General features: G+C 34.0%; 2 protein-coding genes across 3 annotated transcripts; one reads left to right on the top strand and one right to left on the bottom strand.

The window, feature by feature from the left end:
- Nucleotides 1–4,795: 4,795 nt before the first annotated feature.
- Nucleotides 4,796–7,456, top strand: LOC147063635 (uncharacterized). Its single transcript, XM_085959802.1, has 2 exons — nt 4,796–5,149; nt 5,313–7,456. The coding sequence occupies exons 1-2, from the start codon at nt 4,985–4,987 to the stop codon at nt 7,179–7,181; spliced, it is 2,034 nt and encodes a 677-aa protein (XP_085815928.1). The 5' UTR covers nt 4,796–4,984; the 3' UTR covers nt 7,182–7,456.
- Nucleotides 7,457–24,947: 17,491 nt separating this feature from the next.
- cue (Low-density lipoprotein receptor repeat domain-containing protein cueball) lies at nt 24,948–121,036 on the bottom strand. 2 transcript variants are annotated; one of them, XM_085959800.1, is made up of 8 exons: nt 120,852–121,036; nt 41,995–42,234; nt 41,687–41,861; nt 38,981–39,688; nt 36,065–36,229; nt 35,500–35,928; nt 32,100–32,214; nt 24,948–27,452 (listed from the first exon to the last, which is right to left on the bottom strand). In XM_085959800.1, exons 1-8 carry the CDS (start codon nt 120,916–120,918, stop codon nt 27,297–27,299), a joined length of 2,055 nt encoding a protein of 684 aa, XP_085815926.1. In that variant the 5' UTR covers nt 120,919–121,036; the 3' UTR covers nt 24,948–27,296. The 2 variants fall into 2 exon arrangements, 1 of the variants encoding a protein (XP_085815926.1); XR_015072123.1 differs by lacking the exons at nt 24,948–27,452; nt 32,100–32,214 and adding exons at nt 33,256–33,676; nt 34,057–34,134 and having other exon boundaries at nt 34,526–35,928.
- Nucleotides 121,037–123,052: the final 2,016 nt, after the last annotated feature.

Raw genomic sequence — 123,052 nt, 5'->3', positions numbered from 1 at the left:
GGACTGTTTTATCGAAAGTGTTTTGAAAATTACCTATTATTGAGCCTATTATGCATCATCATAAATTTTGTCTGATCAATACTATCTACCGAGGGTACTTGATGGAGTTTGAAGTTCAATTCTAATTGATTTAAGTTTTGTACTATTATTATTTATTAATATAATAAAAAAAGATTATAAGTTAATACACGAAGAAATGGTAAAAACCTTATTACCTAGATACCTACTAAGTAAAGGTAAATTAAAAAGTTATAAAAAGTAAATTGTACCTATTAATAAGCTAGAATTTGATGTCAATGTGTATTTGCCATTGGCGAGTGCGCAAGATGCTGAAAGGCAAAAGCCTGGTCGCAAAAAAATACCCAAATGGAATAGGACAAAACTTAAATTAATTAGAATTAAAAATTCAAGCTCCATCAAGTACCTCGGTTGACAGGGGCGGCTCTACCTTACGGGACCGAGGGAACGGTCCCCCCCCCCATGATTCTATAATCAATATTCATATTACACGTGCCTACCACAATACATTGATTTTGTTAAGTATGAATTAATTATATATTTTATTTGTACCGTTTGTTTGCCCATCCTTGATTTTTGTTTCTTGGCGCAACCCTGTTAATGCTATCACACTCAGTCTACCTACATAGCAGGTACGTTCCACGATGCTGGCGGGGCACAGAGCTTCTAAGAACAGATTTATGAGTTCCTTGAGGCAGGGTCTTGGGAGATGGACCCGTTCGAATGAAAGCAATGTTTATTTTATTATGAGATGCTATATGCGATTGTCGGTTATGATTTTCAAAATTATGAATCACGTAACTGTGTGGAACATTAACCGCGTCATATGCACGTTTAGCCGTACATGTATTAGTGCTAGCTCGGGGATGCGATTCAAAATACCCTGTCCTGCATAAATGTGAGTACCTAAGTAAGAGTTGACGTATTATTATTATTTGTCGGTCGGAGCATATCCTGTCACACGCCGTTTTAATTTGCCAGTCAGAGGTCGTGATCAACGGTCATCTATCTAAAATAAGTTTTAACATAATCTAAGGTTTTAACTTATATTTGTTAATACATAGGTACTCTTTATTAATATTGTAAAGTACTATTTGTAGATAATTTTCATCTCACGTTAGTAAAATAATTTTGATAAAAAATATTAAGTAGGTACCTACTATGATGAATGGGTGGATTATTTATTGAAATATAAGTTCAGTACAATTTATATTTGAAGACAAACTACAAGTGAAACGATTAGGACCTCACCGGTAGGTTCAGTTCGGTTATGAGGAATACAGCGGCAAACACATTTTGAAAATAGCCGATATACTGGGTTATTTGTTAAGTTAACCTAACCAAACCTAACCTAACCTAAACTAACCCAAACTAACAAATAATCCAGTATATCGGGTATTTTCAAATGTGTTTTCCGCTGTATTCCTCATAACCGAACTGTACCCTTTGTGGTTCGTGCGAAATTGAAGATCTTGGCATAAAAACAGCAAATGTCACAAAACACTTTTTTTTCAGGAGAGGGTAAAAACATAATATCTTGGTTGTCAAGAAAAATTTTATTAATTTGACAATTAAGAATTATAGAGAAACCTTATATGCACTATATGAATGTAAAAAATATATTAAATTTATTTCGGTTAAATAGATATTTAAAAAAGAATGAGTGTGACATTTGCTGTTTTTACACAATTTTTGGACATTTGTTGTTTTTATTGCAAAATTGAAAAGATCGAAATGTAAATAGTATGACTAAAACTATAATTTTAATAAATAAAATAAAGAATATATATTTCTGTTATTTTTTAATCATAATACAACTTTTAATAAGGTTTGGACATATTATTTACCTATTAACAAACGACTTCAATGTATGTAAAAAATCAAGAATTAAATATTTAAAAAAATGTTTTAATTATGTGCGGGTTAATAATGATGAGCTTCATATTATTATTATTGATTTAATTTGATAAAACACATTTTTTATTATCTACTTATTCCATTTTAAATAAATAAATCTGGACCGGTTTCGTCCGCCTCTGTTTTTCTGCCAACTGTTTTCAACAGTTGAAAATGTCCCTATAAGGCGGCCGAAACCTGTCCAGATTTATTTATTAAAAGTCGAATAAGTACTAAAAAAATGTGTATTATTAAATTAAATCATTAACACAATGGATTTCCACCATGAATTGATAGTTAACAAGAAAAAAGAAAACCGATTAGCTTCGTCTGACACCTTCACTATCAGCAAATTAAACGATGCATTTATTGGGTTTTGTAAATATTTAGCTAATTTTAAAATATATTTTTTTAGCTCCTTTCAATGGAATTAATCCACCATTATGTTGTTTTAAATGCAATCGTGACTTGCATTTGATTTTTCTTCACTACATTAAATCTATCCCACAGCCCAGAGAGAAACTGAAATGTTCGCAAAGCACTTCTCCCTTACTAGCCTGGTCTATTTTGTACATTATTACTAGCCTACAATTTTTTACCGAAAAATGCCTAAGTTTTAACCTATATTTCATATTAAAAAAATCATTTCGGTCTCTTTAGATTTTATAATGAAGGGCCCAGAATTTTCCTTATTGCATCCAACTGAACAATAATGAAAGTCACCGTTATTTGGTAAAAACGTTGCATGGTTTTGTTAATTTTTCTCTTTCGAGACGTTTCAGATGTCTATGCTGGTAATATCCATGATAAAATATAAAAACAATCATAAGAAAACGTTATAAAAAGCAATAATTAAACGACTCAAGGATAATTTGACAGCTCAGACACTAAATTGTATGGAATGTATACTAACATTACTAACGCCGCCTGGTGATAAAAGTGTAGAACTACTGGACCTTTGCTGTTTTCACACAAAAATGCCTGGACTATTGCGGTTTTTAGAAAAGTGGCATATTTTTGAGAGCAGATTTGAGGGACTTACGATTTTTTTTAAAAACATATCTTTGCACAGTTGTATGTAATCATACACAGGGAATATAGAAATGCAATAAAATGAAAATGGAAAAAAGTGGACATTTGATGTTTTTATGCCAAGATCTTCAATTGGAATCCGTGGCCGTGATGAGACTTCCGAATTGCTCAGTGTTCCAGTTACTATGTAGATTATAGTAGATGATGTACGTACTATTACTAAAATTCGCCGTCATTTAAAGGGACTTCAATAAAAATTCAAAATGAGCTTTTCGATTGCATGTACGATTTACGATATATAGAGAATTCCTCAAAGAGGAGATATTATCTACCACGAATTTTGTTTCAATCCAAGCGGATGAAACAACAGCCGATGTTTCTTGTAAAGCACAGTTGGTTAAAATATTAAGGTATATTATTAAACTTAGTACTGTTATTAACCGATTTGTGAAGTGTTCTAAACTATTGGATAAATCGGCTAGTGCCCTGACACCAGACATAAAATTAGTGCAGAATGAATGAAAACAGAAGAGTAGAATTATTTAAGTAGTTACCTATAAAACTCTTTCGGACACAGGGGGCATATGAAAATGAAGTAATAGCTACAAAAGATATGTTTTCTTTGAATTATGTATAGAATCCCTAAAGCCACTATACAAAATAAATGACTTACATACAAGCAATGTTATAATTCAAAATTTAATAAAATTATAATAGGTATACGTTTTGATTGGTATTGATTAGGTATATATTTATTAGATATTTCACGCCACCTGACCCCACTTACTAAAATATGCTAGAGCCGCCACTGTCGGTTGATATTATTAATCAGACAAAGTATATGATGATACATAAAACGCTCAATAATAGGTAATTTTCAAAACGCTTTCGATATAAAACAGTCCAGTTCCAAAAGAAGCAATAGTGGGAAAATAAATGTAGGTACCAGTGGCGAAGGGTGGAAGTAGGCTGTTAAGACCGCCATAAATAGTGCACAATAACCCTTTTCAGTCAAATGTATACTTATGTTTTTATTGAAATAATACAATTTACAGATGGTATTGGTTGGATTTTAAAAATCAATTAAACCCTGTCTAACCAAACCATAATAGTATTGGTATATTTTAGGCGAAATGACAAAATTATGCAAATGTTTTCATTCTTACTTATTTGTTTTCGTTAGATTAAGAATAAGTACGTATTACACATATTGTTGGTTCATTTTTCTAATTCATCAAGCTATGCCTAAACCAAACTATAATAGATAAAAATTATTATTCTATCTATAAAATATCCAATTTTATGTATGATTTAATTGCATAATTTTAGATATTTTATAGATATACTAGTATTTTTTGTGCAATATTTATGGCGGATCTTAACAGCCTACCTCCACCCTTCGCCACTGGTAGGTACAATACAATATTTATGTAGGTAGGTACTGATATTTTTATATTTATTTATTTACCCTTGTACGCTACTGTACTGAGAGATAAATACGGTCGCAGCGGGAGTGCACTACTAAAAAAAAGTGTTTATCTCCTTGAAAACTGAGTTTTCATTGTCCAGATGTTTGACCAGCATCGTCGACAAATCGACGCAAACGGACCCAAACGACCCGCAAACGAAACGCATTTGACCCGCAAACGATGTTTGGCGGATGAATCCGAACTTCGCTTTCCCGTCTGCGCGCAGCCTTATCGTCTGACTTGCGTGCCAATGGAGCACCGGCTTAAGTTCGTCCAGTAGGTTTTGATGAAAAAATATTTCTTTCATCTTTGCAATAGTTTTTCGTAATTTTTAATAAATGTGTTTTTGTCTATGGTCAGATATATGTTTTTGTAGTGGTACTTTGTGCTTGTTAAATGAAATGAAAATGTCAAAAGAAAATAATGTGCCGAGAGCGCTTATTCAAATATAATATTTACTTATAACACAGTAAACAAGTGGATACACGAAGGAAACAAATTTGCAAAGATTAAATTTTGGCGCCTCAAGAGAAACCTTATGTACAACAATTGATAATAATATTAATATTATGGATGACAAATTTGCTCAGCAACAATATAGTGTCTGTCAATATGATAAACTTTGCCGAATATGTCTTACCGATACTGACAGTCTTCAATACATTTTTTCACCAATTACGGATGAAGATTCCTGTACTTACGCGGATTTGATTTCACATGCTTCCACTGTAAAGGTACCTAAACTACCTAATAATATTTTGGAAAGGACATTTTCTCTCTTGAATTTAAAAGACTTGCTTCTGATTACCAATTTTTTAGTTGTCATAAAACATTTTTGTTCAAGTCTATATCATACATGTCACACTCCTAGTAATTAAGGTAATTTTAACATTTCAGATTGTTGAGTCAGATGGCCTGCCTGTCGGAATTTGCACAGATTGCTTGGAGAAAACTTTATCAGCATACGAGTATCGACAACAAGTTGAGCAATCGGAAGCCATTCTTAAGGACTACATAAACCTTTGCGGATCTTCAGATTCAATGATCATCCTTGTTTCAGAAGATTTTAACAAAAATATTGAAGATACCGTTGAGACGTTATTCCATAACGGTAAGCAAGATATTTTGAAAAATGAAGTTACAGAAGAGGTTAATGATGGTGTTTTAAAAAATGTCTTATTAGAAAATGATTGTTTAGTTGAGGAAAAGAATGTTTATTACCAACTTAAAGAAAAAAAAGATTCCAAATTCGAAAACACCCAAGATGATTCCTTAAAAATATCTTATGAAGTTGTTGAATGCAACAATTTATTAAATATTCATGAAAAGGTCGCTGAAATAGAAAAATTTGATTTAATTGAAGACTTCAAAACTGATGTTGTAAAACGTTCTGACTATGATTGCACAATGTGCTCCGATTCTTTTAAAAATGTTCAACAACTCAAAGCACATACTCAAACTCACCCGAAAGGCTCCAGACACTATTGCCGCGTTTGCCTGAGGTCCTACGCAAGAGCCAGTATAATGAAGAGGCATTTCTTCACTCACAACGGTGTGAAAGATCACCGATGTAAAATCTGCGGCAAGGCATTCTTTTATCTACACGCGTTACGAGCGCATATAATGTTTCACAAGAAGAAATTTCAATGTAAATTTTGCCAAAAGCGGTTCGCGTTCAAACAAAATTTATTAGAGCACTTGAAAACGTTTCATTTTGATACCGTTTCCGGAAATGATAAAGATGTTTTAAGTCTCGGTGTACAAGAAGACCCAGAAAGCGATTTAGAACAAGTTAAAAATCTTCAATACGACTGTACGATGTGTTTTAAAACGTTTAGTAAGATGAAGGATTTGATTGAACACAAAAAATTACATCCGGCAGGTATGAAACATACCTGCCGCGTTTGTTCGAAAACGTACACGCAAGCAGCATCTCTTCAACGTCATTTAATCACGCACTCGTCTGTTAAACCGTATCTATGCCCTTTGTGTGGTAAATCGTATTCATTACGGAACAGTCTCAAGAGCCACATGCTTTATCACAATGAGAAAATGCTAAACTGCGAACAGTGTCAAAAAAAATTCTACACTAAGTATGATATGAGAGAGCATATACGCGTAACTCATTCGGATGAGAGATATAACTTCATGTGTGAATTGTGTGGGAAGCTTTGTACTTCCGGTAGTAGATTAGCCGTACACCGAGAGAGCCATAGCAGTTACTGTTGTCCCTACTGCACGAAAACTTACCGTAATCTGTACATTTTAAAAATGCATATTAAAAAACATGACGATGATCCGAAAACGAAGATTGATTACGTATGCGATTACTGCGGCGTAAAACGAAGTTTGAAAATATTCATGGAACGGCACATTTTAATAAAGCATCTCCGACAAAAATCATACAAATGTTCGATTTGTAATAAAGCCTTTTATGACAAGAGCGGACTGGAACAGCATAGGAATGTCCATTTGAAACGGTCTCATCAGTGCCATGTTTGTGGAAGGTCGTTAACCAGTAAGCGGTCTCTGATGCTGCATCAAAATATTCACACTGGTCAGCGGCCGTTTGCTTGCGATATCTGCGGCAAGGGATTCGCATCTTCGACTGCCAAATATGTTCATCAGAAGCGTTGGCATATAGACGGAAAGTACCAGTGCGGAATGTGCCCTGAGAAATTCAGATACTCCAGTGATCTCTATAAACATATGCCCATTCATACTAGCCGTATTAAAATACAGTCAATACTGACGAAAATAGTGTAAAACTTGCCGTTCAAAGCAAGGTTAATCTGAGATCAGAACCCAAACACTATCACTGATCACGCATAACACAACCGGTGCAGCGGGACAAATGCTTACAGTCGCCTCCCGAGGCATTCCGACTGCTGCCCGTTTTCTGAGCGCCTCTCACACGACCGGCAAAACATTCGTGTAGACAGGCTTATTATAAACCGATTGTTCTGTTTGATGATGCGGTTGATAGCAGGTGAACTGCGACGACTTATGTGCTTATGTAGAATGGCTCTAAATCTGGAATATAATGTAATAAATTATTAAATATGAAAATGTTTTTTATTCAATTAATAAATAATACAAAAGACATAAGAATGCATAAGAACATTTCTAATTTTACATACATAATTTTCGAACAACCTCAGAAACATATTTATTGAAAAAATCAATAAAAAAATATACCAAATAGGGCTTCAACCCTCATTCATCGAATGATGAACATTAAATATAGAAATAATGAATATCTTGAATATTTAAATTTCTGTTCATTGTTTTAGTATAAAACACTAGAAAAAATCCTAGGTGGTAGTAACACCTGTCAACATTCTTGCGCTCAATAATATAAGCAAAGCAATATAGGGTAACAATATTCATGGTTAAAGAATGTGTCAGTTTGAATACCAATATAGGTCAGTACATATCTATTGTCACCAGATGGGAAAAAAAACCCCTGGTCCGTAGTTTCAAATCACATATCCACAACCTAATCATACACCCTTGTGTTAGGATTTGCCTCCCCTGATTTACGAAATAACATCATCGCAACGCACTTCGACAGGCGAAAGCGGGGCCGAGTACCTGATCATTTTTCTAAGAAATTTCAGGCGACCTTGAATACTGACCGCCGCCCAGGCAGAGTTAAACATTTCTCGAATAACCCGCGCCCCTCTGCCCCTCTCCTGAGTAGGATGGACCCGCCAAAAAATTAAAGATGCTTTTGAAAAATAAAGTCAGTTGAGATTTACCCTACAATGAAGTGACAACACAAAACCAGTGTTACGTCGGCGCGTAGCGTCACCCGCGGGAACCGCATAATCAACCGTGTTTCTAACCAATTACTAAATCTATGTTTAATTATCGGCCAAGATTGCGACGAATATCAAAGTGCTCGCGAAACTAAATCAAACAATGTGCAAACGCGTCCATGTGAAAAAGAATGCAAAGTGAAGTGTTGTCTATTCGAACGCCGCGTGCTCGCTGGCTACCGACATACTCCGCGTGGTACCTGTTATTTAAATGTTACTTTATCTCAGTCATGCTAAACCCTTGTATTCATAACCTGTATAATTTAGTGTAAATAAACCGAGCCTACGCAGGGCTATTGGATCAAAAAGTTTCTGTGTTATAATTCACCCCGTCAGTAATGACGTCACACACATCCCTCTAACCGATATGATACTGGAGGAGGTTCTACCACCGACATACATGTGAGCCCCATTCTTCTCTGTATCACTATTTTGACAAAGCCGGTGTATTTTACGTTAATTTCATGAGTGAATGGGTTAAGAAGCATGTGAGTGAAATGCATATACATGACTTTGCGATTAAATGCAGCGTGCAACATGGGTGTTCTATTTATGTGATCTTCTACTTCTACCACGGCGCTACATCCCGGGGTGGGATTTGGCCTCCTCCACAACCGCTCTCCACTCACTCCGGTCTCTCGCCACACTTCTCCAGTTACCGGGTCTTCCTATATGAAGCCAGTCCACTTCTACGGCGTCAGCCCATCTCCTTCTTGGACGGCCTCTGGGTCTCTTCCGTTGGGGTAGCCACTTCGTCATGATCCTTGGCGCTCTAACTTCAGGCATTCTCTCCACATGTCCCGCCCATCTTAGTCTTTGGGACTTACAGTATCTTATGATTGTTTGCTGTTCAATCAGCTCTTCCAACTCGTGGTTCATTTTTATTCTGTAGTTCCCATTTTCCAACGTGGGTCCAAAGATTTTGCGGAGTATTTTGCGCTCGAAGACAGCTAATTTGTTTTCCTCGTTATGAGTTAAGCACCAAGTCTCACAGCCATAAGTGACCACTGGCCTTATAATTGTTTTATAAATTAGAAGTTTACTTCTTTGGCCTAGAATTTTCGACCCCACCAGTCGCTTGCAGGCATGCCAGCATTTATTCCCGGAGATAAGGCGGATTTTTATCTCCTCTGCTGTCTTATTTTGGGTATTTAGGCTGGATCCGAGATACGTGAACTTGTCCACCCCTTCATATGCATGCTGTCCTATGTCTATATTCTGCAGCGGTACCTGATCGCGTGTGCTGACCATATATTTAGTTTTTGACTGGTTTATTTGCAGCCCAGCGTTTTCTGCTTTTATTTTCATAGTGCCACCATGGTCGATCATCCTCTGTTTGGATCTGCTTGAAATTACTATGTCGTCAGCATAAGCGCACATCTGCGTTGTACTGTTATCTACCCATTCTCTTATGTTGGTTTCACGAGCTATGGATTCCACCACAAGGTTAAATACCATAGTGGATAGCGCATCCCCTTGTCTTACACCTGATTCGATTTTGAAGCTTTCAGTTTGCTCATTTTGCACAGTGACAACTGCTTGAGTATCTGTCAGTATGGTCTTTATTAGCCTTACTAGTTTTAGGGGAATTCCCAGTATTTTTAGGCTTTGCAGCATCTTATCCCTATTCACGCTGTCGAAAGCTTGTTTAAAATCAATAAACAGGTGGTGGAATGTAAGGTTGTATTCGTGCGCTTTCTCCATAGTTTGCCTCATGAGATGGATGTGATCTATGGTGGATCTATTTGGTATTCTCCCAGGATTTCCTCACCATAGATCATTAACCTGCTATACAGTACAGATGAGAAAACTTTATAAGCTGTGTTTAGAATTGTGATCCCTCTGTAGTTATCGCACATTGTTTTGTCTCCCTTTTTCAGAATAGGCACGATTATACTCATCTTCCATTCCTCAGGTAGAATTTCTTTTTCCCAAATATTGAGAATTATCTTGTGGATATTTGCTTCCAGTGTTGGGCCACCACTCTTTATCAGCTCGGCTGTTATCTTGTCGGTTCCAGGTGCTTTATTGTTTTTCAGCATTCTTAATGCTCTTCTTACTTCAGGCAGAGTAGGCTCATCAATAAATTCCTCAGCAGTGTGGTACAATACTTCTTCCGTTTATGCGAACAGTTTGTGAAATTTATCTGCGACACAAAGAGACAGTGACTGATAAATCTTTTCAACCATGTCCGATCCTAATAGGCTCATATGGGCCTCCACAGAGTAGAGGTTTGTATTGACAGATTTTGTTTTTTTTACGAGAAATGGATGTCAGCCACTTGCTCAACCTATTAGGTCCATACCCTGACACACACAAATTGAAAAACTATGTGTACTTGCCAGACCCAGGATTCGAACCTGGGACCCACGGCGTTATAGTCCAACGCTTAAGCACCATGGGCGTGTAAATCAAAACAAATATATAATGTAATTATTTTATCTCATTTCGAAATATCCAACTGCTTAATTAATATGTAACAAAAATAATAAAAGAAATAAAGTAAAATTTATTTTTTCAACCTACACACATGACTGACAAAGTTTAGTGTGCAATATTTATGGCGGATCTTAACAGCCTACCTCCACCCTTCGCCATTGCTCCACTCCTTTGTAGCTTAGCGAACGAGGTAATTTACTTTGAACATATATAATTTGAAAACATTTCATATACACCTACTATAAAATATATCCATTGAACAAAAGAAATAGTTTATTAATTTACTTTCTACATGTTTTTATTAGGTCATATTCTTATTTGCCCGGTACAAATCTTGCAATCGATTTTTAACTAACTTCCCGACTAGCTAGACATTTGAAACTTTTAGAATATATCAGAACACGATGCCAATGCATTTTTTTAAACTTTTACTTTTTACTTTTAGCCATTTTTAAGTAGAATTGAATTCATTTTCTGTTAATTCTGTTTTGTATGAAAAGTTATTTCGGAAGAAATCCGTAATCCAATCCACTATTATTGGTTGCTAGGTCCTAACAACTAAATATTAATATATACGTGTTACTATGGAAATCAATATGAGTGTCAAAATGACATTTCAGTATTATTTCTATCAAATACAATTTTTTTTGATCGTTTAAGCTAGTCAAGTCAAGTTTATATGATTCAACAGAAAATTTAAAAACGTATATAAAAAGTTATTTTTATCTTGTAATTATTACTTATACTACTTTTATTTACTTTACCTAGTCGTTCTCCGGTTTCGCAGCATAGAGCAAAGATAAGATCCTGCCATTGCCCAATGCCATGCTCTGCACTGCACTTCCTTTGACCAAAGATAATGTACTGCATAATTGCTTAAAATGTAGGATTAGATTATTTCAATGACTGATAAACGTGATAAGCAAAGTAAATCGTGGCTATATTCTGTGATTGTGTTACTAGCCAAAACCTTTGATAGATTTCTTTCTAATAGTAATAATTGGTTTTATGCTTCACATAATTTATGCAGCTGCAAATCAAGAGTTGGTGGCTTCACTCAACATCGTAACGGAATTTATAAACACAACTATCAAAATAAATTTCATACACAGAAATCGATTCAGTATTGAATGTTGTTTATACATTTTTGACAATGCAAAATTGTATTGAGTATCGAATATCTACGGCCTACGCAAACGCGAAAGACCATCAGTATTGATAATGTAGCTTACTATCTTATTAAAACTAAACGGCCCCACGATGGCAGAGCGGCTTATAATGTTGCAGGTACCATGTTCGAATCTTGAATTTGGCAAATACACATATTGTTTTTCAATTTGTGTTTGGAGTCAGAGTAAGGACCCAATAGGTTGAGCAAGTGGTTAACATCCATCTCTTGTAAAAGCAAAAAATCTGTTAATACAAACCTACACTCTGTGGAGGCAAATATTATGATCCCATTAGGATCGGACACCGTCAAAAACAAAAAAATACAAGTTTGACATATTTTTGTATGCATGTAAAGAGTAATCCAGATAATCAACGTTCTACTGTAACTATTAAGTAAGTACTGTAAATTTATAATATAACTAGCTGACCTGGCAAACGTTGTTCTGCCATATAAATTATTTCTAGTGAATATTTTGGTTGTTAAATAAAAAATAACGAATGTATCGTAAGTGTGTGGGGATGGGATCTATGACAGAAAGAGGAATAGAGCGCTGTAGACGATGACCGCCGATAAAAACAAAAAAACATCAACCATCCGTTTTTTCAATTCAAAATGAGTAATGATGTTCATAATGAATGAATTACCTGTGACAGGATCTCGTTGTTTAATGTTAATGCAATATCTGTCTTGTCCCTTCCAAAAAATTAGCGGATATTTGAGAGTTTCCTATGAACGGTGTGTGTCAGCGATGAACTCCAGATTATTGTTTCTTCTTCGAATCACGATTTCTCGCGTCGATGTGCGGTCGCCAACCATGATTCCAGCAATGTCGTCAACAACAGTCGCATTGAATCGACGTACGTGCTCTCCAGCTGGTGTTTTATCAGGATTGATGACAATAGCGTGACTGTCACTTTGCAATTTGTGCATGTGTGCTTTGAAGAATTTCAATAATTCATTGTGCTCATTCAACAGGGCGTCCAGTTTGCCGACGATGCGCCTGGCATTAGGCAAATTGAGGCTATTGTAGCCGCAACGTGCATCCACATGATTGATGTCCATGAAGTAAATTTGTAAAAATGTATGTGGTTCATTTGGCATTGGCAGCAATGAGCCTACTTTGTAGTATACTTGGCCTTTGATTTTGAACGTAGAATGGAATTGTTGACCATTTGCCGCAGTATTGTGAACTATTTCTGTTGCTCCGGACGAAGTCATTTGGAAGCATGAATTGAATGTGCGAATGGACTTCAGGAACAGGTTTGAATCTGGAACCGTGCCGATGAGCAAGCCGTTCAATGGTTCTGGTGGTATCTCAATTTCTGGTAGTTGCACTTTTCCTGATGCGCAACACATCCCGGCTGACTCATGTTTGAATTTGAGCGCATGACAATGGGAACATTCTTTGTCCATAGCGCACCAATCAGCACTTTCGGATGAGCGGAATATTCAATATCTGGCTCGTACTCGAATGCGAGACGAAAGAACGAAGCGGATGTAAATGTTCGATGTACTTGTTGGCATTGTCGGTCATTTGCTTTGCGTGTGTTAACTATGAACCGGCGCGCTTGGCTCCGTTCCAATTGTCGTTGTTGCTTTCGTTCAGCTCGTGCCTCTTGTGATTGAGATGCACGCAATTGCGACATGCTTACACGCACGTTTTTGTTATCTTGTTGGATTTGTTCGTCTGTTTTTTCTGCTCTACTATTTTGCATGTTTGTTGCTTTATTCGTTCGACGGCCCAAATGGCCCCCCTTGCGTCTTGCTGGCATTGTGCACTGTAATACACGCACATAAAAATAGATAAATTAAAATAAATCTTACAAAATTTTGCACGCACTGCGATGTGATATGCCGAATGAAATGTCAAAATGACGCGACGCTTCTCTTGAATTCTTCTCGGACGTAGCGCCATCTGTCATTCAACAACATAAATAATTTCGTTCTGTTTGAAATACGAACGACGGTTAAATTTGTTCATACAAAAATAATAAAATCACGATTAAAAAATGGGAGGGTGGGGGTAGGAGGGTAAAAATTTGGGGTTATAAGTATTTTTTTATGCCAAATAATAAAAAAAATACAAAAAAAAAAATTGTCAAAAAATAAAAAGAAAATTTTTCTGGATAGAGATACCCTAATCACCTAGCGGTATGAAATATACTTGTTGACCTATTCTCATACCTAACAAATATACATAAAAAAAATCATAAAAATCGGTCGAGCCATTTCGGAGGAGTTCGACCACAAACATCGTGACACGAGATTTTTATATATATAGAGATGGCTTCTTATATTTTTACCATTGTACGTCATCTAAAAATATTTTATCGAGATAAGCATTACTTTGGATCCCCATAAGCAACCTTGCCATTTTATGTAAAATTTAGCTAATAACATAACTATCAACCATGCAACGAATTCATGTTTAGTTCTTCTTCTTCGATCATGTCCGCGCTTTAGTTGTTGCATATGAACACCACACGGCGCCTCCAAAGAATCTGTCGCTAGCCAGTTTTCATGCATTAGTTAGTTTAACGTTGACTTCTTTGCACCTGGGCAAATTATTTTTAGTCAAAGATAAGCGTATAGACAATCCAGTAGAAGAAGGCCATAAGTTTGCTGAATAATAGAAGATTGCAATGACTGCCGTCTGCTTGGGCTACACAGTTGGAGATCGACCATTTAGGTTAAACGGAGAACTTGTTGGAGAAAGTCAGAACCCAACCCACATTGCCAAAGTCAATGTTAGAGTATAATTGTCTTAATTAAAGTAATAATCATAGACTGGAAGGACTATGTTATATATATATATATACAGTCGAGCTCGGTTATTACGATCACGGATATAGCGAGATCTCGGATGTAACGATGAAACATTCTTTGACATTTTAGTTTATGATTTTCTTCATACATTTCATACATTCACTTTTATAAATAGCTACTTCTCGGGTATACCGAGCAAAACTGTTAATGTGTCGATGGTTTAAAAACAACATTTTCGACCCTAAGCAATAAAATCTGACCAGACCGGTGCCACCGGGATCAGATTACGTTTATGACACTGGTTAAGTGTCTAAGTACCTAATTGGTGTTTTCGCCGACAACATTGAAAAAGTATCCACGCATATGGTTAAAATTGCATGCAAAAAATCTAAGCTTTGTGAAGTCAGTAGGTACCTACCAGCGCCGGCGGCTGATTACAATAAACAACTTCTTTTGTAGTTTATGAATGTCATGCTTGTTTCGGGGATTTTTACAATGGTTTTCAGATTTTTTATGTTCTATGCTTAAATAGAACGTAGCGCGAAAAATGTTATATAACGAGTCATGCTTATAATGAGCAAATTCCTCGTAATAACCAAGTTCGACTGTATATTGTATTTCTGGTGGGAATAGGTTGACACAGGAATTGTAAATAAAATAAAAAAGATTTATTGTAAAAATCAACAGCACCATTTATTTAAATTTCAAATTTTATAAAAAAAGAGGTATTTACATAAAATACCAATGAATAGCAAATATCACATTTCTGATGTGGATATAATTCCACTCATTAGTCTTTTCATTTATTACTAATTAAACAATAAAACATAGGTAACCAAACAAGACGGATGGTGCGGTGCGACAATAGTCATTATCCCAAATAACATCAAATTAATAATTATTACAAGAAAAAGCAAATAAGCAAAAAACATTTGCCCTTTGGAAGGATTTTCACGATCAAAAATTCTGCACTCGTTTGGTCGATTTGAGGCATAATTATTATTAATCTAAATCACTAAAATCTACAACTAATAAAAAAAACTTAAATTAATAATAAGGTACACCACACATTAGCAATTTTTAATTGTTTAGTTTGCGGCGACATTGATTGCCTTTATTTTTTAGCACTGAATACACTGCTACAATATATTAAGAGCCACAATTAATAAACAATCATACACTTTAACCTCATAATAATTCTACAATGAATTAAATTTTTTCGATATTCGTTTAAATTACTTTTATGAACTCCAAAATAAAGTAAAATTGATTGTGTATCCCCGATATAACAAGTAAAAAATATCTAATTTGACACTGGACATTTCGATTACTGTAAAGCATACTTTATTTTATAATAATATGTACATACTGCTAATATTCAGCAGTTTCAAAGTAATATTATCAATTTAGGATCATTATTACTTTACAATAATTATATTATTGAAAGTTCCAGTAGCCATGTAATTATTACAAAGCAATTCTTTACATTTATAAAACGCCATATTATTTTATTATTGCCAGTAGCAACAACAAAAAATTTCAATTAAATAATGAAAATGGCGGGACTGGTCAATATATCTGGTCCTGTGACATAAGAAGCAACATCTACTAATTGACAGGATCATTGATAACTGTACTATTTGAATGTTTATTATCACTGATTAACTGCCGAAAACGCGTTAACGTAATTACACCAATTATTCTTACATTAATTACACCAATTAACTAATTGCGGCATAGAAAGGATTAAATAGCTTTATAATATGCACGAAAAAATACAATTAAAAACTGTGAGTAATTAATTTAGTAGAATATTTAAAATAATAAAATGTGACTTCTTAATTTAATTGTTACATCAAAAGTATGACGTTTACACATTGTCTATGCTTGTTTGTAATATTCGGATGTATAATAAGCTCCAAGAGAAAAAATCCAGATATGTTGACCAGTCCCAAAATGGTTTTACAAATTATTAATACACAAGTGATTACATTTTAATACGTGCATGTATTTTAAATACATTATTCAGAAGTTTTCTCATTTCAGGCACATATTCTTATCAAGTATACACGATAATTAATTAATTAATATAAATATTCTGGATACATAAATGGAATTATATTCCATACAGTTAAATAAAATAAATATGAAAGTTTAAATAAATCTGAAGTAGTTTGCGTACACGAATAAATGCACATAATATATTCGAAATGAACCATATTCGGCAAATAAAAAATGGCAGTGAAATGATATGTTGTTATTCTATTTAAAACTAACAGGAACCAAAAATTAAGCTAATGATTCAAATTATTAAACTATATCTCATCGACAATGAATGTGAATACACTTGACCGCAATCAAATCTAAATATAGTAATAAATAATGTTACGTATACAACAATTTTTCGATAGTACCTATACATTTTAATTTGAAAGCTATTTTAAATATATTCCCTAAGAGCAGCAACATTATAGCGTCCGTACACGTGCATGGATTTACTGCCAGCAATAGTGCGTATATCGCGGCCATAACAAGAAAATGTACTGTAAACATGTATTATCCTGCAGTTGGCAAGATTGCATGTATGAATCAAAAATTATTCACTGTTAGCAGTAAATCCATGCACGTATGAAAGGGGTATTATTCAAAGTCAAAAACATCTCACCATAAATAATATCTGTTCCAAAAACCGAAAATGATCATAAATTGCGTTATCCCGAAAGTGTTATTTTTGGATATGCACAATATTATAAAAACACTGATTCTAAGATACGGATTATTTATTAAAATGAATAAAAAGTTTTGAGCAAATTTACTTTCTCCCAAAAATACGTTTTCGTCTTGTGAATTTTAAAATATAACAAATCAATATGCTAGTCAGGCCTATTCTAACATATCACTTAACATCAAAAAAGAACTTAATTGTGATAAATACATCACATTTATCACTTTATGTATTCTGGCGGTTAATTATGTAAAAAAGTTAACCGTATGAACTGTAAAAAGGTGATATCTTTTAACAGCCCCTCTCTTGGCCGTGCTAACTTTGAGAATGAGACAGAGTACGTCAATTTTACATATTGAGAATTGATATGCAAGATCTTATTACTGTACTGCAATCGCAATGAGACGACTAATAAAATTGTAGGTTATGTAGATATGTCTGACGTGTCAATACAAAATTCTTGTGTTCGGCTCATTTCCGACTAGATAGCGCTGATTCGGCAGTATGAACATATCAAAATTTGACCGACATGTCTACCAACCTAAATTTTCGCCGTATTACGAATTAGAGATAGCCGCCGATAACCGTATAGTGTATAGAATTCCTTCTCTGTTAATTTGTAACAATGAAAATAACAGAAACGTGCTTAAGTAATAAACGTTAAGAATAGACCTGCGAAAGGATGAAACATTGCTAATAGATAATATAAAAATTTGAATTGTTTTGGACAGATACGCAGAATTACTGTAAACCATTTTTCAAAAGATTTGTTTTTCAGAAAAAAGATATCATTTATACTAAGGGAAAAGCGACAAAAGATTATAAATATAAATTTTTTGAGACATAGTATTATGTTATTTTAGAGTGTAGGAACTAATCTAAATAAAACTTATAAATAAGGCTTTTATACACCATAACCTACTAGGGAACATCATTATTGTTTATTATAAAACCTCACGAGGACTTTAAAAATCGTCTATATACATATGACATAATTCCTGGAATGGCCGCGTAGTGTTGCCTGTGATATAATTGTATCGAAATCATGTGTGTATTCATGTTTGAACATGCTTGAACTAATAAGTGTGTAAATTTAAACCTGGTAGAGCCACATGTTAGTTAGATATTGGGTTAGATAAATTTAAGAGTGTTTAAACATTAAATTTTGCGTGAAAATTGAAAAGGGTGCTACTCTGAAATATTAGAAATGTAGCATGGTGAATATACTATTAAAAGATGAGTGTATTTGAGTGGCATAAGAGGTGAAATAATGTGACCACAAAAACAACAATTATGTGCGAGATTCGATGTAGTTTGACAAATGATTATATATGAAATTTATAGCTAAAGAATTGCAGATTAATCGAGATACAGTCAGGCTAACTTTAAGTAAAGATTTCTGAAAAGTTGCAAATAATACGCCAAGTCAGTGTGGTCATTATGAGAGACAGCGATTACCCAATTATCCCATCCTGTTTATTCGCACGATTTAGCTCACTTTAATTTCAGACTACTTCTAAAATGAAGAACATCACTAAAGGGAAACACTTTCTAATATATATATAACTGATAACCAACAGAATGTCCGAGTAATCATCAGTATTCTGGAAAATGATTTTTAGGGCCAGTTCCAGAGCAATGCTATAGATGTGTTAACTAGAGTTGAGGCGAAGCAATACTCACACAGACGTATTGTTTACAAAAAGGATGTTTCAAATTTTTAAATCGACAGCATGTTGTCCTCTTTTTGCAATAAGCGCAATAAGCAAGACAAACGGCTGTTTCGCGTGCAATGTCCGTTGGCTCAGAAATGCACCAATACACACAATCTTTCGTATCTGTGTTCGCACCAACTCTCGCTGAGAGACTTATAACACCCGTCAAAGTCAGGGCACAGTTCTACATGTATATTTTTTAATGGTTCATCATTCCAGGAATTAAAATGTCACACTACGTATACATATCGTAATCATAGATACCAATTTCCTGAGACATTTACTTTATATATTATTTACCTAATACAGAAGAGAACACAATGATGATTTTCAATTTAAACATTAATTTAAAAAAATATATTTATAATTCATGTACATATCGCACCGTGAGTGTAAAACCAAGGCATCTGCAAAAGACATATTTTGGATATATTAAAGGTTTGAAGTCTTCGTTTTGTTAGGAGAAATAGAGTTTCTACATAACATTTGATTTATATCTACATTATATTGCATGTTCTTTCAGTTACTTCACTTTTACATTATCAAGTTCACGACTTTTGCAGTTGTTTTACATTTAATCTCGAAATTGAAAAATTTGCAGATGCCTTGGTTTTACACTCACGGTGCGAATTATCTACAACAAAGCTTTATTGTGTATTCTTTTTTAAATATAGTGCCACTTCACCTGAGCTTAAATGATAATTATTGTAAGCTAAGGAAATTTTTCAATAGTTTTAGATAGGATTTCCCGTATTTTATAAACAAATTAAGACACTGGAGATCAACTCCTTCATGCACGCAGACATCCATTAAGGCCATCCTCTCACGCAGAATCTAAAATCCGTCAAACTGTTTGCTGATGGAACTCATAAACTGGCCAGTGACTGATGCTTCGCACACGGGGCTAATGAAACCTAATAATCTCATAACCTCAAACTTTCAAACCCATTGTCTTTCCTACTTCATTCTAAGCTTTTTCCGTAATTTCTTCACGGGAATATTTTGGCAGCCTGTAATTATACAGGCAGGAGTTTTTCTCAACATCTGCCACATATTTTAAATTAAAAATCGGTTCGCTTGGCTTGTTATTTCTTGTTCAATGCTACCAATTTTGGTAAGAAAATATGATTTTTCATCAAATCTACTGATATTGGTACCACTGTTTAATGGGTGACTGGAGACTGGGAGACTACCATGTCGCTTCTCCTCAGTTTCAGTTGCGGAGATTTTGAAACTGAGAGAATCCAGTATTGCCGTCAGCGAGCTGCCATTGAAATACATTAGCTAGATACTGGAGTTTCAGTCTCGTCTTTTTTGCGTATTCACGTGAGGATGGCCTTACACGAAAAGTTTCCAATTGTGAAAAGGTAACATAACATCTGAGAGGTGATTGTCTCTGAATGCTATATGGAAAGTATCCGATAGGCCAGAGGTAATTCTAATAGTATTTTAATAATATTATATATCTCCAATTTTATTTTGAAAAGGTGTTTTATGTGGTAAACCTACATGACATATAATGATTTTGAAACAAAGTTTTATTTCTGCTGTCGATAGCTGTTTCGAGCTAGAAATACTCATCTTCAGAAAGATGTCCATCTATAATTGAAATCAATCGATTTATAACAAAAACGTTGTTTCGAAAAATTTTAGTGAAAGGCTATTATTTATACAATTACAAATTCCATTTGTTATAGGTAATTCTAATATTGCAGATTAAACCACCGACACTGCAATATGATGACTAAAAAATCCATACATACAATCAATGATTAACGAAGACACAATAATTCTAAAGCGCTGTGACTATGGTGAGATTTATGACATTTAAGCGGGTGCGGTGCATGTCGCGGACTATCACGTGCACTCATGGCGATAAAAATGTCTATAGTTTCGTCATTTTGCAGAATATTTTGAATCTCGTAAATTCACTGTACGTTAAAATACATGCGGCATGACATTTATAGAAAATAGAACACAACCTGCAGACCATAGATAATAGATAACGTTCTCATAGAAAATAAATAGTGCCAACTGCTAAAAACAAAAAAGAATGTCAGTTTGACGTGACAGACGAAAAGAATTGGCGTGTGGAATATGATAAAAACATTCAATTGTCGTTCATTGAATCATGCAGGTACCGATACAGTGCAGTTCAACGTGAAGTGCGCTCATTCTTGTTTTAATGATTACGGCAGATTTTGCCAACTGACAATGTTCGTTTAAAAGTTCAAAATGTGCTACAGGATGGGAGCATCAATCTGATAACGTTTTTAACACCAAGAACAACGACATTACACACCTTTTTTCCCATAGCGGCAGCCCGTGACTGCAGGCGACAAGCACCTCAATGTGGGTGGCCCTTAAGTTGACCGACGAAAACATATCGTATATTATTAGAGACTGTGATAGTTTACAAAAACTTTTAGTTAAGTTTCTAAATTTAAATTTTATGTTTTGACATTAAATTGTTTGTCTTTTGTTTTACCATTCGTATTAGGTTTTAGTGTGGAATTAAAAACAAAAGACATGTGATGATACACACACTCTTTGAGATAATATGTGTACATATACTATTTATGGGCATTGGCATGAAATGTGTGAATGTTTGAAGACAAATTATATCTCACGCAAGCCAAAACACAGCGTTTTACGAAGTATTGATGCGACTTTCAGTATCTGCATGGTGAAGACATCGTTTTCCGTTAGTCGAAGCAGTAGAATATTTTATTTGCAGTCCGCCAAAAATATATATGAATCGAGCAAATGACTCGGCACACTCAAATTCAGACATACAAGAGGCGACCCTGAAATAAGCTGTGGCCGAGAATTGTCCGGCCCAGTACTCCTGAGCTGCTGTAGCCCCACTTGACAGCTGCAGTAGTACCACACCAATAATTGGAAAAACGGCACTATATTATATTTACAGGTCTTTGCTATAATTTCGTAACAGTTAAAAAGCGCACATTTTTTGATTGGGTACAGAAATATAACATATTCATTTTTGTCGTTTTCTGCGAGGATAAAGTACATTACTATTATTAAATTAAAATTAATATATAATAGGAATAACTAAGTAATAATTTGACCGTGTTATGCATGTACATAATATAGCGACATTTTTACAAACTAAATCCTGTTAATTCATTTCAAAATTTTGTCTTTTCTGGTAGTCTGAAACCAGCACGATGATACCAAAGATTGAGTGTAATAGGTATTAGATACGGAATTATAAAACATATGATCAAATACAATTTAATTAAAAATTACCTTTGATGAAAAATGATATGAATTGTTTTATAAAACAAAAATTAGAATCTACTTTTTGTCAGAGTTAGTGCCACCATTTTATTGTATTATTTTAATATTCCAGACATTCTTAATGAGAATAAATTATTGTCATATAAATGTAGAAGCCTCAAGAGTAATAATATATAGAGAGTGGCCATTGTTTCTTGCGTATAACGCACAGTAGAACCTCAATTTTATTATTATTAACGTAACTATGAAATGTTATACCACCATGTTAACAGAACATAGTTAACCATATTTTCTAGCAAATCAACTAAAAATAATTACCACTAACTTTATATTTAACACAAAAACAATAAATTTCAGCAACAAGTGCTCGGAGTTTTTAAATGAATGTTGTCATTCAAATCAATATTTACCGGCGAAGTTAACACAAAATATTTAATTCAGCCGTAGAAATTCTATCTTACTCTAACGCATATTGCGGAGATATAAGGGTGCCGAATGATTTCTCACTTGCACTCATGGTTCGTTTTTGTTCAGGCCTTGTTAAAAGCTCTATTTGGTGCAATTTAGAGTTAAATGAAATTTTATTTTCCTACATAAATTGATATTTTGTTTAAATTACAAACAAAATGCACTACATTAATGAGTCATAAAGTTTCATCTAAACTTAAAAAAAAACTAAATAAGCAATAAAAATTTTATAAAAAAAAAATTATTGAAAAGTAGATGGATTTCAAAATTTTTGTCTTACTGTTTTTTTAAATATATAATATCGTCTCTGTTCTGGCAGAACACACTAACTGGAGAATACTAGTTTTGAGTAATTTGACTTTGAAGTTGTTAAAATGTTTGAAATGGTCTATCATGTGAGTTTATTAAGTAATCGTGAAAAGGATGACTTTAAAATAAAGATTGTTTATTTATTAAGAAGGTTTCCAGACGGTAAAGTTTGAAATAAGGAACATTTTGGTATAACTAACTCAATATGTCATTTTTTCGAATTAGTGTCTTCTGCCAGAACAGTGACGATATATTAATCTAAAACAATTTTAAAGGTGATTTTTCAGTATATCGTATATAATTGAATATATTTTATAAATTCGTTATTAGATGTCCCTAGTAATTACACCGCCCCCTCTAAATTCAAACATTTCTTAAACAAGCATCAATCAATTTGTCTGCCGAAACTCTTGGCATTAAAGTCGAATGTCTTATTAGCAAAACGAATTCACAATTCATAGTAGTCGCTAAATCTGTCAATGCACAACGCAGCCCCATTATTACATTAATCAGCTAGTAGTTATGTGGGGTTACTACCAAAAGTTGCTAAGTCTCAAAATCATGTTCTGAAGTAATTGCTATTTGAAGTTTAACATGCCCTCTGAAATCAGGCATTATGGTAATTTCTTTGTGCTTTATATGTGATATGGTATACATATTTATATATTGTCTATGTTCTGGCAGAACACACTAACTGGAGAATACTAGTTTTGAGTAATGTGACTTTGAAGTTGTTAAAATGTTTGAAATGGTCTTAGTTTATTAAGTAATCGTAAAAATGACGTAAGGATGACTTTAAAATAAAGACTGTTTATTTATTAAGAAGGTTTCCAGACGGTAAAGTTTGAAATAAGGAACATTTTGTTATAATTAATTATAGAATTAGTGTCTTCTGCCAGAACAGTGACGATATATACACATAATCTATTATTAACTCTAAATACCTAAATTATCGACTTACAACTTTTGGCAGCAACACATGATATATTGACAATCAATGACATATATAGGCACGATGTAGATGTGAATATTTAATTGCTACATTTAAAAACTCCAATAAAAATACTTATGTACATAAAAATATTTTGGTTGCATTAGGCAGGTAGGTAGGTATGTATGTATATAATTACGTTCACATTACAAAATATTTCAACTATTAAAATTAATATAAATAAGTATTACATACTTTAAATTGGTTATTTCTGTTCGGGAGACCTGCTCAACTAATTAGGTACATATAAATAGCAGCTGCAAAAGATATTCATACATTAACGAACAAATATAAGGAAAAAAACGTTGGGTCGAGTTCAAATCCCACTTAGTCTAAATATTTTTCTGTTTCAAAAATGTTCAAATTTACATAAAATCGTCGGTGTTTTGTAAAAAGGGCGAATTAAACAAAATGCGATTTTACAGGAGGATTTTTAACTTTTAACATTTATTTATTAATTACCTGTGAATGATTATAAATGTCTAACAAGTTTATAATAAAGCTTAGAAAGAATACTGTCTTTATAATATAGTAGGCTTTATAATATAATATTTTAAAAGGCCTAATATGTCACATTCGCTTTTAATCCATAACACTAAGTGGATATTCGCCTTTACGATTATCGTTTTTAATAAGAACAAAGCTAGTGAGGTACATATTGTATTTTCATTAAAATCTCAATTTCGCCAAAATGGTTGATTCGCCCTTTTTACAAAACACCGATGATATATTCAACAATAAGAACCTTAAATTATTAATTCAATATTGAATAAAAAAAATAATACTTTATTTCACTTTATTGTAAAAAATTTAAGGATTTTTATGTGTTTAAGTACATTTTTTTATTAAATTATTATTTTTTTATTCAATACCCGAATACACGCAAGATATAAGAACCCCCTTTACACGTGCATGGATTTACTACTAACAGTAAGTATTATCGCGGCCATAACAAGAAAATGTACGTGTAAACATGTATTATCCTGCAGTTGCAAGATTGCATTGGAAAAGTTCGGAAACTTCTGAATTTTCATGCGACAGTTGGAATTTTTTCAATCTGCGCCTGTGCAACCTGTCAAATAATACCATAAAATGACAACATTGCGTCTCACTTATTCTTGAAGAATGAGATTAGAAAGATAGTCAACATTTTTACGTGTAAACAGTTATTGTCACAATAGTTTAAAATACGCACTATTGCTGCCAGTAAATCCATGCATGTGTACAGGCACTATTAGATTCTTATAATTGAAGACATAATTTTGAAAAATCTCAGAAAACATACATATAAGAGCACTCACCCGGACATTAAAAGATGTGAAGTATGGGTCATACTGTTTTCTTTCTAGGATATTTTTCTAATATGTATGTTTTCTGAATTTTTCTGAATCGTGTATTTATATAAGCCAAAATTTTATTAGAATAAATTTTAAATTGCCGCATTTCTAAGTACTTTTTATAGTCCATAGAGAATATTTTAAACTCTATCAGTTGCACATTAATATTATTATAATTGTTTTTTTTTTTACAGTCCTTATAATTGTCAAATTTATATTATCGTAATTGTAATGAGATTTCACTGCGTATTATTTATATAAACCAAATTGAAAACATATCCTAAACCATATTTTTTTGATACCTATATACAATTGTTAAAATTTAAATACAATCAAAAACCATGTTATCTTACGACAGTGTTTCTCGCGTTGAGATCCAAGGCCGTCGGGTAAATTGCATTATTTTTTAAATAGCCTAACTAAGTCTATTATAATATTAAAAATCAACTCACGACTATAAAATTAGTCGTAAGAATAAATTAGTTAAATAATTATAAGTGAATTAATCGTGTCTTTACAACAATAGACGATTGACTTATAACCAGTATAAATCGTTAGGTAGAAATGACAGTATCCATCAACCATACAATTATATTAGAAAAAACAAAACCCAGCATTTATTTAAAACTGATGTAAAAACAAAATAGAACTACATCTCTATTTGAAATGTGAAAATAGTGCAGCATGGACTTAAGTATTATAATTCAGTGGTTTTCAAGCTTCAGTGGTGCCTTTAGTGTATTATTAGATTCTTTAACGGTCCTAAAATGTTCTGAGCAAACAACGATTGTAAATTTTCCCTTTCAGAATCTAATTCGAGATCTATTTTTTAGTTTCCCAAACTGTCATCAGACATACATAATAGGTTTTTGCATTGTATTTTATTAGTACAGATTTTCGAATAAAAGAATAAAAGTACGAGTTTTTAAAAGAAGTATCCAAAGGACCGTGTCCGGAAACTTGTACATATGCAGTTCGTCGTATCACACCGTGAAATGTATTATCGGAAATATATGGCCGTATATTAAAGACAGTCCATCCTCTTTGGGTCGTATATTACTGACATAAAATCCATGTCTATATAAAACACGGTTCTTGTCGGTTGACACTTTACAGGTAGCCAGCAGCAAACAAATTTTTAAAATAGCCGATATACTGGATTATTTGTTAGGTTAGGTTAGGTTTTCATTCTTCTCATGACTTTTGCCAAAACCAGCTACGAAAATTGAATTAATGTTCATATTGAATCTAATAAAATTGAAGACCGTATAGTATACGGTCATCTCTTTCCGATAAGAAAGCTCACGGCAAACTGTGCCAAGGTGAAATGTTTCACGTACAATTTACATGTAACCCTAAAGGACATTGCACTAAAATAAACGACGAACGGTCGTTAAGTAATATAGGAAGAGCAGCAAACAAAACAGCCAGCGAAGCATATTATGAATTATCATTGTGATTGTGCATATTGAATATAATTCAGATTGTCCGGAATTATTATTTTTTTCGAAGAGCCTGCAGAACGCTCACTTTGAATACCACTGTATTATATGCTTACACTGAAAATAAAAATTGTCACATGTCACAAATATTTAACTTAAATAAGCGGAAAATATTATTATTTAACGTTATCAAGACGTTTAGTAATATATTAATGTCGTTTTATGAGTAAAACTGCTCGGGTACAATCTTTTCCTAATTCTGATAGACTTTCACCTGATATAGCACCATAATTTCATAGTTTATTGGACGTGTTCAGCGTCCGAAGCATACAAAATTAAACCACGCCAGTAATGGTATTTCGACTGTGTCGCCTACGCTAATAAATAAGTGTTGGCCGTGAATCGCAAGACGGAAACACTGCGTATTGGCAATTGACTATTTGTGAAAGTCGGAAACTGGATACATGCGCCGGTTGCAGTCCACCATATGATCATCATTGTTCAGCTCTATATTGATGAGGAGACTCTTCTGCTCTTCTTTGGCTGATTGATCCTTCACATCAGACTGTATGCTTCCAGACTGGTAGCACGGCTAAAAGAAGATCATAAATTTATTACAACGAGAAACATACAAAATTTAAAAAAAAACATTAAAAAATCTAAATAATATTTCCAGGCAAAACAAATAAATATTTTTGATTTCAAAATCTGCTAAAATGATTTCTTCGTGACATTTAAAGCATTGACATTAAAATATATGATTTTCATACAGATATAGTGAGGCAATATCAATTGGTATGAGATGGTGTGCAGTCAATGAGATTTTATATCACCATTGAGAGGCTAACTTGGTGGTAGTCAAAACAGTTTATAGTGGGCTTTGGACGATTTCAGCACATATGGTCATCTCGATAAGTGGCAGACGTTTAATAATATTATATCGAAAGATAAATCATTACATACTACATACATTACATCACATATTTTTTATGATGTCTGTATATTGAAAGTATTTTTGTGATGCTTATCTAAATTTGGGTTTATTTTTACTGAAATCATCTCACCACTATCGTATTTTAAATATTTACAGGATAAAAAGAACTTTTTATGTACAACGTTTTTAAATTTTCTGTTGAATTATTATGCTCAATATGCTCAAACTTGTACTTGATATGAGAAGTAAATAAAAAACAAACAAATACAGAATACTGAAATTTCATTTTGATTTCCATAGTAACGCACGTATATATTAATAATTTAGATGCTAGGATTACCCCCTTAGCAACCAATAATAGTCTTTTACTTTTTATGGATTTTTCTGAAATAACTTTCCATACAAAACAGAATTAACTGAAAATGAATTCAATTCTGCTTAAAGATGGCTAAAAGTATTAAAAGAATGCATTGGCATCGTGTTCTGATATATTCTAAAAGTTTCAAATGTCCAGCTAATCGGGAAGTTGGTTAAAAATCGATTGCAAGATTTGTACTGGACAAACAACCACCGGACAAACAAGAATACGAGCTAATAAAAACGTTGTAAAATAGGCTCGATTCCAAAATGGTTTAAAAATCAAAATACAAATTTTGACAATCTTTATTCATATTCAATATGACTGCAGAAACTGCATACAGCTGTGAATTGTAACAATTATTTAATTTGAATTAAACACAGTCAGGTCAGTGACTTGTGAAAGGGATGTGAAGATTGACTCCCACTTACTTTATCAAATAATATGTATGTTTTCTGAAGTATTTCATAGAGATGTTAAATAAAAAGAGGGGCAAGAAATCGGCTGTCTCATGAATGAAGCAGGCCAACAGTAGCCGACAACTTACGAGAAATAGCGACGCGATAAAAAAAAATTCAGGGCATCACGGAGGATTTACTTTGGTCATTATAACGTACCCATATGATATAATGTTAACGTGGAAATTTTGCCACTAATTGATTACCAGCCCGCCTCACCATACTTTTTCACCATACTTTCATATAACCTGCCGCCCCTAGGGAATATCAGTTTGTTTTTTATCTTCTTTTTAATGTCTAAAATCATTTTAGCATAGTGTGAAATTTCAAATACTACAGCATTCACTAATTGGGATGCAAAAATATAGTTCTACAACTAAACGAACTAAGGAATGGCTGTACATACTGGTTTTTATCATTCAATGTTACAAATACAGGAAAAAATAAAGAAAAGAAGATGGGCATTTTAACTCAATCATGGTTTTGAAACTAAGTTACTTTTGTTAATTTTTACTTTGATTTAGTTATTTACGTCAGACTATAAACCCATCTCAAACTTAAGTTACAGTCGACCATTCCGAAGATGGGTTATTAATAACTTTGTTTCAAAACCATTATAATAGAGTTCTATCACGTAAATGCCAATTCAAAAGATACATTAATAAATAATCAAGTTTATGTAAAATAAATAAATAATAAAATTAACAATTTTTACATAATATTTACACAATTAAACAGGTAGCAAAGAGATGTAGCTATAATACAAAAGCAAATTAATAATATGTTCTGTACATTTTTTTTGTTTTATTTACATTTATTATGTTAAGTATTTGTTTGTAATCGAAGCATTAGCTTAAGGGGTAAGGTGTTGTGTGAAGGTTGAACATAAAGAATTTTAAGTATCTTTGCGAGCTTAGCCTAGATAATCTGTAGACTTTGTAGAAAAGACATATATCGCACCGTGAGCATAAAACAAGGCATCTGCAAAAGACATATTTTGGATATATTAGGGTTTGAAGTCTTCATTTTGTTAGGAGAAATAGAGTTTCTAAAAAAAAACCATAATATTTGGTTTATATCTACATTATATTGTATGTTCTTTCAGTTACTTCACTTTTACATTATCAAGTTCACGACTTTTGCAGTTGTTTTGCATTTAATCTCGAAATTGAAAAATTTGCAGATGCCTTGGTTTTACACTCACGGTGCGATATGTCATTATGATACATTGTCTTTCTCATCTTATAAATTGACATCTAAAGACTATATAAAATATTTGAAAACCATAAAAGAGTATTATTGATTGAATTGATTATAAATTTAACATTATATAATAAAATATATCCAATAAATTTTTCAATAGAGTTTACAATTATTGATTCAAAATTTAGGAGAAATAGCTTATTTTCTACTAAAAATTTCAACTGAAGATTTAACTTTAATCTATGGTTTTTTTTGAATAGGAACGAATGGACATTCAGATAATAACGTATAAGATTGTTATTATTGAAATTACGAATCAATGACAAACTCTTCCAAATTGAAGATATAGTTTTTTATATATTTAATATATATAATATATATTTAGACAAAATAATAATTTTAAAAAGTGCTATAACCACAGACATCTATCTGATGCACCTAATATGGCTTTATTCTCAATTGTAGCATAATGACATTCACAACAATTATGATATTAATATAATTTATGTGGTCATAGAATGTCAATCTCTAAGATGAGAAAATAATATACGGTATGACATATATGTCTTTCCTATGAAGTCTACTGATTATCAAAGCTAAGCACGCAAAGATACCCTAAATTCTTAATTTCGTACCTTTACACAGCATCTGTCCCCTTAAAGAAAATATTAATTTGAGCTAAAACATTACGTCTCTGTTCTGGCAGAACACACTAACTGGAGAATACTAGTTTTGAGTAATTTGACTTTGAAGTTGTTAAAATGTTGAAAATGGTCTATCATGTGAGTTTATTAAATAATCGTAAAAAGGATGACTTTAAAATAAAGACTGTCTATTAATTAAAAAGGTTTCCAGACGGTAAAGTTTGAAATAAGGAACATTTTGGTATAACTAACTCAATATGTCATTTTTTCGAATTAGTGTCTTCTGCCAGAACAGTGACGATTAGTAATTTTAGAAAATTTATCTGCAGCAAGGACTTGTATCACTGAATTTGTTTTTTTAATTCTCTTTTGTTTTGTACACAAGTGGATTAAAAAATTTAAGCTTTTAAATGAGTGTTTTGATACATGAATTTAATATTGTTATTAAAATACAAGAAGGATGTTTGTCTATTTCAATGATTCAGAAGTTCTCCTGTCAAACATCAGTAATTTATCATATTTAGCTCAAACAGCACCTGTATATTAATTACACTATGTAATACGAATGGTGCATCGAAGAGATCGTCTCAATAAAGACGTTGTATGTATGTAGTAATCTGAAATTAAAATTAGAAAAAGAATACACATTTAGGACCTGATGCATAGAATATTGACGCTATGTAAAATTAACTAATAACAATCTTTATGCATAGAAGACATTTTACCAAATCAATAAATAACATATCAATGCCACTTTCTGTGATCAAAAATTGTTGCCACTTTATAAAAACGTTTTTGGTATGGTAAGAGTATGAAAACTGCACCATTGTAAATTAATAGTTAATATAATATTTGTTTTATCAATGGTTAATTGAACAAACGCACACAACGTGGATACAAGTATCCATAGTATATGGACAGTATTTATTAAATTGTAAGTATCAGTACAATAAATGTCAAACTGGTTTCAATTGTTTGAATAATAAAGTAAGCACACGTTTATAGATGTGTTAACAAGAGTTGAGGCGAAGCAATACTCACACAGACGCATTGTTTACAAAAAGGATGTTTCAAATTTTTAAATCGACATCAACGCATGTTGTCCTCTTTTCGCTATAAGCGCAATAAATAGGCGTAAGCAAGACAAATGGCTGTTTCTCGTAGACGTTGTGCAATGCCCGTTGCCTCAGAAATGCACCAATACACACAATCTTTCGTATCTGTGTTCGCACCAACTCTGGCTGAGACCTATAATACTCTTAGTTTCGTGTTCACATAGATAATCGGTACAACAAATATTATTTCAATACTTGATTTCTGTTTACTAGTTATATTAATTATGTGACATCTGTCACTTTGGCAAGCGCCGACTATGCATCCAAAAATAGACTGACTAATAAATGAGTTCTTTTTTTAAAAATAAGTATTACTATGCATTAGGTCCTAAGTTGCTCAAAAATGAGCAGAAAGACAGTGTTGTGAGTGAGACAGAAGCAGGTAAGTTGTGCTAAAAGAAGAAAACAAAGCATTTTTAAAAACTGTGCAAATTAATAAGCTAAAGAGTGAAGAGAATAAGAGGAAAGAATTTCCATGCCACCAACACCAAAGCAAAAATTAAAACAATTAATTGTTGGGCCCGTACTGTTTCACATAGCTCCATATTACAGCAGGTCTCTATTGATATTTCACGGTTTGAAGGCTTGGGTTTTTCAGAAACTTTCATGAATGTTTTAGGAACTATATGCCTCTTTTTAATCCTGAAAGACAAAATATATTTAACACATTAATGCGGGACGTTTTTAATTTAAGTAGTATAAAAAGTGTAATGGTAACATTAGAGACTGCAGATCGGATAGATTTCCTCTGAAATGTGACAAACAACGCTATCCTGATACGCCAATTTTTAGTTTCCTGTCTGAATGATAAGACACTTCCTTTATACTTCCTTTTCTTGTAAAAGGAATAGAATGTTTCCAGTGGCGAAGGGTGGAAGTAGGCTATTAAGATTAGCCATAAACAATGCACACTAAACTTTGTCAGTCATACATATTTGTTTCCATTGAAATAAGACTACAATTTACAGACGGTGTTGGTTAGTTTTTAAAATTCAATTTAAGCCCTGCTAAACCAAGCCATAATAAACAATAGTCAAAAAATACTTGTCTATCTATAAAATATCTAAAATCATACACATCTTTGGATATTTTATAGACATAATAAAATGTTTTATCTATTATAGTTTGGTTTATGCAGGGCAAAATAAACCAACAATACCTATGTCTAATATGTATTCTTAATCCAACGAAAACAAATAAGTATGAATGAAGAAGTATGCACAATTTTTTCGTATCGACCAAAGTATACCAAAACTATTATGGTTTGGTAAGGCAGGGTTTATTTTTTTTTAAAAACTAACCAACACCATCTGTAAATTGTAGTCTAAGTTCAATAAAAAGAAATACGTATGACTAAAAAAGTTTAATATGCACTATTTATGGCGGATCGTAACAGCCTACCTCCACCCTTTGCCACTGAATGATTCAGAAATCCATTTTTAGTATTAACGTATTATATACTAATTGAAAAGAAAACAGGAATTGACGACAGGAATCTTGATGGAATACGGCCCACAGGTCAAGTTCATAATGACATCAGTTGTTCGGCATTCCTCTCGTTTTTAGGAAGTCATGGTGGACGTCCATATCCGATATACAATAAAAAACAATCATTGGCTTAGCGGAAAAATGCAGAAATTATAATATCAAAGGCTTAACTGAAATTTTTTGTGATTTTTATTTGCATCAAAAAATAAATGATGATTTTAAGTCAGAAACCCGGCTTGGAAAATGTAATTTGTGAAAATTGCATCGTATGTGTAATGTTAAATCAATTCCAATCAATCAAACTTCATTCGAAAAAAATAACCAACACAAAAAGTAAATCAGTCAGGTTTTCCGTAAAACTTATTAGAATTGTTAAAATTATCCAATGTCGCCAAAACGGAGCCTGCCATTTTACGTGGAGGTATTGTAATATTTATAAGGTTTGGTTATTAGCCGTTCTATCAATCCCGTTTAGGGGGCAAAGACAGATGAAAGCAGGACAATAACACAAACATAAAAAACAGTGTAATCATGATTTTATTTTGACCCTTCTGGGATTCAAACCTGACCCCACTTACATGCTTCTTTGATATTTAAGTCGGCTCTCACATCAAAACTCATCTCGTGTGCCGCACAGTCATAAAACAAACATTCCGAGAACTGAGATCCAGTGTTGCATGTCAAGACCGGGCACATCTACCTAGCGACAGTCGCACGTAGCCTTCGAAACGTATAGATATTTGAATGCGGTGATCGGCGTGCCGGTATAGGAATGACCAATTCGTAGGTGTTTCTCTTTGACTCGGAGCCCGAGAAGGATGCAACTTGTCGAAACAACAGCATATGCTTTTGTCAAACGAAACAGTCACATTCGACCAATCTGCGGAGCTCCATTTGGCAACGTGTGTTTTGGGAATAACGATGACGCCACATCGACGTATTCGACACGTTTTAGGCGAGACGAGTTTTGATGTGAGAGCCGGCTTATAATCAAACTGTTAAAAGAATGCCGTAAAAATACATCAACTTTATAATAAAAAATATAATTTCGTTAAATATTTTGTCAACTCAATACTACAAATCGAGGGTATACTGACAGAACGCATTATTTAAGTTTTTGCTGTTTTTCTGTTTTAAATGCCAAAATGTATACAATTTTACGCTCTACGTCCTGGTAAAACGCACAAAGGCATAGGATATAATGGTGAGAAAATATAAACATTATTAAATCATATTGTTATTTTTTTACTCTGATAGAAAGCATGATAATGACCTAATGCGTTCTGCGTATACAAAATACAGGACTTTTAACATGTCATATATTGTGTTTGTAGAAAATGTAGAAAAAATGTTTTTAAATCATAAAAAAATCTATGTGGGAGAACGCTTTGAAAAAAAAATTAAAGTCCCTTTTGCGATTATCTCAGAACTTGTTTTAATGAGATAATGTTTTCTGTCAGTATACCCTCGAAATACTAATCGCTTAATCATTAAATCCGCTCTGGATGTTTTTTTGAGTTTCGAGTAAATCACGAAAAACTAATACAGCCAAACTTGGTTATTACGAGGAAGATGGAACCGACTGAATTTGCTCATTATAAGCATTCCTCGTTATATCAGAGAGAGAATAGGTATCTTTAAATGAATAACACAAAAAATCACAATTCAAACAAAAATACACAATTAGAATTTTTCCCCAAAACAAGCATGGCATTCATAAACTACAAAAGAAGTTGTTTATTGTAATGCACGCTGGTAGGTACCTACTGTCTTCAGCTTGGATTTTTTACATGAAATTTCAACCATATGCGTGGATACTTTTTCAATGTTGTCAGTGAAAACACAAATTAGGTACTTAGACACTTAACTAGTGTCATAAACGTAATCCGATCCCGACGGCATCGATCTACGGTCGGATTTTATTGCTTAGGGTCGAAAATGTTTCTAAACAATCGACACATTAACAGACGATATTTTTGCTTGGTATATCCGATGGCCGCATGGCTTAAATGCCGGCCTATAGAGTCGAGGGTCCCAGGTTCGAATCCTGGGTCTGGCAAGTACACGTATTGTTTTTCAATTTGTGTACGAGTCAGAGTATGGACCTAATAGGTTGAGCAAGTGGCTGACATCCATTTCTCGTAAAAATAAAATCTGTTAATACAAACCTCCACCCTGTGGAGGCCCATATGATCCTATTAGGATCGAACATGGTCGAAAGAAAAAGAAAGAATATACGATAAGTTTTTAAATGTATGGAGAAAATCATAATCTAAAATTTCAACGAATGTTTCTTCATTACATCCGAGATCTTGCTATGTCCGTGATTGTAATAACCGAGTTCGACTGTACGTATGTTTTTGAAATTTTCCAAAATGATGTATTTTCGATAAAAAGATTGTTTTTATTCAAAATACTATTTAATTGAGATTGTATTACCTTGGACGCCTGATGAGAATTATCGCTAACAAGAACGTGCTGAGCAACAGGAATATACTACAAGTATATACAGCGATCAACGGTGGACTAGACCAGGCTAAGCAATCACAATCCATTATGCTCTTGCTCTGGCTTAGGATGTTACTGGAAACTCTGTCGATGGACACGTTCACAACATTCGTGTCGTTGAGTTGATTCAGTATACTTGCATCGACTGGACGAAGATAATTATTTTGCACCCGATTACTATTGGTATTGGGATCGTGTTGATTTTTTGATCTATTATTACTGTCGTCTCTTGTATCATTATTGTCTTCATTGTTCTTTCCTTGTATGAGACTGTCGATCAGATCGACAGGATCGATTGTGAGGTTATGTTCACTATTTGTTTTCGGTAACGATTGTTTTCTTTCCAATATGACTACGGAGCTACAATATGAAAAGAAAAATATGTTATTTTACCGTTACATGATTTGGTATTTTTAAATTGTGATTGATTTAATCACATTAAAAGCTGATGTGTGCACAACAGAGAGGACACTGGTCAGAGTTATAGAATAATTACCTAATATTTGTGATCTCTTTCTTGACATGACATCTTTCTCCTTCAAATCCTTCCGGACAGTTACATACAGCCTTTTTGCTACTTATTGTGCAGTTTCCACCATTTATACAAAAGTTTGTGCACATGTTTACCTCACATCTTTCACCTGTGTACCCTTCGAAACAACTGAAAAAGAAAATATAATACGAGGGTGGGTCAATAAGTCCTTAGAAAAGCCGACAGGTGGCGCGACTAGTACTGTAAGCGGTTTGTTTTCATGCAGCGGCACTACCGATTCAGTATGCTGCGAAGTTTCAATCAGATTGGTCGGGTTGTTGTTTTTTATTTTCGTACATTTAAAAAAAAAAATTTGCTTGTTTACAAAAATGGAGAAAATTGAGTTTAGAGCTGTTATTAAACATTTTAATATAAAAGGGTTAACAGCAAAGGAAATAAAAAATGAGTTGGATTTAGTTCACGGCATATCTGCTCCTTCACTTGCAACTATTTATAACTGGTTAAATGAATTTAAACGTGGTCGTACATCAACAAAGGATGAACCACGCTCAGGACGTCCTGTAGAGGTGACTACACCAGAAATGATCAATAAAATCCACGATATGGTGTTAAGTGACCGAAGATTAAAGTTGAGTGAGATAATTGAGGTTACAGGGATCTCAAAAGGTAGCGTCATTTCTATTTTACATGACAAATTGGGCATGAAAAATATTTCTGCAAGATGGGTGCCGCGTTTGCTCACAGTCGACAATAAACGCAATAGGGTGGTGGCCTCTAAAGCCCTGTTGTCGCTCATGCAACGCAATCCGGATGAATTTTTTCGTCGCTTTGTGACTGTAGATGAAACATGGATACACCACTATACTCCCGAGACGAAAGAACAGTCAAAGCAGTGGATTGCGAAGACAAACCATGTCCAAAGAAGGCGAAAACCGTAAAATCAGCTGGTAAGGTTATGGCTACTGTATTTTGGGATGCACGTGAAATTATTTTCGTTGACTATTTGGAAAAAGGAAAAACAATAACAGGGGATTATTATGCATCTTTATTGGACCAGCTAAAAAACGAAATTGAAGAAAAACGGCCTCATTTAAACAGGAAAAAAATCCTTTTTCATCAGGACAATGCCCGTGTTCACACATGTTTACGATCAATGGCTAAAATTGAAGAATTGAAGTTCGAATTGGTCGACCACCCACCGTATTCGCCAGATTTAGCCCCCAGTGACTTTTTCCTTTTCCCAAACTTAAAAAAATGGCTAAGTGGACAACGTTTTTTTTCAAATGAAGAAGTCATCGATCGGACAAATGCTTATTTTGAGGACCTTCCGAAAACTTATTTTTCTGACGGTTTAAAAAAAATTAAGAAACGTCTAACCAAGTGTATTGAGCTCCAAGGAGATTATGTTGAGAAATAAAAAAAAAATACAAAAATAAAAACTGTTTTAATGCTTTTTTCTAAGGAATTATTGACCCACCCTCGTATTAACAGGTGACCCTTGTTCATCATGACCCCCCCCCCCACCGGCATTGTGAATTCATTATATCGTGATCGATTTTTAATATTTTTTTGTCCCGCACTTATTTTGATATGTGCCACATGCTAGGACTAGAGGAATCATGAACGTATTATCAGATTGGTAGACATGTAAAAAAAATCTTTACAAATGATAGCTATGAAATCTTGTTTGTGTTATGTAAGTGTTACCACCATGGGCCCCACATCGTGAAGCGGGCCCCCCTACCTATCGCTAAGGATAAAGGCAGTGTGATGCTCAACAGTAGTGTTTTCCAAATGGTGTACGCGGTAAAATTAATCTGTGTATTTAGTGTTTTATTGTATATTTTAATACATCCATTGGGATTATGGAGATGTCGAGTATTGATACAAAATTGAAAAATGTATCGTACAACCACATTATTTAAAATAATAATAATGTTGAAGGAAAATAGAGCCGCAAGCGATGTGTGCTCGATGTGTGTTTATCTCATTTATCTGGTCGACTCGCCTCGCTGGGCCCCTCCTGAGCCCGGGCCCCTAGGCTAGAGCCCTGCCAGCCCCCCCCCTTGTGGGGGCCATGGTTACCACTGTGATATTCGGATGTATTATTACAGTCAAAATAGTTATTGTTTGATCGAAGCCTTAGACAGACAAAATTAAATTTTATTTATTTCAAAATTCCCATGTTCTCAGGACGACATTAAAAAAAACACCAATAGGCATTGTAAGTCGCCCGGCTGCAAGATGGCTATCTGAAGGGGCAACCTTTTTGGAGACAGTCGAAAAGGGACTGAAGTCATTCGTCTACCAGTTGGCAAAGGATGGAGGTAGGCTTTTAAGCTTCGACATAAATAGTCAACAACAAAGTTTGTCAGTCATACGTATTTCTTTTTATTAAACTTAGTCTACAATTTACAGATAGTGTTGGTTAGTTTTTTAAAATTCAATTAAACACTGCGAAAACCAAGCCATAAAAGATAATAGCAATCGACTATCTATAAAGTATCTAAAATTATGCCATTAAACTATAAGTACATAATTTTAGATATTTTATGTATATAATAATAACTACGGCTTGGTTTAGGCAGGGTTAATGATTTTAAAAAAACCAACATAATGTGTTACATGTATTCTTATTTAACAAAAACAAATAAGAATGAATGAAAAAGTGTGAACTATTTTTCGAATCGTCCATAACATACCAAAACTATTATGGTTTGGTTTAGGCAAGGTTTGATTGATTTTTAAAAGCTAACCAATACCATCTGTAAATTGCAGTCTTAGTTCAATAAAAACAAATACGAATGACTGACAAAGTTTAATGTGCACTATTTTTGTTGAATCTTAACGGCCGTTTCGGCTTGTTATGCCATTTCGATTATTGATTACTTGGTTAGTGTAATAACTATTATTGTTTACCTGCTGCATTTTGGATGACCCTCACCATCCACTTCGCACTTTCCATTTAAGCAGTAGTTTTTACAGACTTCGGACTCACAACGTTTACCAAACACATTCTTGGAACACATACAGAGCTCGTCGTGCACCACGCCGTCGACCTTTCGGAAGTTACTCTGCCGTAAGCAATACAATGGCTGATCATCAGATGACAAGGTATCTTGGATGGACGTCGAAGATGACGAGAATCTCAAATCCGTCGTGCTCTTTGCTTTCACAGTTTTATGAAGTTGATGACATTCGTTGATGCCTTGGGTCATCGCTGCGATATCCACATTCACTACGACACTCGTGGGTGGAATGATACCAAATTCGATGACTTTGGTCGGGTCTGAGTGAATATCGTCAGATGCTATCGGCTTCTTCCATAAGCTTTTAGCTGTCCTGTCGGTCCAGTAGATGAAACCGTGGCCGACGGCCAAGCCAAACGGTTGGTGATCGATACCTCGGTGGATTTCTTTTCTGTTTCCTCCGTCTAGATCGGCCATTTCGATACCGAAGTGGATTCCAGGGCGGTCGTCGCACCAGAAAATTTTCTTCAAGCGCACGTCGACCGTTATACCTAAGGGTTGCGATAGACCTGTACTGATAATGATGGTTCTGTTTTTGCCGTCTATCGTTGATCGTTCTATTGAGGCAGGTGTGTTTGTGTTTGTCCAGTATATCATCCTGCAAATATAAGAAAAAGGAAATCATTACCCAAATATTATATTTAAGACTTTAATTGTACAGTTGACTCTCTATTCACCGGGGTGGGGTCATGTTCACAAAGTGACTGATGCACGGTTTTCGCACACGGTTGCAATACTTCTAATATAATTGAATTAAATTTTGCTATTGTGATTTGCACACTTTTTTTTTATCAGAGCTTCAATATATTAGAATATTAGAGCTTCTATGGATATTCAAAGATGGCTTTGGGTGTAAGAGGCAGCGTAATTATTTTTAAAATAAGCACTAAGTGCAGTTTAGTTAATATGTGTCATGAGACTAATAGGCACTATCTGCCGTTTGGTTAACATGTATCATGAGGCTTAGTTCTTCGTTTTCGATATAAAACGTGACACTTTTTTTAAGAAATTAGTGTTACGACATTTCTAAAATATCGTTCAAACGTGTTTTTCTTACAATGTTTAGTTATAAATTGTATTTTTCTTCTTCTAAGGACATTAAGATTGTATGTTAAATCTATTGAGAAGCTAAAAAAACTTGCTTTTATGAAAAATAAATAAATTATTCATTAAAAATATCTCAGATTCAGCTTTTTGGTACTTAGTCCCTATTTTATTTCGTGTATATTTTTATCATTCAATGTTAAAATTTCGATCTGTCAAATATTTTTGGACTTGCTCGTTTTCATTTGTTTATATTTTGAATAATTCAATAATTTGAAGTCAAATTATCTACATCACGTCTTTAAACAATATTAATCAATGCATTTTTCGTGATAAATATGTATAAATTGTAAAATATTTCCGAATATTACATTGTTGCAGATATTTAATTCCACGTAAATGTTTAATTCTTTCTACAGATTGTCACAGAGGGGTCAACTAATAAAAAATTACAAAATATTAAATTAACAATAATGATATCTCATCATAATAAATAATAATTATCATGTATAATTTATTTACCTGCTAAGGAATACTGTAATGTCTTGATTGCAGTTTACATAAAACCACAAATGATTACAATCATTTTTAGATAAAAAAAGATTATTATTGTAACACTACTACAAGAATCCATAGGTCAACCAATAATAATAATAATAATTAATACACAGAATAGGGATTTTCAAAACTGATTCGTGTCTGCTGCGATTGCTGTTACATGCTGGCATGGCAACAAATGTAGTCTATTGTTTCATCATTCCGCAGAATATTTTAAATAAGCACTATATCTATAAATTCAATTATGGAAAGCGCCAACTCTAATTTATTAGTATTTTGAATTAATATTCATGGTAGGTAATTTCAATTAATTTCTGCAGTTTCTACGTGTGAGTACGTTAAATTTACTTGCAATATTGCATCCAGAGATAATAGACGTAAACACCAGACATAGATAATAATTTAATAAAAAATCCACAGAGAAAACCACTAAAAGCAAAGAACACGCGATTTTGACGTGACTCGAAAATGTGTAGGCCTGCAGAAAATAGTAAAAAAAATTCACTGACTAGTGTAGTTCATGATGTAGCGCGATACGCGTGAGGTGACCTTATTGTTGTTCTGGCAATTTTGCTAACTGACGATATTCGTTTAAGGTTTCAAATGTGCTACGGGATGGGAGCATCAGTCTGATAACATTGTACCAAGAAAAACAACATTATACACTTATTTTCCGTAGCGGCAGTTTACTGTGACAGCATATAACGTGATGATAATGTATTACATGCTTTAGAGCCAAATGCAAAGATGTCGAGATTATAGTAAACTAACTAATTATGAACTCGTTGCATAGATGACAGTCACTCGACAATACAGGTTAAAATGATTATTATATTGTCTATGGTAATTATGCATGTTTCAGTCGCTCAAACGACTAGTATAACAAAATAAAATTTGACATATTGACATTTGCATCACTTTCTTCATCAATTTCTAATCAGTTTCGTCACTGAAAAAGACAAAACAACAATAAATTCAATTCAATGATCCTTACCCTCGACAGCTGTCGACAGCTATTCCTCTAGGTATCTCATCGTTCATTTCGAAGAGGGGAATTCCAGTAAAATTATTTTGTCCGGGCGTCAATAAGGTGTGCATCACTCGTCCTGATTTGCCCTCTCTTCGGTCTGTCCAGAAAAGAGTTTCTGAGACAGGATCCACAGTTAAACCTGGAAACATTTTTTTTACAGAGAATCTTTTCACCATATTAACAAGCATATAGATGCCAGTCGGTTTCTTTGGTTTTTCAGTGATCACTATCCTTAAAAATGAGACAAAACATATGAAAAGATTCACACATACCTTGGATGTACACGGAATCCGTAAAGTTTTGCTCAATCAGACCTTCAACATTGTTGTCGTTATCTACGTGGAATCCAAAAACGGTGTGATTGGAATGGTTTGTTGCGGCGAAGAAGAAAGAACTCCCGACTGGATCGAAGGTCAGGGCTGTTAAGTCAGTAAACTGGTGATTCACTGTTTTGATATGTGTCCCATTCCTATGTAAAAAATCTATTTCACCGCCTAGACTCACTGCCAGATCTGAAATAAAAGAGAGACATACTATTAGTATCTATATAATTAAAACAATGAACATATGCTGTAAAAATTAGTTTATATTAAACATACCTAAATAATTTGAAAACACCTCAAATCTTTGAAATAAATATGATGCCTGACATGGCAAAGACATAGACCCGTATCAACTGGGTTCGAACTAATGTGTTTTACCAATTATTAAGCCACAGATGTCCTATATAATTACGACAAAATTAACTAGTAGTTTTTACTTCTTGAAGTGCTTATCAAATTGCATTAAATTTTGGCAATTAGCTTTTGTGTTTCTTTTGTAAGTAGAACTGATACAAGAAAGAATTCTACTTCGTTGGAACCTCATGACTGAGGATTGCGGCCTGGATAAATTGAAGTTTGGCTCTATCATTAGTTTTTAAAGATTGTTATCGAGTCCGACGAAGGAGAATCTTCCTCGTATATGGAGTTATTGCGGAACTGTTGGTTCGTTGGGCCATTCATGAGACTATACTGTCCAAAAGCGTGTTGCAGAACTATACTTAGGTGCGCAAGTCCCTAATATACGCGCCTATCTTTAAGAGGTGAATATTGGTAACTTAGATTGCATTTCCTAGGACCTAGAGTATCCATACATAATAATATGTCATAGTAAATCTACGGAAAAAGGCAGTGGCCCAGAATGAAACCATTAAAAAAAGGTTAAGAGAAGATTAACAAATTCAAGTTAAATTAGAAACTCTGGATGGTGTTTATTGCCAAATTAATCCAGATGGTTCTGCATGGCGCTCCAAGTTTCAGAGGCATATAATATCACACGATGGCCACGCGGTTTAAGCGTCGGCCTATAGCGACATGGGTCCTAGGTTTGAATCCTGTGTCTGGCAAGTTCACATATTGTTTTTCAATTTGTGTATGAGTCAGAGTATGGACCTAATAGGTTCAGCAAGTGGCTGACATCCATTTCCAAACTAAATCTGTTAATACAAATCTCCACTCTGTGGAGGGCCATATCGCACTGTGAATGTAAAACCAAGGCTTCTGCAAATTTTCCAATTTCGAGATTAAATGCAAAACAACTGCAAAAGTCGTGAACTTGATAATGTAAAAGTGAAGTAACTGAAAGAACATGCAATATAATGTAGATATAAACCAAATATTATGGTGTTTTTTTAGAAATTCTATTTCTATTATTAACAAAACGAAGACTTCAAACCCTAATATATCCAAAATATGTCTTTTGCAGATGCCTTGGTTTGACACTCACGGTGCGGTATGATCTTATTATATCGGACATGGTCAAAGAATAATATACTTATTGGGAAGAAAAGAGATCTAAGTTGTTTTGATGATATTCTATTGGTTGCAGTTTCGACATAGCATTTTCCTCATTGCTATTCTCCTTTTGATATAAGTTTCGCATCCACCTTTGTCAGAGGTATGCTCGACCCGAGATAAATATATTCACTGATCATCTCTATGTCTTTCAGCAACAGACTGAGTTGTTTTGATGATATTCTATTGGTTGCAGTTTCGACATAGCATTTTCCTCATTGCTATTCTCCTTTTGATATAAGTTTCGCATCCACCTTTGTCAGAGATATGCTCGACCCGAGATAAATATATTCACTGATCATCTCTATATCTTTCAGCAACAGACTGGGTTTTTTATTATTATTATATAATACCTATATACTTATAGGTAAGTATGTACATATATCAGTGGCGAAGGGTGGAGGTAGGCTGTTAAGATCCGCCATAAACAGTGCACATTAAACTTTTTCAGACATACATATTTGTTTTCATTGAAATAAGACTACAATTTACAGATAGTGTTGGTTAGTTTTTTAAATTCAATTAAACCATTAGAAACCAAGCCATAATAGATAATAGTCAAAAAATACATGTCTATCTATAAAATATCTAAAAGTATGCAATTAAATCATAAATAACTTTGAATATTTTATAAATAGAATAATATTTTTTATTTATTATAGTTTGGTTTAGTCAGGGCTTAATGAATTAAAAAAAATTAACCAACAATATGTGTAATATGTATATTTAATCCAACGAAAACGAATAACTATGAATGAAAAAGTGTGCACAATTTTGTCGTATTGCCCAAATTAGACCAAAACTATTATGGTTTCGTTTAGGCATGGTTTAATTGATATTTAAAAACTAACTACCACCATCTGTAAATTGTAGTCTTAGTTCAATAAAAACAAATACATGACTAAAAAAGATTAGTGTGCACTATTTATAGCGAACCTTAACAGCCTACCTCCACCCTTCGCCACTGACATATATTCGTTTTAACACTACAACAGGCCATGAGGCTTGATGACAGAAATGTGGTGAAACAGTGGTATATTTAGTAATAGAACAGAAACAATCACAAACACCCAGGCTTTGAGAATGTCACATAAATATATTGTGACCGCACCGTAAATCGAACTCGGGGCCCCCGGATGAAAGGCCAGCGCCTTACGCACTGGACTACGAGAGTATCCGCAATCCAATATGGAATAAGTGACTTATTCAAAATTAAATTTAATAAACGTCGAACAAAAATAAATACTGGAAATTTTCACTAAATGCAAAATAGTTGCCCTACACCACGCGTCAACAGATGTCAATGCGTGTCACACTAATAAATAATTAATTAAGATCATGTCAGCTGGTTAATAACCGGTATTGCTGTGAAAGTGCCAAGATTTTTTAAATAATTTACTATATCGTCGTGATAAGATAATCAAATAATAACATAAAGATAGAAAACAGTAAACACAGTTGATCTGCATGACCTTCACATTGCACTCTAAGGAAATTCTAGCGGAAATATACTATTATCGTAAATATTGTGACCATAATTGAAAAAAAAATCAAGACACATCTGAAAATAGTTTATATGTCAAAAGTATATTGTTTATAATAGTGTCTTTAAATCAATTTAAATACTTTGTTTAAGGTTCAAATAGACTATATGACGATCAGGCACATATATGCTATATGTCTATGATCAAATCTATGCCATTCCGACATTTATACATACATATTGTATGACAGCTATGACATCGTATTTACACTCTGTGACACCCTGTGACACAGGACGCCAACATAAGAAACGGGTTTTTCGACATATATATGACCGATCATCATAGAGTGTATTTGAAGCATTAGTAATATACAAACAGAAGGTTTGTTAAATACATCGATATGTACTGGTAAAAATCCAGGGAACTCAGAAATAATGGGAACTGAAATACCTAACAGGTGTGGAGTAACAGGCAACCTATCTCGAGCGTGGAAGAATATGAGATAAACTTAAACGTCATGTCAAGAATACCGTTGTTCATCGTTCTGACAACTGCCGTCGGTTTATGCCCTGACACTCATTAAATATTGATGTATTTGAAAATCGCAACACACACATGTCTATAATGTATGGTTCATTTTCGCGGGACACTCCCACATTCAAAACCCTGCGTCAAAATGTAGTATATTGGGGTATAGCCTATCGGAATTCTATTTATTCATCTGTTCTGTGGTTCACCACTGAAAAACATACAATGACTCATACTGGTGCATACCCATATACAAGCAGAAAGTTTTACTATCTAAAGACACTTAAAATGACAAGTACCGGGAAATTAATTTAAATGCAAGGCGTGTTTTTCTACACAAGACAGAGCAACACTCAATAACATTTAAAACTGATATTATACCGCGGGTGCCTTAGAATACTTTCTCTTTCAATCATCGGACGTCGCAAACCGCACCATCCGGGCGCTCCCTTTCTATCAGGCGCTCCCACTACAGTGCGCAGATGTTATTACATAGACGGCAGAGAAGGGGTCGCCTATCTGACTATATAAGGCGATGCTTGGCCTTCAGTGAGCAATTAGAATTGCGTCGAGCTTGGCTTCGTCAAGAGACCTAATTCACTTAGTTCACTACAAGTCTTGCTTACACTCTGAAAACGGTTAGCCGTAAGCCCTATCAGAGTCAAGTGAGCTATTCGATTGAGCTAGGTATATGTTCTGACTACGCCGTAGTTACAGTCTATATTACCTTATTATACTCGCGTACCTATATCAAATTTTTGTATTGTTACCATATAAAATCAAATATACCGTATACTCTTCGAGACACAACTTATCATTTATAAATAGAGGAATGGAGAGTTCCCACCCCTTATAAAATCCGTGTAGAAATCTTTTCAAATTGCCACTCTGAAGCCTGTTTACGAATCCTAAAAATGATTTTCTCTACAAATGGCAAACAGCCGTAATATATCGTCACTGTTCTGGCAGAAAACACTAATTCGAAAAAATGACATATTGAGTTAGTACCAAAATGTTCCTTATTTCAAACTTTACCGTCTGGAAACCTTCTTAATAAATAAACAGTCTTTATTTTAAAGTCATCCTTTTTACGGTTACTTAATAAACTCACATGATAGACCATTATTTCAAACATTTTAACAACTTCAAAGTCAAATTACTCAAAACTAGTATTCTCCAGTTAGTGTGTTCTGCCAGAACAGAGACGATATAATAAAGAACACAAGTCCGTTTAGAAAAAAAAAAAAATCTAAAAGACAACAGCCTAAAATAAAGAACTGTCGTCTATAATAAAGAATGTATGGTCACCATAATTATAAGAGTAATCTTGAGCTCATTAGTAGATAGCATTTATCAAGCATTAAATAATAATAAATTAATGAGTGTTTGTTTACTTAATAATATATTGTTTATTATGTCTTGACATAACATTACATCATAGTGATGTACATATATATACAAATAAAATTATACATACTATGTAAATTTATTATTAGTGGTGTTATAGCGCGGTGTTGGCCCCGACCGACCCCAAAATGGTTACATGTAAAATTGTACGTAAAACAGTTCGAGCTTTCTTATCGGAAAGAGATGACCATATACCAGTAGCGAAGGGTGGAGGTAGGCTGTTAAAACCAGTCATAATTAGTGCACAATAAACTTTGTTAGTCATACGTATGTTTTTATTGAAATAATACTATAATTATTTACAGATGGTGTTGGTTAGTTTTTAAATTTCAATTAATACCTGCGTAAACCATGCTATTAATAGATAATAATAGTCAAAACCTATTAATCTATCTATAAAATATCTAAAATTATGCCGTTAAATCATACATAATTTTGGATATTTTATAGATAGAAGGCATTTTTTATTTATTATGGTTTAAAGTTCGAGGGCTTAATGAATTTAAAAAAAATTACTATCACCATCAGTAATAATATGTATTCATAATTTAAAGAAAACAAATAAGTAGGTATGACTTAAAAAGTGTGTAGGTGATACTCGTACTATCTTTGGCGGATCGCCAATAGCTTACCAAAACTATTATGGTTTGGTTTAGGCAGGGTTTATTGGATTTTCAAAAACTATCCAGCAGTGTCCGCACATTATAGTCTTAGTTCAATAAAAAACAAATACGGATGACTGACAAAGTTTAGTGTGCACTATTTATGTCGGATATTAACAGTCCACCCTTCGCCACTGCCATGTACTATAAGGTCTCCAATTAGAATCAATATGAACATTATTTCAATTTTCATAGCTGATTTAGGCAAAATTCATGAACTCAAGAATTACGGCGAACTCCATGATAGAGATTGATAAGTATAGAATTTGGACAACCAGCATTCAGAGAATCAGTAGTCAAAGCATGTATCCATGTTTAATAATTTTAGCCGTCAGGGTTTAAGTAACTATCATCTGAGGGGCCCAGGGGGTGCAGAGCCCCCCCCCCCCCCCCCCACAATATACCAGTGGCGAAGGGTGACTTTTGGAAAGAGGTAGGCTGTGGAGATCCGATAAAAAGAACACACTTGTCAGGTATACTTACGAGAAATAAGAAGATAATACAATATTACTACTAATGAATAGGAACACACTAATGACAACGACACACTAATTTAATGAAACTTCAAAAACTCACTGACGACATAAAATTAAGCGATCAGTTTAAATTACGTATTTTTCAAAACATTTATACACATCAAAAATCATTAGATAAAAGTTCTTTTTATTTTTAAAAACAGTATATTTATTAATATTCGATTAAACACCATAGAAATATTTTTTTTAAATTATCTAATTATTAATTATTTAGTTTTAGGCTCTGCGATCGGAGCTTACCTTAGTTCATACAATTCGATAGAATGGGCGGGGCTACGTGACGTAAAGTCCATACGAAAAAAATTGAGAATTATTTGAAACATAATCCGACCTTTATTTACGTCAAGACTAATTATCTGTGTAATACATTACTACACATACGGCATCTCTCGTTGGCAAAATAAATTATTTTATAGAATATATAATCAAGTGATTATATAAATAAGTCAATATGCAATTAAAAAATATTTTTCTTAAGAAGGTAGGCTTCAAATAATCGCCTAGTATGGAGTCTTTGCCACTGCAATATACATACTACACGATAAATGGGCCGGGCCTCAGACGAAAAATAAATAAAGCATCAATAAATCAACAATACCAAAATGTTGATACATAATTTTATTATTATTATGTTTGGAAATTCGCCGGAAATATATTTTAAACATCCGAATGTTAAATTACCGCTGACGTCCGCTTAGTGGATTGTGGTACCATTCAAGAGATGATTGGTTATTTCTGTGACTGATTCTTTAAATATAAATGTTATAGAACGCCTTCTTTCCTTATGCTTTTAGAATTTATAGTAAAGTGTCTCAAAATCTTCCCTCCAAAATTGAAATGAAATCGTACGATAAAATAACTGAATGTAAGTTTTGCCATATTAGAAAAAATGTGACATGATTAGAATAAGGGATGAAACACTTAAAATCGATGTCTTATCGTCGAAATATTATAACTAGAAGATAATGATTCTTGAGGAATCAATAAAAACATAGTTGTTCTAAGCAGAGCGTTGGAGCGGAGCTCGGAGCAGGAGCACGGAGCAATGGGGTTATACCCGGAGCACCGAAAATGTGTAGTCCTAAAATCCAATGATAATAGTATATTTTCACAATGCAACACTGGAATTATTTGAAATATGACAACACTGCCGAGTGATAAATAACCTCCCTTTTTTGACAGAAGAGGCGAATGAGAGACGATTTGCTGTCGGTTTTGTTTACTTACTAAAACTTTTTAACCGGAGCGGAGCAGACTCTGGAGTGGAGCCGTAGCAAGTATTAGGTCCCGGAGCGGATCTGGAGCGGAGCAACTCAAATACGGGTCCGCTCCAACCCTCTGGTTCTAAGATACATGAATATTTGACATTTTGTGATATTCTCACTATAAGAATCTTATGGAGAAATTGGCCAGCGATTAATAATAAGTAGAATATATTTTCACGGATATATTCATCCAGGAAACTGTTTTGTGGATTCATCAGAGCTATTCCACATATCGAAAGGATACCATATTGTTTATTATTTCGATCTTCAAATCAAATCAAATCAAATTGATATATTTTACATATAATGAACATAACAAATTATAAATTCAAAGCGTTCACGACATGACATAAAATAAGTGTTAATAAACTTAAAAATACAAATACAGAGAATAAGTAATAAAATAAGAAATAAAATAAGTAACAAAATAAAAGTAGATGGAAGCACACGGAGTGAACTTTGATAGACCCTATCTTAAAAACTTATAAAACAACGTCCACCTAAATTCACCCTCACGTAAGTGGAATATATCAATATCCAAAGCGATTTCATTAAACATGGTTACTGCCCTCCCAATTGGCATTACTAATGGCAGGTTAGTTCTGCGCCGTGGGAGAACAAACAACGGATGCCCTCGATTCCTAAGGCAATTATCAGAGACACACAAGCCAACACCACCAAGAATGGCAGAGTTCACATTTACGCCGCGTATAAGTCTGAAAAAATATGTAGCTAAATAAAGATCCCTTCTAAATTTTAAGCTACAGTATGTAAGCATCCCTAAGAGAAAATCAGTCGGATAGAGCCACGGATAATATCCATACAGCCGAAAGTAAAGTAGTCTTAAAAATTTCTTTTGGACTCTCCACCATAAGGCCGTACTTCAACTGATGCGGGGCCCAAACGATAGACCCACTCTCAAGTCTGCTTCTAACTAAGGAGTTATAGAGAATTTTTAGTACCGTAACATCCGAAAAGACCCGGGAAGTACGCAAGACAAAGCCCAACATCTTCAGCGCCTATTTACAAATGGTATCTATATGACCACTAAACGTCAGTTTACCGTCAAACGTAATTCCAAGATCTCTTACAGATGATATTCGTGAGAGAACTCTGCCATGCATCGAGTACTGGCAAAACAATACTCGTGAGGCTTTAGTAAACGATAAAACATTGCATTTATCAATATTGAAGTCCAGTTTGTTACGTCTGACCCAATCTAATATATTATCTATATCAAGTTGGAGTTGACGACAATCGTCCAAGGTGACAACTTCCATGAAGAGTTTCAAGTCGTCAGCAAACAACAAAAACATAGCATTTTTAATTACCAATGCTATGTCATTTATAAAAATCGTGAACAGCAATGGCCCTAAGTTTGAGCCCTGGGGGACACCAGAAAATGTGTAAAAGGTCTGTGACTGATAAAGGCCGTACGAAACGTATTGTTGACGGTTCCTAAAATAACTCCCGAATAGCTTCAAAAATCGATCCGACAATCCAATAAGTTGGAGTTTTTCCATTAGAATATCGTGATCGACTTTGTCAAATGCCTTCGAGAAATCATTGTAAGAACAGTCAACCTGGCTGCCTCTATCTAGTACTGACGACACATAATCAGTGAATACCATCAAGTTGGTTTCCGTTGATCGGCCTGCTCTAAATCCATGCTGTACATTCATTATAAATGACTCAATTTTTGGAGAAATCATGCTGTGCATGATCATCTCCAGAACTTTTGCTGGTGCAAAGAGAACAGCTACCGGCCTGTAGTTTTCTACTGACGACTCTGAACCACTCTTATAAATTGGAGTCACCTTCGTAAAATTAAATAAATTAAGTAAATTACAACGCACATTGTACTAAAATAAGAGTGGGTAACGCATTTAATACTATATTTATTTTTTCTCCATTTGTTTCATTGATAACTAACTATCTCCGTGATGATGTGCGACCTTGTTCGTGTTTTTGCAAAATGGTTGGCATAAATCAACTGAGACTTTCTATTTTTATCTAATATGCCTTGCATAATGTTTGTATTATTATTGAATACAGGAAGTCTTGAAACGACAGAAATATTTCACGTACCAATTCTCGAGTTGAGTTCATTGTTGGCGCGTAAATAAGAAATTAAAAACGATTTGCTTTTGACTCTCACACTTTCAGTTTCTGGCGGGCAATGGGCATTGGCAGAGATTGTATGAGGAGTTTCGAGACACGTGCTCGCAAGACATTTGTCCCGGTGTCCATGGAGGCCCTTTTTAAAAATAAAACTACATCAATTCAAGGGAGATTATTATATTACAGCTTGTCGAAACATCCTTTGAGCATGCGCCCACAAGAACGTCGGGCCGTTGCATTTTTATGTATGTGTGGACCCCTCTCTATCCCGCGTAGACATACCGCCACGACCGGCTTCCAAATTGCGTACGGCGTAAGGCCCCGTCCACCGTAGGCGCGTTCGGCGGAGCGTTGAGCGTATAGCCAAAAAAAGACATTGTCTACGAACATTTTCACACGGTTATGTTTGATTTGCGTGCGCCGCTCAACGCTCCGCCGAACACGCCTACATGGACGGGGCCTAAGCTTAGACTATAGATACATCCTAAGGGTCTACAGGAGAATATGGGGTCGAATGCCGCGTTCGGCGCTAATGAAACATTATCCTGTTTTTAAAAGTAACAACACATCATTATGTAATCTTCAATTCAAAGATAACGTACCTATTCGGAAATACAAGACATTATAAAAGGGAATGGGACAACTGGACGCCGCACTGTTGTAGACACGTAAACAGAACGTAGACGAGGAATTTTAATCAGTTTCTATCTACCACTTAGTAGTTTTAATTCATTTTACTCTTAAACATGTTTTTTTTTTATTGTGGATTGAGAATTACCATGCCTAAGGCTTTATATAAAAAAATATAAAACTCTTTTTTCGTTGGAACTTAAACATATGCACGATTAAATCATTATTTACGTGTGCATATTTAAATTCACACCAACTATTAAATCATAATATAATAATTTTAATATAAATAATATTAAATATATTTTTTTATGTACCTATAAGTACCTAACGTCTATTTATTTTCGAATTGCGTGGCGTCCAGTTGTCCAGGCGCCAAATCGTCCTAGACCCTTATAAAACATGCATAGTCAGGGTTCAAATAAACCGGAGCACACCGGGGTTCGTGAAATCCCCAAGAGTATCGCTGCGTCCGGAACCGACACACATCCATTCCCCTTGTGCGTTAATTTTTGTATTCATAAAATAATTAATCATATCCCAAAATATCTCCCCAAAGATTGACAGCCACCGGTATCATAGATTCGCAGTCTGCTGTTACTAAAATGCTTTCTTTCAGGTATACAAAACCTTTTCAAAAAAAATATCGTAATATATTCACAAATTGTTCAGATAAAGTCACAAAACATACATATTGATAAGATAGAAGCGCAGTCAGTCGCCATAGACCAAGATTTTGAAGCCGAATTTTGTTTACGACTTAATGACAATGCTTGAAATACAAAACCAGCGGAATCTCAATATTACCAATATTACGTGACAAACTTTCATGAATACAGACAGACGTAACTATTGAAAAAAACATAAAATCTTTAACACATGTGTCTCCACACTCAAGAATTAAACCATGTTACCACACCCCGAAGGTAACTCACGTCCCGGTATTTCTGTGTACCTGGTCACAGACTTGAAGACAACAAGAAAGCCTGAGTAAGTAAATAAATTAAAAACAACCTGTTGAAAGTGACGCATGTGACATATTTCATTAACACCACGCCGTACGACCGTACTTACACGGTGATAACCAACTGTAGCTACGTCAGGTCACAACGACTCAAGTTGAGCATCACACCATTGGTTATAATCGGCACGCAGGAAAGTGCACAGGTCCGCCGGTGAAAATCAGAAGTCAGAGGCAACCACTAGCTGTGGGCCTTTTTGAACTGTTCGGTATTGAAAACATTCAAAGAACGCTACGTAGCGTGTGCGGGCATTCAATAAAATATGGTAAATGCAGTCCGCAGCCTGTGGTTATTACCGGTGATTATGGTTAGTGCTCATGTCTGCGTGTATTATAAAACAATGTAAATGGTGCACTTGTGTTAGTTCAGTCCTCAGCGACTCAATTAATAATATTTAATTATTTCTATATCTTATCTTCTAAAATGAAAGAAAACAAAACTTACATAATAGTGAATTTCGCTGCCTGATTTCCAGGTTGTTTTATTTCAAATTTTTAAGAAAAATTACTTTTTAATGCCATTTTGTTCTATTTTCAGAACTCTGTTTAATCCATTAGTCAGAATATAAAAAATATGAACGAATTTGTCGATAATCTCAAAAACAAGTTATTCTTTTATATGCAGAACACAGTTTTTAATATATATATATAGGTTGTGCAATTATTTCAATGTGAACTATTAAATTGCTCTCCTGAGAATTTTACAGAAAATGACATAGAACAACCTGGGAATCAGACAGCGATATATATATTGGTGGTACAATTTATTATTTCAATGTGAACTTTCAAATTGCTCTCCTGAAAATGTTACTGAAAGTGACATAGAACAACCTGGAAATCACGCAGCTATTTATTAACTCATAATATGCAGTTAGAATTGTTATTGTTGACTACTTATTGAATCAATAATACCTATATTGCATAATTGATAAAGTTGCTGTATTCTTTTTATTTCTTTCGACCATGTCCGATCCTAATAGGATCATATGGGCCTCCACAGAGTAGAGGTTTGTATTGACAGATTTTGTTTTTACGAGAAATGGATGTCAGCCACTTGCTCAACCTATTAGGTCCATACACTGACTCATACACAAATTGAAAAACTACTACACCATCTGTAAATTGTAGTCTTATTTTAATGAAAACAAATACGTATGACTGACAAAGCTTAATGTGCACTATTTATGACGGATCTTAACAGCCTACCTCCACCCTTCGCAACTGCTGTGTAGGTACGTATATTATTGTATTTTAATTTAATATATCTATTTTTAATTAGATGAACACGTCAAAGAAAAGAATTTAAACTTCGAAAGAGAAACATCCTGCGAACAGGTCGCAAAAGGTTTGCGGCGACTATTTTTGGCCTACGTGACTCACCACACGTTCTCTCAGACGGCAGAATGGTCGATTTTAGAGGGTCGGGGTTGCCGCGCTATGAGACTTTTACCCCGCGAAATTTTCCCCATTTTCAAGGGGAATTTTATTCACAGCCTACTACTATCAAAAAAACATCGTCACGATTTACACATCGAATTTAAGTTATCAAAATATGATAATAATTGAAAAAAAGGCCTGACGATCATCGAAATTTAATATTAAACGCCAATATTACGTTTCGTCTATTGTAGACGTTTGATGCTGGTTAAAACATTTTTTTTAATAAGTACTTATTTGCTATAACTTCAATAATTAATTAATTAATCTAAAACTAAATTATATAGGTAGGTACCTAATATGGAAGAAATCAAGTGATTTTTAGAATCCAGATATAAAAATATAATAATTGCAAATATTCGTTACAAGAATACAACTAACTAACGTCACGCCAACAAGTTAAATTTTGCCGATCTTTCCACATAATTAAACCCTCCTTCGCGGTTAGTCTCGATCTTTACAATGGTTTGTGGTTCACGAGATATTAAAGGTTTTAAATGTGTGAATATCGTAGGTAATTTTGATACAAGATTTATTTTTAACGTATAGACATATTGTTTACCTTTCAACCGATGTATCATTCAGTTGGCGAAGGGTGGAGGTAGACTGTTAAGATTCGACATAAATAGTTAACATTAAACTTTGTCAGTCACATTTATTTGTTTTAATTGAACTAAGAATAGCATTTGCAGATGGTGCTGGTTAGTTTTATTCAGTTAAACCCTGCCTAAACCAAACCATGAATGAAAAAATATTCTTCTATCTATAAAATATCTAAAATTATATAAGTGTTATTGGCATAATTTTAAATATTTTATAGATAAACGAATATTTTTTTACTATTATCTACTATGGCTTGAATTAGGCAGGCTTTGATTGAATTTTAAAAACTAACAAATATTATCTACACATTATAGTCATAGTTCAATGAAAACAAATACATATGACTGGCAAAGCTTAGTGTGCACTATTTGTGTCGGATCTTAACAGCCTACCTCCACCCTTCGCAACTGGTATCAGTGACTGCTCTAGTCTAAGAATGCATCTAGGACTGTAAATAAACGGCAGTAACACCGACTGGTGTGCATGAATTTCTGTTTTTAGGTAGCTACCTATCTACTTAGAGTCTCTCATTTTTACGGGTATACAATATGTTATAATTCTTGTACATAATATTACAATATATCGTGGGAAATGCAATGCGAATATGGCAACTCGAGACATAGCTGTATCAAATTTAATATCGAAGCAAAACATACCTATTATCAACGAGATTGCTATCAACTAAGACGATAAATAAGTATTAATGTCGATACGAGCATGTTCCATTCAGACAATTTAACTTCGTGAGTTGGGTAGTTATACGTTTATAACAGCAATCACCAATCATTATAGTAGGTATATTGTGTATTCTCCAAACATAATATCATTATGGTTGACCGTTGAGTTATTTTTTTGCCACATTCTACCTATTCTTATCTGACAGCTGATAACAGAAGTAACGCGATGAAATCACACGATAAAAAATATTTAGTAGGTAAATACCTATTTAGGATTGTACAAACATAATTACGCCAACAGGTAACACAGAAAAAAATGGGACCTTGTTAATGTTACCTGACATTGAACTCTACAACAGAGAAACGATATAGATACCTATAGGTAAATCATTCTACAGTGTCACCATGGATGGCTACGGAAAAAGGGGACCTGCAGTTGTAGTGGTATTGTTTGTTATGCCGGGTCCACACTGGCAACATGTCGCGCGACAACCTCGTTAAATTTTACGATGATTATCATAATTGCTTAAGAAATTGTACGATAATTATCATACTTATCGTAAAATTTAACGAGGTTGTCGCGCGACATGTTGCCAGTGTGGACCCGGCATTAGCATTAAACCAGGCATTGCAGCAAGCAATTCCAATACATACCCGTAACGCCTATGGTGCCACTGTAGAATGATTTACCTATACTCCACCTCAGTTAGAAGTCGGCTTGAGAGTGGGTCGATTGTTTGGGCGCCGCATCAGTTGAAATATGACCGTATGGTGGAGCGAGTTCAAAAGAAAATTTTGAGACTATATTTGAGGTTATATGGATACTATCCGTGGCTTTATCCAACTGGCTTTCTCTTAGGTATGCTTACATACTGTAGTTTAAATGCTAGAAGATATCAATATTTGGCTACGTATTTTTTTCGACTTATACGTGGTGTAAATAAGAACTCTGCCATTCTTGGTAGTATTGACTTTTATGTCCCTGATAACTATCTTAGAAATCGGGAGCATCAGTCATTGTTGTTTGTTCTCCCAAGGAGCAGAACTAACCTGCCATTGGTGATGCCAATTGGGAGGGCAATAACTCTGTTCAACCAAATCGCTTCGGATGTTGATATATTCCACCTACGCGAGGATGAGTATTATAGGTGGACGTTGTTGTATAAATTCTTAAAATAGGGTCTGCTGAACTCATCCATTGTACCTACTTCCTTGTACCTGTCTAATTGAAAAAATCTATTTCTTTTTTTATAATACTGTTTTAATAATATTTCTTTGTTTCTAAATGCCATGTTGTGAACGTCTTAAATTATCAATTTGTAATATTCACTTTTATGTAAAAAAAAAATTTTGCTCTGCAAGATGGATCATATACCTAGGTGTTCGCGTTTGAGAGTATCTCATCAGATATTATTTACGAGGGATGGTTGTTAGACATTCACTCAATGCTCTGTACTCTGTACCTAAACACACGTGAATTTTCCCAACAGAAAAAAAACCATTTACAACATGCCATTATTATTATCTACCTGGGCAGTCACTAGGTATTTAGGTAGGTAAATATGAACGGAGTTTTTTTTTTATCCTATAATGTTATTATAACAAATGTGCAAAAAATATTTATACATAAGTTAGGTAATACGTGATGCCTGATTTTTTACAAAGTTTTTATTAGCTCGTATTCTTATTTGTCCGGTGGTTGTTTGTCCGGTACAAATCTTGCAATCGATTTTTAACTAACTTCCCGACTAGCTAGACATTTGAAACTTATAGAATATATCAGAACACGATACCAATGCATTCTTTTAATACTTTTAGCCATCTTTAAGCTGAATTGAATTCATTTTTAGTTAATTCTGTTTTGTATGGAAAGTTATTTCAGAAAAATCTGTAAACAGTAAAAGACTATTATTGGTTGCTAAGGCGGTGGTCCTAGCAACTAAATTATTAACGTGCGTTACTATGGAAATCAAAATTAAATGTCAAAATGACATTTCAGTATTCCATATTAATTTTATTGTTTGTTTGTTTGTTTTTTATTTACTTCATATCAAGTACAAGTTTGAGCATATTGAGCATAATAATTCAAAAGAAAGATTAAAAACGTTGTATATAAAAAGTTCTTTTTATCCTGTAAATATTTAAAATACGATAGTGGTGAGATGATTTTAGTAAAAATAGGCCCGAATTTAGATAAGCATTACAAAAATACTTTCAATATACAGACATCAAAAAAAATATTTTAATTCACCTTTAGATTGCAGCCAATCGGCGCGGAAAACTGCTTTTAAATAATTGTTTATTTATTTTACAAAATTATGTATCTAAAAAAAACCCACATCGTTCATTTAGATACCTACAATGTAAAAATAATATAGATTAATAATTATTAATATAAAGCAGAAGGTTAATTTATTATTTCGATATTTTATTCAAATTTTGACAGGGTTACCGTTAAACATACAAAAAAAAAATTGAAACGCAGTACGCAGTGGCTGAATTATTTACATACTTATTTAATTGCCCGGTGCATTCGGTACATCAACAATTATATTATTATGTAGGTATCAGTCTATAATTGAATATACTGCCAAACACGGAAAATACAAATATGTAGGTAAATTTATGTAGATGTCGATTGATGAACATATTATTGAATAGGTACCGGATTATTAACATAATTATGTATTTACATCTCGTTTTATCTGAATATCCGGGGAAACGTCATAAACTGACAACTCCGAATAGTTGAGAATGTACAGGAGAGACACTGATATTGTAATGCATACAATATTATTTATATAGCTACATAGTGTCTTACCCGGCTGCAAAATGTTTCGTGCTTTTCGTCAAACTGGAGTTACACAGAAATTTGTAAGTATGAAGAAACAACGAATCATTGAATGTGGCAAGCAAAGCATTGAAAATACTACCATTATTATAAGTTATTACATAATAATTTTGTTGGCACAAACTACGATATAATAATATTTAGTATTTATTATTATAACCAATATTAATTATTTTTAGTACCTAGCAACACTTTTAAGTATGTACTAATTTTGCTTCCTAAAATAATTTACGACCGACAATTCCATTTTTAAATCATTAGCTAATTGAATCATTTCGTTTTTCGAATAAATGTGGTATAAGTATTAAACTAATTGTTCCTAGGGTATTCCACGAGAAATCTCGTCGAGAATAACCAGAAAATCCCAATCGAGAAATTAATTTTCCGAGATTTCGAGAATTATCATTCCTTTAGATATCGTCAATGACATTCTTGAGAAATTGTCAATAATAAGCTAAGCTGCGACCGCAACCGGCATTAAGACACTTTTTAAGAAAATTTGTTTTCTCAGAAAACAAATCACTTTGAACGGAATTCTTTAAATTTTCCGGTTATTTTTTTAGCCGGAATACCTAGCTTAAAAATAGGTCTGGACTTTTAATTTGAACTGAATTTCTTAAAAGAATTGACGGTAAAAAAAGAGTATTATTGTAATTAAGACGATTTCTCGAGAAATCAAAAAACCCTCGAATTCACAAGAAAACAAATATTCTTGCTCGCACAAGGTCGCTACATTAAAGGATATACTTACATTTTTCAATATTCAAATATCTGTATCTAGGCATACAACATGTAAAAATGAAAATAAACATCTGACAGTCTTGTAAAACAAAACAAAAGAAATTGAAATCGAAACCAAAATATGAAAACTTGTGTAGTGAAAATGCAAAATTGGCAGGGAAGGTAATTTGAACGAACAAACTTTGTATTTATTATATTATGTAGATAGATGTCAGTTAAGCCTCAATTACATTGAGCTTCTTTACGAGCTGTTTATTGGCGAATTTAAAAGCGGGCGATTCAGGTACTGCGATTTGATGATTACACACAAAACTTTCCATTCGCTGAGAAGCCATAAGCCAGCGACATGCCAGCGACTATTTTGACGGAACGTAGTTCGTTTTTTTACCGGGAGGTTGGTACTGCGCTCTACTGCGCAGACGCAGTAGGCCCACACGCCGGCGTGTAGCGTGTAAAGTCGACCGGCTTTCAACTTTTCTCGGTAGAGTGTTTACAACCTGCTTATTAGCTTATTCGATGATTACACTGGGCGACTTTACAGGCAGATTGTAAACTCGCCAATAAACAGCTCGTAAAGAAGCTCAATGTAATTGAGGCTATAGGCAGAAAAAGGAAATCAAAGAAATATATTTTGACAGAGATTAGAGACGATTTTGGTTAATTTTGCAAAGGTTGATTGCGTTCAGTATTTGTTATTGTAACGATTTTGACGATTCGCGTAGAGGGGAATCGGCGCCATTCTTTGTTTGGTATTGTGCAGCTAACTTCATGTTAGTCAACACTAAATGGCAGTGGGCTCTGTCAGACCTCTACGTATATAGGCATCTATCTCCGTTGCGGGCAGAGGTATAAATTTTGAACGTTGTTGATGACAAAACGCAACATATTAGAACGGAAAAAATTCTGCCAACCTTGACTGACAGGAAAATTAATGATTTTTATTCGATATTGACATTTGACACCGGCGTAATTGACAAAGAAATAATAATTAACAAAACTACGCTGCTTTTTATTCCTGTTCAAACAGAAAAATAATGATAGTCTGCTGAGTGTTGCCATGTCTACTGAAATTTCAGTAGATCTACTGATATTTTTTGCCAATATACTGAATTTTTGATTTTTTTTCGAAATTCAAGAAATCTACTGATATTTGTGTTTCTCCATAATTGTAAGTTTACTAATGATTATTTTAATAATAAACTTGAAATGATTTCCGCACGATCTTTTTTTAATGTGTTACACTTCGAAATTGACGAAGAAAGCATTGTAACTCTACCCAAGAGCGCCATTTTACCCATTAATATCATCATTGTTTACAATAAATTAATATTATTAGTTATTTTTAACCTTATTAGTCTTAAATTATATCTAATATACTACATTTTCCAAAATCTACTGATATTTTATGAAATCTACTGAATTTTTTGTCAAAATCTACTGAAATTTTAAATTTTGACTTGGCAACACTGAGTCTGCTAATAATTCGCCGGCCGGCAATGCATGCGTACATTATTGAAATAAATACATAATGAAAAATAATATGATGTTGACTTATATAATATGCAAGAAAATATATTATTAAATTAAAATTTGTCGTACCTAATAAATTAGTATACAATTTGTCAACAAATTATTATGCACATATAAAAAAAATATTTTTCATAATAAAATTAATAATCCAATACTAACGTATCCATTTTAGCAATGGACGTGAAAAGACGCGCATTTTCATATGAAGAAAAATACTACAGCATACATACGCCTTATAAAAGGTTATCAAATTAGTAGGTACTATGGATTTTTAAAACGTCATAGCAGCCACTTTTTTCTGATTGCCACCAATATTGACATTTATATTCAATGGAAAGATACACAGTTACGTTTCGACACCACATGAAATGTGTGGTAAAAATAATCGATCTACATATTCGTATTTTAATAGTAAAATTCGAGTTAAATGGTTATTTTTGTAATGTTAAGAAGCCAACCTGTCAAAACCGTAAACGTACTGCTGAAAATATCGATGTTGTGTGGATGAAAATCAAGAACAATCAATTACATGTCGTTCTCACGAACTTGGACTTTCTTATGGCATTACATGGAATATTCCTCATAAATATTTATATTTTAAGACGTTTAACACAAGAACTTAAACCGAATGACCATATCGTCGGTGTTTTGTAAAAAGGGCGAATCAACCAAAATGCTACTTTACAGGAGGAGGTTTTTTAACTTTTGACATTTATTTGTTTTTTACCTGTAAGTAGATGATTATAAATATCTAACAAGTTTATAATAAAGCTTAGAAAGAATACTGTCATTATAATAGGTATTATTATATAATATTTTAAAAGGCCTAATATGTCACATTTGCTTTTTATTTCGTAATTTTAATTAATTTAATTTTAGTCGATTATCGTTCTTAAGTACTTTCCTGTGGAAATAAAAATTCGCCGTTTTTACACAACAAAGCTAGTGGGGTACATATTGTATTTTCATTAAAAACTCGATTTCGCCAAAATGGTTAATTCGCCCTTTTTACAAAACACCGACGATATGGTCCATCTAAATTTTGCTGATTGAGCTTTAGTTAGAGCTTGAAACAGACCAATAATTAATTTTATTATATTATTTGCGGACCGGCGGTTGGGAAACACAGCTTTATGCTATATAAATTAATACCTAACATTACTACATTATTTATTTTCAATCAAGAATATGTGCATTTTGATAGCTACAAAATATGACTACTTAGTTATGGCGCCAAAAATTGTATACTTGGCTTGTATACTGTAAAAATTTGCAGTGGTCAGTTTTAGTGGGTCTGCAGCAATTCTACTATGGAAAAAGAAATTTATGCGGACATGTTGTACTAGAGAATCTGGCGGCAACTCTTGTACATCAGCGTTACCCAAATTGATAAAGTTGAAGAAGTTGTAGAAAACAGAGGGTTTATGTTTTATACAGCAAACAGGTACCGTATGAACAAATAGTGCCGTCATAGTGGTGCCATTACTGCCCCTACACTACTGCTTGTGAATGAGATTTAGGCCATCCTCCCACGGCGCAACTGAAATCTGATGGAACTGGTTTGTGAAGGAGCTCATAAACTGACCAATGTGATGCTTCGCACACGGCGCTACTGAAACCCAGTTGAAATAATAATCACATAACCTCAAACTGTCAAACTGGACTATCAGCTGTGTTGTACAAAAACTGACAACACGCGCGCTGCAGCGTTTACATAAGGTTATTTTAATTTTCCGATTAATATTTAACCAATTTTGGTAAGAAAATATGATTTTTCAACGAAATCTAATGATGTTTGTACCACTGTTTTACGGTGACTGGAAACTTCAGAGACCGCGCGACTAGCATGTCGCGTCTCTTCGCGACCGTTTTGAAGCTGAGAGATTCCATTCTCGCCGTCAGCGAGCCGCCATTGAAATACATTAGCTAGATACTGGCTGGAATTTTCGGACTTCAGTTGCGCCGTGGGAGGATGGCCTTAGAGAGGAGGATATTGTGTTCTTTATAAGTTTATAACAACTATCGAGATCTACTACTGATCGAGAAAAAATGTCGTTTCGAAAATTCTCGATAAATATTCAGAAAAGGCCAATCTCGAATCTCGAAAATATTCCAGACAGTTATTGTTATATTTTATATTGATTATGTGCGTGCAATTTCTTATCATATCACTTTTAAATTATTTAAAAGTAAACCACGTACAAGTAATAAATCGGAATACGTTACGTAAGAGATAAGAAACGACTACGTGCGTTTTTTTCTTTTTTGCAAACAAAATCACGAGTTATTAAATAACGAAAAATGTTTCACTTACTTTCAAAATAAATTCCCTAAAAATAACCTCAACGACATAATTTTGGCACATATAATTGTCAATGTGCAAGCATGATAATTCGATGGCCCAGTATTGAAGGGTAACAAGTCAAAAATTTGACATTTCTCGATATCGGTATCAAAATATTCGTAAAAATGAGCTCTTGTCAGTTTTGTACAGAAACAATTCGAAACAAATAATTTAGCTACCTTGAGATCCAAAAAACCCAAATGAAATTTTATAAACGTTTAAACAAAATCAGTTTTGTACGAATCCATTTCAAATTGTTTCCATTTAAAACTGGCTATTGACCATATGTTTCAATTTCGAATAGATACATTCTGACATGTATCCTTTTAAAACTTGTCAAATCTTGTGTATGGTAAATATTCAAATATTAAAACATGATTATCTCAAAACTACGTTTTTTGAGTTGTCACTGTTCAATACTGGTCCATCGATTATTATTGATGTCCAGGTGGCACTAATTTATTTGTCAAACCATCTCTATATTTTATTACAGGTAAAACACTAAAACAAGATAATTGAGTCGCCTTTCAACCGTTAACACAATATTATTATGCGATATGTGTTCTGGATATTTAGTAGGTATCCATTTAATTAATTGTAAGCAATAACATTAATATGGAGATGGACGAAGCATATGGAAAAAAATGACACTCACTTTTTGTCGGGTCGGCCGAATGGCATAATCTGTGCTAACGCCATTACAATAAAGGTGATATTGCTATAAATTCCCGATGCTTTTTGTCGGGTCTGCCGAATGGTTCGGTTCAAACGGGTTCGCTCAAATGAACATTGACACTAGAAACACTGTTCAAACGCCATTGCAATAAAGGTCATATTGCTATAAATTCCCGATGCGTGATATCGCATAATGGAAATTGCGTGACGTCTACCTATACATGTGCGAATGTCGCTATGCGCGAATTTACTTGCTAGCTACTGTATTGAGTGCGTTGTCCATAAATAATGTCATTGATTGTAAGTAATAAAAATAACTAATACCACTTTCAAGTCAAACCGAAAGTCGAGAAATTAACAGTATTTGGGGCGTTATGGCGTTTGTCCCGGTGGTGTAATGGTGCCATAACACGACAGGTCGGCGCTCCGGCACTTCTTCAAACAGTTATAATCAATATGATGTTATATAGGTACATGGTTATGTTGAATTACGTCAATATAGAAAATATTATCGTTGTTATTTTTAACTTGGGAATCTAATCGAGAACGTAAATACGTTTACGCGTGTTGTCTGCTTGAAACCTGTTTCAGTGAAAGTACGGGTTAACTTTTAGCACCGAAATTCAAATACTGCCCAGTTACCTCAGTGGATGTGGAACGGTCCTTTTCCACTTATAAAAATATTTTGAGTGATCGAAGACACAATCTTACTACCGATCATTTGGAACAGTACCTGTGGGTCTATTCTGTACTTATCGACCGCTAAAGTGATAAAATGATAGATATTATCAAACTTAGGGTAGGTTTGTATCAAAATATTAGCACTTATTGTAAAAATTACAATAAGTTGGTTGTAATTGTTGCAGTAAGCGTATCATTTTAACAGCGCCTTTCTTGCTGCTGTTAAAATATAGCACTTATTGCAACAATACAACCAACTTATTGTAATTGTTACAATAAGTGCTAATACTTTGATACAAGCATACCCTGAGTTTGATAATATCTATCACTTTATCACTTTAGCGGTCGATAAGTATAGAATAGACCCACTGATTGTTAACGTTTACAAGAGTAACAAAATGTTAAATAATTGTTAATTAATAATTATTGTCGATACTTAATGGTGATTTTGAAATAAAAAAAATTAAATTACTATATTTTTTTTTTTATTTAATGTTCAATTTCAATTTTTTTTTTTTTATCATATCGAGAGTAGGTATACTAACAGAACGCATTAACTCAGTTTTTTGCTGATTTTCAGTTTTAAATGCCAAAATGTATACAATTTTACGCTCTACGTCCTGGTAAAACGCACAAAGGCATATGATAATTATAATGGTGAGAAAATAGAAACATTTTTAAATCATATTGTTATTATTTTATTCTGATAGAAAGCATGATAATGACCTAATGCGTTCTGCATATACAAAATACGTGTTGTATATTACGTTTGCCATAAAGGTTAGTCTTTATAATGTAGAAAAAATGTTTTTAAATCATAAAAAAATCTACGCGGGAGAATGCTTTGAAAAAAAAATTAAAGTCCTTTTTGCGATTATCTCAGAACTTGTTTTAATGACTTAATTGTTTCTGTCAGTATACCCTCGATATTGTGGACATTACAAATTATAAGTTTAAGACGTTCACAACATTTAGAAACAAATAAATATAACAGTATTACATAAATGTTGCATATCTTGACACTTTTCATTGATATTTTAAGCATTTTTAATGCATATTTCAAGCTTTTTATGTTGCATATAATCCGGTCTCTACTAATAACGTACTGCACAGTAACTGAGTAACATATAGGTATAAATAATGCTATTCATAAATAACTAATTGATAGTCAATGCATCGGAAACGGTGATCCGGTCACATTTAATACACACAACTAAACAACCGACATAAATAATCACATACAGTTATTAATTGACTGAATAGCTAACAAAACCAGACATGTCCGACATTTTTTTTTGCAATTGACTTTGCGAACTGTACACCGTGTAATTTTAGTTTTTGCATTACAATTTGCATCCATATAGAATAATGCTGTGGTGCACAACCATAGGTTTTTGTTCACCGGTACCATTGAACACAAAAATAATGTTTTGCCTTCTTGGTGAGGCTGTAACAAGATTTAATTCTCTAGTATGGAAAAATATTTTATTTTCAATAGTTACGTCTACAATCTACATCACAATATGCATTTAACATTCCGTCACTGTACAGGCCAATTGTCGTAACACTCACTTTTCACCGAAGTGACATTTTGATGACAATGGACTTATTGCATACTCTCACATGAACTGGCCAAGAATCATAAATCCCAAAAAAATATTTCATATCAAAATAATTCAAAACTATTTTTAAGCCATTTGTTGTAACATGACAAAAAATATTCCAGCCAAATGCTGTAACCCGCTAAACGCAAGCCATTAGTGTGTTAATAATAGAAAATTTTCAATCTGTTATATATAAAATAATAAATAAATATTACATACAATAATAAGTAAATCCAATGCCCACAGTTGTTTCCACTTCCTGAACAATTTGATATTTAAGGGTTACGCCAATTGGCCTGTACAGTGACGATATGTCACGTAAACGAAACGCGCGTTCAATATTGGTAATATTTGATAACGTTCAGGCGGGCTTGTGGTAAGTCGTAAAGCGAATCGAGCGCGTTGATCCACGACTGATTTTTGCATTTTTATCTTATTAATTAAGTATTTGTTTCTTAAACTATAGTGCAATTTTGCGATTTGTAGCGATAATTTTACAGTATATGTCACGATTTCCATACAAAAACATGATACATTTACGTGATGATTATTACAACCTATGAACGCATAAATACAAATATGCTGAATATTACCCACCAATGACTGTGTTAGTCTGCTACTGATGATAGATATATATTATAAATACAGAAATACATATAATATTATGACTTAACAGGTAAAGTTTTTACCTGTTAAAGTTGTATTGATTTGTTATATAAGTTAGAGTTAATATTATCCGTCGTCAGTGTGTATTTGCCTTTTGACGAGTTTACACAGTGCCTGATGATGCCGAAAGGCGAAACCCGGGTCGCAAAAAACGGCTCAAATAGAATAGTACAAAACTTAAATACATTAGAGTTTAAATTCAAATTCTATCAAGTACCTTCGGTCGATAGTATTACTATTATATTAAAAAGCCTTCGCCATTGTTGCATTCTATATCGAATAAATAGAACAGCGGAGCCCTAATATTATAATCATCTTATTCCTATTAATTTTCGTATTAACACATTTTGTAGACCTTAAACTAGTTTTGATATTACATATTCAATGTTGTTTAGCAATTCAAATCTGAACCGATGTGTTTCACACTATGCTAATATTAGGTCAAAATCTTATTGTCTTGTGTGTGAATAGATAATACCACATGAATGCAAAAACGCGCTATTGACGGTTTCAACATAGAGTTTAAAAAACAAAATATTGTCAAAAAATGCAGATTATTAGGCTCTGCAAGATAACAGTTCGAACGCATATTGGTAAAATTTGCGAATAAAATACTTAACAAAAACGATAACCGAATCCTGGAACCCAACTCAATTGATAATGAATTCACGATGGATTGGAAATATCGTAGATCCTGGATTTCAGCATTCATTTTTGTACAATTTTTTAATAAAAAAATCAAGTTTTTTTGTAAACTAAAGATGTTTTTTTTGCGGAACGGCGGTTGGGAAACACAGCTTTATGCTATATAAATTAATACCTAACGTTACTACATTATTTATTTTCAATCAAGAATATGTGCATTTTGATAGCTACAAAATATGACTACTTAGTTATGGCGCCAAAAATTGTGTTCGGCTTGTATACTGTAAAAATTAGCAGTGGTATGTTTTTTTTTTTTTTTTTAATAAATCGTAAGTACGATGATATAGATTTTTACTCAATTTTCGGGCATGTCCCCTCTTAGCTGGAGCATATGGACACAACTCGGCGCTTCACCAATCTTCTTGTGTCATTCCAGATCATATCAGCATCCCGTAGCTCCACCGTATACACTTTATAGATAGTATGTAACGGCCTTCTAGGACGCCGGAATCTGGTTAGCTTGAAGAACAGGCTAATGATGTTAATGTTCTCTTCTGGCATCAGCACCACGTGGCCGAGCCAGGTCCAACGTCGTTCACTCACAGCGTGATGAGAGGTTGCTTGGTTCGTTAACTTATCTCCTCGTTACTCCTTAAGCCATACCACCACCGCACAACCAGTTTCCATCGCTAATATCTGTTTTTTATTCAATACTGTGATGCCAATTGGGAGGGCAATAACTCTGTTCAACCAAATAGCTTCGGATGCTGATATATTTCACCTACAAGAGGATGAGTATAGCGTATAGAGTAGCTCATTCGGTGTGCTTCCATGCTTTATAATTTATATATTTTTTTATAATTTTTATACCCTTTACTTTATTTTTCAAACTTTTAAGATACTGCATATATTTATTTCTTCTTTAGACTGTTTCTTTGTTTTTAAATGTCATGATGTTAACGTCTTAAATTTATAATTTGTAATGTTCACGGTGGGTTAAAAAAAATTAAAGATAATTAATGATACGCAAGTGAAAATCTGGTTAACACCTCACGCCATCTAGGTATAATCTATATGTAAATTAATTAGAATGTTTTTTGCTTTTCAATTTAGCGGAATTTGAAGTACCTAAGTAGTTGTAAGGATAATTCACATGAGTCATAAATAGAGCAGTGGCCAAACGAACAAGAGCACTGAAAGGTGTGAGTTCGATTGTATTCCGTTCAACATTCTTTCTTATATGGACTTAAGTATCTAAGGTTATAAAAATGATTTAAAAATATTTATATTTAAATTATTGGCAATTACTGGCTTCTAGGCTAGACGATTCATATTAAATGTATTATACACTACTTTCCCCAGGGACCTTAGCACAGAAACCGCCTTTTTCCGCAACTCTACGTACACCCAAGGCTCCAATTAGATGAGGACGATGTTAAACAAGCTCATAAATAATACAGTAAAAACAATAACTAGACCGCTGGTCAATATAGGAACTAATAATCATAACATAACTATTCGTTGCACGCACATCTTTGTAACAGCTCATTATCAATTTTGGCTAAGTTTTCGTGGACTTGTGTGTATTTGATTTGAGTGTCATTTGAAGGTCAAATTTGAAAGAGTTTGAAGTATATATTGTTACTTTCTATAGTAATTGGCAGATAGTAAGACATAAGACGTTAGGAAAGAAATTATGAAGGCAAGGCTGGTAGTTAGCAGTGGCAAAGAATGGATGTAGGCCGTGAAGAGCCGTCATAAATAGTGCACACTAAACTTTGTTAGTCATACATATTTGTTTTCGGTAACCGGACAAAACATAACATGAAGAAACAGAACGGTGACAAAACAGAACAGCCAGGGGAAAAGTAATGCATTCGTTTTTGTCGCATCTATTTAATAATTAAATACTTATATTACTTTATACTTAAGCGTAGGGTGTTCAACAAATGTGTGCTACCCGTGCTCACGTATGGCTGCGAGACGTGGACCCTCAACACGAGAGATGTCCAAAGGCTAAGAGTCACACAGCGAGGCATGGAGAGGTGCATGTTGGGCATCACGCGAAAGGACCGTAAGAGAAACAATTGGGTTAGGAAGCAGACAAGAGTAAGCGATGTAATAGACGTTGCCAAACAGCTGAAATGGAGATGGGCGGGGCACATTGCTCGCCGAAAGGACGGCCGCTGGACAAATGCCGTCATCCAATGGTACCCAAGGGGTACGAAACGGCCAAAGGGTAGCCCTAAAAGCCGCTGGATTGACGAACTGGTAAAGTTCGGCGGAAATACATGGCAGCGAACGACACAGGACCGAGAGAGTTGGAGAAAGCTTGGGGAGGCCTTCATCCAGCAGTGGATTGACCCCGGCTGATGATGATGATGATTACTTTATAAACGAAATATACTTATTATAAAAATATTTAACAATAATAATCATTGAAAATGACGAATAATAAACATTGTTTTAAAAATACTCGTTTTTTAATTTTTTTATGATTTGTATACATCTATGTAATACACATTAAAACTTTTTACACGGAGCGGAGCTGGAGCAAGTATGTATTAGGGCCCGGAACGGAGCAACTCAAAAAAATTCCGCTCCAACCTGATTATATAGAATCCAGTCAAAAACATCCGAAATAACCTATTGTATTTCATTGTTGAAATTTAGAAGAAACATAATGTGTAATGTGTATATATTATATTATACACAGTACACACACAGTGATACGTCTGTCAGTGTGCCAGGGTCACAGTGTGAGTATATAGTTCAAGTAGCTGAAAAATCTTTTTAAGAAATAGTAGATAATATTATTATGTATGTTGCATACACTTAAATAATAATAAATTGCATCATTTGTATTTTTATAGCCAGGCATGATTGTCTTTATAAGAGTATAATACAGTTATCTGAAAACTTTAAAACAAAGTATTTTTAATGACATTTAAATGTCCAATAAACAAGCATTCAATAAAATACAGATAATTGTATTTTATCGTTAAGACAAACGATACACTTTGCTAAATTAATAATTGTATGTCAATATTAATATGGTGACCAATAAAAAGTGAAAAAAGAAAAAAATCTTTTATGATGACCCCGAGTGAAGACTGTAGAATTCCAAAAATTTTATAGGCACCCCGCCATTATCCTCGCATTGAGATTTGTACGTCGAAACTAAGGTCCATAATAATTATGTATCTACGCGACGTAAAATTAAAGCTAGATAAAGGACAGATGCTGCTGTATAGGCGCATCCTCAAAATTCCTTGGACTGACCGGGTGACAAATGTTCTCAGTCGAATGTCAGACCGAGAAGTTCTACGTAGTATCAAAACCAGGAAACTACAGTACCTCGGCCACATTATGAGAGGACAAAAATACAGCATTCCCCAACTTGTCATTCAAGGAAAGATCAATGGGAAGCGTAGCAGAGGACGGCGCCGCATTTCGTGGCTTAAGAACCTCCGTGATTGGTACGAGTGCAGCTCCACTGAACTATTCCGGGTAGCAGACGACAAATATAAGATCGCCTTGATGGTGGCCGGCCTCCGCTAGGGGATGGCACAATAAGAAGAAGAAAGGACAGATTCTTCTAGTATTGCGGCCATGATGGAATCACTTTGCAACGGTGTTGGTGTCATTTGTAAATAACGATACCAACACATAAAGAGTCGCCTACATTGCAAGAAGAATCTGACACTATTCTACCCTCAAGAAACCTACCTTAGGCCAAATACACAGCGTTGCAAGTTGCCACTTTCGTGCCGTGTTGGCGCGGATACTGATTACATGTAAATTGTACGTAAAACATTTCACCGTGGCACAGTTCGCCGTGAGATTTCTTATCGGAAAGAGATGACCGTATACTATACGGTCTCCAATTTTATTAGATTCAATATGATCATTAATTCAATTTTCATGACTGATTTTGGCAAAATTTATGAAGTCAAGAATGAAAATCTAACCTAACTTAATAAATATTCTAGTATATCGGCTATTTTCAAAATTTGTTTGCTGCGGCTTTCTGTAAAGTGTAAACCGACAATGACCGTGTTTTATTTAGACATGTATTTTATGTCAGTACTATACGACCCAAAGAGGTTTCTTTAATGTTCGGCGATATATTTCCGATACGACATTTCACGGTGAAGTGTGATACGGTGAACTGCATACGTGCAAGTTTCCGGATACGGCGGATACTAGGACAGTTTAGTTGTGCTAGATGTGAATTGTCTACGACGCAAAGACAAACCTATTATCCGCGAAAACTTAGCCTGCGCACCCATTAACTCCATCTGTGGTCGGCTAGTAATTAAGGTAATAGCATGATTCAAACCACAAACACCGATTAACCTGTATCTTTCCCAGCATAATGAAGAATAAATCTACTTATCATTGCGAAAAATATGACTGACGTATACAGCTTTTCATGCAGACGCTTTACGTGGCTGGGACACGTGTCCGGATGCCGCCGAAGAGTGCGACACTTCGTGCCCATGTGGCAAAGCCTCAAGGATTCCGTCACCGTGGCCAGCTTTCCCTCACCCTGCAGCGGTGCTACAGGAGCGACCTACGTGCTGCAGGTCTGATATGGCGGGAGGCGCAAGAGTTGTCGATGGAACGAGGGAAGTGGCGCAAACTTGTGCTTGCCCTATGCCCCAATATTGGGTCGTGACAGGGTGGAAGAAGAAAACAGCTTTTCTGCGCTTGATAATAGCTGGCTGTTCTCTTGGGTTCACGAGTCGTCTTAAAACCTCGTCATCGGTAATTATGATCATGCCAGGAAGCCATCGATACAGCCACATCTTAACAATTCTTTAAAGTCCGGGCTTCGATTTGATGGCCATCTATCTAGTCTCCAAACGTAGGTATAGCGTCAATTACATTGAGATACTCGTACTTTACGAGCTGTTTGTTGGCGAATTTACAATCTGCCTGTAAAGTCGCCCATTGTCATCATCGAACAAGCTAACAAGCAGATTGTAAACACTCTACCGAGAAAAGTTGAAAGCCGGTCAACTTTACACGCTACACGCGTCTGCGCAGTAGCAACCTCCCGGTAAAAAAACGAACTACGTTCTGTCAAAACAGTCGCTGGCTTGTGGCTTCTCAGCGAATGGAAAGTTTTGTGTGTCATCATCATAATCGCAGTAGCTGAATCGACCGCTATTAAGTTCGCCATCAAACAGCTTGTAAAGTAGCTCAATGTAATTGACGCTTATGTCTAGATTGCAGAAAAGATGTTTCATTTTTCAAAAGTGTTTAAATTCTTATAGCAATGTATGACATATCTATCTATGACGAAATTTCCTTATGTATGTCGAGTGAGATTTGTTATACCATAAAATATGGATGAGAACAAAATTGGCAGTATCCTTATATAGTTTGAAATTTCAGTAACTAGATATGCACCACAGCTCGGGTTTATTATTTTTCAGCATGATTCACCAACACGTGGTGAATACTTGCCAACAATTATGCGAAAGTGGAAACTCGACAAGAATCTAAATTTCTGCTTATGTGTGGTAAATGAAACGTAATCGAATACATGTCTAGTGAAGAACAAATAATGTAGGTGTTCGTCAATTTACACCTTTAATATTTCTTGGAATAATAATTGATAATATTGACACCTCAATATACGTACTGACATTAGTTATTATTACTTATAGAGAAATTAATAACATATGTGTTTGCAATCCTAGGGTCGAATTTCAGATAGCACTTTTGCGAATACAAACAATATTGACATATTGTGCAACAAATGCAGGCAAATTTGAAATCAATAATAATTGAATTATCAATAGTGAATGTTAGGAGTAAAATTGTTAATTTCGAGATATTTTCCAGTCACAGAACAGATTAATAAATAGAATTCTCATAGGCTATATCCCAATACACTACATTTTGAAGCAGGGTTTTGAATGTGTGAGTGTCCTTCAAAACTGAACCACACATTATAGACGTGCAACTTCTGAGTTCCCTGCGTGCAACAGTGTGTTGCAACTTGCAACCTTCAAATACACCAGGGCATAAACAAACGGATAGCAGTTTTCCAAACGAAGAACAAGCGTATTCTTAACACGTGTTTAAGTTTATCTCATATACTTCCACACTCGAGATCAGTTGCCTGTTACTCCACACCCATTAGGTATTTCAGTTCCCATTAATTCTGAGTTCCCTGGTTCCAGTGTTGAAAATAATTAGTGGTGTTATTTATTACCCCACGGTACGAAGGGTAGGTACTGACATCACCCGTCTCCCGCCCGCGCGCGGTCGTAAAACAATTCCCCGCGCATTTGGTTAACGCTTACCCCGGATACGTACAGAGACTTCATTTCTCATAGTTTGAAAGTGTTTTAGTGTTTAGTTATTATTATCTGCCTTTCAGCTGCCAGATCAAAACGCGCTTTCGACCACACTCTTCTCCAGTACACATACCCTGTACAATACATAATATTATGTATTTCATTGTTCCAACGACGCAAGCACGACGCCGGGAACTTAGGACTGTACCGACATCCATGTCGAAGCCACCTTCCACCATGTCGAAGCCACCACCGTCGACACCTTCTAACTCAATAATGTACTCCGAAACTCTCCCAGCACATTCGATGTGCAAACACATTTTTTTCCACCCATCAGTCATGCGATTCCACGCCTTATCCCTCCGGACTCCGGAGTACACACAGGCGATTTGTTAGTACCTATAAGCGCTAAATACAATGTTTTGTGAACTCTTACTTTTGAAACCCACTGACATATGTGGGTAATATCCGATAAAACTCACATTTTATTGACAATCGATAGATGTATTTCAGTTAACGCGCAGTCGATAAAACCAAATGATTAAAACTCAAGAATATATCTATAATATATACTGTAAGATAAACAAATATTGTTATAAATGTATATTATATTATAATACAGTGGAATATATATTTTATTTTTCATATCTTTACGCCATTGTGTCGCCTAGCCGCCAATAGATTACATTCATTGTCAAATTCCCTATTGATATTTCTAAGCCTATACCCAAGTAGAAACTTTAGTTCGAACGCAAAAAAATCGCAGGGCTTCGAGATACAAAGAAGGACTGTATAAACTGAAAGATAAGTTGATATTATTATATTTCCGTGAAAAATAAATATTTTTGAAATTTTCGTTAACCTACTTATCACCCACATATCAAAACTTTGCTTTAGAAATATTGAACAAATAAAAGCAGTATATAATCGTATATTGTGTAATAATATTTAACTATTTATTTTATATACTATATTATACTATGATATTTGATATGAAGAGGTTCATGTCTTATGCTTATGAGGGTTTGTTTTGAATTGAATTAAAACTACAGATTTGGATTATACATATATTTTACTTTTCAAACAATATATTATAGGACATATAATAAGGACAATTATTTACATGTAACCCCGATAAATATCTTCTACATGGTTTATCAGACGGATTCAGTGGCGAAGAGTGGGACAGGCTGTGGAGAGCCTACATAAATAGTGCACACTAAACCTTGTCAGTCACACTTAGTCGTTTTCATTGAACCAAGAGTACAAATTACAGATATGGTGATGGTTAGTTTTTAAAAATTGAATTAAACTCTGCCGAAACCAGACCATAATAGATTAAAGATAAAAAAAATATTTTTCCGTCTATATAATATTATCTACTAACATTATGCCATTAAAATGATTAAATCATACAATTATCATTTTAGATATTTTATAGATAGAAGATTTTTTATCTATTATAGTTTGTTTTAGGCAGGGTGTAATTGAATTTTATAAACTAACCAACAACACCTGCGATTTGTACTCTTAGTTCAATGGAAACAAATACGTATGAATGAAGAAGTTAAGTGCGAATTATTTATGGTGGATCTTAACAGCCTACCTACACCCTTCGCCACTGAGGTAGAAGCAGTTAAAACTTAGGTCCTTTTAGAAGGAGATTCCCTTTTTTAGTTTAAGTTTAGTGTGAACTATTTATGTCGAATCCAGCCTACCTCCACCACTCGCCACTGATGTTAGGCAGATATCCGGAGCTATGGGAAGCTGACTTGTCAAATAGAGCAACAAAGATTTTGGAGGCTCTACGTAGCGTGTGTACACTAACTGCGTGTTTGTTTATCTAATTTAGAGCCGCGTTTTGACAGAGTTCTTCTAAAAATCAATTGTATCCTTCTCACTAATAAAATTATTAGGACCTTTGTACATATGTTAATAAAATATTTAAATATTACAAATTTTTGTTAACGACACTATGATTTCCTTTATTCATAATAATAAGGTACATTTCCTTTTTTAAGGCATTTTTATTTGGTATGCCGCGGAATAAATCCCATTCACCAGTTTGCCATTTGGCAGACACTGGTCTAGATTCTAGACCAGTCTTTCTCAAAGTGGGCGATAACGCCCCTTGTGGGCGCTGGAGGCTTTCAGGGGGGCATTAGAAGGCTCAAAGAAAATAAGTGGGCGTTAAGGAAATCTAGAGAGGCGACGGCAGACAAATTCTATCTATAAAATTCCGACGGAATCTAGACACGACACCTCTTGAGATGAGATTTTGGACTTGAATGCTTGGAGACCCGTATAGACGAAAAAACTAGAGTCGCTTGCGCATGCACTAGTCACGTTCCCGCTTTTTATTTCATGAATATGGCATCTCCGGAAGTTGACCAAGATGGCGTTTTGATCTGTCAAACTCGATGTCGAGAATTACGTGAAATATGTGTATCGGCGGCAAGCAGTGCGCTATTTTAAATTAATATTTAATTGTTTTTCCAGCTACAAGAGGTTGTAAAACCCTATCTATCCATATAATAATGCATGTTTAATAATTATATTTGCAATAATTGTTTTTAAGATAGGTAAGCAACACATCCGGAATACGTGGCTGGGACACGTATTCCGGATGCCGCCAAAGAGTGCGGCAATTCGTACCCTTGTGGCACAGCCTCAAGGGTTCCGTCGCCGTGGCCGGCCCTCCCTCACCCTGCAGCGGTGCTACAAAAGCGACCTACGTGCTACAGGTCTGACATGGCGGGAGGCGCAGGAGTTGGCGATGGACCGAGGGAAGTGGCGCCAACTTGTACTTGCCCTATGCCCCAATGCTGGGACGTGACAGGTTAGAAGAAGAAGCAACACGTGGTAATGTAAAAGGGTAAGTTAAAAAATATGGGGGGCACTTGATTTTTTTTTAATCTCGGGCGGTGGTCGAAATAAGTTTGAGAACCTGTGGTCTAGACATACACACAATAAAACTTGTAAGCACATTCCTTAGGCACTTCTTGTTCTAATCATTCTTTTTTTATAATAGACGAGTGGCACTACACCTCAATAGATAAATACATTTAATTTCCGATGTCAGAAACATACAAATGCAAAAAGTGCACTTTTTTAATGTCATTATGTAACCAAACAACAACGCAATAGATTTGCACTCTGTTACGATCAAATTCGAAACCACGACAAGAAAAATAAATCTCCTCTTAGTGTACATACATACGTTGATTCAGCAATAAAAAACAAAAATGAAACCCTGCGAGCTCATTAATTATTATATTGGTACCCCAACACGCCGAAAGCATTAATTAAAAATCTCGAGAATCCTAAACAGGAAATGATTTTTTTTTTAAATCCGGAGATTCCACTATTTTTGTCATTGTTCATTCATACCGGAACCAGTTATTTAAAAAAAAATAATTCGATAACATTCCAACGTCACGTTTCACATTTTTTTTACGAATGTGGTTGAATGTCTCTACAAATTATGATGTCTAAATACTGCTGATACTTGTCTAGAAAAAAAATGTATCGACACTTACTTTTTGGGTTTTGTTGAAGAATACATGGTGAAGCAGGCACCCTACCTACAGCTATGGTTAAGACTATCGTTTCCCAAATGGTATTCCATGCATTTTTAGATTTCAAATAAATCCACTCAAATTATTGAGATCCATATTATTATGAAGCACCGATCGCGACCCCCTTTTGTGTTTAACAAGTAACATGCAACCCCTCGCCATATTGTATAAATATTTATTTTTATTAATCAGAAAACGCACTAAAAATATTTTTTAAATACAATAATTAATTGTATACGTGAACAATTATAATTTAAGTATATGTACATATCATCATGTCATATCATATTGCACAACGATATATTTTTTAATGTTTTGACGAAGTATAATAGCGCCTAGCTATAATAGTTTTTACTATCGGAGAAAAATTGTGATAAGTATGTGTTTATCTCAATTAGTTGATCGATCCACCACGCCGGGCTCCCACGCTAGAGCCCTTTTAGCCTCCCCCCTTATCATGAATATAACTACATATACTTATATATTTTTCGTCAAACCCGAACCTCATTCGATTTTACCACTGGAAAACCTTTAAAAAAAATAGGAATTTCAAAAGCTCTGGTAGAGAACGTTTAACTGTTGTAAAATATTTTGTAGTTTATTATTACTACTAATTAGTAGGTACTAGGTGCCCAAAGATCGTCTTCATCTTTCTGTTTTCAATACGAGCCTTGGTTTCATTCCGCTGACCGGTTTTCTGCATGATTTCTGCGGTTTTTAAAACCTTTAAATAAAACTCCTGGCGTCTTTTTTGTTACAGGATTACCAGCAGTGACGAAACTACGTCGTGCATAATATATAATTATCTGTCTGTGACGGAAATAATGAATAAAGGTCCACCTTTCAATTTTATTATTCGATGGATTTTTTTTAACAATTCGTTCCATGACCAGATCGTCGGTGTGTGGCGAATGTCGTTTGATATCTTGTCCATGGATAGAACACCATGCGCCAGTTCGTAACTAAACAATTTCAAACTAAATATATGAACAATAAAATTATTGAACACATATAATTTTGAAAAACACTTTCTGAGAGAATATAAATTATAACCAATAGATATTCTCTCAGAAAGTGTTTTTCAGAATTATATATGTTCAATAATCAGAATGATATATTCTTAAACCTTGTGAATTATTCGTTGAATAAAAGAAATAGTTAATTATAAATTATTAGCAAGTGCAAGTAGTTACATCTAAAAAATATTGGAGAAATTCCACGACGTCGGTTAGTAATCAAAGTAATAGTAAATAGTTACCTACTTTGATTTAAGAAACAAAAATCGATTGCCAAAGTAGCTTGATTTGGAAGAGCTCTGATGAGTAGGTATTAAAATTGACCAATAGTTAAAATTTGTCGCAATTAGTATGTCACCTCGTAGCATAGTGGTAATGCAACGGATATGGCGTAAACCTGGGAGATACGGGGTTCGATTCCCCGTCGGGTTGGCTTACTTTTTATCAAAAAAGATTTTTTCTATTGGTTATAATATTATATTCTCTCAGAAAGTGTTTTTCAAAATTATATATGTTCAATAATCAGAATGATATATTCTTAAATCTTGTGAATTATTCGTTGAATAAAAGAAATAGTTAATAAAATTATTATTGATATAAATTTCATTGCAGAGTTTATTTGCACATATCACCAACTTTTTTTGTTTGTTTTTAATTTAATCTGACGTGCAAGTAGGTATCATAGTAATTTACAATCAACGTGAAACACATTCACATCAGTAGGTCATAACCTACTTTGTTACGATGTATAAAATATAATTGAAGAATATTTTTAACACTGTGTTAATTTTTCATTACATATTAAAATATCTCCCATAACGTGTGAAGAACACCATAAAGATGCATGCCATGCTTAAACCCAAAGATGATGAAGAGAATCTTCTATAAACCGACTAATTATATGAAAATGGAGAGCTGAAATGTTAGCAACTTTCCAATTTATTTTTAGCAAACAGCACACTAATTCAATTACATTTAATAACACTTAATTAGACACCTAACGCAGGTACATAATAATATTATATTAAAAGAATTAAAATTTTATGACAGCTGATTTTTGAAACATGACAGGCCTTTTTGGGCGATAAGTTTCAGCGAGGCTATTTTAACACATCACTTAACATCCAAAAAGATGTAAATGTGATAAATATATCACATTTATCACTTTATGTATTCAGGCAGTTATTTATTATAAGATAAGTTAACCGTCTGAACATTCAAAAAGTACTATCTTTTAACGGCCCCTCTCTTGGCTGTGTTAACTTTTAGAGTGAGATAGAGTACGTCAATTACATATTGAGACTTGAGATGCAAGGCAAGGCCGAGTGACTAGTAGTAACGTAATATCTGCTTAACTACGTACTGCAATGACATGACTAATAAAATTATAGGTTATGTTATGTTTGAAGTTTCAATACAAAATTTCGACCATTTCGAGGTTCGGGTGAAAAAAACATAAATACACCGGCACGAAGATACCCGAATTTGACCGAATAGAGACGTAGTACGAGTTTACCAATTATTGTAGATAACCGCCATGTGTATGGAATGGCTTCCGTGTTAATTTGGACCGATGAAAACAACAGATACGTGCTAAAGTTGTAACTAAATGTTAAGGCTATACTTAAGTTGAGGCATGGTCTAAAAAGATCATGGCTAGGCGATGCGCGGATTGTGCAAATGACGCGTGCCGAACGAAATATAATTTGTCATAAAAATCCACCATGCGTCCATTTAATGTTATATTTATTGTTATATTACTAATAATAGTATATTCATTGACATGTTTTCTTTTTTAAGTACATAAGTAAAGTTTTTTTAGTCATCTTTACACGATTTAAGAATATTTTCATCCGTCGCCATGACAAAACAACTCGACACACCTACTGTTGAAAATTATTTGCCGTTTGACTGAAGTACGCTCTTAAGAATAGCTGCGCTTGTTGATAAACGTTGAGAATGTATATGGACATGATGAAATGGAAAACTATGCTAGATCAATGCCAGTTTTGATGATGAATAGTAGATCACATCAAACTTGAAGTAAGACATGCCTGTATTACACAATGGCAATAGTGGATAGTGTGGACAAAACATGGCAATATTATATTCAGTGATCATTTAGTAAAATACAAATACTTACATAACATGATTATCTTTATAATCAGTAAAATTATAAATATTCATAGGCTTACCACAACGTTTGAAAAGGTGACCCTGAAGTTGTTAATAGCATTAACCAATAATATCAGATGCTGCCAATTTATGTTTGATAGCACTAAATAATCAAAGTAGTTGACCTACTTTGCTACTATGTGGTCATTGTAAAAAAAAATTATCAAAACTAATTTTTTACAAATGAAATACATATAATATTTTATTTTTAATAATTTTTTAATCAGTAAATAAAGTTTAAAGTTCTTGTAAATAATTGCTTACAGGTACAATACCGCAAAAATTAAATAAAACAGATTCCGTGCTTGGTATCGCGAGCCGGCGGTTGTCAATGCCTGAAGTTTTTTTTAATGTTCTCCGATTTTTTTAAATCTCGAACGTGTTTGCAGAAATTATTTTAAATTATATAGGTACCGAAGAAATTTGGAATGGCGGTTGGCGGTCTCAGGAGACGAAAAAAAAATTGTTTTTGCATAGACCCTGAGCAGTAGTCAACAACCAATGACCACTGGGATAATAAGTCCGTATTAAAAAGGCCTTTATCGACAATATACATTTCATCTGACGTATAGCCAGACGTTAAAAACCAAGGTGATTGATTTATTTATAAAAAAGGTTTCCTACACCATTCTTTAAATGATTGCTATGTTTCCAGAACAGATTAATAAATAGAACTTCGATAGGCTATACCCCAATATACTACATTTTGACACCGGAGTGTCCTACGAAAATGAACCATACATTATAGACGTGCAATAGTGTGTTTCAACCTTTAAATGCACCAATATTGAATGAGCGTCGGTGCATAAACCGAAAGCAGTTGTCAGACGACGGACAAGCGTATTATTGACACGTGTTTAAGTGTATCCCATATTCTTCCACACTCGAGATCGGTTGCCTGTTTCTCCACACCCGTTAGGTATTTCAGTTCCCATTATTTCTGAGTTCAATGGTTTCCAATAAAGAATATAATATGTGGCATTTGATCAAATTATATAGTATGGTACTATGTTGGTAATATGGATAGGTATACAGTGTTATTCAGTATTCCCAGCTCTTCCATTTGATTAATCTAAGCTCAACCAAGATCAACGAAAGTAGGAAGGTAATTTCATTAAAATATAATATTATTAAAATCAATTACAGAAAATAATACGCCACTGGATAAATATTTTCAATCATGGCTCCCACAAGGGGGGGGGCTGACAGGGCCCTAACGAGTCGAGTCGACCAGATAAGTGTGATAAACACAATCACAAATTTGCTTCACTAGTAAAAAAAGTCGCCTGCAGCGCTATTTTCCTTCAATAATATTATTATTTAAAATTATGTTGTTGTATGACACAATTTTTAATTGTGTATCAATACTCAACAACTCCATAATTTAAATAAATGTATTCAAATATACAAAACAACACTAAATATAGGTACACAATAATTTTAGCGTGTACACCATTTGGAAAACGCTACTGTAGAGCGTCACGCTGCCTTAGCGATATGTAGGGGGCCCGTCAAAGATCCTAACCTGGGGGCCATGTTTATAATACACAAATAGTTATATCAAACGCCGCCCATGTTAATATAATATCACAAACAAATACAATTTGTGGATGAATGAAATAATATTACTATTGAGGAAGGCTCTTCATGTTTTGCATCTTGAGCATGCAGCGCCACACATTATCTTTTCAGCGTCATCAGCGTTTTGTCATTAGTCATTAGACTGACTAAAATCCACAATCAAGACAGAATAAATTGAGATTTTTGGGACAAATTGTAATCGTGTATGAGCGCTATGAATCAAGATTGCCTGCAGGCCTATTCTAAGATAATCAATAAAAAAAGTAATAAATATGGTATGTCGTATTCAGGCAGTTAATTACATCGGGAAACCAACTGTCAGGCGTGATGTTTTTTTTTTCAACACTTCCGGTCATGAGCGAATTAACACCAAGCTTACACTTGTCAAAATATTACGTTGAATAGCACAGTTATCACGTCATACTTGATTTCAAATTTGTCGGATTAGAATCAAGTAAGACGAAGTGTTAACAATTATGGTAATAATATATAACCACTTTGTTTATGAAATTGCTCCGAATGATATCTGTGCTCTTTTGGACCTGTGATTGGCTGTCGTAGAGTCCATATACTAAAATATAATGCAAACTCTTAGGCGTAAAACCCACTTAACGCAGCAAGTGGGGCTCTCGCGCAAAATTTCACAAGTGGCGCGTAAATCATCGAAAATACAACGTAATCAAATACGCCAGCGCACACTGTATTTGACGACGCATTGTGCCCGCCTGCCCCAATAGTCATCGTTTGTTGGCAAGCAAAATCACGCTCCTCGAAACATCGTCGATAAGACGGGCGAGAAGCCATTATTTAAGAACAGTGGACTCTTTGTTTAGTTATTGCGTGTCCGATATTAATTACAAGCCCCGAGAAATTTAATAATATTTCTATTGCTTTGTTATGAGAGGCGCTGATAATAATAATTATGTTGTGCTCCTTGAGCCCCTTATTACATAGGTGAAGGGTAATGCGCGGGTGGGAGGGGGCCTACTCAGTAGTGAGCGCACCGAACGCTTTTTTGGTGGGCTTTATGCCTTAGCCGTTTCTCACATCAAAGCTTGCCTCGCCTGCAACGTGTCGAATACGTCGATGTGACGTCATCGTTATTCACAAAACACACGTTGCCGAATAGAGCTCCACAGATTAATCGAAAGCAACTTTTTAGTTTGAAAAAAACATCTGGAGGCACATACAACTATTTTCACCTGACTTGCACGCAGATATAATCCCGAAATGCGCTTCGTCATTCATTTTGGCTTGGCGAGTCACGTCACTGTCCTCGGACGGCCTTGCTATACGCACATAAGAAAGTTGCATGTTGCACTCAGTTTTGATTTATGACTATTATCCCAGACGAGACGATTTTCAATGTGCGACTGGGCTTACGCGATCATATTAAATGTACGCGCAATATTTACGTGGCATTTTCAAAGCATCATGCTTACTTCTCGGGCTATAAGTTTTCATAATTTATGATACTGCTTTTTCGTAGAGTGGCCGCCACCTAACCTTGCCATTTGGAATAGATTTTTTAAATTAAAACGTGAGTAAACCAATCAAGTGCTTGGAATTCACTAATACTTTCTTTTATTTTGTTAACTGTCAATTCACGGTGGAACTGCATTGTATTGTTGTTTTTATTTAGTTATTTTTTATTTTTTATTAAGTCCAAGATTGCTGATTTCAAATCCATTATTGGGACACTAGTGAATAAACTCACAACATCAAATGACACGAGTTTTGCATTCACAGGTACCACAACATTTTTGATTTTATCAACTATATTATATCAACAATATTAATGTCCAACCTCATTAGTTTTAAATTAGTCTGTTATTGGGAAGGTATTATTGGACGGATAATTATTATGTACCTATTGTTATATTATTTCTATCGCTTTGAATTTTGTTTGATAAATATTGTTTTAAAAAAATGTATTCAGTTGAAAATGTCCCACTGAGGCGGACGAAACCGGTCCTAATATATTAATTAAAGAGGAATAAGTACTATATAAAAAAAATGCGTTTTATTAAATAAAAACAACAATTCACTAATACAATATATACGGCGTACGTGAGTAAACCAATCAAGTGCCTGGCTTTTACTAATGCAATTATATGGTTGCGTATACACACAAATCCTTTTCACTGTGTACAATGGCAAGGTTATCTGGAGGATACTCTACAGCCGACGTCATCTCTTAAAATTTCTTGTTGTGCACGCTTTAAATACCACAGGTAAAACCGTTCAAATAGCATGGTATTAGCAATGTTCATACTTTTGAAATAAACGCTATTTCTTGAACCTTTGTGACATGATTAAAAATGGTTAGGCACTGCTGTCGAGCATTGTAAAAAAGCAGAAATAAATGATAATCGTTCTACAAGTTTCAATATTATGTTTACCAATCGGTTTGATACCGGGTATTTCTGATATTATAAAAAAATCTGCGATTGAAATAAAATTACCGTGGTACGTAGTTACTATTTACATTCCGTGAATTTTTGAGGTATTCGCCCAGAGGCACTGGAACGAGTAGATAGAAATTACCTCTGAATACACAGTGTGTTTCCAAAGTCACCTGTCATCAATAACTGTCATAATATAAGTATATTTTTTGCCAAATAAGATCGGAGACATAATATTCAAATACATAATATATAAATGACATAGCACTGGTAATAAAAAATGCTATGTTTTTCTTGTTCGCTGATGACTTGAAACTCTTTTTGGAAGTTGTCACCTTGGACGATTGTCGTCAGCTCCAACTTGATATAGATAATATATTAGATTGGGGCAGGCGTAACAAACTAGAATTCAATATTGATAAATGCAATCTTTTGTCGTTTACCAGAGCCTCAAAAGTGTTGTTTTTCCAATTCTGTCACGAATATCATCTGTAAGGGATCTTGGCATTATGTTTGAGAGTAAACTGACATTTATTAGCCATATAGGTAGTTACCATTTGTAACAAAGCGCTTAAAATGTTGGGCTTCGTCATGCGTACTTCCCGGGTCTTTTCGGATGTTACGGTATTAAAACTTTTATTTAATTCTTTAGTTCGAAGTAGACTTGAGAATGGGTCTATTGTTTGGGCACCGCATCAGTTGAAGTATAGCCTTATGGTGGAGAGGGTTCAAAAGAAATTCTTGAGACTCCTTTATTTGAAGTTGTACGGATACTATCCGTGGCTTTATCCAACTGACTTTCTCTGCGGCATGCTTACATACTGCAGTTTGCAATTAAGAAGAAATCTTTATTTGGCTACGTATTTTTTTCGACTTATACGAGGTGTAAATGAGAACTCTGCCATTCTGGGCAGTGTTGACCTGTGTGTCCCTGATAACTATCTTAGAAATAGAGAGCATCAGTTGTTTATTCTCCCAAGGTGCAGAACCAACCTGCCACTGGTAATGCCGATTGGGAGGGCGATAACTATGTTCAACGAAATTGCTTCGGGTGTTGATATATTCCACCTACGTGAGGATGAGTATAGGTGGACGTTGTTTTATAAATTCTTAAAATAGGGTCTGCTTAACTCATCCGGTGTACTTCCTTGTACCTATCTAATTAATATTTTTGTATGTACATATTTCTACTGTTTAATAACATACTATGTATCTCTTTTTTAATGTAACACTTACTGTTTTAAGTATACTTCTTTGTTTCTATATGTCATGTTGTGAACGTCTTAAACTTATAATTTGTAATGTCCACAATATGTTAAAAATATATTGAAATTGAAAATGTAATATTATTATCATCTATTTATGTATTACCTCTGTTATTACATCGACGACGTAAATCATGTAATAGCACCTTGCACTGTTATTTCAATAATCTAAACAACCTTGAAACACACTAATCATCATACTAAAGCATATAATGTAGTAAATAGCAAGAAAAATCTTATAGATACATATGACAATCACTATGTCCCCATTATTATTTTTTCAATAATATATGGCTTGGCAATCTTTTAATTGCACTTAGAGCGGAATGCAGAAACATTTGACATAACTAAAATTTCCTTAGCAGAAAACACTATGCAGAAACATTGTCTTTAGTTAAGATCATTTATATTGAACATAATACCATATTTAAAAATTCTCTTTCCTATAGTTTAGGTAAATTATTTTATAATTGTTAAACGATGACAAAAATATGACAACGGCACTTTATAAATGCAATAACTATAAATACAATTAATATTTCATTATAATACTCTGTTTCCGTTATCAGTTATTATACGTGATTCCACAGAAGGCCAATTCTTGAATGAAGCAGTATTGCCGGTTGCACAACCTAAGCGCAAACCTACTACAACGAAGTATATTAAATGTCAACCGGTGGTGTCGGGTACAGTATGCAATTTAGTATACACGCTTTGCCGGTAGAGGCGCTAGTAACTATCCGTTTGACTTTGACATATTATTAAACGTCAAAAGTTTGTACGTAGTGAGCAGGCTGTTATTCTATTTTTTCTATTACCGCTGAAAGTATTATTTTGAGTTTAAATTCTCACTTAAATATTTATTGTGATTTTGTAATACAGAAACACACATGTTTGTTTGCAAAATACAACGGAAATTCCGTGTTGTAATATTGTTATATTGTAGACGTAACTAGCCTGTTTAAAGATTAATTGGCTACGTACTTCAACAATGAATGATTTAATCATGAACGTTAACAGTAAGTACTGATTAAATATGAAGTCATTACCAAAATGGATAAAAATGTTATTTAATTTCTATGTCATTCACAAACGATCCGTTTTGGCATGTTTACTTTCTATCTTACTCTAACGCATGGACATGAGGTATAAGCATGCTGAATGCTTTCTCACTCGCACGTATTGATGTCGTTCGAAGCTCTACACACTCAATATCTCCTATAAAACTAAAAATTTTACATGCTTCAGTTAAACGGTGTTTTTTACTGCTTCGTTCGTGAATTGCCCTTCAGGCACTGCAACATATTTTTTAACATGGTAACACTAGCGTCAAGTGTCATTTCTATCTGGCATCTTGTATTTCTGCGGACTGGCGTATAAAAGGTAAAATAATATTCTGCAAGTACATGCCAAACGAATTAACACTATCAATATCCATATTGAGATAAATTGTTATATGAATTTGAGTGTATGGACTGTTTTATAGACATGCGAATTTATTTTGACAGCAGCTGTCAGTGGTAAATGGTAATACGGAAGGGGGCGTGTTCATAACAAAAGTAGTCTGTGGTTAAGGATTCCTTAAGAGGACGTTCTACAGAATTGGCCTTGAGAATTGAAAATATGATTTTTTAACATGTGGTCCATAATAGCTGGTCTACTAGTTAATATAAAAAGGTCGTGTCAAAGTTGTTTGTGTTAATAAATTTGCTCTGTGACTGATCCGACTCATATTTCACATTTATTTCATCAGGGCTGTCGAAGACATAAATCATAATATATATTTATAATTTTAAATTTTTATTTATAATATATATTATTTAAGTTTTGTGCATCTAATGCCGGGTCCACACTGGCAACAAGTTAATTTGCTGGCAACCTCGTTAGATTTTACGATAATTATTGTAAAATTTCTTAAGCAATTATGGTAAGTATCGTAAAATTTAATGAGGTTGCCAGCAACTTGTTGCCAGTGTGGAAATGGCTTAATATCCACTGTGGTTCACGTAGTGGCATGGACCTGGGGTTAGCTAATTCAGGAAGTCAACACGCATGATAGAATTTTTTTCCAGTTTTGGTTGCATTATATTCCAAAACTCTTCTGTAAAAATCGTTTCCGAGTTTATAAATGGAAATTTCTCGGTGTACATAGTAAACAAACCTACGAATAAAAAAAGACAAAAAGGAACATACTGATTCATCGCAGTAAAATCTGGTAATCAAATTCGCCATTTTGAAAAGCGACGATTTTGCGTAAACAAATATCACGTGGTCTGTACGTGTGCGGCAAACTTCGAATGTGTTTGTAATTTTGTGCAAAGTGCGAATGTAATGTTTTCAAATAATTGATATGGATTAATTATACCATCGTATTATTTTCTCGAAATCATAAACATACTATAATAGTATTTGAGTATCAACCTATGTTCAATTTGAATTGGGTTATAATAATAATATACCCGTATATATATCAATAGTATGTTTGCTACAAAATCCACCCAAGTTATCAGTACGTACTTGCACAGGTTTGATTAAAAACCATGATGAAATTAACATTTAAAAAATATGAATGCTTAATATTATTTTGACAGCCCTGTTTTCTGATCGGCTTCATCTCGCAGGTGTTCATAAAATAATAATAATTCTCCGCGCGGCAGAAATTATCAGTAATAATAATAATATTTCTTGAAATAAAATCTCCGATGATTAGTGATTTTTGCGAAAAGATCGATTTAAATTGACGTAGTTACGACGCCGAGGTCCTTTTTATACTGAATTATATTTGAACGGCGGGCTCTTCAGCGGGCCCTTAAGGCCATGCATTAGTTGAGGCACGGTCTAAAAAGATCGTTGCTAGGCGATGTGCGGATTGCGGGTCGCGGGTGAAAATGACGCCTGTCAAACGAAATATTATTTCTCATATAAATCCAACATACGTCCATTTTATGTTCTGTTTATTATTCTATTAGTATCAATAATAATATATCCATTGACATGTTTGCTTTTTAAAGTAAATGGGTAAAGTTTTTAGTCATCTTTACACGATTTTAGAATTAATTGGCCCGTCGCCATCACGCAGCAAAGTGACGTGCGTCCGACTCCACGTTCTCTCAGTGAATGCGAAGCAAGTACAAATTTTTGTCGCGCGTACAGTTGAACATTATTTGGCGTTTCACTGATGCGTCACCTTAACTCTATACTCAGTATGGTCTATAGTTAAGTCATGCTTTTCGGCAACTTATCCTTAAGATCGAAATCATGAATTCTGCATAGGGCTCTTAGACTAGAGGTATTTATGTCAATGGTGTATAACTCAGTGGCGAAGGGTGGAGGTAGGCTGTTAAGATTTGACATACATAGTGCACATTGAATTTTGACAGTCATGCGTAAGTATTTGTTTTTATTGAACTAAGACAACAATTTACAGATGGAGTTTGTCAATCTAAAAAAATCAATTAAACTCTGCCTTACCAAACCATAATAAGTTTTGGTATGCTTTGGACGATCCGAGAAAATTGTGCACATTTTTTCATTCATACTTATTTGTTTTCGTTGTATTAAGAATATATATTACACAATATTGTTGGTCAGATTTAAAAAAAAATATTAAGCCCTGTCTAAACCAAAATAATAGATAAAAAATATTATATCTATAAAATATTCAAAGTTACGAGTATGTATGATTTATTTGCGTATATTTAGATATTTTATAGATAGACGAGTATATTTTTTACTATTATCTATTATTGCTTTGTTTTCGCAGGGTGTAATTGAATTTTAAAAACTAACCAATATCATCACCTGTAAATAAAATTGTAGTCTTATTTCAATGAAAACAAATACGTACGACTGACAAAATTAAGTGCGCATTATTATGGTGGATCTTAACAGCCTACCTCCACCCTTCGCCACTGAGGAAGAAGCAGTCAAAACTTAGGTCCTTTTAGAAGGAGATCCTCTTTGATACTCAACCAACGTTAAGTGGCTCAATGTCCAAGGTGCCGGGGATTTGATATGACTGGCCCAGGATATGGAGGTGTATCTATTGCAATTTTGTCGCCAACCTTCGTTAGAAGTCGGCACCGATTGAAGAAAGTTTATTATTCTGGAAGAGATATCATTCATATACGTGCAAAGATTTGAAAAACCATAGGAATCACGTGAGATGTCATTATGGACTACGCTCACTCAAAAAATGTATGACATTCATTCATTCATTAAATAAACACTATACAAAATTTGAAATGCATTACTTAAAAATATTAATAATAGTAAAAAATACTGTATAATAAATACTCAATTTTAATGTCCATTTTTTCATCTTAGGTCAATGAAACTTTAATTAAAATCATTTGATCAGTTTTTTACACAATAATTTACCAATTTTGCTGACATGTTATAATTCTTGTTAATATTACTAAACTAAAAATTGTTGCTAACTGACTCCGTTGGTAGGAATGTGCGAGGTAGGTTTTTCTTTTTTAATTTATTGTAAAAGTAAGGCTGCATTTTTAAAGTTGTATTTATTGCATGTTATGTACGCCGAATAATGCATTGTAGATTTATTTCACTGTAAATAATATGCATAATTAATTCGTTATTTATCAATAATGTAATGAATAGTGGCGTAGGGTGGAGGTAGGCTGTTAAGATTCCACATAAATAGTGCACATTTAACTTTGTCAGTCATTCGTATTTGTTTTTATTGAACTAAAGCCGCGTTGACACGGTCCAAGTACGATCCAAGTACACTTGGACCGAGTGCCATCCAAGTGACAGATTCATACTAATTATTCCTATCCAAGCTAACTTGGATGAGTAGGACGCGGTCCAAGTAGCTTGGATAGGAATAATTAGTATGAAGATGTCTCATACGAGTGCACTTGGATGGCACTGGGTCCAAGTGTACTTGGATCGTACTTGGACAATATCAACGCGCTTTAACACTACAATTTACAGATGCTTTACGGTTGGTTAGTTTTTAATTCAATTAAAAATTAAACCTTGCCTAAGTCAAACCATAATAGTATTGGTATGTTACGGGCTATTCGACAAAATAAAGCACACTTTTTTATTCATACTTATTTGTTTTCGTTGAATTAAGAATACACACCTATTTATTACAAATGTGTTGGTTAGTTTTTTTTTTAATTCATTAAGCCCTGTCTAAACTAAGTCATAGTAGACAAAAAATATCATTCAATCTATAAAATATCCAAAACTATGTAAGGTATAATAGCATAATTTTAGATATTTTATAGATAGACGATTATTTTTTGACTATTATCTATTATGACTTGGTTTTCGCAGTGTTTAATTGAATTTAAAAAAAAACTAACCAACACATTCTGTAAATTATATTCTTAGTCCAATGAAAACAAATTCATATGACTTGCGAAGTTTATTGTGGACTATTTATGTCGGATCTTAGCAGCCTACCTCCACCCTTCGCCACTGACGTTATATTATTATGTACCAATTAACATGTTAACAGTTTTTGGTTAATAATTTCTGCTCATTCATAATATTAGCTCTACCATTTAATGTATTTACAGAACTGCGATTCGCTGAATAAAGACTATAAATCTGAACTAACCTAACCTAGGACACTGAAAACTAATAATACTGAATACCAAGCATGTCTAATGTGTCGAATGTCGATCGTGGAATGGATTTTAGTCGATCGCACCCAATGGCATGATATTAATGTCATTGATCGCACCATATGGATAGGAATTGATTGAATCACATCAAAAATCATTAGTAGATAAAATCATTTTTTTAAATTAATTATTAATTATTTTGGAAAAAGTGCAGTCATGACAACAATATCATACGCGAAGGTTTCAGGCTCTGCGATAGGAGCCTACCATATTTCATACAACTCGTTAGACTGTCTTGACTTGACGTAAAGTCCGTACGAATAAAATATCACAATTTCTTGACAAATAATCCGACATTTATTTACGTAAAGACATATTATAGCGCGCTGTGGTATATATTTTTTAAACCTTTGCAGATTATTTTGTAATCTGTACAATACATTTGTACATATACATTATACGACACCTGTCGATGACAAAAGTGTAAATAAATATGTCAATATGCAATAAAACATGCATATGAAGGGGTGGACAAGTTCACGTATCTCGGATCCAGCCTAAATACCCAACACAGGAGAGCAGAGGAGATAAAAATCCGCCTTATCTCCGGGAATAAATGCTGACATGCCTGCAAGCGACTGGTGGGGTCGAAAATTCTAGGCCGAAGAAGTAAACTTCTAATATATAAAACAATTATAAGGCCAGTGCTGTGAGACTTGGTGCTTAACTCAAAACGAGGAAAACAAATTAGCTGTCTTCGAGCGCAAAATACTCCGAAAAATCTTTGGACCCACGTTGGAAAGTGGGAACTACAGTATAAAAATGAACCACGAGTTGGAAGAGCTGATTGAACATCATAAGATACTGTAAGTCCCAAAGACTACGATGGGCGGGACATGTGGAGAGAATGCCCGAAGTTAAGGCGCCAAGGATCATGACGAAGTGCCTACCCCAACGGAAGAGACCCAGAGGCCGTCCAAGAAGGAGATGGGCTGACGCCGTAGAAGTGGACTGGCTTCATATAGGAAGTCCCGGTAACTGGAGAAGTGTGGCGAGAGACCGGAGTGAGTGGAGAGCGGTTGTGGAATCCCACCCCGGTATGTAGCGCCGTGGAAGAAGAAGCAATTAAAAATATTTCTCTTAAGAAGATAGGCTTTAAATAATCGCCTAGTATGGAGTGTTCGCCACTGATATTACGAGATATGATTTTTTGAAAAAAATCTTCGGTCATATTTTGTATGACGGTTAAAAAAACCCATCGAATTACGCACGTACATATTATAGTAAAATGTTATCAATTTAATCAACGATAATAGATTAGATAAGAAGGTATATTATGCAGTCAAATTAATGATTGGTTGTGATACGATTAAACATATAAAAAAAATGTTGCTAGGTAACCTAAAATCTTCATCGTTTTTCTTGCATGCTCAAAGACTTGAAATTTGGTATACATATTGTGCTAATGCGGTGACAATACATTAAGTTGGGGGCGGTTCGGTACTGCGAACATGGGATTTGCATGCAATGTTCTTTCGTAGTCCAGCGCTTAAGAGGCTTTGGTCAATTCCCGGTGAGGTCACAATATAATATTTATGTGATTTTTTCTTTTATTGTATTAACTGACAATTCATGGTGGAAATGCATTGATAAACTCATTAAGGCCTGCCTAAACCAAACTATAGTCGACAAAAAATATGCTTCCATCTATAAAATAATGTATGGTTTAATGATAAAATTTTAGATATTTTATAGATAAACGAATATTTTTTAACTATTATCTACTGTGCTTTGAAATAAGCAGGGTTTAATTGAATTTTAAAAATTTACACATTGAAGTCTTTCAGTGCCAAAGACGCGCTAGGCGCGTAACCATTAGTTGACCATTAGGTATAATAGCATGATATTTAAATGTGGTAATGATTATTAATTCAATGACAACAAATACGTTTGACTGACTGACAAAGTCTAGTGTGCATTTTTATGTCGGATCTTAACAAGCTATCTCCACCTTTTGCCACTGAGCCCTAGTATCATTGTTGTTTTTATTTAATAAAACGCATTTTTTTTGTAGTACTTATTCCACTTTTAATCAATAGATTAGGACCGGTTTCGGTTTCAGTTGAAAATATCCCTCTGAGGCGGACGAAACCGGTCCTAATCTATTGATTAAAAGTGGAATAAGTACTACGAAAAAATTGCGGTTTATTAAATAAAAACGACAATACAATGCAGTTCCACCATGAATTAATTGACAGTTAACAAAATAAAAGAATCCCTAGTATCATAATAGGTACCTACAGTATGGATACTTATTTAATTTAAAAACTAAAAAGGAAGATTGTTAAGTCATTTTTTTCAAATTATCCATACCAGATGGATCGTTTTATAATTGTATTATTAATATAGACACCACAATTAGTAGGATTCATGCAATCGTATAAGAAAAATGTAAGTAAGTATGTAAAACTGACGTCGGAATGTATAATAAATAATACTTCGTTTATTTATTTTTTGATTTGATTAATAATATTACAAACGTTATTAATTAAGTAAACATACAATCGTGCTTCACTTGACTTCTAATGAGTCTGCAATGCAATTAATAAATAAAAACCAACATTGACAGGAAGTAAACGGAAATATAGAACACTAATGTAAGAGACGCGACCTACACTATTTCCGGAAACCAGTGTTGCCATTGAATTAAAAAATATATCTCAAAGATCCTTCATGACTCAATATATTTTATTGCATTGAATTACAGATTTAATAGGTAAGTGTAATACTGTTTAGTGCAGGCCAATGACTGAGGTTAATGACGTTCTGGGTTTGTTGATCCAATTTTTTTTCTACAAGGATCGTTATGAATGTTATGATTGACGCATATCAATCTGACGTTTTTCGATTATTTATTAAATAAATTATAATCAGTCAAAATAACCTCTATAATACGTGAACGTTTATGTTGCCATGAACAAAAAATCACTTAAAAGTCTATTAGAGATGAAATTGTTCAAGTACATTTTGATTACTTATTCAGGGTTGAATGACATAGGATAGTTTGTGAACAATCATACCCAGTTCTTTGGGCGCTAAAAAGGAGTAAAGTATGTACTATAATTATTATAGTTCTAAGTATTTAATGACTACATATATATATGCACCGGCGACCAAATTCAGTATACATGTAAGGACTTCAATGAAATTGTAATTTCTACATTCTATAAATTAGGCCTTGGGTAAAGAAACAGAAGGTACAACATATCATTTTTGTGGTTAAGGTGTTTTGAGGCCGAAAACCGAACCAAAACGAAAAACAAACGACTTATTTGTGGGTTACAGTAAGTTCTTTTGTGTTTTAAGGTTATGTTATAATAACGTGTCCGGAAAATTATATACTTATTTTTTTACGGCAGTTGGCCGTATCGCCCGTACCACAGTTCACCGTGAGCTGTTGTAAACCACCGAAATACACGTGAAGTAAATTAGAAAGACAACTTTCTGGGAAAATGTGGTACGATTTTCACCCGTAGGTATAGGTACCTATTTATTAAGTATTGAAATTTTATTTGCAACACTGCATATAGGCAATAGTAAAAAATCATAATATCAATTAATACGTTATTCATTCTCGGACAAAAAATCGATCGTAACAACAAACAAGTTGGCTATTCCTGAACTATATAATGTAGCAATTAATACATTTAAAACTAATTACGAGGTCCTGCTAACACATACGAGGGTGGGTCAATAAGTCCTTAGAAAAGCCGACAGGTGGCGCGACTAGTACTGTTAGCGGTTTGTTTTCATGCAGCGGCACTACCGATTCAGTATGCTGCGAAGTTTCAATCAGATTGGTCGGGTTGTTGTTTTTTATTTTCGTACATTTAAAAAAATAATTAGCTTGTTTACAAAAATGGAGAAAATTGAGTTTAGAGCTGTTATTAAACATTTTAATATAAAAGGGTTAACAGCAAAGGAAATAAAAAATGAGTTGGATTTAGTTCACGGCATATCTGCTCCTTCACTTGCAACTATTTATAACTGGTTAAATGAATTTAAACGTGGTCGTACATCAACAAAGGATGAACCACGCTCAGGACGTCCTGTAGAGGTGACTACACCAGAAATGATCAATAAAATCCACGATATGGTGTTAAGTGACCGAAGATTAAAGTTGAGTGAGATAATTGAGGTTACAGGGATCTCAAAAGGTAGCGTCATTTCTATTTTACATGACAAATTGGGCATGAAAAAAGTTTCTGCAAGATGGGTGCCGCGTTTGCTCACAGTCGACAATAAACGCAATAGGGTGGTGGCCTCTAAAGCCCTGTTGTCGCTCATGCAACGCAATCCGGATGAATTTTTTCGTCGCTTTGTGACTGTAGATGAAACATGGATACACCACTATACTCCCGAGACGAAAGAACAGTCAAAGCAGTGGATTGCGAAAGGCGAACCATGTCCAAAGAAGGCGAAAACCGTAAAAACAGCTGGTAAGGTTATGGCTACTGTATTTTGGGATGCACGTGGAATTATTTTCGTTGACTATTTGGAAAAAGGAAAAACAATAACAGGGGATTATTATGCATCTTTATTGGACCAGCTAAAAAACGAAATTGAAGAAAAGCGGCCTCATTTAAACAGGAAAAAAATCCTCTTTCATCAGGACAATGCCCGTGTTCACACATGTTTACGATCAATGGCTAAAATTGAAGAATTGAAGTTCGAATTGGTCGACCACCCACCGTATTCGCCAGATTTAGCCCCCAGTGACTTTTTCCTTTTCCCAAACTTAAAAAAATGGCTAAGTGGACAACGTTTTTTTTCAAATGAAGAAGTCATCGATCGGACAAATGCTTATTTTGAGGACCTTCCGAAAACTTATTTTTCTGACGGTTTAAAAAAAATTGAGAAACGTCTAACCAAGTGTATTGAGCTCCAAGTAGAGATTATGTTGAGAAATAATAAAAAAAAAATAAAAATAAAAACTGTTTTAATGCTTTTTTCTAAGGAATTATTGACCCACCCTCGTAGCTTGTTTTTGTACCCCCGTCTGGCATGTTTTTGTCAATGACAGTTGGCAACACTGCATATAGGCAATAGTAAAAAATCATAATATCAATTAATACGTTATTCATTCTCGGACAAAAAATCGATCGTAACAACAAACAAGTTGGCTATCCTTGAACTATATAATGTAGCAATTAATGCATTTAAAACTAATTACGAGGTCCTGCAAACACATATTATCAAAGAAAACATTATTATACATTATATAAATTATCATATTATTGGTAGTTAGTGCAAGAAACAAGTAAATATTATTCAATGTGTAATAATGGTACTTATGCTAATAAGAGTAATAAAGCAAGTGTGTAATTGTCAATATTATGACATATTTTAACATGTTCATATAACGCTACTCGTATTATTGTGTTGTGTTATATTTACAGTTTTAATCATCAACAAGCATAACTAATTTGTAATTAATAAGGTTATATTGATATCAGAAAGAACAGCAAATAAATAAAAACAGTAAATAAAAACATGAAACCATTGATATACTACTAGATGAGGAGTTCCCATACAAGTGTCATTTTAAAAATGTACCATAAAAGAAGATATTACGAATATCGTCTTATAATATTTCCTTGTAGGTATAATGCGTTAAGACCGTTAACATAGATTCCCGAATTTCACCCGTATTGCCCTGGCTGTAAAACTAAATTTGCGTTCTTGGAATAGTGACCCTAAGCGATGGTGCCCACAGAACGCGTCAGGCGCCGCACTCGCGCAAAATTTCTACAAGTGGTGCATAAATCATTGAAAATACAACGTAATCAAATACGCCAGCGCCCACTGGATATGGCGACGCATTATACGCGCGCGCCGCATGAATCATCGTTTTTTCGCGAATCACCGCTTCTCGGCGATACGAATGAAAGAAAATACAATGCAGTCCATTCATTGAACGCGGCGAGCAAAATCACGCTCTGGAAGCGTCGTCGATCGACGGGCGAGAAGCCATTATTTAATAACAGAGAACTCATTGTTTAATTTTATTGCGTGTCCGATATTTCGCTGGTAGAATAATGTCATCGTGAATATTAATTACAAGCCTTGAAATAATATAATATTTGTATTGCTTTGTTATGAGAGACGCTGATAATAATAATTATTTTGTGCTTCTTGGGCCCCTTATTACATAGGTGAAGGGTAATGCGCGGGTGGGAGGGGGCCTACTCAGTAGTGAGCGCGTCGAGCGCTTTTTTGGTGGGCTTTATGCCTAAGGGTGTCTGCAACCCAAAGCTTGCAAGCTACCAAAAATTCATGTCTGAGCGGACAGAGCAAGTCGTCATGCGCTGACTATTAGTTAGAGTAAGATGCAAGCTAGATCGGGCTTACTCATAATTATTGCCAGGTCGTTTACGAGACAAATATTAAGTGAGCTTATAATATCGAGTTAAGTCCGCTGATAAGTAAGTTTTAACACTGGCCGAGTCGCTGAAAATCGTGCGTCATTTTAAGAAGCATATGATTCATCCAGTATTATATCAATGCATGAAACGTACAGATAAATTATTTTGAATTGAATACAAATTATTTTAACTAAGTAATTTATTTAAATGCATAAATCACTAACATATTAAAATAATGTTAATGACAACTACTAGATATATTATTAGATTAAATACGTACATACTTAATAAAAATATAGCATACAATTGTATGTCAGAAAACATCCAACTTGAGCGAAAACGTCATTTTGAAAGTCAATAAGTTTGTACTGGTGTAAGATGACTTTTGATTATAGAAATTCTGTTGAAAACACACAAAATTTCTTACATATTATCCACTTAGGGTTTGAAACTAATTGAATCATGGTTGGAAGTATGGTAATGTGTAGTATTCCGGACAGTGTTTCCAACAAACTGCCGATAAGGTAAACAAGAAAACAAACAGAAAAATGCCATTTTTTTATCAAAATTAAGAAAATGGTTAGAAATTGGCATATACATAATTATTAATAGCATTAAAGAAGATTTTATTATTTTACAGACAAAAAATAGATCATACAGTTAAAAACTAACTAAAAACCATTGAATGTAGGTAACACTCATTTCATAGTTTTCGTGTTAATTTTCAAGTAAATATTGTAGCTTTTTTATGAGAAGTTTTAAGCTACATATTTACGACGTCAAAAAATACTAGATTTAATGCCATATTCCAGATGCAAATTTTGCAAGCTGATTCTGGAGCTTATATTCTAATCATAGTCTAGCGATATTGCCAATATATAACGTGAATAATACAAAAACTAACCGTGAAAGTATAGAATGTCATAGAATCTTTAATATAAATACGTATAGGTAACATAAAATCACGTAATAGATGCATAATAATGAATTATTACACAGTAATTTATCGAATAGTAAATTCTTGGATGCGCATTATGTACAGAATCTATGGACCGCACGCCACTGATACATACTGTAGATACTTGTTAGGTACTTGTTACTTTAGTGTTTCTCAATCTATTTCAGTCACGGAGCCCACTTTTATTTTGTATAAGATAAAATATTTTAGAAGTGTTGGAAAAGAGTTCAAAACGTTTCTCTCAGAATCTGAGATCAAATATTGCAACATACCTACATACGAGATAGTGAAAATATTGTATCTCTCGAATAAGATAAAATAATAATAATACAGTATTTTATTTTGTAAATATGTCGGCAAGATATGGAATTTTGGATAAACAATAACATTTGTTAATCGATCGGATAATCAAAAATTATGACCGAAAAACATGAATTTTAATAATTAATTATTGAAAAATACGACTTTACCGCAAATCAAAAATATTCTAACGATGACTTTAGATCGCGATAGTCACCACCGTCTCAATACAAAAGCAGGGCATATCAGTGGTTACCCATATCGTTAACTTGCCAGGACAGGTTTGTCTAGCACAGGTGTGACTGTCATATTTTTAGCTAATCATCTTTAACACCTAAGAAAAATCGGCAAACCTCGCTTGACTCTTAGCCGGCTCGCACATCACAACTCGCCTCGTGTGCCTGACCGCCATAAATCAAAACTTCCAAGAACGGGGGGCCAGTGTTGCATGACACAACCTCGCACATCTATCTAGCGACAGTTGCGCGTAGCCTTCGTAACGTATTGATATTTCAATACGGTGATCGGCGAGCCGGTATAGGAATGACAAATTCGTAGGTGTTTCTTTGTGACTTCGACCCTCCGACTCGGAGCCCGAGAAGGATGCAACATGTCGAATGCAACAGCCAGATGTTTTTTTCAGACGAAACAGTTGCATTCGATCAATCTGCGAAGCTCTATTTGGCAACGCGTGTTATCCGGCTCGCACATCACAACTCGCCTTGTGTGCCTAACGGCCATAAATCAAAACTTCCAAGACCGCCGGCGAATGTTGCATGCTACAACCTCGCACATCTGCCTAGCGGCAAACGTCAAACGCGAAAAAGGAGAAGTCTCTCGTCTGACATTTTTATTGTGTTGATTGTATGAACAAACATCAAACGCGGTGACCAGCGATGAGCGAGCAATGACAGTGTATACAGAGACAGAGACAGAAATGGCCGATTGTGTGGCTGTGCGCATGCGCGGAGTCGACATTTTTCGAAATCGCATGCAGGACCGTCGCAGCGTCGTAGTTGCATCGGCCAATCTGCGAAGCTCCATTTGATAACGTTTGTTTCTTGGTTTACGATAACGTCACATCGACGAATTCGTCGTAAGACGCATGCGGCGAGTTCTGATGTGCGAGCCCTCTTATGTTGTTTCGTTAAACAACGATGACGTCACATCGACGTAGGTATTCGACACGTTTTCAGGCGAGACGAGTTCCGATGTGCGAACCGACTTACGTTTACGTCTGGGACCTAATGTGCAGCACAGAACAGATTTAAATATAATTCCGATAGGCTATATTCCATTACACTACATTTTGACGCAGGGCTTTGTATGTGTGAGTGTTTTACGAAAATAAACCACGCATTATGGAGGTGCAATAGTGCCTGTTGCAACCTTCAATACACCAATATTAAATGAGCGTCAATGCATAAACCGAGAGTAGTTGTCAGTATTATCCCGTATTTTTCCACATTCGGGATCGGTTATCTGCTTCTCCACACCTGTTATGTATTTCAGTTCCCATTATTTCTAAGTTCTCTGGTGTGCAGTTTATATACAGCACAAATATACATGAGGCGTTTATCCCTCTCTAAAACCTCTTTCTTCTTATGGCTCATTAAAAATAATGATGTTATTCCTAGTGTAAAATTATCAATTGACTGCTCAAATATCAAAACAAACATTTTTAAAGCGCCTTGAAACGAAAAAGTTTGAATACCTTCGTTTCTATAATTAATTACCTAATAAGATACGTCGTTATCAAGAAAAACGCAATATTCTATCCAACAAATGAGAAATTATATAAACAGTTTAAACATATGTTAAACTTAGATATTATTACGAATATTTTATAATTTAGAAACCATGTTTAGATAAACTAGTAAACAAGTAAACCCTTTTCGATATATTATTATTATACTAGTAACTAGGCAACCGAATTGCACCCTGAATTATTCAGACAAACTAGACGTAGAATCTATTAAAACTATTACAAATAAAATCAATTGTTTTTCGTATTCAATTAGACGTCAAATAACGCAAACTTTTATTTTACGTAGGTAGGTAAATGTGACTACCATAAAGTATAAATAGATATGGAAAATTTCTTCTCGCTGTGCAACAACACACCACGCATTTTTTTTGTTGGCAATATCAATTCTGTTATGCAAGTGATTTGATATTCCCGCGAGAATCTTCACACAAACATTTTCCGGATCAGAGAAAACAGTTCATCTAATTATGCGGAAATAAACCTTTAGTCGTTTAACCCAAGTGTTATTTTACTGATAGCAGGGATAACCTTATATCCTTATATGAAAGAACTATTATTACAACGCGATTATAGATAGGATAATGTTAGTTTTAATCAAATGCATTTTTATTTAATATGCTACGTACCTACTTTCAACTCTACACCAGTGGTTCTCATGTGCGGCATTTGCTGCGGCCACCATTTTCAGTATTTAATTTAATTAACTGGGCTAACGTTAAATATATGTACGTTATTGGTAATGAGTCATGACTAGGGAATCTAACCCGAGCCAAAATTCTGATCGCGGGATTTCGGGATTACAATTTGACAATCCTGGGATCCCGGGACTGGTCCTGGGATTGACATTTTTTTCCATTGTTAATATATTTTTTTATATTTACAAATAACATTGATAGAATCGGTCAAAAATAAATCTAGTATAATTTATACTATTTAAGACATTTATTGTTAATATTGTATACGTTAAATCTAGGAAATACATAAGTTTAATGGAGTAAATAATATTGTAATATAAATAATAATGTGAATTTAATATGAGATTGCTGTTTCTGATAGTAAAGACTTAATGAATGGGTTAGCGAGATTTAAAATGGTAATACAAATCATGGTGTACTTATGGCCTTTCCGCTTCATAAATCTAATTAGTCAGCCAAATATGAAACTGCCGTAAAACGTATGAGATCATGGATCATGGTGGAATTACTTGTTAATAGTGCGAAGCATTGTTTTTTCCAATCTTTCTCATTTTTATTAATTTATGTTATAAAAAAATCAATCCCGAAACTTTCGGGATTATGTTTATCAATCCCCGGATTCATAGGTATCGAAAATAGCTCGGGATCCCTAGTCATGACCAAGTACTTAAAAACCATTTTAATAATCTTCTTCTTTCTTCTTTTGACCATGTCCGATCCTAATAGGATCATATGGGCCTCCACAGAGTGGAGGTTTGTATTAACAGATTTTTATTTTTACGAGAAATAGATGTCAGCCACTTGCTCAACCTATTAGGTCCATACTCTGACTCATACACAAATTGAAAAACAATTTGTGTACTTGCCAGACCCAGGATTCGAACCTGGGACCCTCGACACTATAGACCGGCCCTTAAGCCACGCGGCCATCGGCCACGGTTGAAAAATTTTGGTCAAAGTTGACAAAGAATCAAGTCAATTGAAAGAATTGTGCAACAATTGCTTTATGAATATTGTCGATTTTTCCTACTACTGTATGCCGTGAAAGATCATCCAGTGTAATGCACTTCATAAAAAACAAATATCGAAGCCATTTGACAGATATTAACTTATAAGCAGCCATGCGGCTCGCATTGGAAAAAAGGATTACCTATTGAGGAATTCCATTTGCATTATTTTTAAATAAATATATATGTACTAAAATGTTCAAATGTCTTTTATTAAATGGACTTGTCCATAAATGATACATAAATAAAATGTAGCTTTAAATCACAACAAAAGTGAAATTTGGTGCGGCCACCAGACGTTTCCATAGAACTGTCAATGTTAATTATGCGGCCACAGTTAAATTTCACGTGAGAACCACTGCCTACAATCTACATTATAATATTGCATCTATAGTCATTGCGAGTCAAAAGGGGATTTTAGAAAGTTTCGCGGGAGTTTTATACGTCGTATTTTTATATATTCTTGTGTGCTCTTTTCGAATTTTCACTTTTCTACCTGGGATTTTTCCGCTAGCGCTGTCATTGGGAAATAAACACTATTGAAGTGTTTTTTGATTATAACTCCTTTCTGGTATATTTAATGATAAAAATAGTTAAGTAGTAAAATAAACCAGAGAAAATTTCCTGTCATTTAAATTCTAATATATTTTTTCGTTAGGTGAGTGGTTCAGGCGCAGGAGCACTACAAATATTTGACTGCATTGTGATTTGTGGCTACTGGCGAACAGAGCGTTGGAGCGGAGCTTGGAGCAGGAGCACGGAGCAGTGGAGCAATGGGGTTATACCCGGAGCACCGAAAGTTTGAGTATGCGATTATTATCTACTTAATCCATGTTAAATCAATTTAGACGGAGACACACGTTCGCGCTTTATTTATATACGACTCTATGTATTCAGATGGAAATCCGTGTTACATTATGTTTGACATATTACGATGTGACTTACAATTATTTACAAAAAATATGTTCAGTTTCGAAGATTATTTCGATCATTATGAGTTATGAGTATGACTTTTCAAAACAATTCGAAATAGATCGAAAGTAATAACTGATATTGTTTGTTATTGTTCAGTTCAAAGGTAACATTTTTTTCATGCATTTTCCTCGTAGACATGATAATATAACCAATACTTTTCAGACGAGAGTTTGCCTCGGAAATTACATAACATATACGCATTTAGTCATGTATATAATATAATATATATTATAGCCAGGGAACTCATTTATTTTTCTTTTCTGTGATTATAGCTGTCGACTTATATAGCAAAGCAGGAAATGGAGCCGAAACCAAACCCTGGAATCTTGAAAACATCATAATTATTTTTATGGCGTTTAATCGCATATTAATAAATATAGATTGTTTTAAAAAATAAAAAGAAATTTTAGCTACTAATGATTTTTGATGTGATTCAAATGGTGCGATCAATGACATTAATGTCATGCCATTGGGTGCGATCGACCAAAATCCATTCCACGATCGACATTCGACACATTAGACATGCTTGGTATTTAGTATCATCAGTTTTTAGTGTCCTAGGTTAGGTTAGTTCAGATGAATACTCTTAATTCAGCGAATCGCAGTTCTGTAAATACATTAAATGGTAGTGCTAATATGAATGAGCAGAAATGATTAACCAAAAACTGGTAACATGTTAATTGGTATATACTATAACGTCGTACGTCAGTGGCGAAGGGTGGAGGTAGGCTGTTAAGATCCGACATAAATAGTCCACAATAAACTTCGCAAGTCATATGCATTTGTTTTCATTGAACTAAGAATATAATTTACAGATTGTGTTGGTTAGTTTTTTTTTTTTTAATTTCAATTAAACACTGCGAAAACCAAGTCATAATAATTAACTATTTCTTTTATTCAAACGAATAATTCACAAGATTTAAGAATATATCATTCTGATTATTGAACATTATATAATTTAGAAAAACACTAACTGAGAGAGTATATCACAACCAATAGAAAAAATTATTCTTAAATCTTGTGAATTATTCGTTTGAATAAAAGAAATAGTTGATTAAAAATTATTAGCAAGTACAAGAAGTTGCTTAAAAAATATTGGAGAAATTCCTAGACGTCGGTTAGTAATCGTTGTAATAGTAAAATAACTACCTACTTTGATTTAATAAACAAAAATCGATTGCCGAAGTAACATGATTTCGAAGAGTGCTGAGTGGTGGGTATTTAATAGCCAATAGCTTAAATATTTGTCGTCATTAGTATGTCTTCCGTAGCATAATGGCTGAATGCGACGAGTTTGGGGCGTTTACCCGTTGGAGATGCCGGGTTCGATTCCCGACCGGTTGGCTTACTTTTTTCAAAAAAGTTTTTTCTATTGGTTGTCATATACTCTCTCAGTTAGTGTTTTTCTAAATTATATAATGTTCAAGTCATAATAGATAATAGTAAAAAAATAATCGTCTATCTATAAAATATCTAAAATTACGCTATTATACCTTACATAGTTTTGGATATTTTATAGATAGAATGATATTTTTTATCTACTGTGAAATAGTTTAGACAGGTTATAGGTATACATATTGCTGTATACCTATAAATGTTTTGAAAAAATACGTAATAAACTCATCGCTCAAATTTGTGTTGTCAATGAGTTATTGAAGTTTTATTGAATAAATGTTTCGTTGTCATTAGTGTCTACCCATTCATTAGTAAAGTTGTAATATCGTATTATCTTCTTATTTCTTTTAAGTATACCTGAGAAGTGTGCGCTTTTTCTCAGATCTCCACAGCCAACCTCTTACCAAAAGTTACCCTTCGCCACCGATATACATATATTCAGTGACGTCCCGTGGGGGTAGGCAGATTGAGCCTCGCTTAGGGGCGGCAGTTACTCGAAGGGCGGCAAATCGAGGAGGCTTATTTGGTACTTATATATAGAAATAGCTACCTAAACTTAGTAATAACGAAAATATCTTTCCATTAAAAAAATCAGCTTACTGGTTGGAAACAAAGTGTATTAATTAAAATAAAAGATTTAAAGAGGACTGTATTTTTTTGTCGGGGTTGTGATGTCTAGTTTACTTCCGTTGCCCTTCGACGTCCTTGGTGATCAGAAACCAAACGTGCAGATTTGCGAATACTAAATTAACGTCTGACTAATTAACCAGACGTGTTGGCCGTCAAAACTAAAGATGCAGGGGGTGCATTTATATGTTTTGTTAGTAATGTATCCATGTAACACATTTCTTAGATATTGGAGTCATGAAAAGATGATAAAAAATACTGTATAAAAAAATGGGGCGGCATTTTGTCTAGGGACGTCACTGCATATATTTAAATATATAGCCAGGTATTTGTACTTGTAAGTAGGAATTTTTATAAACAACCGAAACGAATTATATTTTTTTTTCACAGGAACCAAACCGGAAACCAAGCCTTCGTGTCTTTCAAAAAAATGTCAAAAATGTCGTTCTTGCAGCTCTGCCTAATACAGGCGGACCTCGACTTACGAACGTTCGACTTTCGCACAATTCGCTATTTCGCACATTTCAAAAAAAATCGTTTTTTTAAAACGTCGCGCTGGCCGTGGGGTTAAGATATCCCCTTCTCGCTCGCTCACAAGCAAGTGCATTTCTTGCGTCACTTGCATCGTGCTCGCACCCGTCACTTTGCTTGTGAGCTAGCTAGGATAGCTGATATAGTCTTGCGCAGGAGCGCGTGCGGGCGTGTCATGTTGTGCGTTTTGCTAATTTTCTTCATTTGAAATATTTCACCCTAAAAATTTATAAACATGAGTGAGAAACGGAAAAACTGCAGTGTTGATACGAACAAAAAGAAATCAAGGACTTATAAACTTCACATGACGTTCTAATTGCGGTGAATCTTTTGCTTCAATCGGACGTTCGTATGATACAAACAGGTCTGATACGATATGTTCAATTTTGAAAAATAAAATTAAGGAATACGTTCAAAATTGTGGAAATATATTATCTTTAAAGGTTGTTTCCAAAAGACACGGCATAGTTATGGATGAAATGGAAAAATATTTTGTCATCATGGATCGACGACCAACATCAAAAAGATGTCCCTCTGAATATTTCAATTATTCAAGCGAAGGCTCTTAGTTTGTACAAAGATTGGAAGGCTAGAAAAAGAAGATTCTAACACGATTTTTCAAGCAAGTAACGGTTGGTTTACATTAAATTCACTGGAGAATCGGTTGATGCGGATAAATATGCTGCAAAAAAATTTATTTCCTCATTATCCAAAATTATTGAAGATGGAGAATATTCCTCTAGCCACATATTTAATGTAGATGACACAGGTTTATTTTGGAAAAAATGCCTAGTCGTACATTCTTATCTAAGGAAGAATCACTTGCCCCTGGGCATAAACCTTCTAAAAACCGATTGACATTGCTTCTTGGTGGAAACTTGGCTGGTGATTTAAAATTGATGCCAATGTTAATTTACCAACCAGAAAATCCCAGAGCATTGAAAGGGAAGGATAAAGAATTGCTTCCAGTAATGAAATAAAAAAGCCTGGGTTTACTGCGTTAATATTAAAAGATTGGTTCACTTTACATTTCGTGCCAGCAGTTAAGCAATATTGTAGATTTACCATTTAAAATAAGAAAAAGAAGAGTGGCAAACAGTTAACTCTTGATAACTTTTTAAGGGAAACACCCGCAAACCCCACTTAAACATGTCTCTTAAGCATCTTATATTTACTTGATAAATATATATTTCAAAATACACAGTTTAATTTTTTTTACTACCCTCTACTTTCGAACATTCAACATTCGCACACCTTTTCAGGAACCAATTATGTGCGAAAGTCGAGGTCCTCCTGTAGTATGTTTATACGGAGGTAACGTATAGTTTATTAAGATATTTGATATGTATGTTTGTTTATTTAATTATTTTTTTTTAAGATATTGTGATATTTATTTTAAAAACAGGTTTGTTCTGCGTAGTTAATTGAAACTTCGTGTCGCACGAGGGGAAAAAATGATTGTTTTCCTTTAATAAAAATAATAATTCCAGTTAAGCGGCTTATTGCTACGGCTATCAAACGACTCTAATCTGATTATATTAAAAACGATTTTTTTTTTTCATTAAAAAATATGGAAATCACGAAATCAAACTGCGTCACTGTGTCAAAAACCGTGACGTATAAAGTTTAAGTACGAAATGTCCAACGCGTTCGCTTACGTGGTTAGGTTAAGTTGGTAACCCGTTTTACGTAAACGTCACAGACATTGACGGGTTTTGACAATCCATGAAAGAGGATAGTAAAAATGCACCGAAATATTGAAGAAATAAAAGCAGTACATACTTAATCATGTTGTTTTTAAATATTTATTTTGATTAAATATTTAACTAAGTATGTATGTATTTCTTATATATAAATCGAAGAGAAATTATTAATGTAAATATTAACATTTATATTATGATACACCTAATATATTATATCGACTTTAGAACGGAAGAAGGGCGTCATTCTGTATTTTTTTTTTTTTTTTTAAATAAAATAGGTTTTATTGCATAAAAACGTTGTACATGACTAAAAAGGTACACGTTGTGTCTAAAGGATGTAAGCTGCAAATGCCGATTCATTATCTAAATTTAGCTAATGTGACGTGGGAAAAACGACTTAGCCATCATTGCATAAACCGAGATCAGTTGTCAGAACGAAGAACAAGTTCAGAATTACGTATTCTTGACACGTGTTAAAGTGTATCCCATATTCTTCCACACTCGAGATCGGTTGCCTGTTACTTCACACCCGTTAGGTATTTCTGTTCCCATTAATTCTGTATTCCCTGTTTGTAAGTCTTATGTGTATACATGCATACAGGGTCTCGAAGATTGGGTAAAGCCAGCAGTGCATCTCCCACCGGGAGCCAATTTCGGATACCGTACATGGAAAGCCCTAAACAGACTTGTGAACCACGGTAGGGCGCTCACGAGACAACATGTTGAAATGGGGGTTCTTCTATGACCATACCTGCGAATCGGAATGCGACGAAATACAAAATACGGAACACCTATTTTCATGCAAGGTTTGTCCCAAGGCCTGAACAAAAACGATGCATAAGTGCGAGTGAGAAAGTATTCGATACCCTTATAATCTCTGCGACACGCGCTAGAGTAAGATAAAAGGTTTACAGATCTGGGAGATGGTTTGCTACGGTGTAGCCGGCAAATCTTCGCTTATTGCATAACTAAGCGTCGATAACCGTGTTACTAAAATTGCTATTTTTTGTGTTAAACATAAAGTCAGTGGTAAATATTTTTATTTAATTAAGTAGAAAAGATGGTTCTGTGTGTTGTATTAAAATGTAGTAGCCGTACTGATAAGCAAGAAGATGGTATTACGTTTCATAGGTAAGTTGATACATGTTCGTGATAATTTATTTGTATATTATTTTATTATATATTTTAATATCAGTGACCTAGTGTTTCTTTAAAATAACTTAAATTATGGATATCTTTACCTAATGGTTGCATTTTGACCGCTTAAAAATACTATATAACGTAAAAAAAATAGAAAATTATATTTTAATTCTGAGCGTCTAGTGCGAGCACTAGCGAAATGGTCTATGGTCTCGAACATATTTTGTAGACGAATGCGTTCGCTCGCCCACAAACCAAACGCACGGCACGCGGCTTCATTTAGCAGTGCAACGGGTGGCGTCTAGATGTATCTATAGTCTATGGTTTGTCCAGTAGGCTGCAATTTCGACGAGATCCTACAAGCTGAGGAAAATGGTGTTGAATTCGCCTACTTCTGGAGCGACCAACACATTGTAGCTATTGAAGACCAGACACGACGAAGAAGAACATGTATTTGATCTCAATAGGTACTATACGCCCATCTATTTCCGATAAAACATACAAATTTCCGTACACGTGAAATATATTTATAACAAGAGTAACCGGATATGTACGACGGTATTTATTTAACCCGGTCATTCGATGTCAATAAACCATTTTCTAATATCTATGTAATTAATATACTCAGATAAATACAATAACAATTATTACCATTGTAGATCAAGGTTACTTTGTATTTAAGATTTATTGATTTATTACTTCATTACTTTCATTTCCTGCAGAACTATTTGCAAGGCTTACAAAAAAAGAGTGACATGGTCAGTGTGCTAGGGCTATAATACCAACCTTTTTCAAAGTCACGAACCCCGACGACAGGGTCAGCGAACCTTGTTACGTACGCATGCCAAAATTTCCCAAATGATTATTTTTCGACTGTCTGACTTGCCGAGCAGAATTTCACAGGAAAAAAAATAGTTTTTAAGAATTATATTAAAAAATTATCATCATCATCAGCCTGAATCTATCCACTGCTGGATGAAGGCCTCTTCAAGCTGCTTCCACTTCTCTCGGTCCTGTGCATTGCGTTGCCACGTACTTCCAGAGGCCCTAGGTCTACCTTGCGGACCTTTTGTACTTCTTGGATACCACTAGATGACTAGATTTGTCCAACGATTGTCTCTTCTTCGAGCTATGTGTCCAGTTCATCTCCATTTAAGGCGTTTAATAAACTCTATTACATCGCAAACCCTTGGCTGCTTCCTTATCCACTCATTCCTCTTTTTGTGCCTTCGCGATATGCCCAGTATGCATCTCTCCATACCACGTTGTGCTACTTTCTACGTTTCTGAATCTCTCTTTTAATTAAGGTCCATGTTTCACACGCATATGTGATCACGGGAAGCACACACTGGTCGAACACTTTGCGCTTAGGCACAGTGGAAGGTCACTTTTGAAGACATTATTCAGGCGGTCAAAAGCACTCCAGCCTAAAAAAATATACTGTTCTAGAATCTAGATATTACTCACAAAACATAGCACACGTATAGCGGTTTTTTTTTCAATTACGCCATACAATTCGGTCCACCAATTACAATGTACTACTAGTTAAAATCGTCGTAAGGAAATAGGATGAGCGTAGCTTAATTGGAAAAGCAGACTGGCGCGAATACAGCAGTTACAGATTCAAATCCCTTCGGAATGTCGTGTGATGTTTTCAAATTATGTAATATGTTAAATGTGTACCTATAACTTGAAATGCTTTTTTAATTATGTCAAATATGATTTCGGTGTGGACCCTATATTGAAGGATGTATGCAGTTCATCGTGGGACACTTATTCGTGCGCCGCAGTACGTGAAACATTAACATTTTATCAAATGACGAGTTCTTCGTTGAACATTTCACCGTGGAATACATTTGTACGTATCTTACAAAATGCGGCGATAGTTTGCAAATAGAACTGTTCCAATTAGATTAACCCTAACCTAACCTAGTAAAGACATCTCATAAAATTCGCCACATGTTGTAGCATACGTACAAATATACTCCACGGTGAAATGTTCAACGAAGAACTCATTTGATTCAATGTTACACGAATTCATGTTTCACGTACTGCGGCGCACGAATAAGTGTCCTGCGGTGAACTGTTTACGTACAAATTTCCGGATACGATATTGAAGAAGATCGATTTGAATAGTGTGCCGTGATACGAAAAAGTTTGGTAAGCACTGTTCTAAATAAAATAAACAAAAATCGATGCTTCATAGTTAAAGATAGTCAAGAATAGAATACGAATACATATTATTAAGTATATTCGATCGACATAATAATATGTAGTTAAGTATACTGTGTGTGTAAGGTGCCCACTTTGGCATCGAGGACATACTAATTCACTATGCTTGTGAGAGATGTCTCACGATAAAGTCTACATTAATAAATAACTAATATGATTCCAATCAATAATAATTGGCAATTGTGCAATGGCCAATTGACAGGCCTCCGCGGTTACTAAATTTGATTTAACGACTTTTATTCTCCTTCTAAGATGACCAGGGCCGCCGCGGTGAATACAGCCGCCTGTTTGCGTAAAAAATACTCATTTAAGACATTTTACTCAAAGTGGACTAAGGTTGCATTGTTAGTTATTGGCCATTCCGGTCTCCGGGTGTAAATTACCCCAAACATGGTAAACGTGAAAATTTGAGACGGAATTGAGACCCAAATACAATACAAAATATAAAAGAATATTATAAATACTAAGTAAATAATTGAAAACCTTTGAAAAGTGTATGTCTTATTCTTTTATAACAACCTTCGTTTGTGAACAAATATGTTCTACCGTTAAAATTAAAAAATAAAGTAGGTACTATCATCTACTTACAGAATTTCCTTGAACCTCAACGACAGCATCTAAGTTTCTCTGATATTAAAAAAAATCCTGATAAGTACATTTTATTATTTTATAAGAAGCCCAAAGTGGAAATATTTTGAACGAAATGCATCAGTTCTTGAATCTCGTAAAGCCGCATTTAGACCAAGCGAACGAATGTTTGTTCTTCCCCCACTCCAGCGAAATTATTATGCTCGCTCCACAAAAAGCGTTTACGTCATGAGAATTTCGATAGAGTGGGGGAAGAACAAACATTCGCTCGCTTGGTCTAAATACGGCTTTAGATATCCAGAATTGTCAGATGTTTTTATTAATTATTTATTGACCGTGAAAGAATTAGTGTTAGTATTCTTAATTTAAAAATAGCTTGTTTTCGCTTACCTACTTAGTATGATTACCTAATATTATTAATATACATTTTCGGTAATACCCACAAAAATTTCCCGGCGTATGAAAATTGGAACCATCATTTAATACAGTTTATTATGGCATAACTCGGAAAAATCGGCAGTTCATAATTCGTAACGTGGGTCGATAGATAAGTAATTGTAAATTACCAATCATTAACGCCATGTATTCCCATAATTAGAATTGTGTTTGTATTGTAATAAAAATAATTGTATATGTAATTTTAATATGGGCTAATTATTGACAAAATTATATTTTAAAACGTCGTATTTATTTTTGTATGTGTTACGCCGAATGTGCGAAATTGATTATTACATGAAATGGGCAAAATTTGCCTAAATCATGAAAAATGCAAGTCCGTTGCCTTATTCATGAATTAGGCAAAATATCTGCCAAGTGCGTGAATTCGGAAGTAATTTTTCTGCCTAGTTCATGCATTGGGCAAATTAGATAGTAGCGCTACGGTGGTGTTTTTTGCAACTAAACCAAATGTGTCAAATAATGCTCATGCAGTGGTCAAAATAGATGGTCGCGCTCCGGTGGTGTTTTATGCAACTAATCAAACTAACCAAATGTGTCAAATGTCATTGATTTTATAAACATATCCAATCAATAACTACAATGACGTTCATATCCATTTACTATGTGCAAAAAAAAAACTAGAACTATAATATGATAACGAAAGAATTTTATTAAAAGGTATTTTCGCGATTTGACGTGCTTGGGTATCAATCGTGCAATGGTCGATTGTTTGTTTGTGATAGTATGATTTGATAGTTTGTTGATACTTGTTAGCTAACCTCAAAATGGACATTCAGTTGACTTCAGAATTAGAAAACCTAACCTAACCTAATAATATTATATTACGTCCAATTATAACTAATAAAACCATCCGTATTAAATTTACTTTTTCTACTGTCATCTTGACAGTTTAAGAATTCCATACCCTGGCGAATTCACACACTCGGCAGATAATTTACCTAATTCATGAATAAGGCAACGGGCTTGACTATTACATGAATTAAGCAAAATGTTGCCCATTTCATGTAATAGTCAATTTCGCACATTCGGCGTAACATATGCACGAAATTAATAATTATTAATTATGTATGAATTACTAATTAAATCAACAGAATCAAGGAGCGGCCGCTGCAGAGACATGGTGATCCGGTACAGAATATAGCCAAGAATCGGCAAAAAATGTATCCAACCCATGCCGCAACACCCGTGAGGGTTTCGAAATGTTTCTAAATTTTTTTTTAAATATGGACCTTCACTAGTGTGTTTATTTTGTAAGAAAAAGCTGAAGTATGTATACTTAAGTCTTGTATTTCTGTGACAATCAGGAAATCGAATATAGATTAACCTTGTCAACCGAAAATCATAGAAAGTGGGAACAAACATTCAATTATTAAATTAACAAAAGGGGAAAGAATAATATTATATTGACAGGCGACAAAGGTCAGTTAGCCGTGGAATATATTAAAAAACACACTAGAAAAAGTGTAATATTCGACAAATAAAACTGACACCCTGGTAAAGTGAAAATAAAATTTAAAAGTACATAATATTTATAAGCAAAATCATTGCTTTGGCAGTCCGTAAACAGACACTAGTAAGTGTCTATTGACAATCATCGTGCAAAAACGAATGAACAAAAATTATACGATTGCAAATTCAGATGTAAACATAAATAAAGTGAGAGAAAGTGTAGTAATTACAATTATATTAGGTATCTTGATTTATCTATAATACATATATCGATATGTCTGTAACGCATATAAATGTGTAGGAGAGAGTGAGACAGGGAGAAAACGTATTAAAAGGGGTAAGGTGAGATAAAGTAGGTATATACGTAAACGCAAATTCTAAATTTGAAAAATAAAAAGTTTATCATTCTTATATATTGAGATTACAATAAGTTATCCGTCTAACTGTCAAAACTGTCTAACTCGCTCTTAAAGTTAACACAGCGAAGAGAGGTGCTGTTAGTTAAAACATAGCACTTTTTGACAGTTTAGACGTTTAACGTATTGTAACAATTAACCGCATCAATACATAAATATGATAAACTACCCTATATAGGTGGACGCTATTTTATAAATTCTTAAAATAGGGTCTCCATAGCAAACTCGGTGTATTTCTTTGAACTTCTATAGATGTATAATTGTATTTTCACTGCTTTTGTATGTTATATTATTTCTCTTTTTATATTTTAATTTTTATCGTTTTTATTACTTTTTTCTTCATATTATTATTAATTTATATATCATGTCATGTTGTGAACGTTTAAAACTTATAATTTGTAATGTCCACAATATGTTAAAAAATAAATTGAATTGAATTAATAGCCGCCTCTTGTGTATAGAATAGATATAGCGCAGAGGTGTTTTCAAATTATGTATGCTCAATATAAAAAAAATATATGTTACATTCTCAAATCTTGTGAATTATTCATTGAATAAAAGAAATAGTTTATTAGGTGTGCATTATTTTCAATGTGTTGTCTTCACTGTACTAAAATGAAATGCCTCTATGTATACGCTAATATGGTAGGGCTCGCAGACCACTTGATTGTTATAAGAGAAGGTCCGCAACTCGACAAAAGTTGGGAGCCCGTGCTATAGAGATTTCAGACGCGTGTACGCATGGCACCTCACGTCACACGCGTAGAAATTGGGCTAATTAGACCACGTACGCCACTGCGAGATTTTTGTTAATATTTTCAGCAGTACATATTTAGATACCTAATAAATTATTATATTATTCATACATACAGGCATTTGGAAAAGAACTACGAGAAGGTACAGTTAAATTCATAATTTGAATACAATTGCATATAAAATACGTACATTAAAATGTATTTGTAACATTATCACAAGTTTAACAGCCCACATGCCCAACGTAGGTCAAAATGGAGATTTTACTAATGGTTTTGTAAATGCGTTTACAAATTAATAAACCTTAAAAATCTTAACACCACTGCACATGGATGTACTGAAATATGACTATATTCTAAAACATTAGATCGAGAGGTTTAAAAGAATACTATTTTATATTTTAAAAATACTTTATACAGTCAACAAATTAATGTTTAAAATAAATATAAAGGATAATAAGGCTTCAAAATTATATAAATAGATTATCTATAACGTTTAAGGGATGTCCAGGGTTATGCTCTGAAAATACGATTTTGACATACGTTGGGCATGTAGGCCCTTAAGCATAATTTTTAACATGATATGAAAAAATAAAGAAAATGAGTCGACATTTATCAAGTAGATTTATCTATAAAAAATCATATAAAAAACAAGGAAGTACATTGATCGAACTAAGTAGACAGCATCTAACGCTCACGCAAGTGGAATATATCAATACCCGAAGCGACTTGATTGGGCACAGCTATTTCCACCCCCCCCCCCCCTCCTAAGCCGATATTTTAAAAATAGGTGGAAGTATGGATATTGCTACCGATATTCGTGATAATATTGTGATAGTTGCAGTGTTTCTTGTACACCTAATATTTATAAGTCTGTGATCGATTGAATGACCTATGTAAAAAAAAAAACGCTTAAGTACCAAAGTGAACCTATCAATTAATCTATACAATATCATCAACATTTGGATACTCTTTAGTGTTTTTCAAGATATCGCTAGCCTTATACTACAAGGTTATAAGTGTTTATTTTTGACAAAAAGAACCTGACAACGAAGAACCTAGTATTCTAAACTGCCTCATTGTTAGATTATACGTTTTATAACTTTGCACTGTTTCTACATCGATACGTCTCTTTGCCTGATGACCTCGCATAAAATTAGATCAAAATAAATGATATTCACTTGTATTAATATAATATGTGTGTACTAATAAGAAAATAAATAGATCATTTTCATCCTAGAGGAGTGTAAAGTTATGAAGTAACAATATACTTTTGTTTCATCAAAGACAAACATTTACTTCACTCGCGAAATCAATGCATTTACAGGAAATAGTTTAAAACATTAAATGTATCCTTTAATTCTATTTAGATTTAAGACTTCCTATTTCGCACAGATCATTGTTTAAAAATCAGAGGTTCTCAACCAGTAAACTGAATTTATTATTAAATGAAAAAATATTTATGATATTATAACATTTTATATGTAGGTATGTGTAAATTTTATAAACCGACTCATTACTCCTCATGTGTGCCGCCCTTTGGATAACTGCCGCCGCTATGCGACGCATACTCAGAACAGATTAAGGCTATACTTCAGTTGAGGCATGGTCTAAAAAGATCGTGACTAGGCGATGCGCGGATTGTGCAAATGACGCGAGCCGAACGAAATATGATTTGTCATAAAAATTCAACATACGTCCATTTAATGTTATGTTATTGCTACATTAGTAATAATAATAGTATATTCATTGACATGTTTTCTTTTTCAAGTAAATGGGTAACGTTTTTTAGTCATCTTTACACGATTTAAAAATATATTCCTCCTACGCCATCACAAAACAAATTGACGTGCTTACACCTCGACTGTCGGTCTCCGATTCGCGACGAGTGAAAAATTTCGTCCCACCTATTGTTGAAAATTATTTGCCGTTTCACTTATGTAATAATCTCTTATAATAAACTCTTAATAAACATAATTCCGATAGGCTATATACCCCAATACATTACATTTTGACGCTGGGTCTTGAAATGAATCACACATTATAGACGTGCAATAGTGTGTGTTGAAACCTTCAAATACACCAATATTGAATGAGCGTCAGTGCATAAGCCGAGAGCTTTCAAAACGAAGGGCAACGGTATTCTTGACACGTGTTTAAGTTTATTCCATAATCTTCCACACTAGAGATCGGTTGCCTGTTACTTCAGACCCGCTAGGTATCTCAGTTACCATTATTTCCGAGTTCCCTGGACGAATAGTCTGCCTGCACCCACGGGCCGTCACTGTGTATAATTTAACTATTTTTCAGTGCGTTGTGCAAATGACAGTAACGCTATTTTAGTGTGTTTTGTTAATCTGTCGTCATCGACTTTAAAATACTATTTTATTTAATTGGAATTGCGCAGAAGACCAGTGCGCATTTAACGATAATTTTTTTTGAAAAATTATAATATGTAAGATAAATACGAAAATACAGATAATACACCAAATCAGTATAGTTACATACTTTAATTGATATAAAAATACAACATTTTTTATTGCGGTCTGATTTAGATTAAACTCATTTCATAATCAGATATAGGTATCAGCGAATATACGTTGTAATAAAATTGCAAGTCGTTACTATCGGCGCACATTTACGGATGAAGTGATTAATTGGGCAAAATACATAAAACCTGGGCAAAATGATAAATAGTTATATTAATTAATTGTTTATTTAATTTATTGTTTTGACTTGTATTAAATAATAAAAAATACTCAATTTATTTTGTTATGAAACGTGTTGTTATGTACAATTTTATTTTATTCTTCTTTTTATATACAACAGGAGATATATTATATACCATAGAACAGGGGCGGGCAAAGTGCGGCCCGCCGGGTATTTTTTTGCGGCCCGCCATTATTAATTGTACTTCTAATTACGAATAACTTTTTATGTATTTTTAAAAAAATATTGACAATAGATTAAAATTTGAAGAACTTGTTGTTTCTTAAATGTATTATCTCAGTACGTCTTCCTTGCGTCTCGTCTCACACTATATAACCACTATTTTCTACGTTGTACATCGATTGGGAATGAATGGAAAGAAATTTCGGATTGTTATCTCGCTCTGGATGTAGATATTGTATGTAGATCAATGGATATTGATAGTGTACCGACAGAGCTACAACTTGAGATTATTGATCTGCAGTGTGACACTGATTTAAGAGAATTGCATCGTCGTGAAGAAATCTCCAAATTTTACAAAAATTAATTCAGACCTTAATTCAGACGAATTCGACCAACTTAAAGATTATGCAAGAAAAATGTTCGTTATTTTTGGATCAACCTATATATGTGAACAAACATTATCGATCATGAACCTCAATAAAAATTCTTTACGATCAAATATCTCCGATGCCCATAAGCAGTTTTGAGAATATCAACTACAAAATTAACACATGAATTTAAAAAAAATGTTCAAAAATGTACAACAGTTTCATTCTTCTCATTAATTTTTTGTAATGTTTATTTTTCGTGATAATAAATAGTGTATATCTAAAAATGGTATTTTACTTGCGGCCCGTCGCTCATTTTGAATTCTTGAATTTGGCACTCCATCCAAAAAGTTTGCCCCCCCCCTGCCATAGAGTTAACGAAAAAAGGGAAAGTAGTGTTTGTGTTAATTTTGTCCGGTTAAAATAATAAATAATATCACTATGCCAGGGCATTATACAGGTATACAGGATGTCCTTATCATTCAGTCCATAACATAATTAATTACTTACAGTAATAAAAAGATTCGCTAGAGTAGGTATATGCTTCATAAATCATAACTTTGCACTCCGGCTCTAGGATGAAAATGATGTAATATATGTATATTCTAAAAATATTGTTTTAGCATAATATATTATCCGTATATTTATTTATTACTAAGTATCTACATATAAATACAATGAAATATTTAGTATATTTGTTTGAAATATTTTTATTTTTTCAACCATGTCCGATCCTGATAGGATCATATGGGCCTCCACAGAGTGGAGGTTTATTATTGACAGATTTTGTTTTTTACGAGAAATGGATGTCAGCCACTTGCTCAACCTATTAGGTCCATACCCTGACACACACAAATTGAAAAACAATTTTTGTACTTGCCAGACCCAGGATTCGAACCTGGGACCCACGGCTTTGTAGTCCAACGCTTATGCCGCGCGGCCACCGTGGGCGTTTGAAATATATTGACACAATAATATATTCTCTCATGTCAGTAGATTGGAGATGTTAATACTAGGTAAAACCCCAGGTTTCAACATTCTGACACAATTGCCATGTTATATATTAATTTTACAATCAATTTTAAAAGAATTACTAGCTATTATGGGAACAAACAAGATGTGGTGTATATTTTTAAAATCAAAAGGTTTTCATATTACTTTCAAAAAAGTGGAATATTGTTATCAAAATACAATTGACAACTAATTTGTAAATAGGTTAATAAAATTTAGCTTGCCCACTCCACACGCAAGGAGTGACAGCAAAATATACTACATACATTCATTTGTTTTGAAAATCGCCCATCAAAAGTATTCAGTAAAATCTGAATATCCACAGCATGACAAACATGTTACTGTTTTAGGTAATGGGTTCTGTATTAGGTAAGTATCATAAGATAGGTATATTACAAATATTATTCTATAATATTTTCAAATATTACCTCAAAAAACCACACCAATATATGATTCGCGCCTACATACTGAGAGGGAATTTTGTAAATGAAAAATACAATTCTTTTTGGCTTTTGTTTTTTTAATTCAGAGTCAGAGAAACAAAATCATTATTTTTCAGTTTGTTGTTCAGAGGCGTGCATTTCAAAAAAAATCCGACCATGTCCGATCCTAATAAGATATGGGCCTCCGCAGAGTGGAGGTTTGTAATGACAGATTTAATTTTTTTACGAGAAATGGATGTCAGCCTCTTGCTCATCCTATTAATATGTCCGTACTCTGACTCACACACAAATTGAAAAACAATATGTGCACTTGCCAGACCCAGGATTCGAACCTGGGACCCACGACGCTATAGGCCGACGTTTCAAAATTAAATTATTATTATTAGAAGTATTGGAAGCCAGTCGCATGGACAAAAGCTTTGAAGCCAGTTTTGATGTGTTACTTTATGACGGTCAGAGCGTGATGCCATAAAACGCAAGAAATACAAAGCCAGATGGACTTTATTAAGTAAGTTAATATCAGCAGAATAGTACACCAATATGGTACAAAGTATATTGGAAGCTGGATAATAAAATTATTCAAGCCAATAAAAATACTATTTACTACCTAATCGAATTTATTACTTACCTATTTATATTTTCATAAAATATAGCAACTACCTACATACTTAATTGAAGTGGAAAAAAAGCCACGTACCTAACTGCAAATAGATACATTGAGAATGTAAAAAAATTAAAACTAAGTACTTACCTACTAGTAGATTTTTCAATTTTATACAAACAACGTTATTTTTTAGTAAATAATACTTGAACGAGATAGTGATGAATGCGGTTTTGTAAGGTACAGCATGGATTTTTAAAGTTAAGGTTTACATACATTTTGAGGTTATCTATTGCAAGAAATATACTGTCTCATATAAATGTGCAGGCTAACTTTCACAATATGCAACTTTACGTATTCACTGGTGTGTTATTGTGTGATGGACATGCGAACAGATGTGAATTTAATTCAAAAGAATGTAATTACGTAATTTAAACTTGAAGATCACTATGACAAAACTTGTGTGCGAAAAAGATATTTTGAAATCGGTTTTGCAATTGTAACATAAACTTACCCCAGGCATTTATTGATCTGGCAGATAAAACCACACACACTAAACTTATAAAAAACTTCAAAAACATTTTAAATTCGTTACGATGTCATTTAAATCCAATATTCTATCGTTTTATTTCGTACTGTCAAGTAGACCGGAGAAACTTAACACTACACTACGACCGATGCCACAGTTCACACAAGACTGAATTCACCCATTGAGCATGCGCGCTATTTACTGAGTATTTCTCACGTTCGCATTTAATTATCGGTATTAGGAACCAGTGTTGCCAAGATTTTGAACTTGAATATAAATCCCCTATTCCAAAACACCTATATTAATTTTATCTACGACAGTATAGTAATGAAAGTTTGGTGTAATATTATTTGTTATTTTATCACGTCTATTACAACATATAGGGTTAATGTGCTATTATAACTTTCTTTTTTGACCAAACCAAACCTAACCTAACCTAATCTAATCTACCCCAACCTAATATTATAATCTTAGTTTGTGATAATGATGCATCAAAATGTATGAAAATTTCAAATTTTAAATTAATAATAATTATTGGATCTAAAAGCATATGCGCCGACAGAAGAATGTATTTATTATAATTGTCTACATGGAATAAACTATTTTCGTAAAAAAAATCATAAAAGCCCATGACGGCCATCTGCGGCACAATTACCATATATTTGTTATTTTATCACGTCTATTACAATATAATAGATAAAAACGTACCTACCATTCATGAAACAAAATGATTATTATACCTGTGGGTCTATTATATACTTCATCATCCAGCCTAAATCTATCCACTGCTGGATGAAGCCCTCTTCAAGCTGCTTCCACTTCTCTCGGTCATGTGCGTTGCGCTGCCACGTACTTCCACAGAACTTTATCATTTCATCGATCCAGCGGCCTCTAGGTCTACCTTGCTGACGTTTTGTACTTCTTGGATACCACTGGATGACTAATTTTGTCCAACGATTGTCTCTTCTTCGAGCTATGTGTCCAGCCCATCTCCATTTGAGGTTTTTTTGAAGATTTGTGCATATTTCAGAATGCTGCATAATATTGATGCTATTCGATTATCATTTCTGCGGGCGGTAATTTGCACGATTTTGAAAGAAAAAAAATGTTTGTGATCCTACATTTATTTGTAGATTGCAATTCTCCAATTAGATTGAATGAGATGATTTTATATTGATTCGATGCACAGATTTGATAATAAACGACATTTATGTATTTACTTATTTTCAAACCTTTAAATTTTAAATCAATCTAATTGGAACATCGCTGTATACAAAATATAAACGTCGCACCACAAATAAAAATGTCAAGTGTGTTTAATTAAAATTCGTACCCTAAAAATTTAATTACCTCACAGTGACATTTGATTCGATATTAATGCTTTTCTGCCATCTGTAATGGTAATAAATAAAAATTGATATAAAAATATAATTGATCCATTTTCTTGAATCGTGTTATTTAAATTTAATAATCGTATCTGAAAACATTAAAATTATAAATATTATTTTTAAATTCCAAGATCAAACAAAACAACACACACATTAGTTGAATACGTTAGGTTTATAATTATTTTATTAGTGATTGCAGATAATAATATGATATTTATAATTTATATTACATTATTTTTATGATGGTTTGGAATGAAAATTTTATTTTATTTTTTATTTTAATAATGTTTTAAATTAAAGAAAAATTAACAAAAATAACTTAAACCGTTATAATGGAGTCTTATACTAAACGCCAGTAAATAATTAGGTATGTAATGATTGTAATGAGTAATGACTAATAAATGAGTAATGAATTATTTTTATCATTAAAAAATAGTTTTGCAAGTTCACTCTAGAACTGAGTTGAGATTTTTGAAATCCTTTTCGTTTATATCTAATTGATATTCGGTGTGAACACAATGCCATGTAATGCATAATATCTGCATTCAGTAATCGTTTTCAGTTGTTCCTATATTATGCCAGAGTTTCCCAAATATTTCGGACTGCCATCCTCTTTTAGAGTAAGTATATAATTTTTCATTGGGCCTGAAGTCAATTCGACAATAGTTAAACTTTCTGCTACTTCCTCATACGATATAAAAAAGTTAAAAATACTTTCAAGGTGGAGACTTTTATATTCAAGAACGAGAGAAATGAAGGTCGCTCAGGGAACACAAAATTTATGGGAACTGGCTTACT

Source organism: Rhyacophila brunnea, unplaced genomic scaffold (genome assembly GCF_057557595.1).
Source record: "Rhyacophila brunnea isolate RB1 unplaced genomic scaffold, BYU_Rbru_1.0 scaffold_9, whole genome shotgun sequence".
NCBI lineage: Eukaryota > Metazoa > Arthropoda > Insecta > Trichoptera > Rhyacophilidae > Rhyacophila > Rhyacophila brunnea.
The sequence above is the reverse complement of the archived record's forward strand: the minus strand, read 5'-3'. Positions and strand labels throughout refer to the sequence as shown.

Excerpts from the sequence above, each read along its gene's own strand:
- LOC147063635 (XM_085959802.1), top strand. The coding sequence starts at position 4,985 with ATGGATGACAAATTTGCTCAGCAACAATATAGTGTCTGTCAATATGAT. Across the intron at positions 5,150-5,312 it reads CACATGCTTCCACTGTAAAG|ATTGTTGAGTCAGATGGCCT; the intron begins GTACCTAAACTA and ends TTAACATTTCAG.
- cue (XM_085959800.1), bottom strand. The coding sequence starts at position 120,918 with ATGTTTTTGAAGTTTTTTATAAGTTTAGTGTGTGTGGTTTTATCTGCC. Across the intron at positions 42,235-120,851 it reads CAGATCAATAAATGCCTGGG|ATCTGGCAGTGAGTCTAGGC; the intron begins GTAAGTTTATGT and ends CTTTTATTTCAG. Across the intron at positions 32,215-35,499 it reads ATTCTCATCAGGCGTCCAAG|GATTAAAAAGAGGCATATAG; the intron begins GTAATACAATCT and ends TTTGTCTTTCAG.